The 144,179-nt window shown below is 37.5% G+C and overlaps 3 protein-coding genes across 4 annotated transcripts; 1 reads left to right on the forward strand and 2 right to left on the reverse strand.

Annotated features, from left to right (window-relative positions):
- The first annotated feature begins 1,933 nt into the window (after window positions 1-1,933).
- Window positions 1,934-54,908, forward strand: LOC145997460 (trypsin-7-like). Of its 2 annotated transcripts, XM_083134532.1 has the most exons (8): window positions 1,934-2,178; window positions 35,999-36,160; window positions 41,714-41,750; window positions 42,214-42,379; window positions 43,254-43,468; window positions 44,895-45,091; window positions 51,265-51,331; window positions 51,950-54,908. In XM_083134532.1, the coding sequence occupies exons 1-8, from the start codon at window positions 2,128-2,130 to the stop codon at window positions 52,069-52,071; spliced, it is 1,017 nt and encodes a 338-aa protein (XP_082990658.1). In that variant the 5' UTR covers window positions 1,934-2,127; the 3' UTR covers window positions 52,072-54,908. The 2 variants fall into 2 exon arrangements, with proteins under 2 accessions (XP_082990658.1, XP_082990659.1); XM_083134533.1 differs by lacking the exon at window positions 35,999-36,160 and having other exon boundaries at window positions 1,940-2,178.
- Window positions 54,909-55,856: 948 nt separating this feature from the next.
- On the reverse strand, window positions 55,857-86,087 carry LOC145997459 (uncharacterized). The gene is made up of 5 exons (XM_083134530.1): window positions 85,869-86,087; window positions 74,739-75,301; window positions 66,256-66,369; window positions 65,167-65,260; window positions 55,857-59,544 (listed from the first exon to the last, which is right to left on the reverse strand). The coding sequence occupies exons 2-5, from the start codon at window positions 75,285-75,287 to the stop codon at window positions 59,228-59,230; spliced, it is 1,074 nt and encodes a 357-aa protein (XP_082990656.1). The 5' UTR covers window positions 75,288-75,301; window positions 85,869-86,087; the 3' UTR covers window positions 55,857-59,227.
- A 21,354-nt stretch (window positions 86,088-107,441) lies between these two features.
- On the reverse strand, window positions 107,442-134,945 carry LOC145997078 (serine protease 1-like). Its single transcript, XM_083133696.1, has 10 exons — window positions 134,832-134,945; window positions 132,256-132,370; window positions 129,980-130,012; window positions 116,431-116,463; window positions 115,911-115,970; window positions 114,872-115,023; window positions 113,381-113,472; window positions 112,529-112,632; window positions 109,561-109,769; window positions 107,442-107,765 (listed from the first exon to the last, which is right to left on the reverse strand). Exons 1-10 carry the CDS (start codon window positions 134,934-134,936, stop codon window positions 107,619-107,621), a joined length of 1,050 nt encoding a protein of 349 aa, XP_082989822.1. The 5' UTR covers window positions 134,937-134,945; the 3' UTR covers window positions 107,442-107,618.
- Window positions 134,946-144,179: the final 9,234 nt, after the last annotated feature.

Here is a 144,179-nt window from a genome sequence, read left to right on the forward strand (position 1 = left end):
TCGTTGCGGATAATAACAGTTAATGAATCATCGCAGTTCATCACTTTGTAAACAACTATCTTTTTTCGTCTTCTCCAACGCTCTGCTTGAATCGTGTCACACGTCTAGCAACGGATACACTTACCAACATTCAGTGTTGCCAACTCGGTTGTTTTAGAGCCAGATCTGTACAGTATGGTGGGTGCATAAATATTACGAGGCAAATTGCCCATTCCGTTTTCAACGAGTCTGTTCAATGCAAAACGTTGCCGATGGTGGCGCCAACATATCTGTGCCCGAAGAGAATTTCGTTCTTCATTTGGCTACCCTAAGGGTTCAGACCGAAGCGACAGGCGACACGTGTAGTTTGGGGATTTCACCATTCGAAAAGACGCTTATGCGGACTGCGATGCCGCTACGGTGTGAAACGTTTGCTGCTGATTGGCTCGTTCTCAAGAGATACGTGTAGTCTGTCGCTTGTTACTTCAGTGTAAATTCTCCCTTAGTGAGATTTCAGACCAAAGCTGCAAGCTGTCGCTTAGGAACTCGCCTTGGCTACGTGCCTGCCTGGGGCATACAATATCGCGGGCCTATAACCATTTTTTTCAGAACTGTGAAGAAATCAGATTGTTGTTACTTAGTCTGAAGTACAGGTGTCCTAAATAGCCTAATCATATTAATATAAATATTGTACCGAAGAGCAATAAGCAGAACGTATTAAAGGTTAAAATCCAGAATTATGAGAGACGAATAAGATTTTCAAAATTACTGTTCCTTTTCATTTCCGATGTGCCACTGGGGCGACGTTCTTTATATTTAATTACAAAACCTGGGTGTGATCACGGTTTATATAACGCTGTAATTGGGCATCTGCCTGTTGTGTTCTTAATAAATAAATAAGTATTAAACTATTATTTTACCTATCAAAGTGGCAACCGTATAGAATAATATATATTATGATTTGTTTACGCGTCATTGAATTTTGACGCTGTAGTGAATTTACATTGTTTAATAACAAATAATAGTTTCACATCATGGTTTCATTTTGTAATTCAGCACAGAGAGATCGAAACATTTGAACACAATTTTCATGTTGCTACACTTTTTTTTTGGAATATAATTTCAGTAGTTTGAATATTTTAAAGTATGTCAAAGCAATCCAAAGTCATAAGGTAGTGATTGCTGCTACAACCTAATCAAGCATTCCCATTGGCTGGTAGCTTTTTGGGGTAGGAAATAACCTGTGGTGGTTAGGTTAGGCTTGTTGGGTTTGGTTCTCTTAGAAGAAGACGACGAAAAATGGTTGTAGCAGCAATACAGACCAAGTCATAAAAATCAGATTAGTTGTTTAATTGGAAGAATTAGAATCCTTTCAACTCTTAATAAACCATGCATAATTATTTTTATTTGACGAGGAGCCCCCAGAAGCGTGGGGGCCTCGGGCAAGTGCCCGAGTTGCCCCTCCCTATGGCCGGCCCTGTTGTTAAATATACAGTAACGGTAATTCATCAGTATGCAGTGGATGAAGAACGATCAGTGCCATCTTTTGGTCTAGTGTTGAATTAGATCTCGGGCTGAGACGAGGAGACAGTTGCAACTTCATAAATCTAGTTCTTTGAAAGTGATTTCTTTTTCGGTCTGTTCGGCTCTTTTTTCATAATAAGTCTTGGCAACACTGTTAACATTCCTCTCGAAATATAAAACAAACTTGTATAAGACTTCCTGCGGAGGTATTCGAAGCCATGAATTCTCTACAAATCATTTTCCTTGCGACTGATGTCCTTTTGTTATAGCATTTTTGATTGGAAGAAATTCCCATTGTTCTTGGGGCAGTTACAGCCCTTACGATCACTTCGTGACAAACACAATAAGCCATTCTTCAAACTTGTTATCGATTTCATTTGCCGTAGAGCCTAATCGCTCAATACCTCGTTTTTAATTTTCATTCTTTATGACGTTGTGAACTGTTCGAAGGGAAATGAAACGAAGGTCAAACAACCAGTGTTATAACTGGAAGATATTTTAAATGATTTCATTCACTTCATGTTTTTACGCCTTGTTTTATCAACGCACCTAACATTAAAACTTCGATTCCTTGTTCTCAGTAGCTTTGTACTCGGTTGAGAGAAGTGATCTGTTCATAAAAGAATGTGGAGTTTTGGTCTATGTCTGCTTCTCTTCTCGCTGTATATTGCCCAGGTGAGTTTCTATACTATATTCCAAAGAAATACATGGTTACATGCTTAATTCATGCTGAATATTTGTTTCCTCTTCTTTGCTAATGCTATAGACAATGGCCCAGGAATGTTTCAGACTTAGGAAGGATACAGGGCTTGACCTACAGGGTGGTCCATACGTTTGGAACAGTTTAACTTATGCACATGGCGCCCCTGTGGCTGTGCGACGCTATATTGAGCAATCCCATCCCCAACATTGAATTGGACGCCGTTGATTGGTCGCCCAAAAGTGCAAATCTTACTTCTGTGCTCTTCAACTGATGCAAGGAATTGGTGTCAATGAATTCCGGCGTATGTATCACCAAACCAATTCTAACCGAGTGGGTTCACCTGTGCATGCAACAGTTTTAAAATTAACTCGAGTACAGTTCCTCTTTTTGAAAGTTAAATCAGCTACAGTTATAAATTACATGCATCGATTGCCAAGCTTACTGTCTATTTATTTTTCACTGGTGACCGCTTGAATCTAAACTATAAACTATAACTATAAAAGTAACTACTGAAAGTAACTCATTGCACTTCAGGGCCGTAGCCAGAATTGACCTCCAGGGGGGCTTACGGGTTATCAGGGAGCTTTGTAAATCAGTCCATTTTTCAAAAGGTTAACAATATTAAATGAAGGTAAATTGTGTGTGTGGGGGGGGAGGGGGGTCATTAAGTTACATAAAGTTTAGAAATATCACACAAATACTACGTTTTTCTATATATTTTAAAACATCACTTAAAGTGTTAATTGGCTGCTACTGAAATCGTCCCTTACTACACACTCCATACTACTTTTGACGCAGTGGCGTATACTGGGTTAAGAACCTGGGCTATCGCACAATATCATAGTGTTCGAATGGACAAAAATTTGCTGGTGGGGGTGTTTTTTTCTTTTTAACTTATTTGGGGGTGGCGGGTTGAAGTGATGTGACTCTGTGATTAAAAATATATACCTCATAAATAAAACATGGAAATATACACTGTCAGTAAGGAAAGGATTTCAAGAATTTCATTCCTATTTGCATAAATGAGAGGCCCATATTGTGAAATATTATGTAGGCCTATATACGAGAATAAAAATAAAATTTCAACTTACCTATTTTCACGATTTTAAGTTCGGGTACTCCTTGTTGGCGCAGTAATAACGTCGTTGCTTTGAAACTAAGGGGTCCCGGGTTCGATGTATGGTGGTTTAGATACCACTTTAACTGTAGGTCCGATCCCCATTAGCTTATCTGTTCATAAAGTGGACATACAAGAAAAATCAACAACGATTTGGAGCTTATCGTCATTCGTAAGCCGAAAAGACAGCTTGTTAATTATGTCCCTCATTTCAGTTCACTACACAACACACAGCACATATCATTCACAAAAATACAATCCACTCACTACTGTATTCACACGCTGCCTCTAAATAAATTCCACGCACCAAGACCACTCGACGCGATCTAGACTAGAACTGGTCCTTGTCATTTCGGTAAACCATTCCCGCTCAGCCAACAATTTTATACTCCCCACTGTATCTAGTTGTTTGAAGGTCAACGACCTCTTTTTCAACTCCTCTGCAGGCGTTCAATGATGTTCTTGTCCCTGCCACATGACACTTTACCCTTTGGTCGCGAAAATTTGGCTTCAAGATTCCCCATTCCTGGTAAGATTACATGCTGGGAAAAATTGGTTTGCAACATTGACCCAGACTGTTGAGGATGTTCGGAGGGGTTTTCCCCGCCATATGCAACCCTGTTCTCTCTCCTGTAACAGTTTGACTCCACAATTCCCCGATCCTGGGGAAATCACATGGTGGGAAAAATTGGATTGCAACATTGATCGGAGCCCTGTCAAGCTTACCCGTCAACTCCGTGGAGTTGCCCGCCAGCTGGGCCAGCCGTCTCGCGAATTCAAAGAAAGCGGGCAATGTTTCCAACTTCTAAGAAATCAGGTTCATCTTCTTATTGAAATGAACAATTTTATGCACATTTTCTGATAGATATATTTTCTGTATTTTATTCCCTGAGTCTGGGCTTCGCAGATAGCCTAGAAAGCCCCGAATATACGCCTCTGGTTTGACGATACCTATATTTATATTACACAAAAAAGGATGGAGAATTTTCAATCATAGTGCCTACCGTACATTCCACTCCCCGGCTGAAACAATAAAACTCCCCTTCGTTCCCAAAACGTGGGAGCTGTTAACCTTTGACTCAGATGCGGAGGGAATTTGCATAGTGACTTCAAAGTCACAGATTTCTGTATAAACGGGAGGTCGCAACAGGGGCAACGAAGGTACAGATAAAGAAGCTCCCCTGTGAAGGAACTTTCTGAAGTCTAGAGAAGAGAATCTCCTAAATACACTTCTTCTTATAAATAAGATGAACGAATGTAATAGCTGCTGTTCATGCTCCCTTAATTTATCCTTCATCAAAGTTGTGAGCAAAATGATATCTGCTGTCTACATTTTCACTTTTCACTGCAAACAAATTACACAAAATAGCTTTCCCTAATGTCAAGGGGGCTGACCTCAGTGCCAGGGGGGGGGGGGTGCTGACGGTAGTTCCAGGGGGCTCTGCCTGGCTGCGGGCCTGTTGCACTTACTTGAAATAATAAATATCATTGTATCCAAAGACTTGTATGTAACCGCCTTTGGGTCCCGGGTTCGGTACCCGGTGGAGGCACATGCCACTGTGATTCGGATCCCACTTTAAACGGTAGGTCCAGTTCCGATTAGCATTTCTGTGCATAAACTGGACTTAAAAACAACAATTCAATCACTCAATTCAACCGCCTGTGTGGCAGAGATTGTCTCGTCACGAGAGAATTCAGGTTCAGACCTGGTCTTCGCATGTGTGCTTTTTGTGAGCGTCCCATACTCATTCTCGTGTCATCATAATTAATACTCACTTTTGGTAAAATCACAGTTCATTTATACGAGGATGTTACCGATGTAAAACGGCGATAAAAATTAAAGTTACCCATTGCAACATGCCATGAAGGGAGCTGTGGAGGTAAAGCCCCCCCCCCTATACATTCATAATCACTGTGATCAGCACCATGCTCCGACCGCCTTTACCCCCGGACAGGGGTGCCCATCCCTCCCAAGGCCCATGACGCCCTCCCTCCAAAAAGGTAGAACACCCCTCCCATTTATGCCGAATTAATTACTCAAATTATTTTTGTCAGACAAAATTTGCGGAAAAATATAATACCAGAGGTGCAACCACGAATCTTTGTCTCGGGGGAGCAAGTACCAGGATAAACTTACCAATAATAATAATAACATTAATAATGGCTTTATTATTATTATTATTATTATTATTACTACTACTACCAGTAGTAGTAGTATCAAAGACGTTACTATCCTCATAAATTACGCAAAAAGGGGGTAGAAGTCTGTGCTAAAGCATTTGTTTGGAACAAACGATTTAAAATATTTTTGCAACACCGTCAATTTCACATTAGCTAATAATGGAAATCAAGCACACAAACTGTATTCTTGAATGGCAGAAACTGAATGATAAATGCATTCCGAAGATACAGTGTAACTTTCATGTACAACATGTTTTACACATATGCAACATGAAGCGACATAAAATAGAAAATACATATGCAACAAGCTAACACTAAATCGTGTACGTATTCAAGATTTAATAGGGCGCAAATAATTTCACTGGATGCCATGGCATTCTCTCTTTTACTACATTTGTTTAGATCATTCGGCGCCCATGGCCGACTCCCGCCGCCCCTAGCTACAGCTCTGAACTTGACGAAAACGAGAAAAGCAGATAATGCGAGCGAAGCAAGCAAGAAAATTTTACAAAATGAATTTTTATTTGTATAAAATGTTAAATCGAAGGGGTAATTGCTCCTCTATGACCCCTGCCCTTTGCAGGTGCCCTTGGCCGTCAATGTTTGTCCCCCCTTGCTACCCTAGAATTGACTTCCGTCGAAGGTTGGGGGGGCAAAAAACCCCTACCCCCCTGTGGTTGCGTCACTGTATAATACAGGCATATTTAAGCAATATATGTTTACTTTAGATACTTTAGGCTCACTGCCATTGTTAGTCAACCTTTTTCTGCACAGTTTGTCTGCTCCACTAACCTTGTATTAATGCGAATACCACGCCCCTTCCATCCAAACCGATTCTAAAGGTATAAGAGGTGGTGTTTAATTTCAACCCTATCGCCGCGATCACCACAGGTAGGTGGAAACTATACATAATAACCAAAACTAAAAATCAATAACAAGTCAATCAAACGATATGATCCCCCCCATTTTTGTGTGAAGATATATAGAATTGGTATAAAATGTTGTCCCCCCAAAAAATTCCCATGACGCAGGCGCGTCATGAGACCCCTGTGGGCACCCCTGCCCCCGGAATTTCCCCCTATTTATTAGAGGCTGAGTGAATCCCAGAGCCGTTCGATGGAGGGGCATTGCTGGAAATCATCCACCTCCGAAATCGAACCAAGGTCTTCTTCGTGGAAGTCAGACGTCTTACCAATTGGACAACCGCGGCTCTATTTAGATATATTTAGTGTAACTAAATAAACATTGTATTGAAAGCAATTGAGTTGAATGCACGAAGCACGAATGAACAAGATTACGTTCAGAAATCTAATGGATATCATCAGGACAAAGACGATGCTTATTGGGAAGAAAGAATTTAACAGGTTGAAAGGTTCAGATACCTGAGAGAGACATGAGCTGCAGTTAGCAAGTCAAAGTGATAATAGCAACTGTGAAGGAAGCTTTTAATGGAAGAAGAAGTGTGTTTTTGTGTACCTTTGAACAAAAAACTAAGGAAGAGACTAATGAAGTGTTTTGGTAGAGTGTAGCATTTATGGCGCAGAAACCTGAACATTATGAAGCGAGGAAAAACGACTGGAAGCTATAGAAATGTGGCTATGGCGAAGAATTGAATGTGTGAAATGAACGAAGTAAGAAATAAAACGGAGTTGGCGAAAGAACAGCAGTGTTGGAAGTAATCAAAAGAAGAAAAGGAATGACTAAGGAGGAACTGCCTACTAAAACACACACAGGAAGGAATGGTTAGTGGGGAAATGATTCAGAGAAGATATAAGCTGATAGACGATAAAAAAAATTAAGCAGACCCTACGCTATGAAGCACAAGGATTAATTTATGGTCATTTTGACTCTGAACGTATACCCCCCAAATAAATATGAACTTACACCCCCCAGATGGAAAGTTATTGATAAACCCCTGCCTGTTGTATCTTACCAGAGATGCGAAATTGTGATACTTCAACGCCAGGGGTCCCGGATTCGAATCCCGGCCTGGGCATGGATGTTTTTGAGTGTTCATTTATCAATTTCATCCTATCATCACTAGGGGTAGGGTTTTGATGACCATAAAATTGTCAAAAAATGATCTTTAAAAAATGAATTTATTACCTAACACATCCAAGAAAATACCTTATAAATTCTGAAAGATTTGTAAAACAAATTTATAAACTACCAAGAGAAATTCAAATTACAAATTAACGTTACAGTATCTATCACATGTTCATTGCGTATGGCAGCACAAGTAAGAAAGTTCACTTTTTGTCATCTTTTACACTTTAAGTACTGAGTTGCAGTACACAACAAAAATCATATGCAAATTTTCCAAAGTGAATGATTGTCGGTTGTCGAACAAGAGAGCCTTGTACATGGAAAAACTTCTCTCGACTTCCACCGACACAACAGGAGTGTACTTGAAATGAACAATATCACTTGCTGTTAAGTCACTTTCAATTTCCTGACAAAATGTCCGATACAGAGCACAAAACTTTGTACCCCTTGTTTTTTTAACAATAATCCGTCTGGCGACAATGTATTTATTGATAGAGTGGTAAATCACATTGTTTGAGCTGAATTGTTACACAACAGCTTGTATCAACAATACAGCACAGAATTTCTTTGTTTCTTCAAACACAGTCGTTCAGAACTGCCCTGAAGACAATGAGACGAGAGTCGGGAACCTCTCTCCTTCAAAGGGTTAAATTTGCACGTAAAATGCCCCTTCTTTCACCAAAATGTAGAAAAATGCATAATATGACTTTTAAAAGGCCGAAAAATGACCTTTACTCCAAAAAGGGTAAAAAAATGCAAGAAAATGCCCTAACGAAGGCATCCAAATTTATTCACTTACGTGTAAAACACGTTCCTATCTACTTATGCAATGTTTCTGCCTTACCAAAAAAAAAATGCATTTGCATCAAAATCCTAGCCCAAACCATCACTCATCCCCATCTTCGCAAATTAGCCAAAAGTGGCACAAGAAGCGAAGTAAAATAAAGCAAATCAATCAATCAATCGTGATACTTCAATAAACTAGTGTTTTGCTTACGTAATTTCGCTAGAACAATATAGCCGTGTCAGCCGTTATTTCATGGCCTAGAAATGAATTAACCTTTTTACAATCAAAATTTAATATTTTTTGCAACCGAGTACTGTTATACCGTTCAAACATGAGAAATATTATCTCAACGTGAAATAGGATTTGTGACGGCTAAAAATCACAATGCAATAAATAAAAATTGCAAGAGTGAACATACGATTTAGAGAGTTTGCTTTTCATGCAAGACAGAAACTGGATATTTACGGATTTTTCTTTAAAATCATAAACTGCAATTTCTCATAAAATGTCATTGTTTGCATGAAACCAAGATGTTATTTTTCTCAGAGTTACATTGAACATTGCTACATGGCCGTGAATACATGTAGGGGATGTAGAGGTAGGGGTTCACACAGTGGCGTGCCCAAGGGGGGGGGGGTGATATACCACCCTACTTTGGTTCAACATTTCTTAAAAATTACTTTAAATGCTTGAAAATATGGCAAAATATAGGGTTGAATACTAAAAAAGTAACACATAATGCTCTTTCCCCTTTTGAAAATACTGGCCACCCACTGGGCCCACAAATTCACAATTTCAGCCAGGCCCGTACCCAGGATTTTTTTGAGGGAGGGGCCAGTGGCGGCTATTTGGGGCGATCTGGGAGCAAATGCCCCCGACATTTTTGCCAATTTTCCTCCCCGTACTATGGCTTCTTAATGCTTGTCCACCAAGAAAAAATAACTCTCCTTGCCCCCTCCCCTTCCCCAGTTTTGACACCAAATCGCCGATACTGGTCAGTATTATTCGGATAGTTCTGAGTTTCGCAAATTAAAAATGTTTTTAAATTTCATTTATTTTCTTATACCAAACCAGTGAACAGCCACGATAATTATACGTATGTTCAGAAAATATTTATAAATTAAATTATACGCCTTAACAATTATTATTACAATAAAGAATTCTTAATGTGGAAGGATCAAAGCGGGGAATGGTTAACCAAAGAGAGAGAGAGAGAGAGAGAGAGAGAGAGAGAGAGAGAGATATTTTCACCTGGTAGCCATTAGCGGCGATTGGGTGCCAAAGCTGGGAGGCAAGGAAAATTTACTTTCTCTCAGTAGACAAGTTCGAGTTTTTGTTTTAGGCCCATTTTCTGCACTGATAGACTAATTGGAACTGGACCTACAGTTTAAAGTGGGATCCGAACCACTACGTGCCATCACCGGGTCTGGGTGGACAAGGCTTAGCATTCATATGCCATAGTGCAAGAGAACAAGTGGAAATAGTAGGAGAGGGCGGGCGACTGGTTCCATGCCCCTCCAATCGCCGCCACTGCTGGTAGCCTTGCATCAATGGCTATAAAACTAAAAGTACCCAGTTTTCCAGACTGCAGGCTTCTGGAGACTGCCTCTCTACACAACAAACACATTCATTTATGCTAGGTCAAAACTGAAATTTTTACAAGTTTGAAAAATCGTCGATGTTATTTTCGTAGCTTCTTATAGGTTCACATTTAAAAGTTCCATGGCTCGAGGAGGAGCCGTGGCCCCCATGGTTCCTCCCCTGGGCACGGGCCTCATTTCAGCCATTTGTGGAAGTGATGTAACAACACCACGCTACGACTGCCTTTACCACCCATGGTTGCCCCTAGGTACTCATTTATTAGATACTGGGTCTATGGGAGCTTTCAGACCGAAGCGACAAGCGACACGTCTCTTGGAATCCAACCTTCTGAAACAAATGCGACTTTTCGAACCGACAAGCTGCACATGTTGCTCGGACTTGGTAGAAAAAAAAAGGTAAAGTGCTCCCCTGAGCTTAGCACCATGCCATGAAGGCGTATAGGGGGTGTGGGGGTAACGCCCCACACTTTCTTGATCCGGTCGTGAGTGGGGGTGATGTGATCAGCATCACGCCCTTGACCGCCTTTACCCCCCAGGGTTTCCCCCAGGTACCCATGTTATTCGACGCTGGGTGGGCGCCGAGGCCGCTTCCATCGTTAGAAAAGTTCCCGGATTTGAACCGGCCGGGGATCGAACCCGGGACCTTTAGCATGGTAGTCGGACGCGTTACCGACTGAGCCATCGCGGCCAACCCGGACTTGGTCGTTTTCTCAATGCTGTGCATCGTGTCGCCTCGGTCTGTTGTTCGCGCGTGCGCAGTAAATGCCTGCTTATAGACCGAAGGGACTCGTGTCGCTTGTCGCTAGGTCTGAAAGCTCATAATAAGAAAGCATTCACCCCCAATTTCTAAGCCATACCAAACTTCTAGGTTGCATAACACTTGTCCAAAGACGAGTTTTAATCTATTAATCCATCCTGGATTAGGTTTTTCCAAAGTTTTCATTTAGTCTCCCCAGGTAAATAATAGCTATCCTAAAATTCGATCAATCTTCCAGTCACGGTTAAACCAACGGTACAAATAAATTAACCACTAAGTGCGAAGGGGTATCAAATAGTTTTGCCTGTTGAGGTATAATTTGTTTAATAATGGAAAGATTGAAACAATGAACATACATATAGTTTGCCTGTAGTGTCCTCTACTCAGAGTTACCCTTACACATAGTTCCCATCACGTTCGATGCATTTGAGCGAGCGTTTTAACCAGCCCTCAAAACCAGTTTGGAAAAATTCCACAGAACACTCCCTGCCCCACCGTTTCAAAGCTGTTTTAACCCCTGTAGGTCCTGGAATATCATGCCACGTAGCACAGACTTAGCTCAGACTTAAGTAGTTAAGTTCAAAGTGGGAGAAACCGAAAGTGTGGACATGACAAGGAGTTGGCCGGCCATGAACGTCGTTGACCGACGACAACCGCCACAGGGATGATGAGCTCATTCGAGAGGATAGACGCATCACCATCCAGGAAATTTCTGTTGCAGTGCATATGTCCTATGGGTCAGCACATGCAATGATTGAGAGTTTGGGATACCATAAAGTCTGTGCTTCTTGGCATGAGATTCGATGACCTACAGGAGGTTAAAAACAGCTCTAAACGGTGGGGCAGGGAGTGTTGTGTGGAATTGTTCCAAACCGGTTTTGAGGGCTGGATAAAACGCTGGCACAAATGCATCGAACGTGATGGGAACTATGTGTAACGGTAACTCTGAGTAGAGGACACTACAGGCAAACTATATGTATGTTCATTGTTTCAATATTTTGATACCACCTCGTAATTCCACATTCATCCGACCCATAAAACATTCACCCAAAATTTTGCATATTTTTCACACTCCTAGATCTGGCAACATTTTAAATCTGACGTAAGTCTTGAAGCTTTCCTGCCGACGAATGACGACGACCAGGTCGATAGCCCGAGAGAATCTTTCCATTTTTAAATCTGGCCATAGCCCCGCCCTCTCCTATGGCGCCTTGCTCAACATATGAAATGAGTTATACGATCCATTTCCCCAATGTAATCGACTCATTTTCTTTTTTTGGAGTTTTTTTTTGTACAGAAGTACGTATCAACGAGATAGGCATGCATCCACGTAAAACAACTCCATTAAAACTGACCAATGGCAAAGGCTAAACGAATCCACAGCGTACTAACAATTTCTCACACCCCATTGTTCTACAGTTTTTATTCTGAAGGAATTTATGGACCTTGCACAATGCAATTCCAATCTCGCTTGCAATTCGCATAAATGTAAACAATGTGCAACAGTAGTTAAACTTAGACAGCGATCAAAGCACGTAGGTCAATTGATTTTCTAGCGTCATCACGATTTCTTGAAATAATGGAATATGTAATAGAATTAGGAAACAACGTTTCTAGTTCTTGATTAAAATAATTTGCAATGGCACGTAAACTTCTCTCCCCAGACAGCAGTATGATCTCGATGCGTTCCTCACGTGTTCCTCACATTCTGGTACTGTTTTCTCACATTTGGAAAATGAGACATTTGTTGCAATCATATCTTTTTAATTATTAAGACAGGTTAAAAAACATTCACCATTGCATTTCTCGTGAAATTCTAGCCTTATTTAATATGTCACATCACCCCCTTTTCCCATTTAAAAATTTTGAGTCGAATTCAATATGGCGGACGTCCTCTTGGAACACACCAATATGGTTTCCCCCTAGGCCAAACCTGTTTCTATTATGTCCAATTGTACCCAGCCTAACTCCTTTACATTTTTTAGGAGGTGTTAAGGGACTTTTGAATCATCACCCTGTAGTTTGCCTACAATCTCTAGCCTTTTGTGTGTCAAAGTCTTCAGTCACGCCATTCAAGTCGAATTTTAACCCCCATATTGCTTTCTAATGATAACGTGGCGACGGTGAGTGTTTTTCAAAAAACAGATGTTGGTTCTCAAATACGTCTTGATTTATTTTAAAAGGCAGAAGCTCTTTTCGCCACTCGCTAATTTTATCGTCAAAGTTAGCAGATTGTTAACGTAAACTGATTCTAACGATAATGACGAGTTGAAACTTGTTAGACCCCTGGCATAGTGGTAAAATCTGACAAAACCTGTAAACCTCCATTCCCTATAGGAGAGGTTTTGGGAAATAGAAATACAAGTATCTCCAGATCAGTGGCGAAGCGTGACATCTTTACGTAGTCATTGGAAGATTTGCCAAAGGTCAGGGTCAATCTTTCAACAAGGGGGGGGGGAGGGGAATTACGTGTAGTTTTTTAGTAATCATTCCTCATTTTGCCATCTTTTTCTGCCTTTGACGTTCTTTTATTATTATTATTCTTTTTTCTTTAAGAATATTGATAAGCAGGGATTATGACCCTCACCAACCCTTCCTTGAGCACGCCACTGGACACTTGGAAGAATCTTGATAACTCCAGAGAAACCCTGCCGTGGCTGTAAACATGGGGGCTGAAAAAAGGCCTGTTATGACCCAGACCTTCAAGAGTGGGGGAAAGTAGAGGTTGTTGGACCTTGTCGTAGGGTCTGGCTGTTCGGAAGCGTTCGGCTGTTCTCGGCACCGGCAGAGACCAGAGGGATTCGCACCATTCTGCGATGAGCTGAGCCGTCTGACACCATGCCTTCAATAGGAACTTGGCGGGAGGGTTAGGTGCGAAGGGGCAGTACCGGGCCCTCATTTCGATGCGATAAACTTTAGCGAATCTCTTGCGTATTTCGAGCTGTTTCATGCTGTCGCTTCGCTTATTTCGCACAAATATGCGAATATCCCGACTTATTTTTTTTTACTTCTCCCGATGACCGGACGCCTCGCCTCTGCTCCATATCTTTATTTCGATTTCAGTCGCGGGTGTCTTTCACCTTAAAGGGAATAGGGCAAGATTCCCTGTCCACGGTAAATCCTCTTTTTAACTTTTCTTAATTTGGCTACATCGCGTTATGGCGTCTGCACTATCTCGGCAAAAGTTTATGGCAGGAAATCGGTCGAAGGTTGTGGTCACGAACAAGAAACAACTGAGTTCCGTCGGACCAGAGTCGGACAGACACAGCAGGCTTGCACTTTGCAGTCCCAGTTTGAAAATTCTCTCTCTTTTTTCTATAGTAGGTAAGCTTATTTAAATCGAGCTCAATCGCTAATATAGGATTTCTTTCCTTCCTCCTAATCAGACTCGATCACGTTTGCACAATAAATGAATGAGAATAAAATATTCGATAATATTATATAAATATTTTGGAAACGTGAGGCCCCTTAGAGCGCGAGGCCCTGTGCGGTGGCCACTGGCGTACGCAGGATTTTTTTATTTCGGGAAGGGCTGGAATTTTAAAGTACATACTTGCTTTCTAGGGAGCGGCTTTCCACTCTCAAAAATGGCATTTGGGGCCAATTTAAGTTTTTTTTTTAATTATCATTTTGTTTCTTCCCCGAGTTTTCACCGATTTTGTTTGAAAAATTGATTTTCTCAAAATTTCGGAGGTGGCTGTAACCCCATCAGATTCCCTCTGCGTACGCCAGTGGCGGTGACACGCGTCGCACACCCCTAACGGCGGCCCTACCTCGTCCCCATCCACATCTTGGAATATATGTGCATCTGACTGTACACTTCCTCCAACTCTTTCAATAATGTTAGGTAGCTATAGGTACTTTATATATTAAATAATCGTACAACTTATTAGTTTATATAAAATAGAAACATTATTGGAGACAGGCAAATAAATTCCTTCCATACCAAATACCCAGTGGCGTGCCCAGGGTTTTTGAAAGGGACGGGTTATGTACAATTCTTATGGTAGTCAGCCCTCATTTTGCCATCTTCTCCTATCTTTGACGTTCTTCTTCCTTTTTTTTAAGAAATACTGGGCCAAAGGGGGGGAGGGGAGTTATGACTCCCACCAATCCACCCGTCCTGGGCACGCTACTGCAAATACCAAATGTAGAAATAGTATTGGAGATATAGGTGCAGACAGCAAATTATTTAATATGAAATAGAAATATAATTGGGCGTGATGTAGACAGTAAATTCTTTTATACCGGATAGAATATTTTTCAGAGAGGTTGAGGCAGGCAGCAGTGGTATTTATTTTTATGCAATATTATTAGTAGCAGCGGTAGGTATAAATTTTCGCAGGCACTGTCAACGCAAAGTTGTATAATTACAATTTAATCCTTTCCTTTAAGTAAGTTTTGCGGAAATAAATCAACTTCATTGTTATACAAAAGTAAATGGATATTTTGTTTATTAAATTATTTACTTCTTAGGTCTTTTCGAAGGTTCCCCCCTCTCCTAAATACATTCTTGCTGGCAGCATTCGAGTTCTACAACAAGCGTTTAAGTGGGTGTAAGTTTTTCATCCCGTAAAATAGCGCTCAGTACTATTCTCCTAAATAACTGTTACTTCTAAAAAATCATTAAATTACTCTTGTAAATTTTTAAAAATATGAAATAGGGGGGGGGGGGCAAGTGCCCGCCCCCCTTGCCCCTGCCAAGTTACTTTGCAATTGTGTATTTCCTTTGAAAATGCACTAATAACAAGAAATCCAAGAAAACTTCATTTGCTAAGAGCATTATTCGCATTTCTTTACAGCTTGATTGGCCAATTCGGTCGGTTGGGTTTAACGGGCGAAACAGTGTAGCCAAGACCGGCTCGCTATCAATAGCATTGTCGTCATACGATATTACCAATTTTTAAGGAATTAATCCGCATTCTGCCACATTCGTTCCCAGTACTCTCCCCGGTGCAAAATATGTAGTAAAGTCAATACGAATTACAGCGAGACCTAAAAACAAGTCTTAAATGCCGTACTTAATCACTTGTGTCGCAACATTCGCCATACGGTGTGTGTTGCAATCTTCGATTGTCGGTTGTAAAATCGAAGTTAATCACGGTAATAAGATTTATTGGATATCACGGAAGTGCTTTTTCGGCATTTGTTCACAGCATTGAAATACTGCTTGAAAACACTGGTAAAATTGAAATTACCTGTAGATCTGCTATAGGAATGGTATCGAGAAAATATGGCCGACTCGTTAAGTGGTCAATTTCGATCTCACCACTAGCGTTGCTCACGAATTATTAAACGAAACGTTTCGAACGAATATGTTCAAGCTGTGATTTATCTACACACACCCCTAACACTCCCCCAAAATATCCTGAACATTCCCTTAATATATTTCAGGAAGGCCAAAGTTATGGTAATTTTGACTCTAAATGTACACTTAGGGTCAAGTGCCCATATTTCGGATACTTAATTTCAAATTAGATTTTCAGTACCTAAATGTAAACAAAATAAGCCATAAATGTGTTGATAAACATTGAACATATTTATTAATTTATTAATGTTTCTGAAAGTTATATTAACATTTGTAAGAAATACTTGGTATATTTTATGAAACAAAGAATTGTATGCATATTTTTAGTCTGACAAAAAGGTTGCCTAATGTCGGATAGGGTATTTTCTAATTTCGAATAGGGTTACTAATGAGTATTGGAAAGGGTGCACAATTTCGGATAGTCGAAATTAGGTACCCGTGTAGCATCCGAAATTAGGAAACCCAGTCGCATATTCAATATGGCGATTCAGTGCGTTCCCCCTCTGAAATAATGTGACTGAAACTACGTAATAATGTTTGCTGAATCTCTCAAGATTATATAAAATTTAGACAGAAGTGAGTAAATACTAAACTTCCAGTTGTAGGCCTTAAGTTTGGATGGTGAAATATTACATCAAAACTCTGGAAAAGTCAGAAATATCAGCCACACACTAAAGAAACATTGCTCAAGGTCACGCACAAGGGTGAAACTTTGGAATGAAGTAGCGTGTTAGTTGGCACTATCTGCACTTCGGCGCTGCTGTTCTAAGGTGGAAATTTCTTGGTATCCGAAATTAGGAACCTATCCGAAATATGGGCACTTGACCCTAAACCCACCTAAATAAGAACTCGCCCCCACCCCTAGATGGACAATTTTGGATAAACCACTGCGTTCGAGACGAGACGGGACGAAATAATATGTTTGAGACGAGACGGGATGAACGAGTAACGAATATGTTCGAGACGCGACGGGGCGTTTCCCGTGGCGGAGTGGTTAGCACATCGCGCTACGACGTCAGGGATCCCGGGTTCGAATCCTGGCCTGGGCATGGATGTTTGTGATTGTCCATTCATCAATTTCATCATATCACCACTCATCATCATCTTCGAAAATTAGCCAAGAGTGGCACAAAAAAGCGAAGTAAAATAAAGCAAATCAATCAATCGAGACGCGACGAGACAGGCCAATGTCTCGTCTCGTACCCAACAATGGTGTTGCTCGAGTCATTTCCCGTCTTTTCTCCTTTTCGAGACGAGACGGCATTTTCACGAGACGAGACAAAACAAAGTCTACTCTTTGTTACTACACTACTACATTTACAGTCGCGACGCGATAAGAAGCGGTGTGCAATCAGAACGCAGAACGGCAGAACGTGACCAAATTCTGTCTTCTCGTTGGCCGCCATGTGGTTGGGGGTTTTCTGCGTTGCCACGTTCGCACAAACACACGGACAGGCTAGTCAGCTGTTGGCAAGCTCGGGAAAAAATAAAACGTCACGCGAAATTAAGAACGTACGTATCAGTATGCTAATATATGTTATTTCCGTAGTAAAGTGATAAATTAACGAATCTAGAAGTTTGAATCTGAAGTTTCTTGTAGGTTAACGTTAACTTTCCGTGTGAATTTTACATTCTGGCAAGCATGAAACATTTTATCTTCCTGCTCTACACAGCAACCGAAAACCTTCACTGAATGAACCTCTGTTGTGTTTTTATTATGGTACATTGCAAGCATCAGCTACCGGCATCTTTTTACTTGCGTTGAATCGTATCACAATTACCTACAAAAGAAAATGTGTCTTGTGTTATGAACAACTGTGGCAAATCGTTCTCCTTTGATTTCATGCCGCCTCTCTTTGCCTTCTTTGTCACACTGCGGAGTTCGTCTTTTTCGCAACTCGATACCGACCGCAGCTATTCGCGCCTATTGTTTCTGTATACGAAACTCGCCCTTTGTTTTGTAAAGACATGGAATTTATACTTCTGTAACATTGTTGAAACTTCAGAACGTGCAAATGAAATGTATTTCTTGAAAATTAGGGCGAATTACGTATAAACAAATTACGTACAACTTGGTTTCGTTAACACGTTTTTAAATTATATTTTGCGGAACCTACAAAAATTCACCTCTAAAACAGAATTTCACAGAACTGAGTTACTGTATTACGGAGAAGAATTTATCAAGAACAAATCAGTTGCATCTGAATTGATTGATTGATTGAGTTGGTGTTTTAAAATCCACTTTATGCACACTACGGCTAATCTGGAATGGACCTACAGCTGTAAGTGGGATCCGAACCACTATGTGCCTCGACAGGGTATCGAACCCAGGATTACTTGATTACAAGGCGACGACGCTTACCCTACCACTGTACCATCGGGAAGGCACATGTGGGTGTGTGAAGTGAGATAATTTGGGAAGCTACATGAGAATACAGGCTGTGGCAATACAGAGTTCAATAAATTACAACGAAACGCTTGGCAATTGCTCGATTTCCTTAACATTAATCAGGGGCGCCGACTTGTCAAAATTATTGGGGGGGCTCTGATCACTGAAATAAATGAATGAATGACTCACTCACTCCCTTTTTTTAAAAATAAAAATTACGTCCTCGTATAGCAGTTTTTAAACAGCTATTATATTCCTCATGCAAATGAAATGTAACAGGAAAAACATTTAGAAAATGTTTCAAAGTCTCTTTATGTCTTTTGTGTCTGCTCATTTGTTTTTTAGATAACAATTAACATTTTTATTGAAAAGTATGTATTTTCATTAAGAGACCAACCTAACAGTTTTATGCTGGCCTCGGTAGCCGAGCGTGTTGGGTGGTCGACTCAACTCGCTTTGATCCAGAGGTCTCGGGTTCGAGTCCCGGCGAGGGCATGGGTGTGTTTTAATGTCCGCAACAGACATGTGATGGGTTGCAAATAATGAATATTTAACAGTTTTATTTAATTATTTACATAAATGCTAACACAAATCGCAGGAAAATAGTTTTACTTGTTTGTTCTTGCTACAATATATTACTTTTTAAATTTAATTTTGCAATAATAAAAAAAATGGCATGTACACTAAGATATAAAGTGACATACACAACAAAAACATATGAACATGATTTAAAAATAAAGCAAAAGTTGCTCTACGCAGTGGGTTATTTTTTATGAACTCATCAACGAGCGGTCTCAGGTCCAAATTATCAAGCACAGTTTGATGTATGTGGAGTACCGCTAAGCTGCTTAGTCTCTTCTGCCCCATTGTAGATCTCAAATATGTCTTTAGTCGGCTAATAGCACTGAATGACCTTTCGGCTGTGGCTGTCGTCACTGGCACAGTGCGGAGGACCATCATGAATTTGGCTCCTGGAAGGTGGTATCTTGCAAAAGAAACTTCCTTATGTCACGCATGGTAGTTAGAACCACTTTCTTATGTTTGGCGATAACACCAAGCATGGACATGTGTAAGGAGAGCCTATCGGCATCCAAATCTTGCCGAAAGAATTCTCGCGTTTGCTGAAAGTTTGTTGTGCAACTATTCACAGATGAGATGCATTCTTTCTCTACGGCTGTTACTTTTTGTAGTCCTGTACATTCATGTCCTTGTTTAACACATGATTTTGCTGTGTCACACACGTCAGTGTATATTGATTTATAATGCTATTTTGGAGTGTAGAACTTGTGATGTTTGGCAGCATCAGGATTTTCAAGTCTCTTAGGGACGTGACGTTGCCGGGGCAATTCTGGCTCATCAACGAGGCTCGGTTTGCCCTCTGTGCATTTCAGCCAGAACTGCTCAAAACCCATTCGCTTTTCTTGAAAGATGTCAGTCAAGTATTTTAGTTTTGATTCCACTTCTGTAGCACCAATGCGTGGAGACTGAATATTACAGTTTACCTCTTCTATTGGACCCATCACATGGCAGTAGAGGGAGAGAAAGAAAAATGTCTTGAAGTGAAGCACTGTCTCCAGGTATCCAGCACATTTTGATGCTGCGTCAGTAGAATCTTCTTCAGAAAATTTCTCAAGAAATTTGAGAAGGTTTTCATAGTTCCTTAAGATCTGTTGCATACTGGAGGCTCTCAACGTCCACCGACGAGGACAAAGTGGACGCAGTCCAGTATGGCCAGGCTTTCATTCACATCAATAATATTCCTAAATATTTGCATTCTTTTAGGGGATTCCCAAACAGTCTTTAACAAGTCGTTGGCTAAATTCATTATGTCTGATTAATATACACTACCGACAAAAAGTTTAAGACCACCAGGAAAAAGTGTCAAAATCAGTAGAAATGAATGTATTTCGTAATTAATGTACAAGAAACAGATGTAAGAATCTGCTTGGCAATGTACAAACATAGGTACATCCACTATACATACTAATGTCACCTCATATTTTGTTTTCATCAATATGTCCGCCATGGGCCTTAATGACATCAGCGCAAACATGTGGCATGCGCTCCAACAGTTTGTCCAGATAGAATGGTTGAATGTTACGCAAGGCATCGTTGATGAATTCCCATAGCTGTTGAGTGTTGCTGGGTAACTTCTTCCTGATGTCCCTATCGATTTGGTCCCATAGCAGTTCAATTGGTGAGAGATCAGCAGACTGTGGTGGCCACGTCATAAGAACTAATGCCCCTTCTGTTGCCTTGCGTTCCAAATACCGCGTGCACAATTTGGATGCATGTTTGCGATCATTATCTTGTTGAAAAATAAACCCATTACCAACAAGACGACGACCAGAGGGGATGGCATGGTGCACCAATATCTGATGATACCCTTCTTTTACCAATTTTCCCTGAATTTTATGAAGGTCCCCCATCTGGTTTCCGGCAAAACATCCCCACACCATTACACTTCCACCCCCATGTTTCACTGTGGGAACAAGACACTTTTCTTTCATTCTCTCGCCGACCTTTCGACGCACAAAGGTTCGCCTATTGCTGCCAAATAATTCATATTTGGATTCGTCGGTCCAGAGTACCCATTTCCAGTTATCCACAGTCCAACCTTGGTGTGTTTTAGCCCAGGCCAATCGTTTCGTCTTGTTCACACGTCATAACAATGGCTTTCTAGCAGCTACTCTGCCATGCAGCCCTTTTTCGCGCAACCTATTCTTCACCGTTGATACACACACAGGCGCCAGTCTGCTGTTATTCAGGGAAGCAGCGATGACTGGTGCTGTTAGGCGCTTGTTCCGTTTGCTAGTTACTGTAATATATCTATCGTCAGCTGCAGACGTTACACGAGCTCTTCCACTACGTTCACGGTCAGCATGACTATTGGTTTTACGGTATCTGTCCAATGAACAATGAACACAAGTCTTGGAAATATTCAGTTTTCTTGCTATTTCGCATTCCGAATAACCTTCATTTTTCAGTGCACATATCACAGCACGCTTTTCAACCAAAATTGCCTGTTCCCCACGATGACGGTCCATTTCACACAGCTCCACTTACCTTGCACACCTCACACACAATAATGGGCTCGCAATGCCGCCTGTATGAAGAGAAAATGACCCTGAGCCACTGATAAGGATACGCATGAGGCTGGCTACTGTACTGACCGGTTTCACACACACAGCTGAAATGCTGCCAGCTTCAGCAACGTTTTTGTCACTTTCCATTTTGTCAACTACATGCTACACATTCGGAAAAAAATTGGTTTTCGCATCTTGCGAGGTTCAAACTAGACTACATTGAATTTTCCATGTGTATCATCGTCATGTCTTTCTTGGACAGGAACCGTTGGTTCCATACAACACTCCATACTGATTTTTTGGACGTTTTTCATGGTGGTCTTAAACTTTTTGTCGGTAGTGTATGTAAAATAGTAAATAATAATTATATACTTAGTATATAGTAATTAAGTCATGTGTTTTGTTGTCTCCGGTCATAGCCCCCCCCAAAGTTGATGGTTTAGCGGTCTCAGCCCCCCAAAGTTGATGGTCTAGAACATTTCAAATATGTATTTAAAGTTAAGTTCATGTGGCACAATTCAGAATAAACTTTACAAGAGAAGAAAAATAATACATTAGATCCTCTTATCAAAATTATTTGGGGGGCTCTGCCCTCACATCATTAACATTGGGGGGCTCTGCCCCCACATAATTAACATTGGGGGGGCTCGAGCCCCCCTAAGCCCCATGGAGTCGGCGCCTATGACATTAATGATACATTTGGTACATGTGTAATTAATGCTTCGAGCTACCTGTATGTAAAAACAAAAAATGAATGAAAGGACGAAAGTAGTAGTTAAAGAATCAGTTGTTTTTGCTGAGAATGAGAACAATGGAAGTGTCCTGTTATTGACTGTTTAACCAGATGTTTAATCCTACACGTGTTTCTGTGGGCTCGCGAAAATCCTGAAGTAGGTCAATCCGGCAACAGCGCGTCGCTACCAGAGCGGGTGGTTCCACGCCGGTTGCTAGCGTGCGTGTCCCAACTGTAGTCACCGAGATTCCCTGGTTCGAGCCTTGGCCTAGGCATTATTTGTGCGTGTCCCCTCATTAATTTCAGCACTCACCTTTATCGTCACGAATGATCAAAAGTGTCAGAAAAGCGGCGCTACATAAAAAAAAAAAAAAAATTCAAGTACGAGACGAGACAAGACGTGGCGGAGGCTCGGTCTCGTATAGAGTTGAAAATGCCTCTCTGGTGCCGAAATGCGCCGGAGTAGTTAGCACAGCGCGACACGATGTCAGGGATCCCAGGTTCGAATCCCGGCCAGGCCATGGGTGTTCTTTGTGAGTGCCCCTTCATCATATCATTACTCATCCTCATCTTCCGATTAGCCAAAACTGGCAGAAAAGCGAAGTAAAAATAAACCAAATCAATCAATCAATATGTGGCATAAGCATGTACAGTGTGGCACCGTATGAAGATTCAAAGCGTTTAGAGCAGTGTTTCTCAACCGCCGGGCCGTGGCGTCAATTATTCCGGGTTGCGAGAGGTTATTATCTTGAAGTTTGTGACTTGCAGCCCGAGCTGGTAACCACCTGGAAAGATGGCCTTTCGTTCGGGGTTCACCAGCGATAAGAGGAATTCCTTTCTTGCCAGTACTAGTGAGAAATCAAAGCCGCTGAGGGAGGACTGCCACCCATGCAGCCTCCAAGTTTGAAATACAACTGGGGGGGAAGGGGGTCCCCCGTTATGGCTGGAAGGGTGAAGCGACTTGCAGTCCGATCTGGCAACCATCTCGAAAAATGATTTCCCCCATAATAGCATTACCCCTTCAAAATACATTCCTTCATAGTTTCCAGTTATCATGCTCCTGCAACGTCCTGACAATAATTCACATACAACATTGTGACTGAAATGAAATTATATGCTTAAAAATTATAATTTTAGACTGACATTCATTTCCTGGGGGTGCCCCTCTGCTCGCACCCACTTACATGCTTCCACACTACTGTAGCCAACATGGCCTGATGTTTCTTTCAAGAGTCCAATTCATCCAACTGGAAAAAGCAAACTTTTGCAATAAGGCAAAGTGTGCTAGGAAACATTGCATGCTATGATAGTACAAACCTTATCACAATTCACTACAGGTTGTTTGAAAAGTACCTAGTTTCAAAGTGTGTGAATTTTTTTGCATATCTGTTATTAAACTTACCTACATAATGGATACATGTGGTTATTACACACAGTTTCAAGAACACATAAATACACACCAAGTCTGAGGAGTTCTGCAATCTGTATCATTCTGTTCCAATAACTATGGGACAGATACGAGAGGTTCCGTCTGACTTTGAGCATCTACACAGTAAATAGGATGAATGAACACTGATAAAATTGTGTAAGAAGTACACCAGACCCATAAGAGACCCTTTTCTTTTCCATTGCTACCTGATTCATCAAACAAACAGGCATGGACTGTTCGTACAGTTATGTGCATGTCGACTGGACCTTAGCTTACCTCAGGAACAGCTCTCTCGACTGATTCTTGGACAGTTTTGTCCAGCACAACTCTCCCCTGCCTTCCTCCTAACCTCCGTTCATTCACATCTCTATGGCAACACCACATCTTGCCCTCGCACCACTCTGTACTTCAGCCAACCTAATTATGTGGTTAGCACAATGCTCTACGATGCCAGAGTTTCCAGGTTCGAATCCTGGCCTGGGCATGGATATTGATTGATTGATTGAATTAAAAGTTTCGGTTCATTGGAACTTTAGGCCATTTTGCACCCTTCAATGCACACAGGGAAATATCCCCATATCTAAAATTCTTACTTAAAAAAGTTAAAACAAGGGGTGTAAAAAGCCCCTTGGGAAAATTTAAAAGTGCAAGGTTGTAAAAAGACCTGCACAAGACAAACTTCTTCTTCTTCTTCTTGAGGCGCTACAACTTCATGTATTTAAAGTTTTGGCCTTCTCAACAACATCTCTCCATTTTTTCCTATCCTGGATGCTCTTCGTCCAATTCTTTACTTTCATGTCTTTCAGATCTTGAATTATTTCATCTTCCCATCGTTTCTTTGGCCTGCCTATGGCTCGTGTCCCAAGTGGTTTCCATTTATCTATTTCTCTTACTAATCTTTCATCAGACATTCTATTTACGTGCCCAAACCATCTTAGTCTTTGTGATTTTATGAAATTTATGATATTTTCATTCCTGATTAACTTGTCGAGTTCTTCGTTGGTTTGTGTTCTCCAATTTCCATCAGGTTCTTTCAGAGGGCCATAAATTCTTCTTAAGATTTTCCTTTCAAATATTGAGAGTTTCTGTTTACAGGAGTCTTTGAGGGTCCAAGTTTCGCATGCATATGTGGTTATGTGTCTTATTATGCTATAATAAAGTCTCAGTTTCGCAGATTTAGATATTAGTTTGCTCTTAAATAGGGCTAAGTTGGCGAAATATGCTTTATTGCCTAGAATAATTCTCTCTCTAATTTCTTCTTCAATTGTGTTGTCGCCATTTACAACTGATCCAAGATATTTGAAAGATCTCACTTCTTCTATTCTCTCGTCGTTTATAATTAGGTCTTGTAATCTGCTTTTACCTTTTACACATCTGAGATATTTAGTTTTCTGCATATTAGTTACGAGCCCCAATTTCAAAGCTTCACTTTTTAGTTCTTCAAATGTTTCTATTAATGTCTTTTTCGTCCTTGCTGTTATAAGGATGTCATCGGCACATGCAATACATTGTTTTAATCTTGTTGATATGTTTCCTCTCAATTTCATCTGTTTCAGTGCAGAGTCTATCGCTATACTAAACAGAGTTGCAGTTCCCTGTTAATTTTGACTCTTCCTTTATTGTTGGTTAAGGTTAACATAATTAGTCTGATTAGTTTAGATGGTACTTCATATGATTTTAAAACATCTATTACTTTATTCCTGTGAACTGAATCAAATGCATGGGTAAAATCTATAAACAAGTTGTAGAGTCTAATATTAAAAAGAATCTTTTCTCAACGAGAGGGGCGGGACAAGGAATGCCATGCACCTATGGTTGGCTTAATAGCGTGAAGCTTCTTCCTTCTTACCGCATCCCACTTGTTACTTCTTTGGCCCACTCACTTTTACCTCCGCACTTCAGGTTCGGTGCACTCCGTACTTGGTTCTGATTTATCTAGGGGTATCTTTCTTTGTACGGCAAAGCAGTGGCGTACGCAAGGGGGGGGGAGGGTTACCGGGTTTAAACCCCCCTTGAGCTTTTGAAATATTATGGAAAATTCTGTAGAAAAAAATTTAAAATGGCTAATTTATCACAGTCAAAGATCTGCGACGGTAATAATAATACTAATAATAATTTGAATTATTATTCCCATGCAGCATGAAGAAAAACAACATTCCAAACACAATCTAAGCGGCCGCAAAATTCAATTTTGCAATTTTTTTGCAAAAAGTCGCGCAGTGACTCTCGCGAGAATTGTGAAAATTCCTTGCTTCGTCGCAGTGTGCCGACCTTATTGCAACCGTTCTTCCCGGTACTGATTTCACATACCCTTGTGAACTCTCAAGTGATGCTGAGTCTACATCCACATCATTAAATAATGTTGAAGAAGTGCTTTGTGAATCACCTAGAAGTGATAAATGTGTTGGAATGTCTATAAACTTACTTTTCAACGAAAAAATAGACTCAGTGGAATTTAGCAACATGTATTCTCGCGCTTCATCATCATCATCCAGGGCGAGTTCCATAGGTAAAGGTAATGTAAATTTCCCCGTGCATATAGCACCGTGCCATGAAGGCACACGTAGTGGTGTGGTGGGTCCCAAAGATTCTCGATCTCGAACTATTTTGCAGGTGATGTGATCAGCACCATGCTCCAGCAGCCTTCATCCCCCAGGGTTGCTTTCAGGTACCCATTGCTATGAGGCTGGATAAATTCCAACCAATTCCGGGAATCGAACCCGGATATTCCACAAAGTTGTCAGACTAGACCAGCGCGGCTCTTTGAATGAGTTTCATATTTCTATTATTTCAATAAATTTAATATATTTGCTTGTTTTTAAGGATTTTCTTCACACTTAAAATGTCTCACTTATCATATACAAATAACCGTTGACTAGACAATTACTTTGTAACAAAGAAACAAAAGAAATGTAATTTTGTTCTATTTCTTTCATAAATAGTAGCTGCATTAGTAGTAATTAAACTAATTAATTAATTAATTATAAGAATTATTAATTAATTTATTATTATTAATTAAATTGTAATAAAACAATGGTAATGTGAATTTGTAGAAAGTTTTCGAAATAACACCCCCCTTGATGAAATCCTGCGTACGCTACTGCGGCAAAGCATGTGGGTTGCAACAAGTTAACATAATTCTATAATTAACTACAAAATACCAAGTGACAATGAATAACCTTAGCGAAACTTTATTGTTATTGGGGATAAATTACCTTGTCCAGCAAGTGTGAAATTAAAAACAGTAATTTTGGGTATTTTCTGAAGTTTAATTGATGTAAAATTTAAATATATACAACTTGTATCCAAACGCTCGTTTCTCTAATTTCGGGCCAAAACTCTAATTTTTGTGATGTTGGGATCTCTAATGTTTGTACCTGGATCCTTTTTATCAATTACATCGGGAGTACGCTTGTCACAAGGTAGACTCGCGTTACTCCAAGAAACGTCTTAACAATACTCCACAGTGACAAGGCACTAGGCTGCCCGGCACACCGTTATTGCTTCCAAATAACATCCAGAACAAACTACCTTATACCTGTAAATCGGAAACCAAGACACTATCCTGCCGGGCAATCCAATTCCTTACAGCATCCGTTGCGGGGATCTGTCTTCCGATCCGAGCTGACCGAAGCAAAATCAGCATCTCCCTTCCAAGTCACAGTTCCAACAGCGGACCTCCCCCACTCTCATCTGGGAGTTTATAAATGTTTGGTTGGCATCTGTTGCCAACGGCCTTTTTTTTTTCAAAATTTTTAATCTTTAACAGCTAAAAACGCAAGTCTTTTCCTGAACGTTCGAAACATGAAGAAAGAACAGAGTGCTACATGGTTTCTATACATGGAATATATAAACCTAAAAATGCATAACAAATTGAGATACACTTATCATATATACATATCTTTATACACATAATTACCTAATTGATTAACATATTAATAAACATTTCAATAAGGAAAAAAAAACCCCACTGTTGCCCTGGCACGGTGGCAGGGTAACACACTCTTCCTGCCAAGTGTCAAGAAAGTAAGAACAAAAAATATTCTGCAAGTCCATAGCTGGCATGACCTCGAGTATTCTTTGTGAGAGTCCCTTCATCAATTTCATCATACCATCACTCATCCTTGCCTTTGCGAATTATCCAAAAGTGGAAGAAATGCAAAGTAAAATAAACCAATCAACTCTGTATTTCAACTCAAGCTGACATTTTCATTTCCTTGTTCCATATTCATTTCTAACATACCCAGTGCTCAAAGTGAGGAGGATGTGGTGGATGGTATCCCCAGCTAGCAGAATTTCTGCCCTAGCTGTCTCATCCCCCAGCTCACCATGTTAAACCATAGAAGCACCCATCCTCGAGATAACCCCAAAGCTCGAGCAAACATCCTCGAGATAACCCCAAAGCTCGAGCAAACATCCCCCAGCTAACATTTTCCACTTCAGGTAACATACCGCAATATACACCTACACAATGGTAAGCTATTTTCAAAGCATTGCTGCCAAGAAGTTCCAGTTCACAACAACTGCTGCAGATGGCCACAATTCTATTGTAAAGCTGCACATTTTGTGCAACATCTTTTCATTGTTGCTGTTGTTATTTTAGCAAAACAAGGCTGTTCTTTGTAATATTGCACAGCAGTTGTTATGGTTTTTTTGTGAACAAAGTGGTACTTCATGTAAGACAAGTGGATTTTCAAATTACCCACATTCTAGTATTCTATGGGTTAATATATTTACTTACGTGGAACTATGCTTCATCTGTGAAGAAAGATTTATCGAGAACCCCTGTGTGTACTTAAAAGGCATACAATCCTGTCTCCAATTCAATGTCTCATACCTAGGCCAAATACGGCTGCATTGTTTTAAAAATAACACAAACCGGTTCTGTAAGGTATAGTTCTCAATCCTGTAATGCTCACCAACTCATCCAGTTAATTATTACAATTAGACATGAGCGAGTTACTAACTTTTTCACAAAACTTGCTTGTATAGGTTCTATTAATTTCAGTGGCCTCTGCCACCATCTCTTGGGAACGTGTTGCTTCACTGCTGGGCTGGCTTCTGGTTCGTGTCGTGCAGTGAAGCAACGACTTCCCAAGGGATGGTGGCAGAGGCCACTGAAATTAATAGAATAAGTTTCGCTGAAAAAGTTAGTAACTTGCTTACATCTAATTATCATCAACCACATCTTTTATTCTCCAAACATGAATGACATCATCCAGTTAAATACATGAGTATCAAATTTTGAAACAGTAAGTGCGAAAATTCTTCGCATATTCTCATTAGTTATTATAAATTCTGTGGTTTATTTTCTCCTTTCTTATGAAATTCATGAATTTAATACTGTAGTTTTCATTTTACAACAAATATTCACATAAACTGAGACTGACAATAAAAATAGCAATAAAAAGCACATAAAACTTGGCTATTAAACAAATAATTCTTTAATACTTCATCTCATTAACTTATATAATTATTGAATTTAAAACAAAAAAAACTTCATACACCACGTGTTGAAGCAATCATGTCAAAAACTTGACTTGCCATGTGGCTCGAAAACTGAAAACAGACACAGCATGAAGCAAATAGAAAACTTAGCTCAATGCTTTCAACCTTTTCTCAGGGTGGTCATTAGGGAGCAAAACGTGCATGATGAGCTACTGAACTTACTTCCTTCCCCTGATGATAAGGCCGAGAAAGGATCCAAAGATTAGAGCTAAGCTTATAATTTGTTTTGTGCTGTTCCTGATTTTAATTTTCTAGCTGCACGGTAGGTCAGATTTTACCATTGCATAATTATATTAATCTAAAAAAAATATAATCAATGAATAAAGAAAAATTATGCAAGGATATTCTTATGTAATAAGCTAATTATATTAATTTATTATTTCAATTATAAAATCCTGAAATTAAAACATTAATATTCAATGTTTAAGTGTACATGAATTCAAACGTAAGCAATAACTAACTATACTGAAGTAACATAAATATTATAAGGTTAATATGGATATTTGCACTAACTTTATGTTCGCTCGTTCTTCATCTTGAAACTTAATTTTCTATCAGTTCATGCTACATATACTTTCTTTATTCCCTCCTGTCTATCTTTACTAATTGATATAAAGCAGAGGAAAATTATTTTGATTTTATTCCACATCAAATATTTTTTCTATTAATATTTAATACAGAAATACAGCAATGTCAAATACAATAAAAAATTCATATGTTGATGAGCTTTGCTAAAACATTCCAATAAATTTAAAATGAACTAAATTAGAATTGTTACTGGTTCGTAAAAAATTCCACCAATTTTCAATTCCTTTTTCAGATTGTCATGTTTTGTGGATACAATGATAATATGTTACATTAAAATACATTGAATTCAGAATGGTTAATACCACATTACTATCCTTTCAATATGGATGTTACACTCTTAAGCCTTTTATTACAATCTAAAATATACCAATTTGCATCACGTGAGAAAACTTGAATTATTGAGCCCAAGTATTAGTAGATTATTTTTCAAATTATTTATCTACAACTTTCATCAACAGACCAATAAATTTACCATTTTTCAATATTTAAATGCATTTCATGTCAACAAAGAACTTTAATAATTTCCAATTGCAGTCTAATGCAACAGAAATTGCGAAGCAAGTGTGAAAATAAGTTATAATAATAACAGTAAACTCAATACTTTTAATGCATGCTTGCCATTGAAGTGATAATTTTACTAATGTAAAATGAATTAATAGCACTTGTCTTTTTTAACCGTCCATTAGATGTATGAGTGACCAGTGTCACCCATTCATATTTATTGCAAGATTGCAACACTGTGAACTATACTGCGCATCCATGCTTTTGTGTATGTGAACATTATTTCTTTGGAACAGTCCCATTCTTGGGTCACAATTGTCTACCATACACCTACATGTGTAATTAGAAAAATGTTAAACAGTTGAAAGACAGAGAACACAACAGATTCGGATGTTATACAGGCATGTTAATGAAGAAGAGGAGGACAAGGAGGTGTGTTTGTGTGTGTGTGTGTGTGTGTGACGAAAGTGAACATGAAAGTGACCATGGGACCAAATGTGAAGATGACACTGCTTTGGTTGCTAGTATTTAGGCATGTGGTAGACAACTGCCACCCAACCAAATGACTGATGTTAATTCTGTAATATTACGTTGGTAACAATGTAGCAGAAAATCACTGCTGAGCTTAGAACAAAGGAAAAGCTGACCTCCGTGGCAGAGTGGTTAGCGCAGCATTGTACGATGCCAGGTGTCCTGGCATGGGTGTTCCTTAATCTATTTCATCACTCATCCTCATCTTCGCGATTAGCCAAAAGTGGCAGAAAAGTGAAGTAAAATAAACCAAATGAATCAATCAGTACAAAGGCCAAGAATGAACATTCGGCACACATGGACATGAAAAAAGCTTATTCAGTATTTCACACTTTAAAGACAGTTAAAGGGTTTGGTGACAGGTGTCACCCACATGCCTAAGTATTACATGCCTAAGCAGGGTTAATAAAGAAATATGAACACATTATTACATGTCTGAGACACCTATTTTTAGTATATATATATATCCCATGATTAACAATAAGATTTAATATTCTAGTTTTCACTTCACTTATATTTAGGGCTAGACCGATAGCAATATGGATGTATCAGAATTGGCTATACTATTGGTACCAGTATCAGAAAGCATTGGTTGTAATTTAATTGCCAATCTGGCTAATACTTTCCAGAGTCCAGGTGGGTGTTTTGAGGTGATCTGCAAAAATGCCACAATACACGTTCAAGGACTCTAAATGCATAATACATAATAGTCATTATCTTTGCAACAGCACAGTGCAAGGGAAATAGATTTTGTAATTAAATGATTACTTCATGTCAAATTATGAAAAAAAGCAAAACTCTGGTAGATTGCAATCATAGAGTTCCAATGAAAAACTTGTATCTTAAAATTTATACATATTCTGAATTACTAAAAATTGTTACGATTTTCGAGTATCAGCATCAGTGGGAATTGGCGAGAGTATCCGAAGTGATATTGGTGTAATCCCAACTTATATTGTATAATCTATTTTATATAAATTGTATTATGTCAAATGTATCACAGTAAATTTGATCTGTAATATGTTACGGTGTAATAACCAGGATGAGAAGTCTTTATTGTAAGAATCTACTGGATGATAAATAAGCTAACAAAACTAAATTAATTCATGATGATAATAGAAAGATAAGAATACTAATTACATACATATTGAACCATAGGTGGCATTGAATTGTTCGAAGTGATTTTTCCAATGCAAATTCTCATACATTGAATTTTTTAATATTAATTTTATTAAACTTGGAAAGACCATTCAGGAGTGTTTATAAATGAATTAAAATGCTGATCAGAGAATATTTTTCTTTTCCAAAATACACAAATGGGTGGATAGAAAAATTATTCATATGGTGTAAATTGAAGTTTCAGAACTGGTGCTTCCAATTAGCGAGGACCCCTTTGGAAGTTGACATTGTTCATTTCAAATTAGAAAAAGCAAAATGTTTATTATTTTTTTAATTATTTGATTTGATGATGATTATTATTACTTGAACTACTCAATTTTATATAGACCCATGTGTTTGTGAAACACCTGTGCATGCGTGAACAACAAATCTGTGGGCAACACAATAAGTTATTAATTTTTAGTGGAATGAAATCTAGGTTGGAAACACTGGAAGTCTATAAAAACTAAAAAACTTGTCCACATATGAAACTGATTACAAATGCCAGCAGAAATCAAATATGTGTGAACATCATCCTGAAACAGCCATTTATATTTAATTGTGTGTTTTTGTGTCTTGGAAAAGAACTTGCATGGAAAATTATAAATCATAAATTTGCATGTCAATTTCTGACATGACAATTAGCCTACAAAACTATCAATTTCTATAAATTTACCAGTAAATAAAGACCAAGTTTGCATTCAACAATCAATCCTTGGACACATTGTTTCTTCATTATTTACAATATTAGAAATTGTGCCACTAGAATTTTCATTATAGCCTATCATTAGCAATTTATTTAGCTCTAGAATAATTTGGTTGTGTTTGGAACAAAAACATCCGATTTCACAGCAACATATTACTTTAGCTTAATCAGTTTATGAATGCTGTCTCATACATAAACATTTTAGAACAGACTGCTGCTCTATTCTTTTTCTATATTTCTGTAAGTTGTTCTTCAATTTGGTCTCAAACACTAACTGTCGTAGCACGGCATGGGCTATGTTGTTGAAATATAATCCTCGCTATCTTCATGCTAACACTTCTTAATTTCTCTGTGATAATATGGGTTTTAAAAGAAAACTAAAGAGATTTTATCATATTTTGTATACTTCTAATTTTGCCACCATTGTTGGTTTCTTAAAGCCACATGTATGTATTTGTGTGTGAGCATCTGATTGTAACTTTGTTTTTAAATCAGAGTTTGTGTATAATATTCAGCGTACGATTAACTGATGCTTCTAATGCGATTCATCATAAGGGTTTGCTTGTGCTAATAATGCTAACAACTTTAACACCGCAATGTAAAAGACAATCCACAACTCTATAATTATCACTGAAAATGGCAAGCTTGCATCATAAATTGCAGATAGTCACGCATATACCGACGTTAATTTTAGTCTGGACAGAGGAAAATTGATAAAACAACAAAATCTGTAATGGCCGACAAACATCTTCAGTTCTACTATCATCAGTTTTTTTTCTTCTTTTGGAAACAGAGCAGTATTAATGCAGAAGAAATACATATGAATACCTGTGAGTAGTGCTGTATCTAGTAAATTTGGTCACAGAGGGTTTCTGTTCTTTAGCTCAGATGGACCTTTGGCCGTTGCTAACAAAGATGTTTTTGAAATTTCCTCTTCTTTTGAAAAACCGCTATGATATTGCAAATTCTGAAATATTACATCTGCTTAGAATTCCTTCTAAAGCATTCACCTGAATCATCATGTGGTTTGCTTTCACTGTGGCCTAGATATTTGCAATAGTTTAATAGGCTTGCCTAGCTACAAAACTATTGCAAATATCTACAACAAAAGCAAACCATATGAAGGTTCACATGAATGTTCCAGAAGGAGTTCTACGCAGATGTAATTTTCAGAATTAGAAATATTGATTCATTGATTTTTAAATTATGGGCATACATGGCTATTTTTCCCATCACACAATACGGAGATAAGTAGAACAAAACTGAGGACTGTCTGTTAAAAACGTTATAAATTAATTCCTACAACTAAAACTGTCATAGACTCTAAAAGCAATTAAAACTATACTATTTCCGAGGATAAAATCATGTATAAGGAGAAACACAGGACGTGATCCCACGGAGGATCCAAGATCCAGTACAGGGTGGCTACTGTAGGGCCACGATAAAATTCAAATATAATTCCCAGTTCTCAAGGCGAATTTTCCAAAAATTCAAGGCTACAAGCTCGTTTTCTCTATTTCAACTTACGTATTCCGCTTCTCGCCACCCACACACAAATATATTAACAATATAAAGGGTATGAGAGATTCCAATGTATCCAAAAATTCTAATTAAATTAAACAGCATATACATTTAAAATATTTAGTTTAAGGCGCGGGGTTTACATTTGCCACTTACATACTCAGACTCAAAATTCATCTACAAACAAAAGTCACAAATGTTATGATTTATATTCTAATCTACGAAAAATTGTTAATTGTGTAAGAATTTCAGACTAAAATTTACTTAATTATCTTCAAGATATCTACCGCCTGTCCGATATTTTTCTGCAAAGGACACCAACAAAGTAAATGGACTGAGAGAATTCTGTTTTATTTTCCACGCAACTTCTTTTCCTTCCTCGATAAAAATAAAAACCAAACTGTGAAAAAACTTGCCGCAGGGCATTTATAAATATGTATAAATTCAATGGGATTTGGATTAATAAAAGTTACAATTTTTCACGTCTCCAGAGAAAAATTCAAGCAGAATTCACACATAATTCCCGGAGCCAATAATTCATGCAGAATTCCCGAAATTAAAGGAGTTCCCAGTGAGTAGGCACCCTGCAGCACCTCATTGGCCTGCAAGAAGTGGTTACTTGGGTTATACTACAGGGATTACTTTAGGTTACGTTCTAAGGTCACCCCTTTGCAACTCAGAATTTGGAATATCATAACAGTTTTTCAAAAGGAGAGGAAATATCGAAAACAGAATCACTGACATTGGCCAAAGGCCCAGACAAGCCTCTAGAAATCTGGTTGGGGAAACTTGGGAGAGCAAAAAGTAATTGAAGTGCTGGTAACATTATGTATAAACATATTGGTTTGACGAGTACATGGAAGATCTACTTTAAAATATTTTCTCATTACTCTATGTCAAAGTTTGATCGATTAGAAGATTCGCACTTCAAACTTCAACATTGAACAATTAAATTGTTTAGAACAGAGGTGTAATATGTTCTTTGTGAATGTAGGTACAGAAAAGGACACAATATCAAAGAAGAATATCAAGTTTCAAATATACTGAGAGAACCAATTCGACAAATGTAAACAACAGAATTACTACCTGAACAAATGCTACCTAATCAAAACAAACTATGCTAAATCTAAAGCAATTAACTTGTTACATAATAAGAACAAAAGTGATTTACTATTTCCACACCTAACTTGAACTAACCAAACTTAACCTAGTTGATATCAACTTATCCTGATCTAACCAAACATGTTTAATGTAACCAAATGTATCCTAATGTAACTAACTTAAGACTGGCCTAACCAAACCAAATTTAATCTTACTTAACTTAATCGAAACTATGACCCAACTATAATGTAACGTAGTCTCTCCAAACTTAACCTTACCAAAATAATTTTTCCCTCTACTTCCAAAGTTTCCTAACCCTAACTTCTTAAGGCTCGGCTGGACCTTTTGTCGATGCCAGGACAGCTGTTTTAAAATTTTCCTCCTTATTCGAAAAACTGCTTTGATATTCCAAAATCTGAAATTTTACATATGCTTAGAATTATTCTAGAGCCAAAGGTCCAACAGGTGTTCTTAATGGTTCAGATTTCAAACAAGGTATAGCACTACACTGTACCGAGGACTAATTCTGCAGCATATCCAATTCAAAGATACAGAGTGACCAAGAAAGGATTATTCTCTCTCTTGAATCATCTGAGCTTTGCATCTTCTTCAATTCTCTGTTTATTCTACAAAAGCACAAAGTAGAATAATTTGTTTGTTCTGAACCATAAATAATCCAAAATAATATTTTTTTTACATTTGTTTAGAAAAGCTCTATTGTTTGTTTCTGTTTGTGTTCATAAGTGTGACAGAATATGTTTCCCTGGAGTGGCCGTACCAAGAGGTAGAAACCGGTTTCGACCAAAAGCTAATCCTTACAGGGAAATGCCTGAACAGGAGGAAAATTGGTGGTTAAGAAGAATGGGTCCACCTCGAAGGGGAAAACCAATTTGTTTTCCAATTGAGGTAATAGGGTCTGTTTTTCACAATAACTGGAAGAGACTTCGGTGGCTACACAATCCTTACTGGAGAACACCTTTCCCCTTATGTATTCTTTATATTTATTGTAATAGAAACCAACTTAGTGGGAATATACAAGGGGAAGTAAAAATTATCTGAACTTTCGCCATAACTTTCTTTAGGTTGGCCGCACTGCCTTTAGTGCTCATGTGCTAAAGGGTGGTACTCTTGTGGTTATGTGGCCAAGGATTGATCTTCATCGCTTCATTTTTCTTCCTTTTGTTGCAGAATAAATTGACCACTCTGCTGACAGTATGCACCAAGGAAGAACAGCGATCAGCGACCCAATTTCTCTGGCCTGAAGGTGTGTCAGGGGCTGAAATTCAGCACAGACATTCAGTACAATACCACGTAGAAGTGTGTATGAGTGGATTGAGAGGTCTAAATATGGCTGAACAAGCATGAAGCCTGAAGTGGGAGCAGGACACCCATCAACCTTCACCACTGATGGGAAGATTCAACCACCTCAAGACATGACTGATAAACGAAAGGGTGATCATCATCGATGAGGTGGCATGTTCTCTGCAAATAAGTCATGGTTTTGCATCCAAAATCATCCATGACAAGCTTCGATTCCGTCTGTGTGAGATGGGTGTTTGTCCTCTTGATCCATATCTACATACTTCTGCATGGTACAGCGCTATCCCCATATTGTACTGAAAGCCTGTGATGAATTTCAGCAGTTCAAAATTAACTTAAGACCTTGTATAAATTGGTTGGACTAGAATAATTCCAGAAATTGGATCACTGAATCTCTGTTCTTCCTTGATGCACACTGCCAATGGAGCGATCATGTTTACTCTGTATCAAAAGACAGAAAAATGGAGCAATTAAGATCAAACCACAAGAGTACCACCTTTTATCACATAAGTGCTGAAGGCAGTGCGGCCAACCTAAAGAAAGTTATGGCGAAATTGCAGATAATTTTTGACTTCCCTTGTACATCCTTCCTGCAACAGCTCTTGTCACTCTGCATAGTTCTATCTTCTAATTTTACCTCAACTGCATATTTTTCTCATATTTCAAGCTAATGCCTTGTTTACACATCTCTAAAGTCTTTGAGCTCTGAATTTTGTAGGGTTCTCATATCTACCAGCCAGGGGCAGAAAACAAAGATGATGATATCTATAACAATACTCTTACCGATTCCCATCAATACCGATGCTTGAAAATCGTAACAATTAAAGATTGTTCAAAATATTGATTAATGTTAGTGGGTGAGAATTCCACTCCAGTTATAAGCATCAATTTACCAAAGTTTTTCATCCAAATATTCAAGAATTACATCAGCAATATTAAGGGTCGGCTGGACCTTTGGTCACCGCATGGACAGATTTTTTCAAATTTTCCTCTCCTTTTGAAAAACTGCTGCGATATTCCAAAATCTGGAAAATTACATCGTCTTAGCTTAATAAACTTGCGTAATCACAAAAGTGTTGTAAATATCTAGATAAGGGTGAAAGCAAAGCACATAAAAATTCACATCAATGCTCTCGAATTAATTCTAAGTTGATAGAATTAATTCGAGAGCATTGATGTCATGTAATTTTCCAGATTTTGGAATATCGCAGTGGATTTTCAAAAGGAGAGGAAAATTTGAAAAAATCTGTCCCTGCGGTGGCCAAAGATCCAGCCGAACCTTAAAATACCTGTTGCATAATGACAAAATACAGATTTTCATACAATATTGGTGCAAAATAAATGAAGATTTTTAAATTTGCATAATTTGCAGGAAAATTAGACTCTGTGACAGAGTCACACAGCATTTTTGGAAATCCAACTTATACATTCTGATACCGATACTACTGGTACTGGCAGATACCGATATATCGGCATTAGAATTGGTTCAGCTTTCATATTTTGCTTTCCATGTCGTTTTTCCATCTCTTTAGGCTGATTGTGGCCATGGTGGTATTTGAAAGGAGGTTAATGGGGGATTTCCCTCTGGTTTCTGCACTCGTCTCCTTTGGTGGCAAACATTTTACACTTGGGGAAATTATATATAAAATGTATATTCTGATACTTTAATAGTCATTACTAAAATTCCCGTCCACCCCACTGGAAATTTTTCAAATACCTCACTGATGGTGACAATAAGGATGAAATGGTCACGGAACAAACACAATAACACATCCATGCCTTGACCATGGTTCAAACCTGGAACCTCTGTCTTTGTAGCACATTGTGCTGACCACTTCATCACAGGAACTGGTAGGTTGAATAATGATCAGATGAAATGATCAATAGACAATCATAAAGAACAGCCATATCAATACCAGGACACAAACCTGGATCTAACGGTAATAAGACTGTGAGTGCAACAATGAATATACTCAGCCACTGACGCACCACGCTTGAACTTCTATTTTATAAATAAAGTGCATTGTGAGGAAAAAAGGAACAATACATTGAGAACAGTGTGGCCCCAGTTTAAGCTGAATTTTGTTAATTTTGCGAGTTTAAAAATTTTTATATTTATATTTTTTTCATTGTAAGCTGACGGAAGAGACATAATAAAGAAAACAATTAGAACATTATCAAACATATTGCACTACTAATTTTTATGCAAGTGAAACACGAGCTTTTTTCTAGACATTATAAACATTGGCTTAATGGCTGGTTGTTCTGATAATTTGATCCCAGTCAGGGGTGAAATTATTCACAGAAACGCGTACAGTATTTTGTGTGGCAGTGTTGCATAATACAGACATCAGAAATGTCACACAACTGAACATGCAAAACATTCAATAATTGATAAATGATTGAGTTGGTGTTTTAAGTCCACTTTATGCACAGTAAGGCTAATTGGGACTGGACCTACATTTTATTTAAAGTGGGATCCGAACCACTATGTACCTCCACCAGGTATCGAACTGAAACCCCTTGCTTACAAGGCAACAACAATGCACCATCGAGGAGGCCCCAATATTTACTAAAATATTTCCAATTAAAATTATTACATTGAATTTTTGACAAACCTAAAAACATACGACTTAACAACCAGTGTTTAACACACATATATTGCAACTATGTTGTTTCACACTTTGTTCATACATTCACATTATGCCATTTGCACAATGAACTAAATTTTTTCTTCTTAGTTACTGACTAGCTAGTAAAGCACTCTACCTCCATGTTCTAAAAATTGTCACATGCTACATTCTAATAACTTCTGCAGAGAAAAAAAAATGTAAACGTTACAAACTTATTAACCACATTAAACATGATTGCTTTACATTAAAACTTCTAATATTATCTCAATGTGGAATGCAGATGGGTACTTCAGCTAAATCTTGTTTGTTTCTGAACTGCATTGCAACAAATACACTTTCTGCAATCTTGTAAATTTACTAAACTGCTTTAGTTCTTGCATAAAAACTAACCACTGCACTATCAACTAGCAGGTTTCTTGACTAAACCTGTACTTCCACTTTTGCTCTAAATTAAATGTAATAACTATAATTGCTTTTAATAACTTTAATTTAAAATAAATAAAAGTATTACATTTGACAATATGTAAAAAATATATTGTTGAATAAATGGTTAATTTCACAAAACTAAATCCATAATAATACATTTCATAATTTACATAAATTCTTTGTTAAACAGGTTCAAGGTTTTTTTAAATAAACAATGTGACTTACACAATACAAAATACTAAACTGTGCTAAAGTTATTAAGTCAATAATTATTATACAATAAAGAAAGCTCACTTGAAAGCATAACTACTGGTGAGGAAATACAGGGTGTCCGAGACGAAACACCCTAACTTGAACTGTCTGTAATATGACATGTATTCGATGCATAAAGAAGATTGATACAGCAATGGATACACATAGTTATGAAGTTTTGTTTGTGCAATCACACCATTTCTACATGTGCCCCACGAGTGGCACGGAGGATGTCTAATCGATACTCGATTTCACACCAGGTAGCCTGTAGCATCTGTGGCGTAACTGTCTCAATAGCAGCTCTAATCCTCTCACGAAGCTGTTCCACAGTTGTCACTTTGATAGAGTACACCTTGTCCTTAACATACCCCCACAGGAAGAAATCCAGGGGAGTAATGTCAGGCGACCGGGGTGACCAGGTAATTGGACCACCTCTCCCAATCCATCTTTGTGGGAATTCTTCAGTCAATGTGTTCCGAACTTCCAAATGCCAGTGTGGAGGTGCTCCATCCTGCTGGAAGAGCAGGTGTGGGTGTCGATGTCTTATCTTAAGGAACACAAAATTAACTAACATATCAAGATATGTGTGACCAGTGATAGTTGCCTCTGCAAAGAAAAAAGGTCCAATATCTTCATCCTTGAGTAAGCCACACCAAACATTGACCTTCGGGCTGTCTCGTTGGTACTCTATGGCCTCTCGAGGATGTTCACTACCCCAAATTCGCACGTTGTGTCTGTTGACCTTACCACTGAGATGAAATGTTGACTCATCAGAAAACATAACTTTGGTCAAAAAGTTGTTGTCTATCTCGATGCGCTGAAGAATGTCTTCGGAAAACGTTGCTCGTTTGGGTTTATCGTCGGGTTTCACCTCATATAACAATTGCAATTTATATGCATAAAGCTTTAGGTGCATGTGTAGCACATCGTGGACAGTTGATTTCAGGACATCAAGCTCAAGTGATGCCAGACGAACAGATTTTTTGGGACTTCTTGCAAATGTATCTGAAATGCGCCGAAGATTATCCTCTGATGTTCTTGAAGGGCCACCACCATGCCTCTTAGCAACAGATCCTGTCTCTAGAAACACTGCTTTTTCCGATTTTTCAGCATTCGTTGTCATTTTCCTTTCTTTCAGTTTTCAGCACCTTCAATGAAAATTATCTTGCTATTACATTACATAATTAAAATTTCCACAGCTAATCTACCATATACCACCTAACAAAATTGTCTTGGTTGTTTATTATGTTCAGTATAAGTGTTTCAAATTAGGGCATTTCGTCTCGGACATGCTGTATTTTTGTTTTTGAGAACAAGACTACAAAACAAAATGTTTGTAACCTAAGCTACATGCAGTAACACTGATATATTAAAATCGAAAGTTCCACAACAACAACCTTTATCCACTCGAAAAATGTGCATAATACTATATCTGCAAGTCATTTAAATTATGATTTAATAAAAATAACAAATCAAGAAGATATCTTATTTTTTTTTTACTCCTTAACTTCCATCATAATACATTTTCATGCAATAGTCAGGTCAAAATATTTGTTTACAGCAGTAGTGATTACTACACTTTCTGTTTCATTAAACATTGTACGGACTTCAAATATCTGAAGTAGTATGTATAGCCTACCATTTTTAACAAAACCAAAATCCAAAATAGTATGTAATACACACAAATTTTGGAACAAAAAGGTAGTAAAAACAAAATTGAATTCTGGTCTAATATAAAGTGCATGTAAACTAACTTAATTTTTTTCTTCCATAGATTCCTCTTATATCTGTAATATCTTTCTCACAGTTGATAACTCTTTAATTTCAGGCACAGCCTAGTGAGCCACTCATAAATCCAAAATGCAGTAAGTTTATATTTTCTTAATAAATAAATATGTTTAAATATGTTTTAATATGTTTAAATATGGCAAAATAAGGACTGACTACTGAAAAGTATACGTAACCCCACTCATTCGAAAATCTTGTTCACGCCACCGGCTGGAGAAGGGCATTTTAATCTGCTTTAGGAAGAACTTATTTTACAAGACAATAAGTTTGAAATGCGTGTAATTTTTCAATTTTTTGATGATTCTGTTTGTTTTAGTTCGCATTTCTGTAACTATTGGCTAATGAGAGTGATGATATGATGAACCATTCCGCCATGGAGGCCAGCTAATTTTTCTCAGAGAACTTCAAAATAATGACATGGAACTTTGGGACCTTCAGTGAAAGAGAGCCACCCTACATAATTCATTATTAGAATTTAAAACTTCACAAAGTGTCTTTAACAATTATATATGTCCATTTACTGTAATTTTTCTTTTACAGAATGTGGTGGTCCAATAGTGGTTGAGCAAAGGATAGTAGCAGGATTTACCGTTGCTCCGCACACTCACCCTTGGATGGCCCTCATTCTGTACGCTGATAATATGCACTGTGGTGGTACAATCATCAATGATCGCTATATACTTACAGCTGGCCACTGTCTCAAAGGGTAATCAATGAGTTTGTTCCTCATCCCTTAACAATAGTTTTTGTGGACTTGCTATCAGTAAATTTATTGAGAAATTATGTTGATTGGAAGCAAAATGTTTCAAGTATGATTGTTATTATTGTATATCAAAGGGGAAAGTTGGGCCCTTCTAGAACCTAACTTCATTATTAAAGAAAAAAAAAGGCAAAAAGTTCATATTTATGATAAATTTCATTTCGGGAAAGTTAACTGTATGTCAGAAACCAGACCAGAATTTGAGGTCTTTATATTTCATCACTTAACCCAAAAAGTAAACAGTTCCATAACAATGTTTTTTTTTGTGTGGAAGGTCAGAGAACATACATTTTGTAACTAACATTTCCCTCTTACTTACAAATATCTTTTGTCATTGAGGTTTATAATAAAATATGAGAATGACTATGTAGATATTTCAGTGAAAAATGCAGGTTCGACCAGGACTCAAACAAGAGTCTCTGACATACCATGCCATTGCTCTACCAACTGAGCCATGGTTTCACCTGATTATCTTGCTGTTTCTACCTGCGTTGAATTAGCTCTGTTGGAATAGCACTGGCGTGGTATGCGAAGGATCCAGGTTTGAGTCCTGGTTGTGTTCTGTGTGCGACAAACAGTAATGGAGAATGACTATGCATTTCAGTGTATCATTATTACTTTCAAATCTCGAAAATAAATAAGGTCTTGTCAGATATTCACTCATCTGGTGCATTCAGTAGAATTATCTCGAAGATTATGAGTAGAAAAAAAAATGAAAAATTATAGAATTATTTCAGAGAATGTCTTTAAGGTATTGTTCAATAATTAAAATACAGTACATGTAATGAATTTTATTAATACTTTATGTGTGCTACTTTAGGTTCAGTAAAGAACTGCTGAGGATAACGGTTGGCGGCCACTATTCATCAAACAAAAAGATCGGAGGAGAATTGGAAGTGCAAGCAGCTGAACTGATTTATAGAGATGATTACAACACCACTGAAATTAGTGCAATTAATGATATAGGTCTTATTCGACTTACAGAGCCTCTTATTTATAACAACATCATCAAACCGATTTGCTTGCCTCAAAAAGGTGAGTCATACCTCAATTATGAGAATAATTTTGTCATAATGTACATGCTGCACAACACATATCCATAAACATAGTTTTTTTAATCCTTGAAACTTATGTAAACTATACATGACAAAAAAAAACCAGTAAAAGACAACTACACTCTGTCTCATATGGTTAAAATTTAGTAAAATGATAATGGGAGTTTATGTACACAGTGTACTAATCTTCTGTGGGTTAGAAAAGCTATTCCATTTGCTACTTTAATTTCATTCAGCTGAACTTGTCTATTACTTTATATTTTTATTCACTAGTTGATATCCCCGAGGAAGCTTGACTGTATCTACGAGGGTCATTCAGAAAGTAACTTCCATTTGGGTATAAAAGAAACACCAGGAGAGTTTCTATTATATACAACTGAAAGAGACAACTCTAAGCAGTAACACTGTCCTCGAGCTCATTGTTGAAGCGTTGTGCCCCTAGCCACTTCTTCATTTGTGGAAAGAGGTGATAATCGCTAGGGGCCAAATCTGGGCTGTAAAGAGGGTCGTCAAACAATTCTCACTGAAAATGTTGGAGAAGGTCCTTGGTTCGAGCAGCAGTATGCGGGCAAGTGTTATCATGCACGAGAACAATGCCAGAACTCGACATGCCACGTTGCCTGATTTGAATTGCTCGTCACAATTTCTTCAATGGTTTCACAATATACTTGGGCATTGATTGTTGTGCCTCGTTCCAGGAACTTCACCACCAGTATCCCTTTTCTGTCCCAAAACACAGTTGCCATGAGTGGCAGATTTCTTTGACATGGGGATTGTAAACCTTGTTCACCTATATGATAAGTGTCTCAACAGAAATGGTGCTTATGTAGAAAAATAGCTTAGAGTTGTCTCTTTCAGTTGTATATAGTAGAAACTCTCACAATGGCCTGGTGTTTCTTTTATACCCAAACGGAAGTTACTTTCCGAATGACCCTTGTAGTTTCTATCCAATGTGTCTGCACTTGTCAGTTTTTATTGATTTGATTTGATTTATTTTACTTTGCTTTCTGTCACTTTTGGCTAATTGTGAAGATCAGGATGAGTAATGATGTGATTGAAGGGCACTAAAAAAAAAACACCCATGCTCTGGCTGTGATTTGAACCCGAGACCTCTGGCATCGTAGCTAACCACTCAGCTCTTGAGGCCAGTTATTGGTTTTGTGGCCTACCTGATGGTGTAGAGGTAACAACATCACCTTGTCATTAAGGGGTTCCAGGTTCGATACCCAGTGGAGACACATAGTGCTTCTGTTCCCAATTAGCCTATCTGTGCACAAAATGGACTTAGAACAAAACTCAAATTCAAATTATCGATGTGTAAATTTCATATTGATATATTTCTGTTAAAAATAAACGATTGCTCATGTTGTTCAGCAAAAGTTGCATCTGCCAGTTTTGTTTTTCAGATGCTGACCCATCTGGGAAGGCTGCTTTTGTTGTAGGATGGGGTAAAACGCAGGAACGAGGGGAAAAAGCAGAAGAGCTTCAGTCTGGAGAAATCACCACAATATCTGCGGATAAATGTAGAGCATCAGAATTTAAACCCGAGCTTATCACCGATACCATGTTTTGTGGAGAGAGCAAGAAAACAGATGCATGCCAGGTTTGTTTATACTGTTATATTACTGCTTATCCTTCAGCATGTTTGCCATACTGATTGACTATGATTCTGCATTGTACAAGGTGCACACAAACTCCGTATACCCCCTCATATATTATTATCGCAAGGTGAATGTGCCTCTTAGAAATATAAAATATTCGTGTGCGTCCCTCTGTGGTCTCTGCATGCACCATACTTGTTATCTGACATTCTTGGGATCACTTTGTGGAAGAATGCACACATTGCATTTTTGAGTTTGGTGTTTGGTAAGTAAGGACACTTTCTCACCTCCTCCTTGATGAAACTCCAAAATGCATTATCTGGTGTGATTAGATCAGAGCTTCTTAAAGGCCATAGAAGAGGAGCTGAACAATTGTCCAATCCTCATTGAATCCGGCAATTCTGCAGTCGAACAGCCAATGTAAAGTGGGCCTGCACACCATCATGCTGAAACCAAACAAGTTCAGAATTCCCACATCTCGCACTTGTGGGATGAGCAAAATGTGCACACATCATTTGGATCATTCGGAGATACAGAATAAGTAAAATAATATGGACCAAAGAGATGCGTTGCTGTCTTTCTGACTCTGAGGTGGATGCTGCTCACTTTCTTGAAAGCAATGTGGACTTTCTCTTCCCCAAACCATGCAAAAAAGTTGTCCATGGCATTTTTTATCGATGTGGTGTTAATTTTACCAAAATAGAGTGTGCTCCTCATGGTGTAATCACTTGTGTCAACCATCGCTTCGACTTTCATCTGCTGCGATTTTCAGAGAAAGGTAAATGTTTACTATCCTTCGGACACCTATAACTTCTGAGTTTCATCAATTTTTGACATTCGTACTTACCTATCTGCTTCGCGGAACATTCCGTGAATGGTTTTTGGGGCTATTCATCCCGGAATCGGTGCAAAATTTAAACAAAAAAAATATTTTCGTTTGAAATTTTTGACTCAAATTTCTCACCGATTCCGGGCTCCGCCCCTGGGGTAATTGACCTACCACCCCCAACCGCTAACGTGGCCCCGCCTCCACTCCGCCCCGGCTTTTTCTATAGACTCCCTGTTAAAGGCATGTTAGAAATTGGCCGGAGTCACCTGCCCCCAATTGAGCCCCAAACTTTTAAATTTGAAGAAATCCGTTTCCAGGATACGGAAAACTTACCTGAATTTCACAAAAAACACCTTCCCGATGTTAGACAATACTACAGGAACTTATTACGGTAAGTAGTTTCTTCTGTAGAAATGAGGAAATCTGTCCGAAGGATAGTAAACTAGTACCCAGAGAAACAATGAACTCAAAAATGTAGCACCTTGAGACCTTGTGACACCATGAGAATACTTGTCAAGGTCAAGTGAAAGTAACCAGCATCAACGGGGCTGGTAGAACCCTACATTACTCAGGCAAATATAGGGGTATACGAACTTAGTGCACACCCTGTATCTATTGATTGGAAATTTGTGATTCTGGAGTCACGATACTTTTCTGCCACTTTAAATTACCGGTTGGAATTTATTTACTGATACTGGCCGATGCTTTTCTGGCATTTTTGTCCCTCTCTCAGGGTTCACAAAAATGGAGTGTAGTTATCCTCGAAATTACAGAAAATTCGAAATTTATTTTCAATTTGCATCAGTTTTGTGTGAAAAACTGGATTCTGTTACTATATAACACATAATTCTCGCATATTTTAAAGCAAAATTCTTGGTAAATTGATGCATATAACTGGAGAGGAATATTCATAAATTAATATTAATCAGGAATTTCAACAACCTTTAATTATTACAAATTTCAAGCATCGGTATCGATATGCGTATCGGTTCAAAGTGTTATCGGCATAATTGATTGATTTGCTTTATTTTACTTCGCCTTTTGTGCCACTTTTGGCTAATTTGCGAAGATGAGGATGAGTGACGAAATTTATGAATGGACACTCACAAACATTCATGTCCAGGCAAGAATTCAAACCTGGGACCCCTGGCATCGTAGCACAATGTGCTAATATCGGCATGACTATATGAAATTGATGATGGGACCTTCACAAAGAACATCTGTCCCCACACCAGGATTCAAACCTGGGAACTTTGGTGGTGAGATATACTCAGTTAGAGCCGGCTGAACGAGTCTTTAAGGACTAAGGTTTGTCAAACCAATTTTTTTGGTTGATGCAGGTCATTGCAGTAATTCTAATCATTCCTGTTCTTGTTTTGTTTTCTTTTTCATGACAAACAGAAACACACATGTCAATCGAGGAACTTAATAAATCATATGTATTTTAACTTACAATCTAAGTGGATTTACATTTTAAACACATAAAGACAGACACGAACAAGTCCATAATAGTTCCTATGCACAGGCTATTAAACTTGGCCATAGCTGCCAGTTCACCATGCATAATATAACAATATATAGGAAATGTCATGTTATGACAAATAACAGTCAACTAGTTTTCTAGTATACTACAGTAACATTACTGTGAGAAGGTGAACAGTTTCTTTTCTTATATACCCAGTGCCTTTAATGGGTGAGTTGGCCGTGGAGCGGCGGCTACCATGCTGGGAAGTAACATAGCATCTGCCGGCAAACTGGATGAAAAATCCACGTAACTGGAACTGCTAGCTATGTAATTAAATAAGCTTGTACCGTGCGTTCATTTCGATCTGCAGCCGAGAGATCGGGAGAAGCGTGGCGGGCGGCGCTGACGGAGATGCCGACATTTGCGGCCTGTAATGCCCGCTTATTTTTATAGACATATGCAGACATTTATATAAATATTGCAAAACGATCACTAACCTGTGTTATAACACGCAAAAGTTCTTCTGTAATTCATCCAAGTTCTGCTCTTATATGCACAAATAAATACGCTTTAGAAACGATGTTAAGAGCCACAGATAATAAAACATTTTAATCATAGTTTTGACCAGTAACGTCCTGCTTAAGTTTATATCCTTGAAAGAGTTTTGTGCCGATGGGGATCGTTTGGAGGTTTTGAATGTGCAACACTGTATCAAGATTACGCTGTAGAAGAAACCGTTAAAAGTCAATAGTGTTCGTGAGCTTCCTTGCAATCCGAAATCTCCGAGCTCAAGTTTTTTGTTCCTTCGCGACTAGATGAAGACAAAGAGTTGTAAATATAGTGGCGAGCAATGTAAACCAAGAGCGTGTTAATTTCGTACTGTGCGCAAGAGTGTTATTCTTGGTTACTTGCAGTTACTTTGTGTTATTGTAGTGTGTATGTGTGACGTGTCAGTGAGACGATTGGAATGCCAGCCGCAAGATTCACGTTAGAACAAAGATTTTTTTTTATGTATGACACGTACCTACGTGAAAACAAACTCGTGTCGAGACGTGTGTAGGTAATTTGTACAGAAATTCCCATGCGTTTCAACTCCACACAGAGATACGGTTAGACATCTTGTCCGTAAATTACGAGAAACTGTATCGTTAAATTTTAAAACACCTAAGCAAAAACGACGGATTCTAACCGAAGCAAAACTCGATGATATTGGTGCAGCGTTAGAACGTTCTCCAAACAAACCTCTACGCCGTGTTTCACAAGAGGTGGGCGTGTCAAAATCATCGGCACATACAGTCACTAAGCTACTAAAATTAAAACCATACTCTTAGAACACAGGTTAGTGCTCGTTTTGCAATATTTATATAAATGTCTGCATATGTCCATAAAAATAAGCGGGCATTTAGGCCGCAAATGTCGGCATCTCCGTCAGCGCCGTCCGCCACGCTTCTCCCGATCTCTCGGCTGCAGATCGAAATGGACGCACAGTACAATCACATTGGCAGTTACAATTCAAATGAGCACGTACCTTGTTACAAGAGGTGTTGGAAATGATGTCCTCCTGTATCCGCACATTTATGCCATCTTTCAGGAAATTTTCAATAACACGTATCAGTTCATCTTTTGAAATTCCTTCAATTTCTCTCCTGATATTTTCTTTCAATTCTTCTATGTATGGCTTCAGGTTTAAAAGTTTGGTAGCTTGCTATGTAGACATCATGGAAATGTCTGTTTCTTGCGTAAGGCAGCGGAGGGATTTTTGAGGAGTATGTTCCAATCGTGCTCCAACATTGTCTAGTTTCTCCTGAGTAAGCACATGCCGTTTTACTCTTCACTTCTTACCAAGAACAGACCCTGTTTCCCTAAATTTGTTCACAAGTATCCAAACACTGCCTCTTTGTGGAATGAGAACATCCGAGAATTCTGCTGCAAAACGCATTCTAACTTCCCTACAAGAATTCGTAATGATGTAAGAGTTGTACATAAAAATTTGTTGTTTTAAATTGTACGGATAGCATGGCACTATTAGACTTCAGAAAAGCACCAGCAATACGTAAACTAAAACAAAACAATCTCAAACACTTGTTAACACCTTAACACTTCAGAAACACATGCAAACTGGACACCAGCTATCTGGATACTGAAGCACTCATGCATCCAGTGCCAAGGTCAGTGCACAGCTGTGGGTCTAAATGCCGGCAGATGAGCTCTTACTTTCCGGAGTGCTAGCTGCTGCTCCACGGCCAGGTGGAGGTTTAAAAGATTGCAGGTGGCCGTGGAGCAGCAGCTAGCACTCCGGAAAGTAAGAGCTCATCTGCCGGCATTTAGACCCACAGCTGTGCCTGTGAAAGGCACTGTATTTTTATTATTTAGAGCCTCTGCAGAATAAGCTCTGGCTCATATCAATGATTGGGATGAACAGTGGCGGCCGGCGGTAAGTATGATGGGTAGTGCCAACGTGATCAAGAAATTGAAAAAAAAAAAAAACAACTCCGCAATGCCCCTGCCCCCTCCTTGAGGTTGCCCCACTGGCCAAGATGTTTATCCTCGTTTGGTAACGTGGAAAACAGTGTGTGTTTAAGTAATAACACACTAATACGATTAATCTTCACTCACTAACCTATCTTTATACACTACAGGACATTTCACTAAAAACACAATTACAAGAGGAAGGGAAAACAAATCTTCTCACCTTCTCCCCCCTTCCCATGCACACGTATTCCAACTGGATGTTGAAAATATTCTAGACACTTGATGTAAAAAAAAATTGTCGAAATGCCAAAGGAAACTCGCATCACCATAGGATTTTTTACTTTTATATTTTTAAGAAGTCTGGATGGCCCTCTAGGCGCATCTATCTATTATCAAAATGTTCATTTAACTTTGGAAAAATACTAGGTTCCTTTCTACAAAAGTTGGGAGAAAAGTAGATAGTACCTTTTTCACGAATTACTTCCCCAACGGGTCTTACAAATCCGTCATATTTAGCGACTTATCTCTGAAGATGGCAACTGTGTCAACACTGCGAAAGTTTCCTCGCTGTGCAAGCGAAAAGGGGCACGGCTGGTGTCTTATGGGCTAACCCCACCCCCTGCCACCTTCTTCCCGGCTCATGGTGGAAATGTTACTCGCTGAGACTTCTCCAACCCTCTGCACGTGTTTCAACTTGCTTAGGCCAGCTCTTGCGTGGCACGGACCACTGCCTCGCCGAGGGTACGAAACAGCTGGCGATGCAGTGAGGAGGTTGGGGCGATTCATATCTAGTCTGTGGTTGGGGCGGTCGTCACGTCAGCTTGACCGATTGCAAGATTCGAATCTCCTTGTCTGTAAACTATCAATGTATTAATTTAACAATACTTGGGCTAGGTGTGCATTTCTTCTGAGGATAGTGCCATGGCACGGTGGCTCTCCCCCTTGAGCCGCCGCTGGGGATGAATACTCATTAGATGGAAGTGATGAAGAGACACTTAGAAAGGTACACCCATACCCAAGCTGGGACATGAACAGTGGGAAAGTATACTGAATCACTATGTTGAGTGTGGCAGAACACTTGATTTCCATGTATGCTCTTCTTAAGCATTTACGAGTGGATGGGAGTAGATGATGGACTTGGAAACAGTTATCAAAGGTGTGTGTAGAGACTGTCATGAGCGGCAATTGTGGATTGAGAGTTTTGCATGGAAAATAAGCTCAGAAATACACATTTATTACAAAGGTGACTCTGTAGCTTCCCAATAGCATAGTGGTTCGGACTCCATTTTAAACTGTAGGTCCAGTCCTGAGCATGAAAGTGTTCACATTTTGAACTAAATGTATGAACTGATATAAAGTTTCACTCTATGTACATATATTGCATTCTAATTAAGCTTTATGTATTTTAGGGAGATAGTGGTGGACCATTAGTTACTATAAGGAACAAAGGAGTTGAAAATTACTACGAGCAAATTGGTAAGTAATACAAAGCTAAATTATTTATCAAAATATTCACAAATATGCACAATAATTTGAATAATGCACAATAATTTGAATAATGTAATATAATAAATAAATAAATTTTGCTACTGTAAACAAAATGAGATACGACAACTTGTGATACAGTTTAGGATTTACTTTGTCTGACGTAACGACGTAAGTCAAGATATGCTGCTATGTTGTACCAAATTCTTTAACAAATTGAGATACATCAAGTTAAAAAATATTCATAACTTCTGATTAGTTGGATTTGAGCTAAACTGCTTCATCAGGTGATGTAAGGCACCAGTATGACCACAAATATGTCACGAAAAACATTCTTTACCTATATTCTATCGAAGGAATCTCTCGAGCAAGTGAACGAAAACAAGTTTTTGTGCAAGTAGTGACTCAAGGGGGCTCGACCAATGAACGCATGAGAGGGAAAGTGAGTGTGTGAAGAGAAAAATGCAGCTGCAGCTACCAGCAGTGCGTACTTCTATGTTATGCCCACTTGCTTTCTCCCACATTCTACCATTATGTGCAGCTTTGCCTCACAGATTACCAGAACAGAGTAGTGTTTTTTTCTCTTAAGTCTAATATCTTCAATTTCAGGGATTGTTTCATGGGGAATGGGATGTGCCAGGCCAGGATACCCAGGAGTGTACACCCAAGTGTCGCACTTCATTGACTGGATAAAGGCCAATACACAGGATGCTGTGTATTGTATATCATAGACTAGCATGTATTGTTCTCCTCCATTTCAAGATAGAGAAACACTGCATATAACGTTGGAGGAAAGATCGCAAAAGTATTATTGGTACTTTTAAAAGTTCATTTAAATATTATTAATTGAAAATACCATGTGATATGTTAACGAATCAAAGTGTTTATATTTTTCAGACTATATGGCTAAAAGCACAGTAACTTATTTGAATATGTATTTATAGTCATTATCATAGCTTTATCAAGAACCAGCAGAAAATGTTTACTTATTGTGAATCAAAATTTAATTATAATTTGTTTACATTCTACTTGCTCAATTCAATTGGGATGAATAGTTATACAGTTTCTGATTGCTGAATTGATGGCAATTTGTGTATAGGTGTTGGAACCAATTTTTCTCAATTGAAAAAAAATTTGGATTTCGATTGGCATTATTTCTAATTGGTTAATTAATTAAATTGCAAGTTAATGGTATATGTCTAACATCTATTGCACATATTCTACGACAGGGATCACCAAACTGTTGATCGCAACCAACAGGTAGGTGACGGAGGTATTTTCAGTGACTTGTGAATAGCTGGCCTCACACTACTGGTGCTGGCAAAGATCGCGAGGGGAACTTTTCTAATGTCACATCTTTATTTTGAATATTGAGAATGTTTAATTAACTAACTTCATTAGGCTCGGCTGGACCTATGTGTGACCAATGCCAGGGCAGTGTTTTCAAATTTTCCTCTCCTTTAAAAACCGCTATGATATTATAAAATCTGAAAAATTACTTATGCTTAGAATTGCTTCTAGAGCATTCATGTGAATCTTCATGTTGTTTACTTTCGCTGTTGCCTAGATATTATCAATAGTTTCGTGGCTACGTAAGTCTGTTAAACTACTGAGAATATCTAGACAACAGCGAAAGTAAACCACATGAAGATTCACGTGAATGCTCTAGAAGGAATTCCAAGTAGATGTAATTTCTCAAATATTAGAATATCACAGCAGTTTTTCAAAAGGAGAGGAAAATCCAAACACATTGCCCTGGCATCAGCCAAAGTGCAGCCGAGCCTTAATTCTGATCCACTCTGCTAAATTTATTCTATTTTCCCACATTCACCAACTGGATGCAATTGAATACAGTATATATGAATTCATCTCAAGGGTGCAACAGAATGCAATCCATTCCAGGAGAACAATTGGTTCCAATAATGTCTAAAAACTCATATTGGTAATTGGAATCGATGTATTGAGCAATATAAACATGTTTTCTGCTTTTAAAATTCAGATTTTACTTTAATGTCACTGTGTTTTCTAATAATAATGAATGATTTATTACAGAAGTAAAAATCTGGGATATTGTACTAAAAAATACATAACCAGATTTTATACTCTATCCCCCTCCCAAATTTTTCAAGAAATCCCAATTTACAGTTATTTCGGTGCCCTCCTTCTAAAACTGACCTTATACATCTCCATTGGAAAATTGTGAATAAATCCCTGGAATAACTGGTATGCGTAAAATATTTAATTACATCATGTATAAACTTGTATCGCTTAAGCATTCTATGTATCAGAATGCACATAATGGACCTTGAAATAAGCTTAGTTCCTTCCTCACTTGTTGCCTTTCTGAATATTAGTATTTACTTGCAATTTGAACTTGCAGGTTTTTTTTTTTTTTTTTTTGTTAATATCTTAGCATAAAATGTGTTTTAGTGCAAGAGCATTAATGTCCAGTATATTCAAATGGTTAATCCACAATGACTTGAATGCCAAAGGGCATTTAACTGTGTTGGTCCCGGAAAGGAAGAAAGCAAATTTACATATATTCAAAGAAGTCCACAACTTCATTCCTTACTCCAGATTATATGTGAACAATTATCAACAGTCCAATAATCATTCTTTTCTTTACATATTGTTGCACAACTAAATTTGATTTTAGGTTTAGTCGTTTCAAATTTTTTTATTATTTTTGCAGGTTTTCCTCAGGCTTCTCATTTTATTTCTAAAAACTAATGTCTGTCTTGCAAATCCAGTTTATAAGACGATCGAAACAGGAATGGACCTGAGATCTAAACCTCTATATGCCTCCCATTGGGAATCAAATCCACAACTCCTTGATTATAATGCAACAGTGTTAATTATTCCTCTACAGACGGAGGCACCACATTCTTTATAAAGAAAAACAGAATATTTATTATTTTGATACCGGAGCACATGGCAATCCTAATTGAATATCAAATTAGAATGGAGGCTAAAAGCAGACAAAACGTAAACTACTAATTCATTATCAACACTGAACTTTCAGTAGACTTTATATCACAAGACATATTATTGCATTTAAAACTGATCAACAGAAAAAAATGTTGTACAGTATTTAGCATTCCTTTCAAACTTACAAGAGATTATAACATACCTATACCTACTACGTAGACTGGGATGAAAATATAAAAATATATATATATATATAATATAAAAAGTACATAACTACTCTCTGTTAGAGTTGTTTCCTACAACTTTATGAGGAGAGTGTACAAGGATCGAAAAGTAATATAAAAACCACAATAGCAAAGAAATAGTGAAAAAGTATTACTTTTCATTCTACAATACAAACACATCCTTGTACTTCATGAACACAATTAGGTATGTTACAAGCTTCCGTGATGCTACTGTAGTAGAACTATTTTCTTTTATTCCAAATATGTATGAAATATAATAAAAATTGAAAGTCACTTTTAATAAATAGAATTTAGAGCAAACTGTATCCCTTACATTAATTGATTTCTTTTTATTGTATGGAGTTGTGATATAAAACAATCATGTGTAATAAGAATAATAAAATTTTTAGAAAATGCATGTGCAATTTTCAGCAACGTTTGAAATTATTTATTTACATATTTCCTGGATCCAAGGTTCAGATACCAAGTCATAGATCTCAGGCTCCAATACTGAATGCTAGATCCAAGCTTCAGATGCCAAATCCTAGATCGAAGCTTCAAATGCCAAATCCTAGATCTAAGGTTTCAATACCAAATCCTAGATCTAAGGTTCAGATACCAAATCATAGATCTAAGGCTTCAATACCAAATCCTAGATCTAAGGTTCAGATACCAAATCCTAGATCTAAGGTTTCAATACCAAATCCTAGATCTAAGATTAAGATACCAAATCCTAGATCTAAGGTCCAAATACCAAATCCTAGATCTAAGGTTCAGATACCAAATCCTATATCTAAGGTTCAGATACCAAAACCTAGATCTAAGGTTTCAATACCAAATCCTAGATCTAAGGTCCAGATACCAAATCCTAGATCTAAGGTTTCAATACCAAATCCTAGATCTAAGGTTCAGATACCAAATCCTAGATCTAATGTTCAGATACCAAATCCTAGATCTAAGATTCAGATACCAAATTCTAGATCTAATGTTCAGATACCAAACCCTAGATCTAAGGTTTCAATACCAAATCCTAGATCTAAGGTTCAAATACCAAATCCTACATCTAAGGTTCAGATACTAAATCATAGATCTGAGGTTCAGATACCAAATCTTAAATCTAAGGTAATATAATTAAGCCTTGTTTTCATACAAAGAAAAAGTAGTTTAGTTCTTCGTCTGAGGAAGACCCTGATACAGGGTTGAAATGTTGCATGTAAAGTGTTTTTATATCTTAATAAACTGCTCTTCATAATAAAGAAAGAGAAACAGTGAGAACGTAAATTACTGAAGAATTTTGATAAAAATGAAACACACATTAAAAATACATATGCATTTAATTATATTGCAAATGTTTTAACATCCAGACATACAACTTCAAACGTGGTGTTATCAAAATTGTTACAAATGGCACTCATCACATAGTACATAATATATTCAATAGTTATAAATATTAAAAAAAATGCACATGTCTCATAACCCATTTTTATTGATAGCTGAACGAAGCTATTTGTGATTAGAAGTGTCAAAAAATTGTGAAAAGGTTCCCTCGGGCTATTGACCAGGTGAGTTGTAGAAAAGATTCCAAGCTTTCGAGAGCTAACGCCACTTTCATCTTCAGGTTAGAAGTGCAGTCCTGAGCGTCAACCTGATGTATATATGTTTGTGGAGTGAGGGCAGGGATCCCGGTGAAGATGGCAGACCAATCGGGTGCCATGTCTGCTACATCTGCGCTTCTGGTTAACTATGACTAAAACTTTTAATTGTTACAATTTTCAAGCATCGGTATGGTTGAGAATAGGTAAGAGTATCTTCTCAGCCCTAGTAAAGACAACTTTGAACTTTCACGGACATATTTCTTACTTGCATATTTTGTCAAAATAAATCAGCATTCTACCAAACTAAGGTTAAATACTACATGATCTGTAAAAACAGAAAATGGTTTACCATACCCAGTGGAACCCAGATTTTACATTTTCTGCATTATCAAGGATGTTTCAAAAAGAGTCATCCAATTTAAAAAGGCTACATTTAAGAAACCAATGAACATAGAATCTTGCAGTAAGTTGTAAAATACACATTGGAACATCAAGTTTTACTTACAGAAGGTTTTGATTTGTTGCAGGTAGATCCCTTCCTGGTGCAGCTCACTCTTTAGTGTGCATCAAGAAGGCAAACCAGCAACAGGAAGCTTTCTGTGTTCTCCACTTCAACAAATGTGAGTCCGTTACAGCTGTGCAGTGTGTTTCGTTGTAAATACGGTGCTACACCACCTACTGCTCACAATATTCGACGTTGCACAGTTGTAACGAACTCACATTTCTTGAAGCAGAGCATGCAGAATGCTTCCTGCAACAAATCAAAACCTTCTGTAAGTAAAACTTGATGTTCCAACGTGTATTTTACAACTTACTGCAAGATTCTATGTTCATTGGTTTCCTAAATATAGCCTTTTTAAATCGGATGATTCTTTTTGAAACACCCTGTACATTCAACTTTGACGGTCCAAACATAGCAAAATGTTTTAGAATTTTCCTTGTTTTTACATTTTCCTGCATTTAAAGTTTTCTCAGCTTGGTCCTCCGAATAAAGCAAAATCGAGGTTCCACTGTGTTTTCAAATTTTCAGAGTACATTAAAGCACAAGAATTTTAATTAACATTAAATTGTTGAAAAGTTGCTGAGAATATTATGTTTAACTAAGGATCAAACATTGGTCTATGGTTTGTTTGGTAGCTCAGTGAAAAACACTGGTACAGAATGCAATAGATCCAAGTTTGATCACCGACTGAGACTCAAATTTTCACAAACTTTTAATTAAGTTAATCTTTTAATTATGAAAAAGCACCACCAGAGTTGCTACGATTTTTTGATTATGAAATTCCCCAACATTTCAGTTTTCCAGACATGTTTATCATCATGATTTTTGCTTTTGAATCTTGTGTTTTTCAATTAAATATACAATCTGTTAATTATAATGAATATTCACTTTCACAACTTTTTCCTTAGCAAATTTCATTCTACACACACAACAGAAAAAGTTCATAAACAACATAATCTTCATAAAGTATACACAATTTTTTCTTTTCTAGCAGATTTATAGTGTCGTAGAAAATGCTGTTTTTTTGCTTACATTTATAACACAGCATCTGGAGAAATTTTTGTTGCATGTAGGAATTCTATAGGAAATGTCAACAAGACTAAGATCTATAAAATAATAGACGATAACCTCATTTTGACCAATTCTGATAATTATGATCATGTTGTCAATGTACTTTAGGTATCAATCAGATATCTGGACTGAAAGCTTTATTTTGATTGTCTTTCTAAAATCTAGTATTATAAGAGTGAAAATTTATTACAGAAATTCGAAGGAATCATAATTTTGGACAAGACTGAAAATCATGAGAACGAAAGAAACAAGTTTCTGGACTGAATCTTTTATGGGAGTGGAATCACAAGAACCGAATCCAGAAGTGGAAGTGAACTGCTTGTTCATTTTGCAACTTTTTCTCTTGCAGACTCCAAAATGCACGTAAATTCCAGACGATCTGCAAAATTCCCTGACATTTCCCTGTTTTCCAGATGTGTAGCAACCCTGACCACATGTCAACAACATATTAAAACCAACATAGAGAAAGCTGCGTAGCTGCATGAAAGGGATGGTCATTCCACAGGCATGATCAGAGTTCTTATAATTTGTAATGTATTTTAAGTAGAGCCGAGCTGATACTGATGCCGAAGTATAGGTATCAGCTGATATCAGTGGTATCAGAAAGTATTGGTTCAATTTTATTCACCAATACACTACTAAGCCGATAGTGCCTCCCCAATGGCGCAGTGGTAGCGTCATCGCCTTGTAATCAAGGGGTCTCAGGTTCGATACCCGGTGGAGGTACAAGTGGTTCGGATCCTACTTTAAACTGTAGGTCCAGTCCCGATTAGCCTTACTGTGCATAAAGTGGACATAAAACACCAAATCAAACAACCAACCAACTACTAGCCGATACTATCTGGCCTTTTAGTCTTTTGTGTGACCTGCAAAAATGTCCTGGAACACTTTCACAAAGTGTAATTATCCTGGAAAATACCAAAACTGGTAAATTGATGCTTATAATTGGAGTGGAGTACTCGCACACGAATATTAATCAATATTTTGAAGAACTTTTAATATTTTTAATTTTTATTGATAAGAATTATGCACTGTCATACTCAGTGGGGAATGGACGGAGCTGCAGCCCCTCCCGAAATTTTGAGAAAATTGAAATTTTCAAACAAAAGCAATAAAGAACTCAGGGGGAAAGTGGTAAATCCAAATTCCTCTTAAAATGACCCCTCAATACTATTTTTGTATTTGATCAACTTAAAATGATGGTAAGAAAAAGATAATCATGAAATATTTTATAGTGTATCCCTTTTCCCCACAATGCAGCTATGTAATATCAATTTTTATAATTCCAGCCCCCTCCGAAAAAATAACCTGCATGTGCTGGTGTGGATATGTGGATCGGTTCAGCCCCAATTTTAAGTCACTTTAAACATGTTTTAACATTTTTCCCCATGCATTTTGACTTTATCCCATAATTATGTTATTTAATGTTGCTTTTCTGCCACTTCTGGCTAATTACCATGATGAGAAAGTGATTACATGGTGACATTTATGAACCCTGAAGAAGAATCAAGATTGATATGAAAATTAAGATGGCACACATACACACATATATCTACACTTCCTCAATTCACACCAATGGACTAGACTGCGCCTTTTGATCCAACAAATGGCCCCAGAGAACCCTTGCCAGTTTCTTCTTCTCCCGCTGCTGCACCACTTCCGGATGACAATCTTTCCTCCTCCGATTCTGAAACCAGTAGTCCACGTTCTGCCGAGAGGGACACGCTCCGAACGGAAACATCTTCCCAAGCATGTCGGCATATTCTTTCATCCTCTGTCCTGTTGGGTAGCGATCCTGCCTGTACCACGTTTCCAACTGCAGCAGTTGGTCCTGGTTCCAGAGTACTCGTTGGCGGATGGGCTTGCCTTGAATTTGTCCACCACCTCAGTAAAAGAAGAAACGGAAGTTGGTTTTCACTTATTTTGCGCTAGTGGTAACACCCTGTAACACGATTTTTGTTCCTGTGTAGTTGAGTTTTATTTTCTAAAAGCTTCTGACTGGAAACCATAGAAAATGCCTATTATTCCCCTCAAACTTTGTTTTTGTGACCAGGGCAGTGTTATTTTTAAATTTTACCTGTTTTCAATGAGAAAATATACGAATTCGTGTTTTTCATTTACATAAATAAAAATACAAACACACATACATCAAAAGTGACATATATTTGCAATCTAGTTGTGAACAAAATTATTGCAAAAGATTTAAAAATTAGTAGTTTTCCGGGATTTACGATTATACTATACATTACTTTCACGAATCAGCCCCCAAATATAGTTATACAAATATGTTCTCGTTATACTGGACTTGGTAGCGACGTTCGAAGTCCAATAGCTATATCTTGATGGAAACGCTCGCCTTGCTCCTCCGAGTACGCTCCCATGTTATCCTTAAATGTATGAAGGTGAGCATCGAGGGCATGAATTTTAAGGGACATCCTGCAGCCCATTTTGACGTAGTTCTTCACCAGAGTCTGAACCACTTCCACATAGCTTTCGGACTTATGATTGCCCAAAAAACTCTTAACCACTAAAACAAAGCTGTTCCAAGACGCTTTTTCATTCTCACTGAGCTTCTTGGGAAATTCTTCGCACGCCAAAAGCTTCTTTATCTGTGGGCCGACAAAGACACCGGCTTTGATTTTTGCATCAGACAGGTTAGGAAAGAAGTCTTGAAGGTACTTGAAGGCTGCTGACTCCTTATCTAAAGCTTTGACAAATTGTTTGATCAGGCCCAATTTAATATGGGGTGGAGGCATTAGCACCTTGTGGGGTTTACCAGTGGCTCCCACTTGACGTTGTTTTTTCCCCCACAGAGAACTCGGTTCTCTGTGGCCAGTACCTCGTGTTGTAGTGCGCTTTGGTGTCTCTGCTGTCCCATAGGCAAAGATAACAAGGAAACTTGGTAAAACCGCCTTGGAGACCCATTAGAAATCCTATGATTTTGAAGTCTCCGATGACTTCCCATCCATACTCATCATATTTCAAGGTATCTAGCAATCGCTTTATGCTGTTGTAATCCTTTGGGAGGTGGACTGAGTGAGCTAGTGGAAGAGATGGGTATGTATTTCCATTATGAAGAAGCACGACTTTAAGACTTCTGGATGAACTGTCAATAAAGAGGCGCCACTCATTTGGACTGAAGTCAATTCCAATTGCTTCAAACAGACCGGTGACATTGTGGCAGAAGCAGAGTCCATCTTGACTTATGAAAAAGCTGGAAAAACTTTGATGACACTTCCTCTGACCTGTTATTTGCACACTTTCATCTAATAAATTCCACTGCTTAAGCCTAGACGTCAAGAGTTCTGCATTGGACTTGGTGAGACCAAGATCTCTTATTGAGTCGTTAAGATCTTTTTGATTGGGGTAGTACGGGTTTCTCTCTTCGGCTCGCAAATTGTAAGTATGAAGATCAATGTCTTCCTCGCTCTCTGACTTACTACTCTCCTCTGAAGAGGGCAGGTTTTCTCCGGAGGAGTGGGCACGGGAAACTCAGGGCAATGTGGCACAGGGGCAATGGACGAAGGTATATCCGGATATATAATAGCTTGCGCATTCTTTCCAGCCTGACGTTTGGAAGGATCCACCATGTTAAACATGTAAGGTGTTAGTAAAAGTAATTTTTCAAAATACATTTGAAATAAACAAAAAACTTTAGGCCTCTTCAAGAAAACCCTAAATATTTAATATATAATTGAAATTATTAAAATTTTACATTTTAATTTTCCGTCTTACCTTCCAGAGTTTTTTTGCAGTTATCGCAGGTGAAATGAGGTGCCCAGGTTTTGTCTTGTTCCCCTACAGACATGCCGAAATATGCTCTGTATGCTTCACACATTTTAGCAGATGCTTTCACAGAGTACTTATTTCCTCTTTTCTCGATAAAATGGCAACAGACATAACAAAATTCGTCTGCCATATACTTCGAGCTTCTTGATGCCATTGTAAACGTGCATCTAATTAGGCAGCTAGGATGACAATGAACCGCTTCAAACTGCACGATTTGCACTATTGTTGCTGGCAGAATGCCAAGACCTGTCCATTTCAGTTATAGGGGAGACCAGTATATTGCTACAGCGTGCAATATGACATGTTATTTATCTTCTTTATTCATAATGAGAAAAAAACGTGTACTGGAAAAGGGTAAAACATCATTGTCCTGGCTACAAAAACAAAGTTTATGAGGAATAATACCCAATTTCTATACTTTTGGAACACAAGGAATTAGGAAATAACAATTATTACCCAGGAACAGAAAGAAAATATTTTTTTGTTACATTGTGTAATAAGCCAGATTACCATATTTCTTCAACTCAAACCTGATGAAGGCACATAGTGGTTCGGATCCCATTTTAAACCGTAGGTCCAGTCTCAATTAGCCTATCTGCATAAAGTGGACTTAATATAAGAAAACTCAATGTGAGCCATACCTTAATTACTGCTTCAGCTCTTGAGAAAAAAAAATTACTTCCAATTTAAGGCACTCAGATGTACACACTGGTAATACTAGTATTGTATTAGAACAATACTGCATAGCATTACATTTACATTGTTGTTGCATTGTTACATTTATTGTTAACAATACTATCATAATAAAATGTTCATACTATAGGAATGAGAGACGTGGTAATAGATAATTCAGGTACTCACGTTTTCCATGGCTACTGAACTTAATAGAAAATTACTTGGATTCCCGTGACACTACGTAGTTGTCACCTTTCCAGTGATGCGAGAGGAAAGAAGATTCGTCGCGAGTCAAGATACTATTGCCCTTGGACAGCATTAAAATGTGAAGACACTTTATTTTCGACAGTTTATATGCTATTTTCAAACATTTGTAGTACTTTCCTTATATGTACGAGTTAACTCGGGTTAATAATTATGGATGATTTTTGAATAGTTTTGTGACCTTATTTGACCCCAAAAATAGAATTTCGTTACTATTCCTTAATTGCCGACATTGGTACATTACAAACACACAAGAAAAAAAATGTGTAAAATATGGACCTTTTTTGTGTCAGGCAAGTGGTTAAAATAGCTTCGCGAAAAATGTGAGTACCTGAATTAAGAAAGTTTTGTTGAGGGTGATTTTTATCAATACTGGTGTTTCAGTAAAATTGGCAAAAACTCCATTCTATATTATAGTAACACCATGGTATACTTATACATGGTGTTTCACTTGCTCTTGGCTCCTGATTTTCACTTATAAAAATCAAACTATTGGTCATAATGTAATGAAATTTCCTAGATATACCTTGGTGTATGAGAAGCATGGTGACATCAATGAAGATGGCACCACAGTCTCCCTAGTCCTTGCGTGGGCATGCACGTGCTTCTTGGGCTATTCTGCCATTAAATGCCAATCATACAGTTTGAGTTCTTAGCCCTGCTGTTGTGATGCACCTGATAGTGGTTAGCATTTGTTTGGGTTCAGTTGAGAGTTCGTGCTCACAATCAGTGGTTTGTGATTACAGTACAGCAACAAAGCAGTACATTTATGAATCGGCCAAATTATGAATTAGCCAAAAGAGGCACAAAAAGCAAATCAATCAATCAAGATGTCATCGAATCCAAAGTGCACCTAAATTTTCAACACCCAAAACCTCCAAAAAGGTGCACCTTAGATTAAAAAAATACAATATATTTGTCTTTAATAATATTCCTTATTGTTTACACAGGAGTTGGAATGCAAATTACCAGGTTATTTCTTATGATGCAGGAATTTTTACAAATAGAGCAAGTCATTAGTTGCAAGCATGGGTGAGTGAGAATTTCGACCAATACGAGACATCTTTGATTCATTTAGTTTATTTTACTTCGCTTCTCTGCTAATCACGATTTGAACCGAGGAACCCTGGCATCACAGCACACTGTGCTAACCACTCCACCACGAAGGTTGGCACGAGATATATTTGAAAAGTAGCTTTCTTTATCTAATTTATTTTATATTGCAATATTTAAATCACAAAACTCTTCATTTCTTATCTTCAAATGGAGTATAGACGTTACATTATCGGCACTGTGCTGTTATGAGAGGGTGGCTACTCTAGGATCATGATAAAATTCAAGTATAATTCCCGGTTTTCAAGGCGAATTTTACAAAAATTCAAGGTTACAAGCAGATGTTCTCTATATTTCAACCTTACGTATTACAGCCACTCAACACCCACACACACAAATATAGTAACAACATAAAGGGTCTGTGTGATTCAAATGTATCGAAAAATTCTAATTCAATTTAATTAAACGGTATATTTAAAACATTTAATTTGAGGTCCCTAGTTTACATTTGCCATTTCACATACCCAGACTCGAAATACATCTACAAACACAAGTCAAAAATAGGATACTCTAATCTGCGAAAAATTGTTAATTGTGTAAGAATTTCAAACTCAAATCTACCTAATCATCTTCAAGATATCTTGTAATAATCTTCCGTCTGTCAGATTGCTCTACAAAGGACACTAACAAAGTAAACGGATCGAGAGAATTCAGTTTTATTTTTTGCACAGCATTCTTTTCCTTCCTCGATAAAAATTAAAACTAAACTGTCAAAAACTTGCCTCAGGCCTCATTTATAAATATGTATAAATTCAATAGGATTTGGATTAATAAAAGTTGCAATTTTTCACGTCTACGGAAAAAAAATCAAGCAGAATTCACACATAATTCCCGGAGCCAAGAATTATCGCAGAATTCCCGGTGAGTAGCCACCCTGAATGAAAATACTCACAAGCTTTAAACCTGTTCAAAATAATAAGAACACAGCTTAAAAGTCCAGCATTTCTCATCCAAAAGTGAAAACTAATTCCATTAAAAATAAACACTATGCATGCTTGTGGGGAAAACATTAGAACTGACTCTTGTGTAGTTCAAACTTGCTGCAGCCAGTGTAGCATGTTTCACTTTCATTTTCCATGGGGCAGAAATTTGCCAGCGACATCAGTGCACCCACAATTTCATTAGTGAAATATGCAGACTGTAACAAGTGACAACATTTTCATGCAGAAAATTGAGCTTTTAATGCATGTCTGGACACCATATCATAAGATTTCTTTCAATGTGATGGTCATGGTACACATTTCCACCTCACTGGCTCTGAAATGGAATGCATGTGCTATATTTTATGTTCAAGTGGATTTCTTGGAAATTTTGTCATGGCCTCTATCAGAGCTGCTGATCTGCAATCACTATTTCCAAAATAAAAAGAAATTCTATGCTAAATGCGGCAGTATTGAAAAACAATGTACACCAGGAGCCTTAGTTTCTGTGGTGGGCTCAAAAGAAGTTTAAGTGAAAAAGAAAAACATGTTATTACATGAAAAGTGGCATGTCCTAGTAATGAGTAGATTTTGAATCGAATTTGGGGTCTTATTTGCAATTTTAACACCAAAAAGTGATTTTACAATAGCTATCGCTTTTGATCCCAAAATGTGATCACTCTTTGCACTGTAATTTTGCTTTTAAAGTAATGACTATATAGGAAACTTAAAAAAAAATACTTACCAGATCCAAACATTAGTGTGTTTGAGGGTCCTGAGTCATCCTGAAGTCCTGGAATAAGTTGGCTAATTCCGTCTAAAGATGGAGTGTGTGAAGCCTGGAAAGAAATATAGGTTGAGAGAGGACAGGAACAATAGTGTAAAGAGAAACACCGAGAGTTAGAAAAATAATCTTTTTTCCGTTATCAATAATGTAGCAGATAAAATTTACAACTCACGTGTTCCAAAAACAGCACATTGAGGACCAAGATCTGCCACGTGGCCCTCTATATGTTGATGCATGGTAACAACATTGTGTTTCATTGCTTCTGTTTTTCTGAACTTCACGATCTTAGCTTTCAAGTAGCCCCGAGATGCTAGTTCAACTTTGAAATTTTGGGAGCCCTGTTGGGAATCGAACCTAGGACTATTTGTACCGAAGATGAGTGTAGAAATGTGGTATTCTGTACCAATATATTTAACTTTGGCCCACAAAGAAATGTACTTTGTGTTTATCTCAATCTTATCAAAGCTTGAAGAAAAAACTACTTAACCCATTTTAATGGACTTATACTTCCACGTAGTTTTTCTATTGCTATTGATTTTGCCTCCTGTCTGGTATGCATGATGGTGCTAACTCACAAGGGTATTTTTTTCTCCCTGTTCATTTACTGCTGGTGTGGTAGTTTGTTCTTCTGCCACGTGTTGGTATTCTGGCACAGTCTGGGCAGGTTTCTAGCCCACTGAGAGGCGTTCATTTTCATTTGTGTATGCAGGAATGCTTTTTAAAAGTGTTTATGCTAACTTAACCCAGTAATTTTGCCAATTCTTGCATGGATACTTGTGGAATTGATCAATGGGGAATTCACCTATTAAGAGGGGGACAAATTAGCCTGTACCAAAATTGGGTAAATACTGCATTTTATGTAAAAATATGTACTCTAAATGGAAACACCTCATGGAGAAACAGAGGAAAATTTATGGAATTATATAAAAATTTGTAAACTAGTGATTACCAATCACTGACTCTCCTAATTTGTTCAGCTGTAGAGAGGATTGGCAAATTTATCTAAAGCTAACGCAGAAAATACTTTCACAAGAGCTTTGAACTTACAGTTCTCCTATGTTCTCGGTCAGATGTAGGAAATGATTCTTCGTCAGTTTTCATATTCTTTAACACACATGCTGTATCCTGGTCTAAAGTTGCTTCATTCTTTGGTGCATCCACCTTAAAAAAACATTTTAACAGAAAATATGACTTAAAATATCCTCGACCTCAAAGACACTACAATGTAATGTTACAATGTTCCTAGTAAAAATTACTGTAACCTTAGATTTTAATCTACTATGTATAAATGCTTAGGGTCTTATTAATATTGCTAAGCATATTTCTTGGCTGCTCAAGACTTTCCCAGATATTTTAAAATAAATTTTCAGTTCATATGTAATTCTTTAATATAATAAAGCACCATTAAATATTCATAAAAATATTAAGGCTGAGCCGATACCACTTTGAACTGATACTGATGTCAATAATGTTACAGATTCCCACCGATACTAAAACTGTAATAATTTAAAGCTGCTCAAAATAGTAGCATGTAAGTATTCTACCCCAGTTATATGCATCAATTTACCAAGAATTTTGCTTGAAAATATTAAAAAATAACATTAGAAAATTAAAATACATGTTAAGTAATCGCAAAATTGGTGTACATTAAAAAAGGTAAAAGTCAATTACTTACGCCAACGTGAGTCTCCTTCGCCGATATATACTATGTCTCGGGGGTTCAACTGCCCCTTTCTTCAGGGGAATAGCCTGTGCCAGTTTCCTGCATTTCATAAGGAAGCAAGAGCTGATAACTACACGGACGTCAGGGGCATGGGGATTTTATAGTTTAAACTTTTTTTTATTTATTTATATACGTGGATTTTAGTAAACAATAATAATTGGCATGGATTTTACTTTCAAACGGGAACAAGTTTTATCTAATTATCTTTCACCATTTTATACCCGAAACCTTTTCCTTGACGGAGATATCCAATCCGCTTCTTAGTGGCTCATATTGGCCACTAAGGTCGTAACTCTTCCGCTTCCATTGCCGTTGGGATTTTCTCTATGATCCTCTTCCGCCTCTGGAACCGTTGGTCTTCGCCCTCCGGGCCGGCTCTCTATATTTTAACCCCTAGAGAGAGGGTGGCCCAGTATTAAGCCCCCAGGCACTGGGCTCCCTGTTGGTCCACGGGTCCTTATTCTATATTCGGACCACCCCACCATATCTGGTGGGATCCCTCATCCGCCACCCGAGGGACGCGCCTGGTAGAGGTCAGGGTCCCCATGCCAGGAACAAGCTGGATTTAGACCTGGGAGACAGACTCAAGATCACATTTTTATATTAAGAACAATGATGGGGAAAATGCTGGACAAAAATAAAAGAATATACCTAGCATTTCTAGATTTGAAAGCGGCATTTGACTCTGTACCTAGAAAATATCTGTGGGAGGCATTAGAAAGTAAGGAAGTACCTAAGGAACTTATTAAAGCAATAAGAAGTGTATATAAGGATGTAAAAGGAATAGTAAGAATAGAAGGAAACGAGTCTAAGGAATTTCAAATAGGAAAAGGAATTAAACAGGGAGATAGTCTCAGTCCTTTACTTTTCATTAATGTAATGGATGAAATAACTAAAATTTGCAAAAGAAGAACCCCAAGAGTACAAATAGGATATTGGAATATGAGAGTAGTACAACTGCAAGTACTGCTATATGCTGATGATATAGTCTTAATTGCTAGTAGTGAAGAGAATCTACAGAGGAGCGTAATAGAATGGGGAGAAGAACTTGCGAGAAAAGGGATGAAGATTAATATCAAGAAAAGTAAAGTTATGCAGGTGGCAAAAGGAGAAAAAGATCATGAAATAGCAATTAGATATGGAAACGAGAACTTGGAAGAAGTAGATGAATATGAATATTTAGGAACCATCATAACAAGTGATGGTAGGTGTGATGAAGAAATCCTAAATAGGAAAAGAAAAGCAAATACAGTATATTATCAGTTCAGTAAAACAATAATGGGAAAGAAAGAAGTGGCAGTAAAGACAAAAATGCAGCTATACAAATCAGTATTGGTCCCTACATTAACATATGGAATGGAAAGTTTACCACTTCAAGATAAACATCTGAGTAAAATTCAGGCTAGTGAAATGAAATACCTGAGAAGAGCTGTTAATAAGACTAGGAGAGATAAAGTGAGGAATGAAAGAATAAGAAGAGAGGTGGAACAGGAGTCGCTAGAGAAAACAATTGAAAAAAGACAGCTAAAGTGGTGGGGACATGTATTCAGAATGAATGAAGACAAAAAGGTAAAGCAAATTCTAGAAGTAAAGGTGCAAGGTAGGAGAGGTAAAGGAAGACCAAGGATAATGTTTGAAGACAGAATGGAAAAGATTGGAAGAGAAAGGAATAAGACAATAAGTATGATGAAGAGAATGATGGGAAACAGACAGGAATGGAGGAGATGGATCGAGGCAACCAACCCTACGCTATGATGGCAGAAAGGGATTAGAGGAAGAAGAAGAAGAACCTTTTCCTTGATTGATAAACTTGACATGGCATGGTGGTGATTCATGCCTAGATAGTGCCTGAAGAAGGGGGCGGTTGAACCCCCGTAACGTAGCATATATCGAAGAAGGGAGACTCATGTTGGCGTAAGTAATTGACTTTTACCTTATATTTTTTATTTATTTATATAATAAAAATATATATTTTTTAAATATTTGTCATAAGTGAGTAATTCGCAAAAAATAAAAATAAGAAAATTGATGCAAAATAAAAAGTAAGTTTGAATTTTGCATAATTTCCAGCATAATTAGACACTGCCAAAGTGTTGTGGGGCATTTTTGTGGACCTTGTGATCGATACCACTAGTACCGGCTGATACCAATACATTGGTATCGGCTTAGGTCTATAAAATATACAAGACAACTATGAAAATTTGTATCAGGCTAATTGTTTTGAGAGGGACAATAATTGTAGTAACATCAACATCACAAAAATACATGGAAGAACTCCAGCGGTGGTATTGAACATACATGGTGCCCACTAGGGTAGGAGATATTTTGGAACTTTTTGGTAAATGGGAGCAGATGACATCTTGTTAGATAGATCTCGTTCATTTTAACCCTTATCCAGGCAAGGAGTGCCTGTTGGACACTGCATTGTTTTAATTGGATCTTGCCCTTCTAATGCGAGATTTTTATGTTTCATTGCTGTGGACACAATAGAGTAACATGATATTTAACCTAATCATCATTGGTATGTCCATAATTCTTGTATTCATCATCATCGTCATCGTAATTACATGTTGTTGTAATTTTTGCAGAATAGTATATGAAACATATATTACGCCGGAAGGTAGTAGGAAATTGTTTTATTGCTCATATATTTTTCATTTATTTTTATTTTAGAGTTAATAATATTTTTATGTATTAAATACTTTATTTTTTTATTAAACATTAGTTATTACATATTCAAGCAGACTTCTTTACATATCAATTGCACACTGTCTCCGACAGACACTGCTTGCCCGTTTACGTAAATGAAATGGAAAATATTTTTTTACGCCTGATATTCTTTATCAAACAAAGTCAAATATTGTGAAATGAGAAAAAAAAGAGAGAAACAAAGTAAAATAATATCATGTTCAGAGGAAGTGTCGTTTGGAGTATGTGACGAAAAATAGAAGCAACAGTGTCTGATAGACACTGGTTACCCGGTTAAGTAAACTTTCCAGTTTCTTAATGATTGACCGGTGCATTTGAATAGGTGCCAAAAACTGACGTCAGGTTTCTGCGAATACTTCAATTCATAACACAATACAATATAAAATATCATTTCTTTTCCATTGATTGCTTATATATGCATTTGCAAAATGCACGAAGTAAATATTTCTAATATATTCTTGCCATGTAGTCAAATGGTTAGTGCTCTCGCATTTGGTACGACTGGTTCTGGGTTCAATTCACAGATAGCTCCCAAACTTCGATAATGACTCATGAGGACAATTCAAAAGAACAAGTAACTGGCTCACGTCTTGGATGTCAGAATTGATTGACTGATTCAATTGAAAATTGTGGGTGCATCAGCACTTTGGCTATTTTGTATCCGTCACATTATACGGGGACCAGCCCCTTACCATAACTAAAATAAACATGTGTCTGAGGACTAAAACATTCTTTCCTGGGTTAAAAGCTGAGGCTGCAAAGGGGTACTCAGCACATGCAACAGCAACCCAGGACAACCCACACACAGTCCTACAGAGGATTATACTCGTCATAGGTCAAGATGCCAGAGCCTCGTTCACCTGCAAAAATCAATTACCAGGATGTACTACGGGGAAGTGAGGTTGACATTTGGGTGCCTAACCAGATGGCCTCTTACATGCCCCTTGAATGTGAAAAATCAACGGAGGTGAGACTCGATGCGCTGATCACGCGTCACCCAATGAAAAAGCTGCTTAACAGGCCCTGGCTGTTACAGGGCTGTGCACCACAGACTTTAGTTTAACAACTACAAAATCACAATCGCATGGATGAAGAACAGTAGTTTTCGGGCAGCCATTTCATTTCATTTTGGTGAAATTAAGAGACCTACACCAACAATAGTTTTTATTGTATGTACACATTGCTTGCCTTGTAGAATTATTTTCCTGTAGTTTACGGTTATTACAAGCATAACAAAACAGTTTTTCTTCGTGACGTTTCAGGAGAACACAAGCTCCCTTCATCAGACATTTATTTTCCTTTTTGACTAAAGATACAGTTATAACAATGGTTAGTAATTTTTTTAAACGAAAAGAATCCATTATATAATGGATGCTGTCAATGTTACATTGTTGTAATGTAGCAACTTAACTGTGAAAAGAAGCTAACTAACTAACTAACTCCCTAGCCTTCTTAAACCCGAAGGTTCATGGCTGCAGCAACACAGGCCTTCCATCTTTCCCTATCTTGAGCAAGTTCTATATACTCTTTTCCATCTCTACCGATTTCCCTTAGGTCCATCTCAACGTTGTCCCTCCATCTTCGTCTTGGCCTTCCTACAGGTCTCTTACCATCAGGTTTCCCAACAAGAATCCTGTAAACTCCGCTTTCCTCTCCCATTCGTGCCACATGGCCTGCCCACCTAAGTCTTCTTGATTTAATTATTCTAATATTATCTGGACATGAATACAAATTATGTAACCTTCTCCACTCACCTGTCTCCTCATCCCTTTTAGGTCCAAAGATTTTCCTAAGGATCTTATTTTCAAATACTCTCAATTTATGTTCCTCTTTCAATGTAAGGGACCAAGTTTCACATCCATATAATACTACAGGCAAAATTACTGTTTTGTATATTTTAACTTTTAGTTTCTTAGATATTAAACGAGAAGACAAAAGTTTATGAAGAGAGAAGTAACATGCATTTCCTGAATTAAGCCTACTTTTTATTTCCTCTTTAATATAATTTTCATGTTAATATTACTCCTAAGTATTTGAATTTGGAAACTGGTTCAAACGAGTTGTTATCAATAATTAGATTTTGATTATTACCTAACACTTGGTTTCGGCCTGTAAGCATATATTTAGTTTTCTCTTTGTTAACTTCCAAACCTATCTCTTTAGCAGTTTTGAAAAATATTTTAGCATTATTCTTAATTGTATTCACATCATCCCCCAGTAAGTCTACATCATCTGCATATGCTAACAACTGAGTCACACCATTTAATTTTAGTCCTTCTTTGGTCTGTTTTATTTTTATGTAAAATTATGAATCCCAAATATCATCAGGTAATTCAAATTCATCATTGTTTTCACAAAGTCTCTTGATGTTTTCTGTTAAATTAAATTTTAAAGATGGTGGCTTACTCCATTTGTGAAAAAGAAAACTCCATACTGGATCTATGTTACCATTTTCATTATTTAATTTATTCCAGTGTTCTTCTGCAATGAACGAAGCTTCCCAGACATTCAACTCTGGGTTTCCCGTCAATCTTTTTAAAACCCTTCTCTTTTTAATCAAATGCTTCTCTTCGATGATGTGAGTTGACAAACCTGTTCTTGGCTTTAGATTTATAATGTCCAAATCGTGTTCGTACCATCTTATTGCCATTTTCCTTGCTGTTTGTCCCACATAATCTTTTGAACATGAACAACTTATATTATATATTCCTGTGGTTTCCACATCTGGTAGAGAGTTTCTCATTTTGAATTCATTAAATGTAAATTCCAAACTTCTTGGTGATTTAAAAACAATTTTGAAATTAAAACTTCTAAAAAATTTTGCAATTTTATGTGAAAATCCCTTGTGGAATGGAATGCATACAAATTTCTTTTGAACAGATTTTTCATCTTTGTCTGTTTTTCTCTTTTCCTTTAATTTTCTTGCGAACTTGTTTTTTGATTTGGTTTATTCTGTTAGTGTGAAAGCCATTTTGTTTTGCTATATTAAAAAGCCTTTCTTCTTCATTTTTGATATCCTTATTATTAGAACATAGTCTTTGTGCTCTGAGGAAAAAAATTAAAAATATGTTATCCATTGTTGTACGCGAATGTTATGAATTGGCATGGATGTATTTTTCCCTTGCTAATTTTTTTCTATGGACTGATGTTTGAATTGTTGAGTCAGTTGCCTTAATTTGCAGATCAAGGAAAGAAATTACATTGTTATTCATGGGTTCGCAAGTGAATTTTATGTGACGATGTGATTCATTTAACAATTTAAATACGTCCATGATGGTGTTCTCATTTTTAGCAATAATTAGCACATCATCTACATATCTGTATGTAGAGTTTGATATCCGCACCTATCTCATTAACAATTGGAGATTCTATGTAATGAAGGAAAATGCTGGAGATGATTCCGAATACTGGGTTTCCCATTGATAGACCATTACTTTGCTGATAGATTTTGCCATCAAATATAAAGTAATTGTAATTTGCACATACAGTAAACCATCGAACCATTTCCCATGATTCTACTGGGTTAACCTTCATCTCAATAAGCCATCTGTGTAATGCATCTGTGGCACCTTCTATTGGGACACTAGAATATAAATTTTCAACATCAAAACTTGCAGTACGATACTCATTATTCCAAACAATATTTTTTAGTTTCTGTTTCACTTCATATGCATTTTGAACACTGAATGGTGTTTGTTGTTTAATTATAGCAAGCCTTTCAACTAAATATTTGGATAGTTTGTATGCAGGATGTGTGAAAGTTGCAATGATGGGTCGTATTAGAGTTCCCGGTTTGTGAGTTTTTGGTAGTCCGAAGGCAATCGGCAGGGTTGAATTTTTGACAATGAGTTTTTTCTTCATTTCTCTTGGTATCGTGATACTGCTTTCAATTACTTTCTTTACCTCATTTATTATTTTAATTATAGGGTTTCGAGAGGTTTCTGTGAAATTGTTTACTTTGAAACATTCTTCCATTTTTTCTTTATAGTCCTTAATTCGGATAAGGACAGGTTTATTTTCCTTGTCCGATTTTATTAAGAAAATGTCGTTTTCTTTCAACCAGATCTTGAAACTATGAACTTTTTTCCCCAACCTTATATGCTCTTTCTCCCGTTCTGTGTATTTTGGACCTCTGTTATTTCTTCTGTTGTATTCAAAACTTAACCGTTCATCAAGAGCATCATGTGTGAGACTTCGTAATTTTCTCTTTTCATCCTCATCATCTAAGAAATTCAGGGCTTTCTCTATTGTAATCACAATTCCTTGTATATATAAGCACTACCAACTGAAAATTTCATTCCGAATTGATAAATTTCTATATACTCATCAGGTACTTCAATATCCTTAAGATTTATAAATAATCTGTTGTCAATGTTCTTAGTTTCTATTTTACCAGTGACATCAACTGCTTCCATTCTTTCATTGTTGTTGTATTTAACTTGTTCCTCCTGAATTAGCTGGTAGAATTTCCTATCAAGTCTCCTTTCTGAAAGTTTGTTGTAGTGTTCTACAACTTGTTGTGTAGCTCTGTTTACTTTATCCCATATGAGTGGATGTTTTCTGTTGAATTAAATTTAATGAAAAAGAAAGAAAAACTGTTTTCTTATGGTTGTAATAACCGTAAACTACAGGAAAATAATACTACACCAACAAGGTGTCTATTGACATTTTTCACCCTCTTTCTAAAATTTCTGAGGAACTTGTTAGCAAAGCATAAGGTGTATTAAAAATAAAATATCACCTCTCAACCTGTTGTGAAGTACTGTGCAATTTATAATCCATTTAAAATATGTTATCATATTATAAAGTTGTAGACCAGCTCTGTATAATATATCTCACATGTTCTATCTCATGTCCTCAAATATTACTCCTAGATGTTACTAACTATTCACTGACTGTATTTGTGTTACATTACATCACATCACATTTTTGCCACTTCTGCTAACAGCAATAATGAGGATGAGTTATCATATGAAACTGATGAAAGGACACTTATGCTCCAAACTGAAAACTTGAATGTGGGAGAACTTCAGTAGTGAGATCAAAAGTTGAAAACTACACGTTTGGGCTACTTGAATAAGGGTGTACAAATATTTACCTGGTGACTAGCTTCGTTTGTGCGAGACTGCAGACTGGGAATATCAGACTCTGTAATGTGTTCTTGCTTCCTTCGTTTTACCAATGGACCTTCGCCCCTCTTAGCATCACCATTTGTACTGTCCTTATCTAAAACACTGTTTAAATCAGCACCCTGTATCCTATCAGGTTCCGTTCTATCACCAACAGACTGTTCGTTGCTGGCCAACCCACGGATCTTCAACGTCTCGGCGGTTTTTAAGAATCCCGGCAAGTCTTGTTGGGACACGTTAACTTCGCCGTGATACATGAACTGCACGAGAGCTTCGAGCTCTTCAAACTTCACATCCTTAAGGATAACTATAGGATGAGGATGAATGCTTTCCATGAAAAGGTCCTGGAAATATGAGGAGCATGCCGACAGCACGGCTCGATGCGCTCGGATGGATCGTCCGTCGCATGCAAGGGTCACATCCACCAAGAGTTCTTGATGAAGCAAGTTCCACAAGGCCTGGCTCAACTGCTGCTGGTAACTGCTCCAACGTAGACAAAACTTCTGGTTGTCATCCATAATGGCAAAATTGCCTGCAAAAAGAGAATTTACAATAATATAAGTTGAGCATTCCAGTGTTACGTGTGTGACATTTCACACATAAAATGTAAGGTTCTAGACATGAGTTTGGATCAAAATGAATCACAATGAAGTGATTTTGTAGAATTATGAAGTACTTTGTGGTATCTATTAACAAATGAAAAAACTTCAGTAAGTGACATAGCCTGAATGCATGAAAAACGTGAACGAAAATGTGTTGTGTGTGATGCCTAGAGGAGAGGCACATATTTTTTGGTAAATAAAAAATCAAAATTTAGGTATTTGATTTAAAAACTGCACTTATTACACAAAATAAACATATCCCTTCTAATAGCACATTTATGTAGTTACCAGAGTATTAAGTTTATTCCTGTATAAAGAGGTATATTTTTGCTTCTCAAACATTTACAGCAGGATTAATCAATTTCCCGTGAATTGCATAACTCACAGGATAATTAAAAATTGAGGAAGTGTCCTGCCAGTAAATAAACTCTAAATTTCGTGTTTAAGAGTCTATCTCACATTTTGCAGTTCATTTCACATCATTTCATGACAAAACAGGTCAAACAGGACAAATCAACAGCTTGTCTCTTGAGCTGATTCCGAATGCAATTGTTGGTGGTGCATTTTTAACAGCAGCTGACTTGCTTGTGGAAGTAGTATTAAGTGCAAATTACCTCGCCTCTTGATAAAGCTAACAACTTCAAAAGAACTCAACTACATCAACCAGGTGGTTAATATTTTTATTGCATGGTGAATTTAGTTTAGTACATGCATTAACTCCAACTATAGAATGTTGAATTAAGGCAAATAAAATAGCTTTAAAAAAATATTTCACAAGAATTGCAAGTGACTCCCATCATGGCAGTTGAGATTAAAACTACTTTTTTTCCCCCTCTTCCGTATACTCCTATGTGATTCTTTTCTTGCAACCAGTCACTCATTTACTGTCGTCTTGATTATGCACTACATGTGTTCTTAAACCAGCCAACTCAGCCCATATCTTACAAGTGGCTTATGCAGACGTCGCCCAGCGAAGCTATCCAAAGGTAGTTTACAAACGGCATGGATTATGGCATGGTGGATCGTCTGCTTGTCTCTTGAGCTGATGCATGTTTTAAAGCAATTGACTTACTTTTGGAAGTAGTATTAGGTGTTAATGGCACTAAATATATATAGCTCGGCTCCTACATTAATAGAAATAAATAGAAAATTTTGACAACTTTTAGAAATTGGCAGAAAAAATTACCGAAACATTCAATAAATAAATTTATGCCTACATATCGAAAATAATTATTTTTGTAGTATTTGTGTATTGTGTATTTATGAGGCTTGTCCGGAAAGTAAAGATACAAACACATTTGCACGTTAGGGGAAAAATGTGTACCAAAATTGGCAACTCTGGCAGTAACCGTGATCCATATGACGAGGATTGGGAGTGAGTCGTCAGTGCTGCGCTGAGTCTTGTGCGAGGAACACGCGTTGGAAATGGCAGCGGCGATACCGAATCCCGCCAAGTGCGAAATGCGTGTCGTGATCAGGTTTTTGCAGGCACAAGGAAAGCGTCCATCAGAGATCCACCGAGAAATTGTGACTGTGTACGGGAACGTAATGAATCGTCAAAATGTGGCGAAATATTGCCGTGCCTTCGCAGAAGGTCGACGTGGTGTTCATGATTAAGAGAGAAGTGGGAGGCCGTCTGTGATCACTGACGACCTTCGCGATCGTATTGAAGCAGAGGTGCATGCGAATAGGCTGGTGACAATTCGAGAATGGTGTGTGATGTTTCCTGACAGTTCGAAAACCACTATTCATGAAGTTGTGAGTGGGTTAGGGTACAGAAAGTTGTGTGCACGCTGGGTCCCGATACATTTGACTGACGAACACAAAACCAAACGACTGGGATATGCACTGGACTTTCTTACTCGCTACGCAGAAGAGGGAGATGCATTCCTGGACTCCATTGTGACAGGTGATGAAACATGGGTGTTCCACCATACGCCTGAATCCAAGCAGTGGCGCCATACTCATTCTCCAAAAGCCAAAAAATTGAAAACGTCAATTTCAACCCGTACGCTGCTGGCAACCGTTTTCTGGGATCGCCACGGCATCCTGCTGGTGGAATTCATGCTGCCTGGAAGAACGATTAATGCTCAAACCTACTGCCACACTTTGAAACATCTTCGACGTGCAATTCAAAACAAACGGAGAGGCATGTTGTCACATGGAATCCGCTTTATTCATGACAACGCCCGCCCCCATGCAGCGAATGTCACCAAGGATCTGCTTTTACAGTTTCAATGGGAGATCCTTGACCATCAGCCATACAGTCCCGACCTTGCACCCAGCGACTACCACCTGTTCCTGTACCTCAAGAAAAATCTTGGTGGAAAACACTTTGCCGACGATGATGAAGTCAGGGAAGAAGTCACAACTTGGTTCCAGATGCAGGCAGCGGATTTCTACGATTCAGAGATACAAAAACTTGTTCCGCGTATGAACAAATGTTTGGACAATGGTGGCACTTATGTGGAGAAATAGCCTCTGTATCAGTGAATCAAGTGTAACTTTAGTTGCGAGCAATACATTTCTTTTATATCTTATTTTTTGTTTTTTTCTTTACTTTCCGGACAAGCCTTGTAGTTTAGTACTGTGTATTAACACCAACTATTAACACTGAATTAAGGTAAATGAAGTAGCTCTAAAAAATATTTCAGTGACCCCCACCATTGCAGTTCAAATCAAAACTACTTTTTTTTATTCTTTTTTATCTTCGAATACCAGTTTTTTGCATATTTTTTGCCATGAAACTATGAAGAGATTTACAACATAATATTAACTATACATTTTCGCTCGACTAACGAAGGCATCAAACAAATGCTTGTCGGCCTGTGGTCCTTGAAAGAAGGCTACTGCATCATGTTTTCAACTGAGATGTTTGCATAAGGTACCTTTTACATACTGAGTGATCGAAAAATTTTCTTCAAAGCTAGGTGCCAGCTCTGAAAATCAGGTGCCAGGAAACTACCTACTAGCAATTGTGCATACTACAGAGTGTTTCAAAAGTTGCACAACCCAAACTTTGAAAATGTATATCATGAAAACCATAAGAGGTATGTACACCAGGTTTTCTGCACTAATCATGTACGCTATCACTGGGTTAATAAATTTATGTTAGCATGTATCCAAATAAAAGCAATTACATTATTTTAAAAAAATATTGTTAATTTGCTGAAAACATCTAAGAATTAATTTTCAACAATATATAGCAACATAGAAATTTTCAGCGAAAAATGCAGGTTCGACCAGGACTCGAACACAGGTCTCTGACATACCTTGCCATTGCTCTAACCACGAAGCTACTGGGCCGGCCTGGCCTCGCCTGATTTTTCGCTGTCGCTGTTATACCTCCGTGGAATCTTCTCTGCCAGCCGGATCTGTTGCCTTTGAAATACAGTAGACTTCGACATTGCCTGGTTCCTCCAAGCGTAGAGATGTTAATTATTGAAGATCAGGCACACACAGGAAATGTACTACGTAGACATTTTCAGCGAAAAATGCTCAGTGGTTAGAGAAATTGTACGGTATGCCAGAGACCCAGGTTCGAGTCCTGGTCGAGCATGCATTTTTCGCTGAATATTTCTACGTAGTGCATCTTCTGTGTGTGCCTAATCTTCAATAATAATACCAACTGTTAACAATTTGTGGGATCATTTGTTGGTGTTTGACTAGTCGTAAAACAGTTGCTTTGTGAGGTACAGCAGAAGCAGGGGATTTTTCTTGGAAAACCTTTTGCACATTAGTGTAAGAATGAGTAGTAAAATACTCTTTAGCAATGAACACACGCTGCTCCAAAGAATACTCCATACTGAATCAATTAAAAGAACAGGCATAGTAGCGTCAAAAGTGAGCGAAGAGAATTCAGTGTAACCAGAGGCAGACTAGGATTCTCTCAAGAGTTCAATTTTGGCCCAAAATCTTGGTTTATGATTTTTCACGTAAATGTATAGCCAATACTTAGGCACATGTGGCATCCGTCTGTTGACAATATTTCGACCTGCTAGCATTGCCATATATGTCCCAAAAATGGCACTTTTTCACTCAACCCACAAAATCGCCAATAAAAAATCCATCAAATGTTGCACATGACCAATATTGGTCGCAAATGAGAGATTGACATGGCATCAGTCATCAGACATCTAATTATGACTCTTCGATAATTTCTTATGTATTTTTCTCATCCAAAAGTGCATTTCTGGAAAAACTTTAACGCTGCCTGCCGCCAGTTATTAATTTATCTAAATTTTCTGTATAGAGGAAACTGATAATTTTAAGCATTGAAAAATATCTCAATGGATGAGACTTTATAATGCAGAAAACCCGGTATAAATATCTCTTACGGTTTTCATGATATACATTTTCAAAGTTTGGGTTGTGCAACTTTTGAAACACTTTTGTACACACTCTTTTCACTTATAAATAGGACTTTTTGGCAGGGCTCGAAAAATCCCGGTTGCCAAGTCGCCATGGCGACTAAAAATTTCAGCCTGACGACTGTGATCTTATGCTGTAATATGTATGAAATTTTGATGATTCTAAGTTCAAATTGCAGTACAGCATAAGTTAGCAAATTATTATTCTTCTTTTTAAATCAACTTTGTGAACATTTCAGAGTCAGTAATAATTTCTTACTCTTTGTCCCCCAACACCCCATTTCTTGTTTTCTCAAATGATTTAGTGATTTTTTTTAATACCGTGATGCTCAGCTTCATATACAGTGTGTTTCAAAAGTTGCACAAAACAAGCTTTGAAAATGTATATCATGAAAACAGTAAGATATATTTATACCGGGTTTTCTGCATTATAAAGTCTCATCCATTGAGATATTTTTCAATGCTTAAAATTATCAGTTTCCTCTATACAGAAAATTTAGATAAATTAATAACTGGCGGCAGGCAGCGTTAAAGTTTTTCCAGAAATGCACTTTTGGATGAGAAAAATACATAAGAAATTATCGAAGGGTCATAATTAGATGTCTGATGACTGATGCCATGTCAATCTCTCATTTGCGACCAATATTGGTCATGTGCAACATTTGATGGATTTTTTATTGGCGATTTTGTGGGTTGAGTGAAAAAGTGCCATTTTTGGGACATGTATGGCAATCCTAGCAGGTCGAAATATTGTCAACAGACGCACACCACATGTGCCTAAGTATTGGCTATACATTTACGTGAAAAATCATAAACTAAGATTTTGGTGCCGAAATTGGACTCTTGAGAGAATCCTAGTCTGCCCCAGGTTACACTGAATTCTCTTCGCTCACTTTTGACGCTACTATGCCTGTTCTTTTAATTCATTCAGCATGGAGTATTCTTTGGAACAGCACGTGTGTATTTCTGAAGAGTATTTTACTACTCATTCTTACACTCATGTGCAAGAGGTTTTCCAAGTAAAATCCCCTGCTTCTGCTGTACCTCACAAAGCAACTCTTTTACGACTAGTCAAACAACAACAAATGATCCCACAAATTGTTAACAGTTGGTATTATTATTATTGAAGATTAGGCGCACACAGGAGATGTACTACATAGAAATTTTCAGCGAAAAATGCAGGTTCGACCAGGTCTCAAACACTGGTCTCTGATATACCGTGCCACTGCTCAAACCACTAAGATACTGAGCCGGCATGGCTTCGCCTGATTTTTTGCTATCGTTGTTTTACCTGTGTGGAATCGTCTCTGCCAGTGCTACCGCAACGGGAAATGTTGGCTTTGAAACACAGTAGACTTCGACATTGCCTGGTTCCTCCCAGTGAAGATGATGTTAATGCATTTTTCGCTGAAAATTTCTACGTAGTACATGTCCTGTGTGTGCCTGATCTTCAATAATTAACATCTCTACGCTGGGAGGAACCAGGCAACAGATCCCGTTGTGGTAGCACTGGCAGAGAAGATTCCACGCAGGTAAAACAGCGACAGCGAAAAATCAGGCGAGGCCAGGCCGGCTCAGTAGCTCAGTGGTTAGAGCAATGGCACGGTATATCAGAGACCCATGTTCGAGTCCTGGTCGAACTTGCATTTTTTCGCTGAAAATTTCTATGTTGGTATATATTGTTGAAAATCAATTCTCAGATGATTTCAGCAAATTAACAATATTTTATAAAATAATGTAATTGCTTTTATTTGGATACATATTAACATAAATTTATTAACCCAGTGATAGCGTACATGATTAGTTTAGTGCAGAAAACCTGGTGGAAATACCTCTTGTGGTTTTCATGATATACATTTTCAAAGTTTGGGTTGTGCATCTTTTGAAACACTCTGTAGTATGCACAATTGCAAGTAGGTAGTTTCCTGGTGCCTGATTTTCAGAGCTGGTACCTAGCTTTGAAGAAAATTTTTCGAGCACTGCTTTTTGGAATTGGAAACAGAGCTATTGATTTTCAGAAAACTTCAATTTACTTTCACAATCATTCACACTATTCAGCGACACTTTGCCTTTCTTCTATGAACGAAAAATGCCTTGTCGATGGGAAGAGTGGATGCTTGCATACTTTTACGTCTTCTTTTTCACAGAAAAAATGAACTTTTTGGAACTCAAACAGTGGTAATTACTATCATCAAGGTTGAAATTTACTGTAACAATCATGTCTATAATTCAACAATACTTTGTTTTTCTCTTATGAAAATTTGAAAAAAAGGTATAATTTAACAATACAGGGAATTTCTCCAATTTGTTTTAAATTTCGGATACTTACTAATTTGGGTCTCCTAATCACGAATCTGCACTTAAAATTTGGCGCTCACGCATAGAAATTCCTGAATTATGGCTAGCCCCACAGACCATTGGCACTAGCCCCATGAACCATTGGCGCGTGGTTAGGTTAGGCTAGGTTTGGAAACATAGTTAAATTTTAGGGTCGTATCAGGAATATATATATTTCGTTCTTTAAGTATTCGAAACAGAAAATCTTGCGATAAATAATGAGCAATTGTGCATTGTCGGTTGCGATAACTGACCCTCTTATTTTGTAAGTTTGACACGTGAGCGCCAAATTTTAACTTCAGATTCATGATTAGGAGCCCTAATTTAGTGAGTATGCCGAATTTCAAACAAAATGGAGAAATACCAGGTATTGTAAAATCGCTCAAAAAAAAATCATTAAACATTCGAAACCATTGCCGTTTGTCCTATCATCCATTTCATTTTTCAATCTTTGTGTTTGTGTTATTGTGAAGTATACCGGTAGTATGTATGTTACCTTAGGATGAAGCAGAATAGCTTAAAGGCATCGCACAAGTGACTACAGCACCTAACATGACATTCCACAACAACAGCAGGCAGGATGTTGCCTACCATTTCATAAATGTTTTATAAAATAAAGTAAATCACACACGAAGGACTGAAACTTATGAAACCAAAATAGAAGTGACATTATCGTTAGGAGTGTTAAGTTTGGTTATATCATCTTTCCACCTGTTCTTGCTATGTGATTTTGTACATAACCAGTTTTTGCTAATAAAAAGCAGCGAAAGTGCTCAACGAATGGAAGGTTTAGGCCATACTTTGGGGTCAAATATCTCATTTGAATTTTCCAAATGCTGGAACCAATTTTATATTACATAAAACATTGAAATCTGTCGATTAAAAAATAATTCAACGTAATTCTCGAGAGGGTACAGTGGGTCAATGGCCCGACATAATTTCTGTGATGTACTAAACAAGGCTATAAATGACATCAGCATATACACGGAGTATGGGCTCAAAGCCTAAAACATTAATTTCCGACAAGAATAGAAAGTCTAAAATGAACAACGGAGCAGAATTTGTTGATTGGTGTTAAAGACCCAAGGAAGCTACTTATACCATAATGAAATAATGCATTTCCAACACTTTTCTTATGGAACGAATATTTTGAAAATACCATTATCACTTGTTATAGTTTCATGTTTTACCACTCTTACCTAGTCTATGGCGATATTGCGTTATGAATATGATCACTGATATTTTGTTTACAGCATTGTCATTGCTTGGTAACAGTTCGTTATATTGGAGACACATGAAAATTGGATATTTTGTGTTTCGCATGGTTCGTACTTACCAATTGTGTATTGCGGAACATAGTTCAAGGTGCCATTATGCTTTTTACACGAAAACAAACACAATTTTTCACATACAGAGTGATTTTTTTGATTCCTTTCTTCGCTTCTATAACACACAATATGAGGGGCACATTTTGACTCACGTTGTGGGTATGCAATGTTTCCAACCTTCTTCACCGAAAAAACCTATTGTGTTAGTCAGATGTGAAAATTTTACATTATACACGGGTAGCTGACAGATAGCCCCACGAACCATTCACAGATGGTAAATATGTAGTATCGCCTGAACGGATTTCTTCATTTTTACAGAAGAAACTACTTACTTTTATCAATTTCTCTGACGTTGTGGAAGTTTGTGATGGTGTTTTCTTTCATCATTTAAGCTTTCTGGCCTTGAATTCCTTTTTCTTTCCTGAGAAATATTGGTAAAATTTTCGTATCCCCAAAACGTATTTCTTCAATTTTACAGGGAAGGTCTTGGAAGTTTGTTTTCACCTCGTTGAAATTTCTTTGCCGATAAATCATGTAATTTTCGACATTAATGTCACTCCGATGCACGAAAGCTGTTCCCTTGATGTCCGTCTACTACGTGAACCAAATATTTGCGAGCGTTTCATGATGTCACAACCGATCAGTGTTTCCAAATGCGTGGTTTTGTAACTATGTAACAGTTCTAGAACGTAAATAAACGTGAGTTACTGTCCATCATTTCTGATTACGAACTTGCGACAACATGACGTGCACAGGATCAGTGGCGTGCTCAATGTGAGGTTGATGGGGATATAACCCCCCTTCCCTTTCGCCCAGTATCTCTAAGGCTATTTATGAATGGTTCGTGGGACTATTTATGAATGGTTCATGGGGCTATCTGTCAATGGTTCGTGGGGCTATTTATGAATGGTTCATGGGGCTATCCGTCAATGGTTCGTCGGGCTATTTATGAATGGTTCGTGGGGCTATATATGAATGGTTCGTGGGGCTATCCGTGAATGGTTCGTAAAAAATTTATAATTTTGAAAAACAAATTTAACTATCTTTCCTAACCTAACAGAACCTTACCTAACCTTGCTGTGCATGGTTCGTGGGGCTATTCGTGAATGGTTCGTGGGGCTATTTATGAATGGTTTGTGGGGCTATCCGTGAATGGTTCGTGGGGCTAGTTATGAATGGTTTGTGGGGCTATCTGTCAATGGTTCGTGGGGCTATTTATGAATGGTTCGTGGGGCTATATATGAATGGTTCATGGGGCTATTTATGAATGGTTCGTGGGGCTATATATGAATGGTTCGTGGGGCTATATATGAATGGTTCGTGGGGCTATCCGTGAATGGTTCGTGGGGCTATCCGTGAATGCTTCGTGGGGCTATCCGTGAATGGTTCATGGGGCTATCCGTGAATGGTTTGTGGGGCTATTTATGAATGGTTCGTGGGGTTTTCGAACCCGAAAAAAAATATTTAATTTTGAAAAACAAATTTAACTATGTTTAATAACCCAACAGAACCTAACCTAACCTTGCCGTGCATGGTTCGTGGGGCTAATATTTATGAATGGTTCGTGGGTCTATCCGTGCATAGTTCGTGGAGTTTTCGAACCTGGAATAAAATACAAAATCAGTAACACGAAAGTAGGTATTTTTCTATAAAGAAGGTTGCAACACTGCATAACCACTGATCATGGACTACGCTAGTCAAGATTTCTCCGCCATATCGCGTGTAATGCAAGTGAAAGCGAACAAAATAAAAATACTCGATATTTCGAAAATTAAGATTATTTGCGTGCAAAAAACGAAACGCGAAATAGAAGAATCCTTACGAATGCAGAATATGTAAGTATCAATGTGAAAAATACGAAAATAAGGGAATTAGAGACGTTTGGTGGTTACCGAAATTTTAATGAAATATTTCCAACACGCAGAGGCGATTGCTGCCATTTCCTTGCTATTTGCCTGCATTCCATGACGTAACACCGTAACTTCCGTGAATGGTTTGTGGATCAATTTCCGCTTAAAAACCTTCTGTGAATAGTGTGTGCGGCATTTTTCCGTTAATAAGTTTGGAAACACTGCATATCAGCTGAAGATAGACAACGTGAGTCAAGATTTGCCCGCCATATTGGGTGTAACGAAAGTGAATTAGCAACCAACAATAAATACTTGTAATGTGAAAAATTGGGCTTTTCTCAGTTAAAAAAGCAAAATCCAACGTTCAAAAATGTTCCGCTATGCATAACAGGTAAGTACAAATGTAAATAATTAAGAAATAAACTAGTGAAATGTGTTTTCACTATACCATACTGTTACCATAAAATAATAATAAAAAGAGTAAAGGGAAAACTGGGTCTGTTGCTTCTATTTTCTTGTACCAGGCATTTAAAATAGCTCAACAAGCAAATTGCGGCTACAATATACGTAGAGTATTTATATCAACTTAACTAATGCGCTGTTTGTACTTACTGTTGCTATTTGTCGAAATTCAAGGAAATATTTGGTACATACTAAGCTTTCGAAGTAATTAACTCGATATTTTGTATGAGCAGTCAGCTACGTTACACAAAAGCAGTTGGACCTCTCAATTATATAACTTATGCATAAAGTGCAAAAATGTAGTTTTGACATTTAATTCACTTTCAAATACATTCAGCTTTGAGCTATGTCTGTGAAGTTAGCACCGAATTCGGATTCGGTCGGAGCAAGCACAGTTGCCAGAAGACAAAGTGAAAGGACTAAAACCTCGGAAAACGTGAAAAATCCTTAAAAAAGAAAGCAAAGCAGTTTATACGATAGCAGTCAATCGTATTAAAAAGATGTTTAATATGGAAAAAAGGTGCAAAAAAAGCGATAATCCCAGATAAATTAAATAATAATTATTAATATGTGACCATATATTAGGAAATCACTGACGTACGCAGAGGGCGGTTGGTTGAAGAGGCTACAGCCCCTTTGCATATACGTGTTTTCTGCAATCTAATAATGTCACGCTATCCGTACAATGGACATTTCCACTCAATTTTTTTTACAACAATTTTAAAAACTACACCCTGGAAAAATGACCCCTGCAAGTTCTCGCGTTTCTCTGCGTCCAGTTTAAGGCAGAAACGAGACTTCCAAAGTTGCGAGGCTAGCTTTGCGCTGAAAACACGCCGCCGCCATGTTACTACGTCACTCCTTAGGGAGAGCTCGTTTGTCGTCTGCTTCGAGCGTCCAGTTCCGGACACAGCCGGATGAGTAGCCCACGGTGAGCGAATACGTGCAGCAGTTTTACAAATCCGTACCGATTTAAATAATGGAAGAAGGAGCGATAGGAGAAAGGAAAGCTATGCTTTGTAATGATCATTCTTCTATGAAATATCCGTGCTGCTCACGTGCAAGATAAATGAAAGGGTTCAGCTGCGTGTGTGTTCTTAGGCCATGCGAAAAATATTGCTTATAAGATTGGTTGCTGACCAGACACTCAAAAATATTTTAAATAGGAATTTTCACATTCTTCACTTTATTTACAAAGCCTATTTAACTTTTTTTTCCATAAAGCAATTTCAGTTTGTGTTCCATTTCTGTTGCGCAAATTATGATCAAATATTTTTGTGCAGATAAGAGAAAATACACTGAGAAGATTACATTAGTTGCACAGTACATATCTATACTTAGTTTATGTATAATTATTACAAGGAAATAATGTGTATAACCATGGGCGTATTTAAGGGGGATTCAACGGGTCCAACCCCCCCTCTTTTTTTGGTTCAATAAAATTACCAGTTTCCTTGTTCTATCCGCTTGTTCATAAAAAATTCCTTCGGACTTATTTCATTCTCTTAAATTAGAGACGTATAGGACGGGATACGGATGGGAAGGAAATTTCGGTAATTCCACACACCAGATGGGACTGCAGACCAATATCTGCAATTTCCTGACAGTTTCGGAATTTCTGCGATAAGAAACTGCATTGAGACTATCAAATCAGTTATTTTTTCCCCCTCGAATCATATTAAAGAAATTCGGTTCTTAAAAACGTAGTGACACAAGATGAACAGAAAAGTATCAATACTTCGTGCCTACAAACACACCACTTTGTCGGGTCCAACATCCTCCCCCCCCCCCATGCTCCCCAACAAGCCAGCAGTGTCCTGGATTTTCACTTACGAAATAAAGCAACCCTAATCATACCAAAACTTGATCCTTCCTCCCCCCCCCCCGTGAACTATATATACGCCCATGTGTATAACAATATCCCATACTGAAATGGTACGATATAATTATTTTGCATTTTGTACTGCGAAAAAAGGAGCGTCATCTCGTTACCCAGAACGCATTAATTGGTTGGTTCACAACTTCACCACTAAGGATCCTATCGAGACGAGACATGGCAGCCTTGGTCTCATTCTCGTTGAGAGTTGTAAATATCTGTGTCGTGTTTATTTGTAAATGTCTCATTGACAGTCTCGTCTCAATTTATAAACATCCGTCTCGGTTTGGGAGGGCAATTCTCGTTCTCGTCTCAAGTCTAGAAAAATATAGAATTAACAACGTATGCAGAGGCTTATCATTATAAATACAAAAAAAAAGCTTTCTTAATATTTTTTTTATTATTATTTTTTGACTCATCCTTTCGACGGTACAGCCCTCGAAAACTGAATATTATCCTGCATATATATGCAAACCAAACTGCAGATTCAGAATTACCAGGAATGAACTGGCGTTGTAATTATTATACACAAAATTCATGATTTATCTGAGGAAGTCGCATGTTCCAGGTTTGACTCTCGACCTGGGCATGACTGTTTCCTTGTGAGTGAAATTTCATTGAACTGGAAATTGTTACATGGGAGGATGTTTGCTCGAGACTTTGGGGACAGCTAGGGGATGCTTCAATTGTTAATGTTAGTGTTGCTCACGAGACGAGGCATGTTCCGCCTCGTCTCATAAAAGGAGATGGGACAAGTGAATGTTTTCGAAATGAGATGGGACAGAAAAAAAATTTCGTCTCTTATCGTGGCAGGTTGGGTGATACTTAGATTGTGCAGTTGGTGGTAGTGTGTGTGTGTGTAGGGGGGGGGGGTGTATTCGTGCACCCCGACTTCGAATACAGCTTGTAGTTATTCATCTTCATTGTAGCGATTAGCCAAAAGTGGGAAGAAATGTGATGTTAGAGATGATACATAATAAATTAACCATGCGTTCTCATCGTTGAGGTTAAACAAAGTGAACGGAAAAGCGACGTAAAAGTAGGTTAAATACAAAAATTTGCAATATATATATTAACTGAAGAAAACTGGCATTTACTGCAGGAAATTTAAAAACTCACCGTATCTTTTTATACCGTATCACCTCTTATATTGCAGAAATTGGCGTGTAAACCAGTGTGTTCTAAAAGTATTATCTTAAAATTTGTGAAGAAAATATTATGACGAAAATAACTAATTCCAGAAAAGGCATTCCTATAATATTAAGTTCTTGCCAGTCAGAACTAACCTATGTATTTGCAATGAACAAGGCTGTTCACGTGTTCAGCCATTGACTGTTACAAGGTTTGCTTTGTCACCCTAATAGGAAAACCCTCTACCGAGTGGCTGAATTATAGTAAATACAACTATACTGCTAGGGTATAATTCATCTCCAAGAAATGGAGCACAAATTTTTGCACTGGAAGTTGTAAGATACTTGTTTTACACAGTAACAAGTGAATATGCTGTCGCTTCCGCGGCTCATGCTAAGCTGTCGGGACGAGCAGAAGCCCCGCCTGCACGCATTTCTAAGTGATGACGTCAGAGGACCTCCTGTCTGTGGAGAGGACGTTTTCAAATCCGTGACGTAGGAGGTGAATTTCAGCGGTATTTGAAGGCGTGTTTCTCGAGAACCGAAACAAATATCGCCGAGATATTTTGCACAGTTCATGTTTGTGTCATTCTCTGTAAAATGAATGCATTTAAAAGGTTTTTCATTTCAAAGTGGAAATGTCCATTTGTAACAACGAATTTTGATATACGACTCTTGTGTCGTTACAAATTCGCGTAGGGAAGTTAGATTGCGTTTTGCAGCATAATTTCCAGATGTTTCTCCCCGATGGCGCAGTCAGTCGTAGCACAGATTGTCGTGGTGGTGTCGTCGAATTGTAATCAAGAGTCCCGGGTTCGATACCCGTTGCAGGCACATAGTGCTTCGGATCCCACAGGGTCTGTTCTTGAAGAAACGAAGGATGAAACGGCTTGTGCTTACTGATGAGAAACTAGACGACGATAGAGCACGATTGAAAAACACTCCTCAAAAATTATTCCGGCGCATTGCACAAGAAACAGACATGACCACGACGTCTCCGTGGCGAGCTACCAAGCTTTTAAACCTATAGCCATACATTAGAAATATTGATAGAAAATATCAGGAGAGAAATTGAAGCAATTTCGGAAGAGAACTGATACGTGTTAGTGAAAAAATTATACAGGGTGTCATTTTAATGGCGCTCACGGACCACAGATTCGTATAGAGGACATCAAAACAAACAACTTTTCTCAGTAACATTTTTCTCGTTGGTGCGTCGAATCGACGCTCTAGCCGTTCAAAAAAGACCGTTTTGCCGCCTGGATGCTGGCAACCCAACACAACATTTGATCGTATCTGTGACGTCATTTCCTGCGGCGAAACAACGCACGGCAGGGTTGCAAGGAACACACAAATTTTCTGAAAAATGACAAACTACCAACCACATTATTAGCTGTAAAAAAAAGCAACAAACTTCTCCAGTCGACCGAACATCATAGCCTATCAGCTAGAAGATCAGCAGTCATCTCAGTTCAGTGGAAGGGGGAAGTGAACCAACGATATGAGAAATTGAAGTGTCAATATCGGATTTTGTCTCAGCCTACATGTCAAAAATCAACAACAATAAATTTTATTGGACTTACAGCTTACATGTGGCTGTTTAGGCTCAGCTACAAGTCAAATATTTGCAAATCTCGTTGCAAGGTTGATATCTACAGGTTTGCGTCCAGATGCCTTGTGGTACTTTTGTACTGATAACGGAAGTATCCGAGGTTCACGTTGTTACATTACGGCTAAAACACATACAACCACAGTAACAATCTAATGATGAATCAGTAGCGAATATACTGGCCTGTTCACAGTTGCAAACTGTTACATGTATATCCGGTGCATAGATAAACACAGTCGTCGGAGAGCTTGTATTACTACTACTTATTTCCCTGTATTTTCAACCATTTTTGTCACTTGCCTCAAAATGCCCTGGATATACATTACAATATGTGCTACTTACTTTTGGAATTTTGAGTTCTTTCATTTCTATTTTGTGGAGGTGTGCGGAACAGACTTTTTTGGGTCGGGACGGGATTTGGAGGGGAAATTTTATTAATCCCGACATTCAGGACGGGAAAAAGTCGGGAAATTTTCCGGACGGGAAATTTTCGAAATTTCCCGAAGCTCTGAAAATCTCGAATTCTACACGTCGTTTTCACTTCAAGTGGTTGTTTTTGCATTTGTGGAATAAAAACTAAGAATTTCCGATAAGTTCCAGACACTTACAATGCAGAAAACGTCTACAATTAACAACTTTTTAAAATGACCGTTCGGTATTTCCCGACTGCTCGGGATCCCGAAAAGTCGGGAAGTCATTTCCCATAGTCGGGATCGGGACAGGAAATTTTTCACCCGATCCCGGTCCCGACTTTTCGGGATCCCGCACACCCCATACTATTTTCTCATCTGTTCAGTTTGTCGCAGACAACTAGAATCAGAAGGACGAAGTGGATAGACTAAATTTTAAAAGCTAACTTGGTAACGAGGTTTGCAAAAAATTGACATGTTAAGCTGAGACAAAATTCGATATGACCATTTCCACTTGAATTCTATTTTCTCTCTACCATTTTTCGTATCGTTTGTTTACTTCCTGTTAGGTTACAGAACGTGTTTTCTCGTTTTGTTTTACGGTACATAATGTGGCTGATTTAAGCTATGTCATTTTTCACAGAATATGTGTTTTCCTGGCGGGACATGACGTCACAAATGCAATCAAATGTGTGTGGTTGTCAGCATTCAGGCGGCAAAACGGGCTTTTTTGAACGACTGTAGCGCCGAAACGATGCGCCAACGAGAAAAATGTTACTGAGAAAAGTTGTTTGTTTTGATGTCCTCTATACGTTTCCGTGGTCCGTGGGCGCCATTAAAATGACACCCTGTATAAATATGCCGTAAATGTGTGGATGCAGGAGGACATCATTACCAACGCCTCTTGTAACAAGGCACGTGCTCATTTTAATTGTAACTGTTAATGTAATTGTACGAGCTTATTTCATTACATATATAGCGGTTCCAGTTGCATCTAGTTTGCCGGCAGACGTGCTCTTACTTCCCGGAGTGCTAGTCGCCGCTCCACGGCACCTCGGCCGTTAAAGGCACTGTACAGGGTGGGAAATAACCTTTTGCTAGGGGTCTGCAGGAAAAAAGTAACAACAATTAAGAAATTTTGGTAATACCAAATGTTTACTACGACAATTGTGGTTACAAAAACAAAATTAAAAGTTAGTTCACGACAAAGCCCCTTGCTTCAAGGTAAATGCTAAACCAAGACCTTCTTCAGCGAAGTGGCATTGACTTCTTCAGCAGTTCTGAATGGCCGGGTGCATCACAGGACCTGAATGCAGCGGAGCATTTTGGGGCTATTCTGAAGGACGCAGTTGAGTCCTTGATGATAGTGGAACGCGGACCGGACCGCTATTCCCGGCCAACACTCCTTACACATCTGGAACAAGTCCTCCGTGACATGGAATGGAATACGGACTGTTTGCGAATCTTCTGAGCTCCTACCCTGATCGTCTTCGTGCTGTGAGAGAAGCAAACGGCGGACACACTAACTTTTAATTTTGTTTTTGTAACCACAATTGTCGTAGTAAAAATTTAGTATTACCATAATTTCTTAATTGTTGTTACTTTTTACTGTGGACCCCTAGCAAAAGGTTATTTCCCACCCTGTATATGTGCTATGCTTTACTGTATCATTGCAATGAAATTTCGATTAAATAATTTCTTGTAATGAAAATTAAATATCTCTATCAATTTCCTTCATATTCCATTTGGATATTACTGATATCTTACTTTTTCCGTTTAGCTTTTTCTTTCACAACTTCTCGAAAAGAATTTGTTGATTATTATGTTAAGAAAGAAAATGCAAATTTGATTGCTAATTCCCATTGTTTATTGCATTTACTTAATTTTTACATATAATTTAAGCCAACATGTTAGCCATAATATTTTCAAGTATAAACGGCTGGAAGTTCGTCACCTAACTGAACTCTGATAATGCATGGACGTCCACAGGATTTCTTTCCGGGAGGGCAAGGCATTTTGTTCCGGGGGGGGGGGCAAATGAGGCATATTTCTCCCCATAATAGTATTGTCCCCTCAAAAAACATTGCTTCAGTTTGAAGTTATCATGTTTCTGCAATAATTAACATATTGACTGAAGTGAAATTATGTGTGAAATATATAATTTCTTGTTTGACTTTCATTTTCCAGAAGGCCGTGGTGCACCCTTGCCTCCCCCCCCCTCCTTCGTCCATGTGCACAGACACTAACTACACTGACCAGTAGTAGCAAATAATTTGTATGAAAAGTATTTGCTTGACAATATACAGTACGGAACACTGAAACTTGCATGCGGTTTGAATAGAAATACGTTTCACTTTTCTTTTCATTTAGTTTATGGTTTGTAATAGAATATGTTCTACACAAACTATTATATTTAAATTAAGGCTCAGCCGATACCGATGCGGATGTATGGATAGAGGTTGGAATTTACTTACCGATACCGGCCGATACTTTCCCGGCATTTTTATCTTTCACGGGATCCTCAAAAATCCCTCGGGACACTTGCGCGGAGTCTCATTATCCTGGAAATTATTCAAAATTCCATTTATTTTTATTTTGCACCAGTTTTGAATGAAAAAATGAATTTTTTGATAACATGACACGTAATTTACTATTCTGGTGTAATTCTTGAAAACTTTAAAACAAACCTCTTGGTAAATTTGATGCATATAATTCAAGTGGAACAATACATACAAACGTTAATAAATATTTTAAAAAACTTTTAATTACAATTTTCAAGTATCGGTATAGGTTCAACCTTAATTTAAATACATATCATTATGTTAATCATGCGATAAAGGATTAAAAACTAAAAGTCTTCCTGCATCACTGAGAGTAATTGCCAATGCAGCAATTAACAAGTATATTTTCTATTAGCGATTATTTTCTTGAGTAATTTATGAATACATCCATGCCTTGTAAAACAACTTGCCTCGCACATAAATACAAGCAACGCAATGAAACAACCTCCTAACCAAATGTAGAACGCTGCCTGTAAATGAGCCGTTGAAAGAATTATATTTCTCTCAGTGTCACACGCGTTCTTGCATTTAGTGCGCTTCTTCGTGTCTTCTCTAATGTCATTCATAAATTTATTGATAAGTCCGCTTTCGAAGGTTCTTCTGGTAAGAACATTCAAGTAAGGAAGGTAAGGAGATCCTTTGGAAACAGCAATTGAAACCATTTGAATCCCAACATTTTCCCTCACGAAATGGAAGGGAGTTCCACAACTTGTACATGCAAGGTAATTGGTTATTCTGTACTCCATTGCATTTCTTGGTCCTATAAGGGATGCTTTACTGTTACGTAATATCTCTCCATACTGCGTTGTATAATTGGATATGATATTAAAATCTTTATATATTTTGTACATTGTCGGGTTTGTTTCATCATGAAAGAAGTATTTATAAAATCTAAAACCGGATACCTCGATTTCAGTATCTGCAACTTCCTTCAGAGTCTCGACATGTGGATAGTACTTGGGAACTGTTAACAAGCCCACGATGCCACCTTGGTAAAGAGATGCCACAATCAGTGAGCAGTACATCCACGCAAGGAACAGCATCTTTCCTGATGCGGATTTTGGAATGTACATAGAAGTCTGCAGAAGAACCGAGAACATGTCCAGGAAAACACGAACAGAATCTAGTTTCCATTCAGAACATGGCGAACTGTTTACAATAATCTTGTAACATATTGTCACTACCACCAAACTCACCAGGACAATAACCCACAAATCCATCTTAAAACCAAGGAAGAGTAACATCCATTGAGGAACCATCTTACCTTTTTGCACAACGAGTATTATTGGCTGGATATCCACAATCGCAGTGTAGTCTATAACTTCAAGTCTGTCAGATCTGGTCCCAATCATCACATCAGACATTTGAGCTCGCTTGTATCCGAGATCCCCAATCATATGTGTCCATGTACCATTGGGTAATTTTATGCCATGATTTGGACCAACATACATGATACTATCTACAGCTGTGAAATTCATTTTCTCAGTCAAGATCTTAAATAGTTCTGAAAAATATCCTCCAGTTATTTTGGAACCAGATTTTTTAAGTTTGTAGTAATAAGGCAAAATATCCATATATGTGGAGGTTATCCTTACGGGAGATTTGTAAAGATTTCTTGGTGTCACACGCGTAAAAATGTTCGAATATATTTTCTTTCCAATTTTCATTTCAGAGTAGCTTGAGGTCACTTTTCGTACAACATCAAGGAAAGGATCGTATCTTGAGATGAAATATTTAAGTTCTTTTGCAGAGTTTTTGATCTTACTTTCAGTTTGAATTACAATAATATTCAATAGGTTTGCATCCCAAAGGGATATAAGTAATGCTCTCATGTATTTTATAGCATCTGTATTACATACGTAAACAACTATTAAAGTAGCCCTATCATTTGCAAGAAACAGGCCCATCCCTTGACTTAGATGATGCCTCAGAGTTTCTATGTTATCAAGAAGGATGAAAATCACTCCATTTTTCTTAGGCTTAACAAGTATATCATTGGCCCATGTATAGTTTGGTGTCATTATTAGAAGAACAGTGTATTGTTTGAGGTTCGCACAAAGTTATCGATTTGCCACATTGAATTATTTTTAGTTCCGTCAATTATGGTAGTTACTTCTGCCCAATTGAAATATTTTGAGCACAAAAGCTTGAGAAAATGTAACTCTTGATTGTGGTTATGTGGAACGTGCAAGGAAAACGTACATTGCGATGAAATAATAATGACGACGAAAAGGGCATTGAGAGAAAAAATTCGCACATCGACATCCCTGAATGAACTTCAGAAAACCACGACAGGTCACTATACACTTTAGGGAATCTGTAATAAAAACAAACGTTATTTTATATACAGTATTTTCTTACTTCACGCACATTTTTAAGTTAAAATATTTGAATGCAGAGTCTATCCTCGAATTCCAATAACCGTGAATTATGAATGACCTCAAAAATAACTTGCATTTACCCGACAGGCTGCCTTGTGCAGTGGGATCCATGAGTATAACGGTGCAAATTGTCCATGACTATTTTCATTAATTTTTCTCTCACATCCCATGTGTTTTTAAGCAATGGATCTCTATGTTCGCTGATGCAGAAGTTGTCAAGAGCTTGTTTTGAGTTTTCTTTTCATTCTTGAAGCTCTTGTTGGGCCAAATAAAGTGCATGAACATGATGATGGACAATTTGCACGGTAATACTCATGGATCCCACTGTACGTACTTAAAATAATAGTGTTTAATTAAAAGCTTGAATCTAATGTATACGTATTGTAGGAGATCATCATACTTAATATACAACAATAAAGGGGGAACCCCCGAATGTTACCAAACCTCCACCCGTATGCATTCGAGGGCATACGCTTTGTCCCAGTGCCTCTGTGAATAAACTGGGACGTCTTTTGCTCGAATTACGGTTCCCCCGTTATTGTTTTGCTCTACCACTTTATTAAATTTCCCATTACAATATTTGAAAGTCTACAAGAAAATAACATTACTACATACATGAAATGATTACATAAAATAGTGCATGGACACAGTATTACAGTACACAATTATTTCTTCGTGAGATGGAGATTCTGTATGAAAGTGTTTGCAGTTTATTGTAGTTTGGTATGGCTGTAAGTACCGGATTCTGTGGTACCAGAATCTAAGAAATTGAGGATTTGTATGGCTCGAGTGCTCTATTTAATATAGTTGGTTTTTAAAGGTATGATTAGGCTCCTGGACCAGCCACCGAGAGAGGGTGAGTTGATGGTTGAAGACCATTTTTAGTTTGTATTGTTTCGTCGTTTGCTCCACCCCAGAGGCTAGGTGTTCCGCCCTCGGTGTCCCGTCCCGTTTCCTTTAGGAGGAAGTGGACAAGGTATAGAGCACTCGAGTTCCATCACTATAGTGGAGTATTGCAATTTGTAGTGAGAAAGAAAAAAAACAACAACAGAAGTTGTAGATAAAATAAAAGAGAAGATCGTCGCCATGTTGTGTATGTGTAGGCCGAAATGTGTGCACTTCAGCTAATTCATGGCGACGTGTATGATTACAATCAGATAACTAGTAAATGTAAAGTAAAATAACTTTTAATAAAATATTAATGAAAATAACAATGATAATACGAAAATAAGATACTATATTATTATGAGTATTAATAATGAAAACAAGGGTTTATGAAGCTCCGGATTTCCGGTTCTATGTTCTTACTGGCGTACCAGTACGTGTATCTACAGAGGGGTTTTATTTGATAATTTTATGAATTTGGGTTGTGTTGTTTTGAGGCTGTCTCCCTCAGAAGGTAGTCCTTGTGTATTTCTCCTTGCATTCACATGAGACGAAATCTTCTTCTTTCGGCTGCTTCACTTCTGCCTGTAGATGTCACGAAGAATTTCCTTCTGGGGGCATTTACTGGTGCGTCCTCCTTATCGCTCTTCTCCCCGGGAACTACTGTGGGTGATCTCTACGCGTCGAGAGAGCATTTTGGGACCTCGTCAACCTTCTATCTTGAGGCTGGCTGGGAGTAATGAGAGGTGTAGTAGGTCGAGCCTGCAGCTGTGAGTTGAACCGTTTCATTTCCTCCAAGGAAACTGCGTTTGTCAAGCATTTCAATTTGTCTATTTGTTGCTGACAGAGAAGGATTTTGATGTTCGTCGTTGGTAGTTCCTTCCTCAGATTCTTGATGTAGTCTCCAGCTGCCGGGCAGAAGAAGACCTTATGTTCTGGAGTATCCTCTGTCTCTCCGCATGTGGCGCATACTGTTGTTTGCCTGCTGCCAATTCGGTGCAAGTGAACTCCATAAGGACCATGGCCTGTCAGCAGGTGAATAAGTCCTCTTATGGGGAGATCACCAGTAGGAATTTTGGCTCTTATGTTCGGGATGAATTCATATGTTCTTCTCCCGTTTTTCGCTCTTTCCCATTCTCGTTGCCAGTCCGTGGTTATTTTGTCGTGAATTTCTTGGAGTGTCGGGTGGAAGGTCCCTATAGTTCTTATTATGTCTCTTTCATTGCCCTTCTTGAAATGGTATTTAGTGGCTCTCCATCTCGCTTCCAGATCCATTGGCAGGTCTCCTGTGACAGCCAGAAGCGCCTCAGTCGATGTTGTACCAAAGGCACCTGTCGTTCTTAAAAGTATCCTTCGTTGTGAGCCTCTTAGTGTCCTTAAATTTTTTTTGTTGTTTAGGCCATCTACCCACGTTGAAGCCGCATATGTTACTATTTGTGCATATATGGATTTAATGTAAGATTGTATAATGCTAGGATGTAGATTAAAATTCTGGGAGGCCAACCTTGTCAGTTTATTCATGGCTAGCTCCCCTTTACTTGTAATAGATTGTATATGAGCTCCAAATTTTAGCCCCTCTTCCAATGTTACTCCCAGATATTCTACTACATTTGCTCGCTGTATAGATTTTCCTGATATTCTGATTGTTGGATTTCTACTTCTGCTGAGGCGACCTTTGACGATGAGATACTTTGTTTTAGCAGCCGATATCTCAAGCTTAGCATTACGGCACCACCCGTTTAGTTCACTTAGAGCGTTATTTGCTTTTCTCTCCAACTGAGCTCTCGTGTTTCCCGAACAAATGAAGGCAACATCGTCTGCATAGGCTATGACTCTATCGACATTATTGTTCCTTCCTAATAGTCTCAAACAGGGCTCGAGGTTTATATTCCACAAATGTGGTCCCAACACTGATCCTTGTGGGCATCCTTTTGTTGACATTTTGGACACAGTTTCGCCATTTAAATTTAATTTAACTTTCCTGTCTTTGAAATAGCTCTCCAGGATTTAGATTATGGTCACGGGACAATTCATTTTGTATAGTGTGGAGAAAAGGTGCGGCCACCATAAGTTGTCGAACGCTCCACTGATGTCGGCAAAAATAATTATGATATATTTTCCATCTTAATATACAAAATGATTTAATAAAATATGACAGCCGATATACGTGAAAAATACCTTATTTCAACGTTTGCATTAAAAATAGAAATCCTAGTAGGCCTAATCTATGAAAACGCTCCAAATGTAGTATTATATTTTACTCCCTTAACTGGGGAAAGATGTCGGTATAAGGCAAAAGTGGAAGAAAAGCGACATTAAATAACAGGAAATGCAAAAAATATTGTAACTGAATTTTCGGAATGTGGATAGCTATCCTGTAAAATAATAATACTCCCATGGGCGTATTTATGGTGGGGTTCAACGGGTCCAAACCCCCCCTTTGGTTCAGTAAAATTATCAGATTGCCTGTTCTATCCGCTATGCGCAGAGACTAGTTCGTAAAAAATTACTTCAGACTTATCTTGTTCCCACAAATTGCAAGAACGGGATACTTATGGGAAAGAAATTAATTCCACACACCAGATGGGACTGCAAAGCAAATGTCTGCAATTTACTGATAGTTTCGGAAAATACTCTGAAAACTCTTGACCTTTCACAAATTCTATAATGCCACATGTCCTAAATTCTGCCCGAAGCAGCTGCTTGTGAACGTATAGCGCGAATATTATAACTTCATTAGAAGTTCCCGATATGATTTGTTACCATTCAAGATTTAAGTATTCCTCAGGTTCTAATTTTTTGATAATTTGAAATTTCCCAACTGTTTGATAATCCCGAAAGTCGATAAACCATTTTGCAAACTCTAAATTGGAATGGGAAACTTATTCCTGGATCTGTAAGTGCATCTGGGTGAGCTTCTGCTGTTACTACTGCTACTCTCTCTGGGTTGAGTGGGTGTGGATTTAGAAAAGAAAATAGTTTGTGAAGAATATGAGGGTGCTGATGTAATGGGTGGTAGAATTAAGGGGGTGAGATAGATATATAATTTCAGAGAAGTGTCCAAAAGCAATTTTTGTACATTGTTCAGCACATATTTTAACCTTGCTATTGCCCATTTCTGTGGAATTTCTGCGATATTGAGACTGCTGTTGAATCAGTTATAATTTTTCCCCTCGAGTCCCCTCAAAGGAGCAGCCCCCCGTGGTAAGCACATCGTGGGTCCCGGGTTCGAAACCCAGAATGGGCATGGGCGTTTGTGGGTGTCCATTCATCAATTTCATCAAGTCATCTCTCATTCCGATCTTCGGAAATTAGCCAAAAGTAGCACAAAAAGCGAAGTAAAATAATACAAATTAATCAAACAATCTTCTCAAAGTAATTTGGCTGTAAAAAATGCAGTGCAAGATAGCTAGGGAAGTTCTGTAACGTTCTCAAGTTGTTTGACACAAGATGGACAGAAAAGTATCAATACTCAGTAGGGTGACTTGTGAAATCGTATACACTAATAGCACTGATAAACAATGAAATACTCCTTTAAATAAAACTAAGTGATCTTTATGTAATCAGATGTGCTGATAACGAATATCGCATCCGTTTTCCTGTATCACCTAAAGTTTTTGCAGAAAACTCACATTTTATAGTTTATGGTTTCATATCTCTGGACCAAGCTCCGCATACGGCTTAACGTTTGGTTCCTAGCAAATGGATAAGCCTGTTTGTTAAAATTTATTCTTCTGTGGGTTAGTCGAGTCTTAACTTCGTTCCGATAACTTCGCGAGTAGCCGTATTTTATGTTTGTGTATGTTCGTGAAATTGTGAATGTAATATTGTGTATAGTGAAGAGAAGTGTAAGTTGTATTTTAACAAAACGATCAGAGCATTCATAATTGTTTTTTTTAAAGAAATATATTATAACTCAATTAATGAGTTCGCCATGTCACGCAAATGTGTGAATAACCCGAACTTGTTTTGTTATGTTTGCGGGGAATTTACTCCGAAGTCACAGAGAAATACTATCACTCCTATAGTGAAAAAAGCATATGAGTTGTATTTTGGAAGTAGAGTAGACGACGGAAAAAGCTGGGCACCAGGTAAAATTTGTTATAATTGTTCGCGAACTTTACGTGGTTGGCTTAATTGCACTCACATATCAATGCCCTTCGGAAACCCTGTAATATGGACAGAACAGAAAGATCATACTACGGATTGTTACTTCTGTTTAACAAACATAGTGGGATATAGTTCAAAATCAAAACATTCTATATTTTATCCTGATGTTCCTTCAACCAAAAAACCTATGAGTCATGATTTTATACCAATTCCTAAGCCTCCTAAAGAATGGACAGTGGATGAAACAGAACCAAGCAGTGCTTCTCCAGATGATGAACCTGGACCCTCATATTCAAACACGGATCCAAATTTTCCTGATCCAAATATACTTCACTTTATTTCCCAATCCGAACTAAATGATCTAGTCAGAGACTTCAATCTTTCTAAAGTTCAAGCGGAATTATTAGGTTTTCGTCTCCGAGGGTGGAATTTATTACAAGATGGTGTTAAGGTGTCATATCGGAAACGCCAACAATCACTGACACATTTTGTTTCTGTTAGTAATGAGTTAACTTACTGCAATGATGTAGAAGGCCTTCTGCAAGAACATGGAAGGAGTCACAACCCAAACGAGTGGAGACTATTTCTAGATTCATCTAAGAATAGTTTAAAAGTAGTATTGTTGCATAATGGTAATATATACCCATCAGTACCCCTTGCCTATTCTTCCACCATGAAGGAAACATATGAAAATATGGATACAATATTAAAAGTGATAAATTATGAAAAATATGGTTAGCAAATATGCGGAGACCTCAAAATGATTGGTATACTGTTAGGCATGCAGTCTGGGTTTACAAAATTTTGTTGCTTTCTTTGCGAATGGGACAGGCGGGCAAGAGATAAACATTACAACATTGTGGATTGGCCCATACGGAAAAACTTAATTCCTGGAGAGAAGAGTGTTAGGCATCACCCTCTACTTGAGAAACACAAAATATTGTTACCACCGTTGCATATAAAGTTAGGGCTGATGAAAAATTTTGTTAACGCTTTGGATAAACACGGTGAGGGTTTTGGGTACTTGAGAAAAACATTTCCTAAACTCAGTGATAGTAAGTTAAAAGAAGGCATATTTATTGGGCCGCAAATCCGTGAGATCATTCATGATGACAACTTTGTGGAATTACTAACAGAAAAAGAGAAATGCGCATGGTTAGCTTTCAGACAAGTATGCTGTAATTTTCTTGGAAATGTGAAATCTGACAACTACAAGGAACTTGTTAAGAACTTGTTGAAGTGTTATCAGCGCATGGGGTGCAATGTGTCCTTGAAAATTCACTTTTTACATTCGCATTTGGACTTTTCCCCCCCTAACTTAGGCGCGGTTAGTGACGAATGCGGCGAGAGATTTCACCAGAATATTTCTGTCATGGAGAAACGATATGCAGGAAAATCGGTACAGAACATGTTAGCAGACTACTGTTGGAACCTCAAGGAAGAGGTTTCTGGTGGCAGTTACAAACGGCACAGTTCAAGAAAGAAATTTTGAAAATGTGAGTAAAAATGTGTTTTTCTCCTTTTTTTTCGCATGAAATTTCTTAATTGAATAGTCAAAATCGGTCCTATATATATATTTTTTATTTTTTTTATATTTCATAGTTATTCACTTCAATATTTAAATCTTATTTCATGAGCAAACAAACAAAAATAATTTCAAATTTCGATGTATTATTACAAAGGAAATTACATTTTTATTAAAAACAAAATATGAAAATCCAGGGAAAACGATAGGTGATACAGCATTTCTACTTTCAGATTTGGATTCAGCGGGGTCGAATTATAAATAATCACCTATTTTCGTTCAAAGGAGCAAAAAAAAGTTTAAATTTGTTCATCAGTGTAGTAGAAACTTTACTGTTGTCCATTTTTGAACCATTTTGTAGTAGAAATGAACCCAAGTTTCTCTGAACACAGTCAACACATTATAAAACTGCAACAACTTATTCCAATATGAAATGCCTATTTCTCATTCATTGGAACAGTGTGTCAAAATGTTGGATGGCCTGGTTGATATTTTTTACATTTTCAAATATGAATGAAAAATGTTGGAAACAGTAATTGAAAAGACATGTCCAGGGTCTGTATTGCAGGCAGTAGAAAATTGTGACAAGCTCTTGTACTCAAAAATGCACAAATTGTTGGTGATCTTGGCTACACTGCCAGTTTTCTCTTCAACAGCATAGAGGATGTGTTTAACATTAAGGAGGTTGAAATAATGTCCTCGCAATTCAACGGGAGATCCTCGACTAATGGACCCTGCATAGTGTTAAGTGTACGTACATACACACGAATATTAAAATAACACCGATGATGATATTTTGAATTTTGTAGCAAGGAGGAAAAGACTAATTCTAACATTGTAATTCTTTTTAAAGAGAAGCTGGGATTAGTTTTTCAAAAGCATTTTCTGCTCATTTTATGTAGAAAAGTTAGAAGTTCGTAGATAGACTTAATTTAATAAATGTGTGTGTGATCGATCTTTCATGTGGTGGCAGAGTGGATTTTGATAACCAGATCATACCTAGGGACGCTATAAGTCACGGGTTTTCAGGGACAAACCCGGAATGGTATCATTTGCCCCGGTGTTCCGAATAGTTTCTTCGGGATGCGCAAATGTCCTGGAATCGGGTGGGAAAGAACAAATGATTAAGACTACTTTCCTGAACTTTTTCTATATTTAAATGCGTGGACGTAATTTTAAAATGCTCATTTTACAAAACAATCTAACTCTACATTGAACCATTACCTCTCCATAACACAAGAGTTAACGAGATACAGACGGTACTGCAAACATCTTTGACTTGACGATGGCGCCACCGTCTGCTAGCAGTGCTGAATTTCAGTTACGATTCTCTTCCATTGTATAATAACCTGTTTAGCTTACTACAAAGAGTCAGTGCTTGGGTGCTATTGTGCCGGGTAAACATTGTACGTGTGGTCTTTGCCGAAGTGATTCAACGTATGATTATATCATCAGTATCAAATATCGCAAATTTCCCGCTGTAAGAAAGCTTCTCGTACGCTTTCCCTTACACGCGTGAATCTGCTTGCCCGACCTGATGCTCTTTCTTTCCAAACTGCACTGCGTGATGACGTCAAGATCAATATTATCCATGAAATTAATTGTTTTATTGTAAAGCGTATATTTAACATGTGTGTCTACGCACGCAGCGTAGTGTCAGCTCTTGCTACTTATTTTTACAAATGCTAGAATATCTAACCATAATTTCTGATGTTATATTATAGGCCTCTCCGATGGTGCAGTGGTAGGGTAGTCGCCTTGTAATCAAGGGGTCCCGAGTTCGATACCCGCTGGAGACACATAGTGGTTCGGATACCACATTAAACTGTAGGTCCAGTCCCGATTAGCCTTACTGTGCTTAAAGTGGACTTAAAACACCAAATCAATCAATGGTGTTATATTATAACTATGTGAGTCTAATGCTTCTTGTATGGATAATAGTTCCTTTCCAAATTCATTTCATTATCGTCAACCTCCGTGGCGCAGTGGTTAGCACAGCACTCTACGACGCCATGGGTCCCGAGTTCGAGTCCCGGCCTGGACATGGTTGTTCTTTATGAGTGTCCCTGCATCAATTTCGTCATCCTCATCTTCGCGATTAGCCAAAAGTGTCAGAAAAGCGAAGTAAAATAATCCAAATAAATCAATCAATAAGTTGAGTGAATTATCCGAAACCTCAAAGGATTGCAAAGAGACTTGAGGTAACAAAAATACAAAAAAAGCAATTTAAAATGCATTTACCGTTGGACCTACCGTGAAGCTACGGAGTTGTTTCGTCCAAGTTGCTCTCAACTGTGGAATGTCACACATACAGATATAAATAAACATAATATGTGTTCATTACTAGTCAGTATGAATCAGGCAAAACTAACATTAGGAGACTTGAGTTATTCAAGCAGGAGACAATGTTTTCTTTTACTAGTCGATAATGTATTTGATGTCAATACTGTACAAGTATTCTACAGAAAGGATTGCTGAGTAAACAGCTGCAAGAACTCCGCATATGATTGGCATCATTCGAGGAAAGACACATTTTTACAAGAGTTTACTTTGCTCTGTATAAGTAATGCAAATAACTGAAACACGCAAAGATCTACTAAAGGAAGCCAAACAAACTCTGCAATTGCAATAGCAAGCGTAATATTGATAATTGCTTCTCTGGTAAAGGCGTTTCTATTGATAGGGAAATACTTATTTCATGTATTGATGAGTGAAGTACGAGCACAACACTACCCATAAATATTCTTAACAGTAGTACATTTTTGTTAACATTTACAGTCAGTTTCAATTGTTTTCAAGCTGAGAGGATCATTCCATGCCAAATCAACCGATAATAATTATTTTTGAATCTTAAGGATTCAGATTTTTTAGATTTTTTGTTTATATATTGTAGTACCTATCAATGGGACAAAAACTGATAAATTTCAAATTTTTTCGGCTCTTAGTTTTCGAGTTATGGACTTTCAAAAAAGCAGAAATCCCAAAATTTGACGACATTTTGAAATCTTAAACAGTGTAGATAGAAAGCTACTGTATTTGACCTAGAGAGCTCTTCTGATTTTAATGAGCTTTCATTTGAAATGCAACACGACTGTGGTATTTGAATTTTGTAATTTTTAAAAAACTTGAAAAAATGCTTTTTTGAAAATCTCAAAAACACCATATTTTCTTTAAAAAAATAATATATGTTTTGAAGACATGAAGTGACTATTTGTGTGCAAAATTTCATAATGGGACGGAAATGGGTTCCTATCGAAATTAATTTTTTGTATTGTAATATGTGCAAAATTTGCTAAATTTGTTGGCTTCCATGTTAAAACCACAACTATATGCTGAGTGGTTGATGTTAAAGTCTTCATATTAGTCTTATAATTTTTGGAGTACAAATAACGTGAAAATACCTAAAATTTATCATTTTTAATATCAGGTAAGCAAATTGAAAAATGTATTACCACTGCACTAAAAATTATCAATTTCTGAGATGTCAAGGTTTAGACACCGGTTGATTTGGCATGGAATGACCCGAGAATAATTATTATATAATTATTTTATAATATACAGCGTGAGCACAAAAACACTCCCTGGTTTTGAAAGGGTATAACTTTAATACCAAAAGTAGTATTCTACAGAAATGTTCACAGTAGTTGCAAAAGCTCATAAAGTTTTCGTGGTGTTCATTGGAATTACAAATGCTCAATGTGCGCGCCACCTGTTACGCGGGAAACATCGAGACGATAATCCAGCTCCAACCACACCTTCTCAAGCGTATCCGGTGTGATGAAGTTGACAGCTGTACTGATGCGTTCCTGAAGATTGTGGGTAGTGGAGGTACATAGACCTGGTCCTTCACGAACCCCCAAGGGAAAAAGTGACAAACTGTCATGTCCGGTGATCATGGGGGCCACTTGCATAGATTTTGATCATTGGGTCCAGCTCGTCCTATCCAATAGTGTGGGAGGCTGTCATTCAGAAAGCTGCGTACAGATTGATGCCAGTGTGGGGGCGCTCCATCTTGTTGTAGAATGTAGTCACCTCTCTCTGCAGCAAGTTGAGAAATTAACCAGTCACTTAGCATTGTAAAGTAGCTTTCACCTGTGAATGTTGGCCCCTCAAAGAAGAACGGACCGTACACTGGACGCTCTGACACTGCACAAAAAACATTCACCTTGGGTGAGTCACGTTCCACATCAAGAGTGGCATGCGGATGCTCGCTTCCCCAGATACTAACATTATGCCTGTTCACTTTTCCACTCAAATGGAAGGTCGCCTCATCACTAAAATTGATCTTTGTCAGAAAGGTTTCATCGTCCTCCATTAAAGTGTGGATAGTCTCGCAAAACTCACGTCGCTTTACCTTGTCTTGTGGATATAACTTTTGAACCAATTGCAGCTGGTACGGGTGAAAACGCAAACGCTTCCGTAAAATCTTGCTTACGGTAGTTTGTGGCACCTGCAACTGCCTGCTGGCTTGACGAGTAGATTTTCTAGCACTGCGTACAAAGGCTTCTCGCACACGCTCCACAATTTCTTCAGAGATGGGCGGTCGGCCAGAATGTTCTTTTCTTTGATCACAAATGCATCCTCTCTCAACAAATGTTTTATGCCACTGCAGAATGGATTTGTGTGTAGGTGGAAAAACATTAAACTTCCGTTTAAATGCACGCTGCACTCTCACAACACTGCTTATTTTGGCAAATTCTAACATGCACCAGCTTCTTTGCTGCGGAGTGAATGCCATTTTCGATGTTACTGCCCTATAGCTACCGAATTCACAACTAGTGATTCTGAAAAGAAAGATATTAAAATATTTTGAGTTAACTGAGCTTTGGATATCAATTTTATCAAAATATTCAAGTAACTATTAATTTTATGACATCTTGAAACCAGGGAGTGTTTTTGTGCTCACGCTGTATAATTATATAAGTTGCTATTGCAAATTTGCTATTAAATTCCACTAGATGTTAATAGCAAATTTATGTGTTGCCGTAGAGTTAGGCAACATGCAAAACGTCTTTCAGGGAAGTCAGCATTTCAGGATCTAATGTCCCATTTATATTGCCGGTGACCGTACATAGTGGTTCGGGCCCCACTTTAAGCAGTAGGTCCAGTCCCGATTAGCCTGTCTATACATAAACGTGGACTTAAAACTCAGATTTAGAGAGCGAGCAATGCAAAGTCCATATTACAAACATAAACATGTTTAAGAAAATATCGTGTGCGCTATAAACAAAAAAAGTTTCATCTGATTAATAAATATTTATTCTTACATGGTAATACAGTAGATAGTATGTCTACTAACAATGAAACAAAATTTATTACTAATGACATAAACTTTCAAATTAAGTTTCAGGGACTATGCATGAATATTGTTACAAAATGTGGAAATTCGTATGCGAATCCATAATAAGATTTCTCAAACGGTAAAACTCGTGAGCCAGTTCTTGAAGGAAGACACCCTGACATAAACCGCCGGAGCAATGGGAGATCCACAGATACTGGTTCCGTAAGTGATGACTCCAGCCAGCGCACCGTCGCAAATCAGTGGACCTCCAGAATCCCCCTGGAAGAGAAGAAATTATTAAAAACAAGCATAAAATAAATAATATACGAGGGTAAGTAAAAAATTATCCGAACTATCACCGTACAATTCTTTAGGTTGGCCACACTGGCTTCAGCGCCCGCGTGCTAAAAGGTGGTACTCTTGTGGTTACGCTTCCAATGGGTCATTCTAATTGGCAGGGTGAATATTGAACACTGCTCTAACGACATATACTCAAATTACTGGTTGTTGTTGCCCCAGCACCACATTTCAACCTGTTGGTGAAAATTTGAACTACTTGTTTATCAGAATTCGCTTCCCCATGGCCTCCAGCGCAATCCGTTGCTTCAAACGGTCTCCAAAGGCTCTGAGCAGTGGCGTAGCGCAGTTCTCTTGGCCCCCCCTGCAAGTAAAATATTTGGGGCCCCATTAGTGACCAAAAAAAATATGATACCAGAGTGGAACGGACATACTCGCACAAAAGTTAGCTTGTCCACAAAATTTCAATAGCTATGTAAGAAAATGAAGTTACAAAATTACACAAAATTACACGAAATAAGGGCCACCTTTAACTCATACGGTGCACCCTGTGTGGCAGAGTAGGGGATGGTCCTTAGGGCAAAGGGGTAATGAGTTTATGGGCCCCTTTGAAGTAAAAAGTAACAGGTGTGGATAATGTGGGAAATTCCTTTCTGCTCATATTTTAATATGAAAAGGCTTGCCCCCCCCCCACCCCCTTGAAAATATTTAGTGTGAAGTTACATTTTAAATATCACGTATAAAACTAATATTAGCGGTAAAAGGTCATGAATTACCAAGTTTGATGTTTATTGTGTAGTAATAAGATATCGACTGGTAGAGCAACTGAATCTCTCTACTGGATTCATAACTGTAGACAATTGACACACTACACTACGTTTACGACAAACCGCTTAGCTATAAAGGTATGAGATTAGGGATATTTTCCTATCGATTACTATCTGCGAAGCAAGAAGTTAATTTTACATTTCGGAGGGGATCCACGTGACAAGTTACCCGGGCCCCTCTAGCTGAGACAATACGCCACTGCTTATTATCGCAGACATCGTCATATGATGTTACTGGGAACCAAATTTCTGTTTCCTTTCGTATATCGATTTTTTATAAGCGACACTATCTGTGGAGTTTCTGCGATTATATAATATTTCAGGGGCACATTGTGGGGCCCATACACCTCGCCCCCCCGTATTGCGGTGGTTGCGGGGGCGGCCGCTACGCCACTAGGGGATATTTAATTTTAAGCGCTACATTTGCAATTGGCGGTGAAACGGACTTTGAATACAGAATGTTCCGCTTACAGGGACCGAGAAATAATTGATAATTTGAAGTGTAAATAATCGTTTGTTAGCACACTTTTTTACATACCTTGATGTAGAAACGCTCCGAGTGTACGAAAATGTTCATTTCAACTCGATGTGTGCGACTTGAGTTGTCCTGCAGACATCTAAACGACATTGAAGCTCCCACCAAGTGTGGTTTGCCTGTTGCTCTACTGAATAGTGCCAGGCTTGTTCCCGCATTGCGCAAGCACGTGCATTCACTATTGATATATAAACTCGGAGAGTGTCTGTATCTTGTCAAATTAAAATCATAGCAATATCTTCCTCTGTTTTGAAACGGTGAGCATTTGTTTCTCGAACCCTCTACGCGGAACGCGCTGTATTGTCCTGTTCTCTTTTACGAAGCCCATTCGTGATGTTAACGTCATTTGTCTAAGCATGCTCAATAAGTTATAGCTTGTCTTCATCTGGGTGTCTTCGCATTACTCCAACATTACCTGACAGTGGGACTTGCTGTCCGTTGCTGTCTCTGTGCACACGTGCTTCGATGTCACTCGAATGTGTCTGTCCACCTCACCCCAAGCGTTCTTGCAGTCGAGCATATCCATGACACGGACATCTGTGAACTGCAAGATGTCCGGGAAATCCCCGTGGTTGTCGTGGGTGTTCCTCACCACTCCCCAACCAAGAATGAAGCACAGGGTCGCTAAACGAAATAACAAAAATGGCAAAATATGCGTGAACAATATAACTTCTTAGGTAAAATGAATTTGGGAAAGGTTGTGGCGAGATAATAAATCTATATCGTCGTGCGAGAACCCGAGTGACTCAAATGTGTCAAATTCACACGAGAGAGGAAATAATTTATTCTTAGCAATAATGAATGCTGACTTTTGAAAAGAGTCAGTCAATTGAAGATACGTGACTCCATCTTACTGAGTTACTGCTAAGGATTAGGAATGGAGATATCTGATTCCAAGTAGAGCTCTACAGAGGAGTTTTCTTAAAGAAAATTGAAAAGCGCAATTTTGGAGGTTAAGTTCCTCTGCTTCTCATACGACGATGTATAAACATATGTTTAAAAAAAACGTGTAAATTCCGATATTTTTACAAAGTTTTATATTAAAATTAATTAACATTATGTAGAAAAATAAATGTTTTAACTGACATTCATAAAATTATTATCCAGAACACCGACGTGGGGTTATTTAATTATTATAAACATCCAATTTATTAATACATATGAACAGTGGCGTGCCCAGGATTTTCGAGAGGAGGGGGCTTGGTATACATCTTTTAGTAGTCAGCCCTCATGTTGCCACCTTTTCCTGCATATGATGTTCTTTTTTTTTAGTAATATTGGGCCAAAGGGGGTTATAACCCCCGCCAAGCCCCCCTTGGGCACGCCACTGCATATGAACTTATTTGAAAAAAAAAATGTTGTGTACTAAGATCTTATACTTCCGTTAATACACAACTGGTAAATATGATATAAATAGTCAAGATCTCGCCCAGGGTGGGGCAACAGGGTCTCTTACCCTAGCCCCCGCACGTCAGAATAAATCTCACACGGAAAAATGTCGGAAAAGGTATCCATAGAATTTAGATGGGCATTGACCTATTTCGGGAACTTATACAGGGTTATTCATAAGTACGTGAAACATTTAAAACAGTTATAACAATAAAACTGCGCAACGGATTGTTAGAACTGTAACTTCAATAGAAAGAGAAACAATGTAAGTATTTTATGCAAGCAATGCGCGGTGTGGTGTTGCCGTGTTTTGCTGCTAGGAGGCCATAGTAGCAATATGTCGTTCACCAAATTTGCCAAGAATGTTAATAGGGCGCATAGGAAGAGAGGAATGGATTGGTCTCGTCGGTCCCCCGATTTAACCCCTTGTGACTTATTCTCACTGCCCAGTAATATCCAGGATCTCAGGGACCGATTAACCGATGCCGTGGCTCTCATCACGTCTGTAATGAGATGGATTATTGCATACCTAGGTAGACATTTGCAGCATCACTAAAGGTGGACACACAGAGTATTTCTGACCTTTCTGATATTGGAAACAAATCTTGGAGAGTGTACCTTTATTACGAAAATATATTTTTTTTCAGTAGTTCATGTCTTATGATTTTTTTCAAGTGTTTCACGGACTTATGAATAACTCTGTACAATTGATATTTTAATGGGAATCTGTCGCACTCTGATGAAACATTCATTCTTGGATACAGGCCTTTGACTTTGCGCTGTGCTGATTTTCTTCCGTTGGCTGTGCAGAAAATTTAGGATACCTTTTTAGTTCACTTCACAGAGATGTAGAAAATTCGAAACTGTACAAATATCTCTCTTTCTAGAAACAAATGCAACAATATCGTTGCCGGCCATACCCGGAAAACCTATCCTAAGCATTTCTCAACTCCCGACAGCAGGAGACGCCAACGAGAACGTCGAGGATCAGATCGGGTTGCGAGAGGGCGACAGTGCCGGACGGGGATAATCGTGTACAGGGCCGCCCAGAAGCCGAAGGGCCCAAGCCGGGGCCTGTCCAGCTCCAGAGGCCTCAGGCCAGCCAGCGGGACCAGCGCCCAGGCGATCCGGAGATAAGTATCTGCCCCTTTATGGTGCTAAACCTTGTCCCCTAACTTCTCTATTGGAGTGCTTGCCAAATAAAACTCAATCACTTAACTATTCCATTTGTGTTACATTAATTACCTACTCTACCTCTGCCTTGTCACCCGTTGGTCAGCTGGTCCTACCCTCGGCTACAGAGGGTGAAATCCGGTACGGCTAAGGTTTTAACGCCCCCAATTGTGTCTCCAGGGACCAGCCCTGGGACAGACCCTTAGCTCGTAACGATATATTACTTTAAATTATACCTGAAATTAATTCTAGAGAATCTATTTACTTCGAGCAGTGCCGGATCTACAAGCCGCAAAACCCCGCAATGTGGAAGTGGGGGGAGGGGGTGGGGGCGGAGACAAGTAAGCCTTTCGGGGTCCCTCAGCCACTGACGTAAAAGGGGTTCGTACATGCGTATATAAAAAATGAACGTAGTTACTCAGGGGTACAGAAACCTTCGAGCTTCTCTTGGTATTTTTGTTGATTTGGATCTCTTGTGTAATTTTTCCCTACGATTTCTTACAATCATTTGAAAGCTAGGTATAAATCCCCATACAATATTACTATTTCTTCCAGCAATGGATCATGCCTTCCAAGGTACAAACAATATATTGTTTTTTTTTAGGTTGCAAAATTAAGAAATTATCTTTGAGAACAACATTTCATAACTTTTCCTATTAAATATTGCATGTGCTCATAAAATAATGTTTTCTTTGTATAGTTTAAAATGTACAAATTCTGGGTTTTCATTATTTCTACCGCATGCTGATCAGAAACATTTGCAATTTTATTGCTAATATTCGTAATTTCGATCAATACATTGGTTTAAAAATAACACTCACCTTCTCTAGGTCCACTGGTTGAAATAGGTATTGGGCGAACGAATCTGTTGAATTCCAATGGAGAGGTCAGTTTGATCAAAGAAAGATCATTGCCTCTTTTCCAACTGAAACAGAAGTGGTGCAATAATAATTTCTCATACGTTTGTGACATATGATTGAATCTTGCACATGCGTGTTCTACATATACACTAGTGTCCAAAATTAAAACAACAAACAGAAATCCTTTCCTCGTATAATTTTTTTTGATAAATTTGTCAAGTTTAACGTGTTGATATCGCGATTTTTTTGTTGATAAATCCTGGCACATTAAGGTTAGTTTATTTTCTATCTTAAACCAGTTGTATATGACGTCATAAATATTACTATCACCTGATCGTATTATGTGGTCGAATGGACATACGGAAAAGAATTTCCGTTTGTTGCTTTAATTTTGGACATCATTATACTTAGGCGGATAGGCATATATGAGAGATCGAACACTGGAAATCGTCATTCAACCTTGTGCCATCGGGGAGGCCCCACTGGAAATATAATATGCAGATTTTTCTATATATTAAATGTAGCTTTATGTAACATTTACATCAGGAAAATTAAAATGTTTTTGTTTAGGTCAATTTGTGGTAAAATAAACAAATCGGGATTGGACCTTCAAAGAGGGAACTGATCCATTATACCTCCGCCAGGGAATGGACCCTTTCCTTATAATATGATGACATTAGATATTTGTGAAACAGAAGTCGTTCTACGCTTTATTTATATTAACAACGATTACTGAAAGAAACACATACACGCTTTTCTGAATTACCCTGTATATTTTTAGTTAACATGAAACTGAAAATAAACTGTACTTACCTGCAGTAATCCTCGTGTACATAATATTCTCGCACCTGCCTTCTCTGTTCGGTACCATCTATCCTCCTTATATTATATTCCCCTGCCACGACCTATGAAATGCATTTAGATTTTTAATGGAGTGTGGTAATAATTAAAATTAGTTTTAACCTAAAATAAATTATTTTCTTAACTATCATGTGAATTCATGGCATTTAATTATTTCAGATGTTCAAACTCGATCCGATGGGGAATGGATAATTCAACAGAACAGGACCCCTAGAAAAGACTGTTGGGTGACGTGATATCTGCACTCACATCAATAGAACCCAGAACGTGAATCTATAAGTCTAGAGTCAGATATGTACACTTGCGTGCAAATAAATAGACCCACATTACACTTTTGACATAAAATGTTATTAAAGTTATTAACATCATACATATTTATTACTGAACTTTATTTACATATAAGTAGGATTAGACGCTTCCATTTGGATAAACATTTTATGTGACTCCAAACAGTTGGAAGAAAAAATAAGACCAAGTAAACATATTATGTCAAAAGTGTGAGGTGGGTCTATTTCTTTGCACGCAAGTGTATGGAGACTTTGTGGAAAGACTGTACTGCCAGTTAGGTGGTAAAGTGAGGGAAATTATAAAATGACTGTGAAAGTACAAATTATTTTTACCGTGGCGGAGGTTATCACAACGATGACGGCAGGGGTCATCGTCACTCATCCTCGTCGTCGCGATTAGCCAAAAGAGGCGAAGCGAATTGAAAAAATCAAACAAACGATTAAGAAACAGATAGACATGAACCTTTTTATAATCCTCAGAAAGCATCACATTAGTAAAATTATAAGTAAGAAAGAAATGCTTTCCCCATAAGTCTATTTGCATTAAGGTTCAATGGGGTAAGTATTTCCTCCATTACTGTTCACACATATATATATATATATGTAATACATTATGGATGTATGCAGTTTGATATGGTGTAATTATATAAGTAGTGGCGGCGAGGGGGGCAGTTGCCCCCCACCTTTTGCCACTTTTGCTCTCGCACTGTGCTAAACTTTATCTTTGCCCCCCAATAATTTTGGGACCTTTGCCCCCCCCCCCGGTTTTGGAACCCAATCGCCGCTACTGTATATAAGTCATTGGGATTAACACAAATGTAAACCTACATGATTCTAAACTTTGCAAAAATGACCCTGTTATATTGAAACTTGCATTGTAGAGCACTGGTTAATTGCAGAGAAATGCAATCTAGTTTTCGAAGGTTGTAATGTTCGATAATATTACCCCAATTTTGAGGAAGTTTTTAGTGTATCATTACCTTTTTAACGTGTTGTGTATGTCCGTATAGGCCCTTGTACTTTCAACCTTTCTCAAGGGCAATTTTACACCCACTTTTCAAGATAAGAGGATTTTCCACGTACACTTTGAAAGGTACAAAATGACCATTTATTTGTTAACGCACCCACAATTTTAATTAATTAATTCATTCATTACCTCATATGTTCCTAGGACAGTGTTTTCTGTACAATGTGCAGCTGTTAAAATCCAAATAGATGTTATGATGGAGCCACCACACAATACCTCTCCTACTTTTGCATGTTCAGAGACGTTCGTCACGACCAGGGCAGCAACGTATGGGAATTTGCCTAAGAAGGAAAAGACATCTTGTTAACGCATTGTACTACAAATCTCGAACAAAACCGAACATAATAAAGCACGACCCGTTAATGAAATTGATAAAATAATAATTGCATATCTCTAAATACTTTTCAAGCAATTAGTGGAACATTTCGAAAAATAAATGTTCAATATTCTCACGAGAAACTGACATTCAATTTAATTATGTTAAAACTCTTGAGACAAGTAATCGTAACCAATATGTAGAGTTCTACAATAAATGGAATAAATGAATAATATGTATCTTCAATAATGGTATCGTTGACATATATTCGTCCCAGTCTTGAGAAGAAACTTTGTGAAATATTGAACGAGTGGTGTGTACACACATCAACATTACTTTGAAATGGGAATAAAAACCATTGTAGGGCCTCCCCTATGGCGTAATGGTAGTCACCTTGTAATCAATAGGTCCAGGTTCGATACCCGGTGGAGCTACATGGCACAATGGTTCGGATGCCACTTTAAACTGTAGGTCCAGTCCCGATTAGCCTTTCTTTGCATAAAGTGGACTTAAAACAACTATTCAAACCACAAAGAATTCTCCCGTTATTATTGTGACGCTAGTAACATTTTTTCAGAATATTTTCATGGATGAATGTATTAGAAGTTATATATATATATAAATATATATATGCCGGACCCTGTGGCCGAGTGGTTAGCACATCGCGCTGCGACGCCAAGGGTCCCGGGTTCGAATCCCGCTCGGGCTTGGTTGTTTGTTAATGTTCATTCATCAATTTCATCACTCATCCCCATCTTCGCAAAATAGCCAAGAGGCACACACCACGAAGTAAAATAAACTAAATCAATCAATCAATTATATATATATTGTAAAATCATTAACTTAACCTACCTGGATATGCACTGGTTCCGTTGAAAATGCGATTATGTTTCTTTCGTTTTATCTCGTTTTCTGCAATGAATAAAATGTATACTTAGAACAACTGTACACGTAAAGATAATGTCATTGTAAATCATTTCAGCAATACGTTGTTTCAGTAGGCCCTGTTCCTATTAGCCTATCTGTGCATAAAGTGGACTTAAAACACCAAATCAATCAATCAATCAACCAATGTTTCCAAAATTGTAATCACATTCAATTCCCCGCAGAGTAGGTCATCCACACTATTATTGTTGTTGTTGTTGTAGGAATTAGTGATTTGCTCGTTTTAGGATTTGAATCTAGGCTAAATTAGATGATATTTGGCAGAGTGTGGACACATCTCTCTCTTAGGTACTAGATTTCGTCTATATAAACGTATGATATGTAAATCACGTAGTTAGTGGACCACAAGAATGATTAACAACATAACTAGATTTATTATTGGGTTGCATATTGAGCATAATTGTACCAATTAAGTGATATACTGTACCTGCTCTTGAATCGTAGTCATTTTCATCAGATTCTGTAAATATAAAATTATATTATCTGAATTACACATTTAATATAATGTACAATGTGGATTAAAATTTCAAGATAAAAATTCTATTGTGATAAAAAAGGAAATAATTCTAATACGAAGAAATAAAAATAAAATAGCAAAAAAAATAGTATTAATGATGAATATATATATATATATATATATATATATATATATATTAATAATATTTAAATTATAGTAATTCAGGTTTTTCTTATTCTTTATGTTAATTATTGACATATTTTCAAATATACACATACCAAGGAAGGATTTTCTATGTAAGTGATTGAACGTTTGATCCACTTGCATTCAAACTCAATGAACTATGGCTGAATTAAGTAAAACTACATTTACACTCTTTACTATAGAACCTCATTCGCTAGAGGTTAGCGTAAGAGTCTGAGATAAAATGAGTTACAAGTTCGAAATTTGATAGACATGCTTGTTAATATGCATCCAAACATTCATCATGAGTAAATTAAAGAATTAGTTAACCATCAACATACTTGAAACAGAAATTAGCATGCTTCTCTCTGGCTACCAAACTGGCTAAGGTAATTATTACATGCTCATTTGAAGAAAAAAAACAATGATTAAGTCAAGAAGATTTCGATGTGCAGCACACATGAAAGAGAATACAAATCTTCTAGTTGGAAGATCTGGTGGCAAGGGATATGTAGGAAGGTCAAGATAAATGTGGAATGACAACATTCTGACGCCATATTGGTGTTTGCTAAGGATGGTCTAAAACTGATTGACCTTGACCAGGATAGGGTCAAGGGGAAGTCGTATGTACTTTCGGGTTTAGGAATGACAGAGTTAGTTATCATAAAAATTGAGACATTCCATTATGCAAGTGATTAAATTCAAACCTGACAAATTTCAGGCTTAAGGATGTGACGACCTCATCGCTCAGTGACTTGTTCACTGCAGTTTGTCAACCAACAGAGTGAAATGGTCAACATTTTGCTCTCTTGGGATTTACAGAGCTGTCCTGTCATGGCTATACGAGTGTCCCCCACTATCGGCAGGAGTGGGGTATGGATGGTGGACTACAATGTGATCCTCCCAGCTAGATCCGAGGGATCCGCTGACCACCGACAGGTGCAGTCCTCCATTCATATTGGAGGTTAGGCGTAGAGCTGACAACTCTGCACTGTAAAAAGACATGTCAAGAAACAGCAATATGAGGCCATGGATGTTCCAAAGGTAAAATATTCCGGAGGTAAAATAGTCTCCCATTCGGATCTCCGGGCGGGGACTACTTTGGGAGGTCCCTGGACTAAGGATAAGATCTACATTAGGAATAAGGATATTAAATTAGGCACCTGGAATGTTCTGAGCCTTTACCGGTCTGGGGCATTTCAGTGTACAGTTAATGAGATAGTTTAGTATAAATTAGATGTAGTAGCTGTCCAGGAAGTTAGGTGGCCAGGAGAAGGGAATTGTAAAACTAAAAATTATACTTTTTTCAATGGTGGTACTGAAAATCGTAATTTTGGAACAGGCTTTTTCATAAATAATAGAATTATCTCTGCTCTTAAAACAGTAGAATTTATTAATGATAGGATATCATATGCAGTTTTACAGGGTAGGTGGTGTAAAATTATTTTAATAAACATTCATGCACCAACGGAAGATAAAGATGATAATACTAAAGATGATTTTTATGCAGAGTTAGAACAGGTCTTTGATAAATTTTCTCAGTATGATATGAAAATTCTGTTAGGTGACTGTAATGCACAGATTGGCAAAGAAGAGACATTTAAACCCACGATTGGTAAAGAACGTCTTCATGAATTAAGTAATGACAATGGTATAAGATTGATTACTTTTGCAACCTCAAAGAATTTAATTGTGAAAAGTACCACTTTTAAACATAAAGATATCCATAAATATACCTGGTCTTCTCCAGATGGTAAAACTCATAATCAGATAGATCATATCCTCATTGATAAGAGAAGGCATACGTTCGTATACATAGACCAGTGCCAGTGACCATTATTTAGTAATTGCTAAATTAAGAGAAATACTTGCAGTGATAAATCATAAGCAACAAAATCTAAAAGTTATAAAATTTAATACAGGAAAATTTGCTGATGAAAAAATTAAGAAATAGATTTGATGTTTTGCAGGATTTAAATGATGATGAAAATATAAATGAAACAGACGTAAATAAGAATTGGGAAAACATACGTAATGCAATAGAATCAACAGCTAAAGAAAGTATAGGATACCATAAACCAAGAAAAAGTAAGCCATGGTTTGATAATGAATGTCATAATCTAATAGAAATAAGATATCAGGCTAGACTTAGGTGGTTAAATAACTGATGATACAAATCTAAGCAATTATAATAGAATAAAGCGAGAAGTTAACCGCATGTTTAGAAGTAAAAAAGAGATTACTTGAAAAGCAAAATTATCGAAATCGAAACAGCAAAAACAAAAATATCAGAGATTTATATAAAGGTGTAAATGAATTTAGAAAGGGGTGGCAACCTTAAGAAAACTTGATAAAAGATAAAGACGGTGATTTTCTAGCTGACCCAAGCGATAATCTAAATAGATGGAAGTACTACTTTACACAGGCCTGCGATGAAAAAAATACAAGGGAAGTGATAGGTGAACTTTATGTATTTTGTCGTGCTGAGTTCGAAGAAAATAAAGAAATATGTCTATCACGTCAAGTTTTCTTGAAAAATTTAATTGTAATTGGATTTGTATGAACATTTACCATAAATATGTTGTTTCGGCGTGGAATAGCTTTCGTCCCTGCCTGACCATTACAAACTATGTGAGAAAACTTTATATTGCGTATTTTGGCATGAAACTCGGAGACGAGGACAATTCGTGGGCTCCTCATAATGTGTGTGTGCAGTGTCTCAATGATCTACGCGTATGGCTGAACGGAAAGAAGACTGCTTTGCGCTTTGGAGTTCCTATGACATGGAGGGAGCCGAGAATCCACTGTGATGATTGTTACTTTTGTGCCTGCCATGTCCGTGGGTATAACCGAAAAAATCACAAGCTAATCTCTTATCCTGAGAACATTCTATCGGCCATAAGTCCCGTTCCTCATGGACCTTATGTGCCAGTGCCTCTGCCTCCAACTGAATTACCAGTCATCTCTTCAGAGTCTTCAGACTCGGAACATCCAGACGGTCAAGGCTCCGATACCGAATATAAGCCCTCTGGAGGCGATTCACCTCAGCCCTTCTCTCAGGTTGAACTTAATGATCTGATTAGAGATCTGGGCCTTTCGAAAGAGGCAGCTGAATTGTTGGGCTCCAGATTGAAAGAAAAACGTTTATTGGCCAAAGGAACCACTTTTTATTGGTACAGGAATCGAGAAAAGGACTTTGTTCAGTACTTTGAGAAAGCGGAGAACCTGGTCTATTGTTCTGACGTTCCCGGATTGATGAGCAAATTTAATATCACCTACGATAAAGATGAATGGAGGCTGTTTATAGATTCATCGACAAGGAGCCTGAAAGCTGTCCTTCTTCATCACGGAAGCCAGTATGCATCTGTACCAGTTGCACACTCGGTACATTTACAAGAACGCTATGAAAACCTGGCTCTCGTCCTCAACAAAATAAAATATGCCGACAACGGTTGGACCATTTGCGGTGATTTGAAAGTTATCTCCATCCTTCTTGGTCAACAAGGCGGATATACAAAGTTCCCATGTTTCATTTGTGAGTGAGACAGCCGTGCAAAGACTCAACATTGGGTCAAGAAAGAATGGGCTAAAAGACAAAATCTTGAACCAGGCACCAAGAATGTGATTCGGAACAGCTTAGTTGACCCAAAAAAGTATTGTTACCCCCGTTGCATATCAAATTAAGTGTAATGAAGCAATTTGTCAAGGCTATTCCAAAAGATGGCGATTGTTTCAAATACCTGTGCAAAAGGTTTCCAGGTTTATCTGCAACCAAGTTGACAGAGGGAATCTTTGTTGGTCCAGATATCCGCAAGCTCATGAAGGATAAAGACTTTGAGACTAGCATGACAACAACGGAGAAAGAAGCTTGGGTTGCCTTCAAAGATGTGCTCAGTAAATTTCTGGGGAATTACAAAGATCCTGACTATAAAGCACTTGTTATGAATATGTTGGACAAATTTCAAGCTTTGGGTTGCTCCATGAGTGTCAAACTACATTTCCTTCACTCACATGTGGACTATTTCCCCGAAACTTTAGGAGCAGTCAGCGAAGAAGAGGGTGAAAGGTTCCACCAAGATATTAAAGATATGGAGTGCAATGGGACAAGAACATGTTAGCCGACTACTCTTAGATGTTAACACGAGAGAGGCCTGAGATTGCACATAAAAGAAGAACGTCAAAAAGAAGTTTCAAAGGCAAAAGGGTACGTACTTAATATAAACTTTGTTTGTGTTTGGTTTTGTTGTTTGTTCAGTTTACAATTTGTGTCAAACGTTCATGTACACATACATTGCTCCTCGTGGTCAATCGTCTATTTTATGTACGTTACCTTAATAAACACAAATGAACATAATACGTTGGTGCTTTTTTCTAGAAACTTCACCATAATGGGATGTTGAAAGTGTAAACGCAAGGGAACTTTGTGTTTTTATCTCGACCAGAGGTGTCTCGTGCGATCTGGCAACAGTGGTTTTCTTCCATTTAAACCTATACAAAATAAATTCAATTGCTAATAAATCAATTTGCATCACCAAGCATCGATTTTACATAGATTTAAATGGATGAAAACCACTCTTGCCAGATAGTGCATGCAAAATTGTTAGAGAAAATTCCATTTTACATAGGATTTTAGCAAACATATCGATATCGATTTTACAAGAAATCCTGACGTGATGGAAAAACATGGAGGTCATTTTCGTAATCAGCACACCTAATAACATAAAACTCAGCGTTCACGTCTCTTGTATTTTTCAACAACTTCAATTTCGCAGGCCTGTGTTACCTTTTAAATGTTCATGTAGGAGATAAATCAGAAGTAAATGAAGTGCACACAGCAGAACCTTTAGTTCCAGAACCTAACTTGACTGAAGTTAAAGATGCTATTAAAAGGCTAAGAATAACAAAGCACCTGGCATTGATTTAATACCAGCTGAGTTAATTAAATATGGCGGAAATTCGTTAATATGTCAAATTCATAAATTAATTTGTTTAATATGGAATAAAGAAGAAATGCCTCAACAGTGGAAAGAATCCATAATTGTAAGGTGATAAAATGAACTGCAATAATTACCGTGGAATTTCTCTACTCTCAACAACATATAAAATATTATCTAACATTCTTTTAACAAGATTAACCCCATATGCTAATGAAATTATAGGTGATTATCAATGTGGATTTAAACATAACAGATCAACTACAGATCAAATTTTTCACATCAGACAGACACTTTAAAAAAAGAATATAATCAAAATGTCCATCAGCTATTCATTGATTTCAAAAAAGCATATGATTCGGTCAAAAGAGATAAATTATATAATATATTAGTCGAGTTTCGAATACTTAAGAAGCTTGTTAATATGATAAAAATATGCACCAGTGAAACAGAAAGTAAAATTCGTGTGGGTCTTAATGTCTGACAAATTTACAATTCATGATGGGTTAAAACAAGGAGATGAATTATCTCCATTGATCTTTAATTTTGCCTTAGAATATGCTGTTAGGAAGGTAAAAGAAATTAACGAAGGACTAAAATTAAATGGTGTGACTCAGTTGTTAGCATATGCAGATGATGTAGGCTTATTAGGGGATGATATAAATACAATTAAGAATAATGCTAAAATATTTTTCAAAACTGCTAAAGAGATAGGTTTGGAAGTTAACAAAGAGAAAAATAAATATATGCTTACAGGCCGAAACCAAGTATTAGGTAATAATCAAAATCTAATTATTGATAACAACTCGTTTGAACCAGTTTCCAAATTCAAATACTTAGGAGTAATATTAACAAATGAAAATGATATTAAAGAGGAAATAAAAAGTAGGCCTAATTCAGGAAATGCATGTTACTTCTCTCTTCATAAACTTTTGTCTTCTCGTTTTATGACGACGGGAAGTAATAAGAATCAGCTTCCTTGACTTACTATTTATTCAATACGAACACGTAATTGCAGGTATTACACACCGTACAAACGTCAAGCCACTGCTCGATACCCAGTCCGACGTCAAGCGATCTGCCGTTTCAACTGCTAGCACCGCCCCCTTTCCACCTCGCTCGAGCCGCGAGGCATGAGGAGCTCTGAGGTAGTCTTACACGTCACAGCGACTTTCCTACCTCAATACACTCGAGTACAAAATTAATCAAATGATACAACTGTCATAACTCCCCTCTCTTGGGAGAAAAATTTCCTTCAAGTGAAATTTTTACAAAATAAAATACCCATTTATAATTTACACAGTGTTATCTACACTCATACTTTGTGTAGTTACAGTTAAGCTGGTATACATCATGATCAAATACACTGGGTATAATCAATACAACAACATTTATGTTAAAGAAAATATAAAAATAGCAAATAAATATAAATAATTTTAAACAAAATCTAAACCTTTCTTTGATCTACCCAAAACAAATGTTTGTACAATTTTGGATTTAGTTTTTCCAATTGGCTTAAATAACAACTTCTTTTTTCAATGGAACAATTCCAGATTTTTAGATTAACACTGTGATGGTTACCACTGATATTGCCAGTTTTCAAATCTATTACAATGTATACATTAGTTGCTTGTTTGTCAATTGCCATATACGGACCTTCATAGACCTCACAGTACTTTTTAGTGCGATTTTCTAGGAGGCTGCTAAGATAATGGGTTTTTACAAATACCAGGTCTTTTATTTTAACTTCAGGTCTATTTTCTTGTTGCAAGTTGTACCTGTCATTCCTTTTCTTCCTTGCTTGGAAACCCTTTACAAAAACCATGTATAGCTTATCTTTCCACAGATAAATTTCATTAGGCGGTAAATTAAAATGATTCAAAATACATGAGTTAAGATCTCTATTTAGTTGTAACTCGGAGGGAGCAAATCCTAGCTGTGTGTGTACACTATCATTTAATAAGCTTACAACTACATCTATATATTTCGGCCAATCTTTGTGGTTGTTTTTAGAAAACACACGCATGAGCCGGTTGAGTTCAGAATGAATTCTCTCAACTAAATTGGAACTAGGGTGATATATTGGGGTATACGCCAATTTTATACCTAAGCTTGTTAAAGTGTCCACATATTTGTTAGAATGAATCACCGTGGCGTTATCACTGACTAACCTGTGTGGAATGCCAAAATGCCTGACATATCCTTCTAGCAAGGCTTTTACAATACTGTTGGCCGTACCTGACCTCATTGGATAAGCGAACAGATATTTAGTGTTAGCATCTTGTAAGGTTAGAAGAAACCTTTCTCCTTGCGAGCCTTTAATTAATGGTCCTTGTATATCTAAAAACAAAATAGTTTCACCCTGGTTACAATGTTGTTGGAATATGCCTTTGGACGGATGTCTACTCGGCTTCGTTCTCATACATAATTCACAATCTTTGATATAACTCAGAATACCTTTTCTCATACCAGGCCAAAAGTACAGTTTCCTAACTCTTCTGAGTACTTTTTCACAACCAAAGTGGCCCATATTGTCATGATAATTCCTCAGTATTACAGAAACTAAAGATTGAGGTATACATATTTTCCAGATGTTCTCAAAGTGAAAATCTCTTATCATCAAAATTCCATTGCATACTTTATAAAACTTTTTCCAATTTCTACACCTTTGAGGTAAACTTACATTTACATTTTCACAATTGTTCAAATAATCAGTAATAGGTTGAAATAGCTTATCATTGTACTGTTCTTGGACTAACAACCCTACAGGTATATCTAATACTTCATTTTTAAACATTACATTATTGTTTATGTGCCTCAAGATCGGCTCTGATTCTGAAAATTGTCTGGACAATAAGTCCGCTAGACCATTGTCAGATCCTTTGCAGTATTCTACAATGAACTGGTATTTTTGAAGTTGAAGGGACCAACGCAATAAGCGAGGGTTCCAATTCTTCGAATGGTTCAGCCAAGTGAGACACTTATGATCACAAACTAAAGTAAATTCTTTACCCAAAAGATATTGATTAAATTTCTCAATACAAAATAAAATACTTAAACATTCTAGCTCGGTTATGGTGTATTGTTTCTCTTTCAGTGTACGACTTACATAACTTATTATTCTTTTCTCATCTTCAATTATTTGATACAAATATCCTCCAATGCCAAGTAAAGAAGCATCTCCTTGGACATAAAACCTTTGATTAAGATCAGGATGAAATAGTTTAGCATCATTAGACATTTCTTTCTTGAGCAAATCAAAACTCTCTTGTTCCTTCTTAGTCCATATCCATTTCTTACCTTTCCTTAACAATTCATATAAAGGTGCACGTATGGTAGCAAAGTTTGGAATGAATCTTCTCATCCAAGAGAAACAACCTATAATTTTTTGAAGTGTCTTTACATCCTTCGGAGTAGGAAGATTGAGAATAGCCTATACTCTCTCTGGATTTACTCTTATACCTGTTTTGTCAATAATGTGACCCAAGTACAATAACTTTTCTTTACAGAGGAATGTCTTCTTGAGACGTACAGTCATACCACTCTCTCTTAATTTAGAAAATACACTTCTTAAATGTTCTATGTGACTTTCTAAAGATTCACTTCTAATGCATAAATCATCAACATAAATGATAACATTCTCTGACAGAATGTCACCTAATACCTTGGTCATTGCCATCGTAAATGCTTGTACTCCATTACATGTACCAAATACTAAACGTTTGTATTGGTATTGCTACCTTCAAACAAAAATGCAGTATACTTTTTCGATGACTGACAACAAAATCTGGTGAAATCCAGAGGACATATCGACCAGTGATACATATGGTCTACCAACAAATCCTTGTAATGCCTCTTCAATATTAATTGGTCTAATTTGACTAACTTTTTGGTGTTGATTAATATTCCTGAAGTCAGTACATACCCTTACACTTCTATCAGACTTAGGAACTATTACTAGTGGATTTAAATAAGGTGAATCAGAAAGTTCTATAATGTCCCACTCAAGTAATTTTTGAATATGATCTCTAACATTTTGTCTGTAATGATAAGGTATTCGATATGGCTTAGAAACTAAAGGTTCTGTTGTATCTAATTCAATATGATGTTCATATTTAGTACATAAACCAGGTTTTTCATCAAACAGCATCCTAAATTCAAGTAACAAATCAAACAGTTGCTTCTTTTCATCTTCATCGAGTATTTCAGCTTGCATAGCTTTTAATTTAAGATCTTCTACACTAGCAACAGTTACTTCCTCTTTTGACTTTCGGTTACATTAAGACAACTACTCTCTGCCTCTTCACTCACATCAAAAGTTGGACAAGATATAGGTAATAATTTAACTAACCTTTCACCTTGTTTGGTGCGTAACAATAAAGAATTTTCCTTGAAGTTTACAAGAGCCTCTACATTATACAAAAAATCTAAACCTAAAAGAATATCTACTGTTAAATCTTTGACGACAACAAACTGAACAAAAAACATAATATCTTCAATTTCTATATCCACAGAAAATTTTCCAAGTACTTTCTGTTTTCTTTTTCCAGAATAGTCAACCAAAATAATGTCTTCTATTGGCTCTAATTTAGGTCTGGTGACTTCGCTAGTAATACTTTTCCATTTGTTCTCTGACATCAAACAAATGTCGCTACCACTATCTACTAAGCATTTACTCTCTATCCCATTAATATTTGCAAAGATAGAAGTTGTATTCTTGACTTTGTTCCTGAGGTTTACAGGTAACATTAAGTTATTAGAACTATATTTCGCTTCATCTTCTAACAAGTCTTCATAAAAATTAATATCTACCCTACATACATTTTTAAGGCATGATTCACAGTTTGATTTACTAGAATTTTCATTACAAAGTTTGTTTCTTAAATCTTCAGTATTAAGATTGGCTACTGACACAATATTCTCATCTTCGTCTATGCTATTCTGTGTCACAATAACAATAGACTCACTATCTAGTTTAAAGGTTGTTCAGGCACAAACCAGGGCGCATTCACCCTAAGTGAAGACCCACCATTACCATTTTCTATTTCTTCCCTAGTACTAGATCTAGGTTCACTTCTTTGAGGATTGTTTTGAACATCATCGTGTGACACAGTGTTTGTACTAGTATTTCTATACCTAGGCCTACTATTATCAGCATTTATACGATTTTGGTTACTATAATTGTATCTACCTTGAAAGTTACTATTTCTATAGTTATTACCAGAATATGGAAAACGGTTTACTCTCCAAGACCTTTGACCAGATCTACTATCATTACTACTATTATTATCAGTGGCATATCTCCTGAAATTACCAGAATTCCTTACATTAGTCTCATGGCTTGTATTAGAATTTTGCAAATTGCTTACTCTAGATTGATGATTTCTTTTAGTTTCATTAACAACTTGTACTTGTCTAATACCAACAGGCCTTCCATCTCTCCTACTTTCACCTTCAGCACTTGCATACAAAGCTTCATGACGCGCAACCAATTCCGCAGCGGTACCAAGACTAATATTAGGTTGATTTAAGATTGCTTCTCTAACTCTATTTGGTAACTGTTGGGCTACTAAAATAGTTTTTTGCTGTTCTGGCATGTCTGGCTGAATGGAATTTAGTAAATTAATCTGTGACCAGAAATAATTTAACAGAGTTTGTCTACTTTCTTTGCTGTATCTCTTGCACAAGACATTTGCAAGACATGTTGACTTCCACGATGCACTTTCAAAGGCATTAAGGAAAAGAACCTTAAAAGAACTATAATCTACAATGTGTAGTTTCTCCTGAGAGAACCAATTTTTAGCAACACCTTTCAAAAGCATTGGTACATACTTCATGTAATCTTTTTTGGGAACATTTAACATATCCAGGCGATCCTCAACCTCTTGAAGAAATTGTGACGCCAAATAATCCATCCTAGTTGCAGTAAATTTAGGTAACCTATCTAGATCAGAGTACTTAAGTGTACTAGGTACAAACGTCCTTCTGTAACTACTACTTTTGTGATCAGTTCCACTTTCCGAACTACTATCATGAAATTTATCTCTTGACATGCTTTTTGCAACTGTACCTCTCTTATAGCTACTTGCAGATTTACGTTTAAGCCCCCTTAACTGAACTTTAGTTTCAGAGCTAGAAGATTTTACATCTGAATCAGATTCTCCTTTACGTAATGGTCTTTGCTTTCTAAACGTAATATATTCAGTTTTTTCAATGGGTAAAGAAGCTTTCTTTGCTTCCCTTTGCTGTTCAGACAATCTAGAAACATCAGGACTAACTAAGCCTTGTACTCTAGTTTCTAATCCTAAAGAAGATTTTACCGGTTCAGCACTTACTCTTAAAATGGAAAAATAATTCGTTAAATCTCTAACTTGATACCGAATATTCTCCAACTTATCATCTAGAACCTCATATTTGTTTGTAATCTCTGTAAGTTGTTGTAAGCAACCCTTAACAGTAATGTCATTACTAGATATTTTCTGTTGAACGGTTTGAACGCTCAAGTTTAGATCTTGAATAGTTTGTCCAGACTTAACACTAATTTCGTTAAATTTACTATTCAACTCATCAATAGCAACTCCATGTCCACTAATGTTATTAAACAACTCCTTCATACTACTTTCATTTCCATGTACAAGGTTGACTAAACTTTCAAACTTCTTTTGATTCATTTCGAGTGTTTTCTTAATTTCTACGCATTCATTTTCTACCTGTTTTACATGAGAATCGAAAACCTCTCTCAATTTTTTATGTTGATTTACACACGTAACAGAAACCTCGTTTATCTTCTCTTCCAATTTCGTGCTCAAGTTGACCATTTGTTCCTTTAGTTCATGGGCGCATTCCTTTGTTTCGACCAAATTATCAGACACTTTCTTTTCGACTCGTGCTTCCAATAATTCGAAGTCTTGCCTTAAGATACCTATGCTGGTGCCTACATTACTTACACTGGCCTCAACACTATTAATATCCGCTTTGACGTTACTTTCAACACTGTTAACATCAGCTTTGACATTAGCTTCAACACTATTAATATCGGCCTTCACACTACTAACTTGTTCCGCGAGTCTAGCTTCAAATTGTTTAAAGAGAAACTCCAATTCCTTTTTTGTAGCCATTTTCAATTTCCGTTACTGCTAGCTAAGAATTTTAGTCGCAGTATTCAGTACAACTATTTTATAATTTCGGTGCTACAATCACAGCACGATAAAGTTTTTCGTCACTCTTCTTTTCCACATAGAAAAAGTTCAGTACTTACGTTCCAACATCACTGACGAAAAAGTTGAATTCTTCCATCTAACAGCTACAACCAGATTCTAACGACGTAGACGATCGAGTCCTCCTGTTCGTGCGCCATACTTATGACGACGGGAAGTAATAAGAATCAGTTTCCTTGACTTACTATTTATTCAATACGAACACGTAATTGCAGGTATTACACACCGTACAAACGTCAAGCCACTGCTCGATACCCAGTCCGACGTCAAGCGATCTGCCGTTTCAACTACTTGCACCGCCCCCTTTCCACCTCGCTCGAGCCGCGAGGCATGAGGAGCTCTGAGGTAGTCTACCACGTCACAGCGACGTTCCTACCTCAATACACTCGAGTACAAAATTAATCAAATGATACAACTGTCATAGTTTAATAACTAAGAAACTAAAAGTTAAAATATACAAAACAGTAATTTTGTCTGTAGTATTATATGGGTGTGAAACTTGGTCCCTTACATTGAAAGAGGAACATAAATTGAGAGTATTTGAAAATAAGATCCTTAGGAAAATATTTTGACCTAAAAGTGATGAGGAAACAGGTGAGTGGAGAAGGTTACATAATTTAGAACAACATAATTTGTATTCATGTCCAGATATTATTAGAATAATTAAATCAAGAAGACTTCTTGATTTAATTATTCTAATAATATCTGGACATGAATACAAACTACAAAAAGACTTAGGTGGGCAGGCCATGTGAAACGAATGGGAGAGGAAAGAGGAGTTTACAGGATTCTTGTTGAGAAACCTGATGGTAAGAGACCTGTAGGAAGGACAAGACGAAGATGGAGGAACAACGTTGAGATGGACCTAAAGGAAATCGGTAGGGATATAGATCTTGCTCAAGATAGGGACAGATGGAAGGCCTGTGTTGCTGCAGCCATGAACCTTCGGGTTTAAGAAGGCTAGAGAGTTAGTTAGTTAGTTAAGTGATTATATTCAAGTTGGTAAATCATTATTTCAGTACAATAAAATAAAATATTTTACTTAACCTTAAAAGACATAAGATTTCAGCCAATTTAGTGATAAGTAATAGAATATTATCACTTACAATAGAAATGTGAAATATATAAGTAACTGACGTTGAAAAGTAACTTGATGTATCATGTAAGATAAATTATCATAATTACCTGTTTCGTCTTCTTCATAGTAGTCTCTATAATCTGTTAGTGGAAAATGTTGAGTTATTATTACACAGCTATATTTATTTCTAAACAACCTAATACATATTTTAAAGTATAAGTATGTTTATGTACAATTAAGACAAATTTCATTGTAGTTTTAGAAATACCAATTCTTCATTTATGGTCGATGTCTTGCAGGTTAAAATCTTGTTGTCGGGAATATATCTTCGGCTGCTGTGGCAATCAAAACACAGACTACTTCCAAATATTTATAATTCTGCTCAACACCAGAAATATAAATATAGCATTCTGGCTACATCTATCAAATTAAGTTGTAAAATGTTGCATACATGACTATAGTGTTTGTCCTAATTTAAAACCGTCGTGTCCTGTTAGATTTTCTTGATTCTATATATTTTCCCAGAAGATATTTCTACAACGAAATGCATGTAAAATAGCGTATGTAATACGATGTACTTTTGTCTGTTCTAAGTGTTTAAGTCGTCTACTTATTGTAGGAATATGAGTTTAACATTATTATCAACAAGGGTATGCCATTTTTTTTAAATGTAACTGTGGTAGAAAAATAATAGTTCTGCAACTTCTCCAAAATTCACATTCAGAATTTCATGTCGTTAAGGAACATTTTCGATTAATGGTAAGCAAACAAGCAATTGAAACTGCATTTTTTCTTTATATGACAATTTCGTGACAATCAATTGTCTCAAATTCTATTCCACGTCATTTCTTAAAGAATGCAACAAGAATAAATCTGATTGACATACACAAGAATTTTATGTTTTGATAACGTCGAAAATTTAGAATAAAAAATTTCTAACGAATTTTACTAGGTAACGTATTCCTTGTTTCTTAAATATTTAAATATTAGAACAGAATAAGAACTAATTCATGTAGTCTCTGGCTTGTTCAATATTTTCTTAAGCAAAATTTCAATTTTACTGCACCTTATTCAAAATGTAGCGAAGTAGGGGAGAGTCGTCCAAAACGGACATGGTGGGTCAAATGGGGACGTTCTGTTTCTCATTGATTAATGATCCTACCTGGCTGGGGACCGAACACGATACTACAATTTCTGGTCGCCTATGCCAGTTGAATCGAGTCGTGAACGCAACAGCCATACCTTCATTTTCTCTACGAAGTTATCGACGACCCTCAGGACACCCCTCTAAATTCGCCCTTAATAACGTTCTACGGATTGAGTTACTATTTGTAGCTTAATTACCTTAGTTTGAGATTTTACTCCATTTTAGATTGGATGGAGCTGTCCTGTTAGCGGACAGTTCATGGAGCGGACACAATTTGGTTGACATGTTATCTAGTGAACTAATCAGTTAGAAAATCTAAACCTCCCGCCCCCACGCGCTGCTGGCAGGCAGCAACCAGTTCATGGAGCGGACACATGTTCATCGACCTCCCCCGCCCCGATGGAAATTGTGTTACTAAAGCGTGGATGGAATTGTATTTACGTCCACTTTGTGTCAAACAAAACTTGTACATATCCTTACAATGAAGTGCAAAAAGGTCTATACTTAATGCCAGCCTGGGACTGCGTGCCTTCTTCACATTCTGGCACCTCATTATTCTGAAGGTGAGCCTGTCGTAGTGCCTCGCACCAGCAATGCGACAGGGGGTCCAAAGACCCACGGATGCGATAGACCCGTACGTACGATAACCGTATTCAGCCTTCAAATTGAAGGCCTAGTCCCATCAGCAGCATTAATCTGCTTCGTCAAACACGTACATTTTGTGCTACGTCAAAAGTTCTTTACATGGTATCAATCCAGTTTCGGAAGGAGGACATCGTCTACAGAAATTTAGGCCTAGTTCCATCAGCAGTATTAACGAGTATCCGTTAAACATTGCACACGGTTTCCCTTTCCTGGTCTCTACGATCCCCATATTCTAAAATTTCGGAACTTACTTAACAGGAACGAACAGCTAGGTTAATCGCACAAGAATGAAATAAGCTCACAGGAGACAGGACAGGAAGTATGAAGCTTCCCGGTTGGCGGGGGAGGTCAATGAACACGTGTCCGCTCCATGAACTGGTTGCTACCTGCCAGCATCGCGTGTGGGCGGGAGGTTTAGATTTTCTAACTGATTAGTTCACTACATAACATGTCAATGAAGTTGTGTCCGCTCCATGCCCTGTTCGCTCCATCAACTGTCCGCTAACAGGAGGACACGGATTGGATTTCCTCATAACACTACCATTTTAGTTAACGCCTTATCAATACTACAAGTGTAATTAACGATCATACCTTCCTCTTTCGCTGGTCTTCTCTTTGCAGCTTCCGCCAATGAAAGCAGCAACAAGAAGTGACACGCAAGGACTGAGTATTTCATTGGAATTCTGAGACAAACCTCACTCTCACGCTAGGAAGGAAACGTAACCATCAACCAAAATGCGAGGGTGCAACAATAAAACGTTAAGGTGTGGTGATGAAGATGTTACGTGATTCCATGCACAGAATTCTATTTTAGCTGGGTTATAAACTGCATTTGCTAATAAGTAGACCTCGGATTTTTAGGTTCTAAAAAGTGTGCTTTCAGGTTCCTAAAATAGGCTCTAAAAGTCCCAAATAGTGTTGCCCACGGGACGAGACGGGACAGGCTTTTAAAAATTCGAGACGAGACGAGATTGATCATGTGTCCCTTTCACAAACGAATATTTTCGAGACGAGACAGCATTTCACAGCATTTCCACGAGACGAGACAGGCCAAAGTCTCGTCTCGTGGGCAACACTAGTCCCAAAATAGGTTCTAAAAATCCTAAAATAGGTTCTAAAATTCTTAAATTAGGCACGAAAAATCCTGAAGTAGGTTCCAAAAGAAACTTAAAAAATGCTTCAAAATTCCTGAAAAATACTGATTTGGTACATCTTCAAAAACAAAATTTCAACCGAACCGTAAGAAATTTTAATAGCTATATGTAACAACCAAATATTAATTTTCTAACCAAATTTTCATTTGCATACATCATTTTCAAAATTATCCACAAATTATTGTATTCCTATATTTGTGTTGTTAGCAAAATTTGCTTGTTGATCTGAAGAATGAATTAAGTATATATGAATTGCTGCACAATACAGGGTGGCTAGTCACTGGGAAATCCTTGAATTCCGGGAATTGTCCGCGAATTAGTAGCTCCGGGAATTCTGCATGAATTTTTCTGCATAGACGTGAAAAATTGAAACTTTTCTTAATCTAAATCTCATTGAATTTACAGATATTTATTGTATAAATGCCCTGACGCTTCTCACAGTTTAGCTTTTATTTTTATGGAAGAAGGAAAGGAAAAGAAAGCTGCGTGGAAAATAAAGGAAGGGAAAACGACAGAAAATGTGTTTCAAACACGTTAGTCGTTGATTTTGTTTTGTATCAAACCGAGCAAATACCTCTGCGTGACATAAAAATCCTGAAACACCTTCAAATATATATAAAAATCTAAACATCAAGGTTTGATTTAGGCGCATAAACCTAAAATAGGTTCTAACAAGCAAATTAGGTTATTTTAGGCGCTATAAAATTCATCAGTTGTTTCGTTTTTTAATGAAACGCTGACGTAACTTGTTATTTCTTATTTACCTGGAAAGGAAAAAATAGGTTAAAACCTAAAATCCGATGTCTACTAATAAGAATGACCGACAATGGTTCTCAACCTTTTTCAAACCGGGACCCACCTTGAAGGATATTACACTTCATGGGACACATAAGTAAGGTCGCCGGCAGAATTACTTGTAGGAATGTGCACCCAATTATATTCATATTCTTGCTAACATGGAGTATTTTATGAAGCCCTCTTTTACGCTTGCTTAAACAAATTACACGTACTTCATTCTAGAAAAGTAAATATGTAATTTAAAAGACTAATTTAGTCTAGTCTAACATCTAACTAAATACATATGCTGAAATTGGGAGATGCCGGTAAAAAGCAATGATAGAGCGCGAATAACAGAAATGTAGAGATTAAACTACTACAACAGGATGAATTTAAATTGTTAAAACAATATATCTTAGTAATTTAAATGTAATAGGTATCTAAGACACATTAAATAAATTTTCGAGCCCGACTTTGCGACGAACCAAAACGCCTCTTCGGGACCCTCGCTCCACAGGTTGAGAAGGAATCTAAGGATAAAAGTGAGCGATATTTATAGCGTCTCTCCCGTTAAAATATCTATTTTTTATTTCTTAAACAAAATTATATCGCAGTTTGTTTAGAAATAACTCTAACTTATCCTCAAATAATTTTGAACATTTTTCTAGAGAAAATTTTATTCACCACAAGCTCTATTGATTGTTCACTATTGTCCACCTCCGTGGTGAAGTGGTTAAATAAGCGTGCAATACGACGCCTTGGGTCCCGGATTCGAATCTCGACCGGAGGTGGATGTTCTTTGCGAGTATCGGTCACCAATTTCATTGTATCATCATTCTCATCGTCGCGATTAGCCAAAATTGGAAGAAAAGCGACGCAAAATATCAAGACTCAATAAAGTGTCCATTATTAGGTAATAGGTAATTGCATTGTAAAATGTCTGATACAGTATTTTATAAATATTATGGCCATTTAAAATAAAATAAATAAATAAATTAAAAATAGAAATTTTGAATATTTTCATTATTGATACGTGAATTACAATAGAATCTTTACAAGTCACGAAATGATTTATTATTAAAATTAACACACTGTGCAATTAAAAAGCGTATTATTTTTGGAAGCTACTGTACGGAATTATATTCTGTCTCTTTGAAACGATTGTGCCATTGAATATATATAATTTAATTGTTATGTAGTAAAGTATAAGTTTTCCTTAAAAGTTAAAATATTTACATAAAACTTCCTTGGACAGTAGTCGTACACTAAGCATCCGTGAAGTTGCAACAAAGCAGAAACACAACAATTATGCAGAGTGACCGTGACTTTTATATTGAACATTTAATTTGTCTTTTATCTAGTGGATTTTTTATGGTGTGGAACGGTGAAATTAAACTACCAAGATTCGACATCATAAACAGAATCTGTTTGTCACTGTCATATCTTTGTTTGATCTGAATTTTATTGAGCCGAGACAATGGAATCATGGCGATTGTCCATCTCTACACTTTTATTAGAATGCAATGTAAACGTATTGAAAAACAATTTCTTTGTTTTTCTTCTTGGCTTCATTGGATTGCATATAAACATCAAACGAGGGACTGAAATTGCTGTATTTCCATGTCTCGAAGAACCTATATATTCATTTTTACTTGCAGAAATGTATTGTTAATAATTCCTACACAAAATATTCATCTAATAAATAATTCGCTCCGACAAATAAGATTTATTCATTACATTTACATATGGGTAAATGTAAAGAATATTACATATGAGAATATTAAAATTAATAATGGAAGTAATTCTAATATTATATGCATATGGTATATTTAGATGTCAGTTCGTGTCCATGTTACTCATTGAGAGTATGATCCCTGTACAGTTTCATTTAAATATCATACACTTAAACCAATTGTAAATAGAGTAATATTCTGTTACTCTAGAAAACACTTCATTGTAAATAGATCATACCTAAAAGTTACTACAAATTATAGATAATAATAAAGATTTCCTCCAAGATACATAATTACAATGAAAGCATACAGAATAACATGTGCATATGATTTCCTGTGATATAATTCTCAAACTCTTCTGAAAAATCGACAAATACTAGTAGCTGACTTTTTAGTACATATGATTATAATTCCATAGTGCAATGTTTTACTTGCTACCAACGACACCTTAATGACGTGTTATACTTGCGACTGATATGAACAAAATCATACGTAATTTGAAAATACAAGAAAACTACACTCCATGTGATACATTGTTTCCAATAAGAAACCTAACAAATATCAATCGATAGCTTTTGGTACTTTTTGAGAAGTTCAATATTAAAAGTTTAAATCATAGATACGGTAATTGTTTTCCTTTTTTTTTGCAGTTTAATGCCTCAAGTTTTGTAATCTTAAAAATTTTAATGTGTAAATCAATTTGTTCTGGACATTTTATATTGGAAATGTTAATCTAATGGTAATAGTAAAAATCCTGACAAGTTTGTACAATAGTCTCATGATTTACTCTGCCAACTACTCAAAAATTCTACACTCAACAATATAAAAGAACTACAACATCCAAGGAAAAGTATGAAAAGTGGTGCTTGCAAATCAGTTATCGAAATACTGGCGAACTTTTCACATTGTCTGAGGCATGCAGTTGAAGATTTAGATACGTGGAAAACGTCACTGAACCACTTTTGAGTGAGACCGGCTTCACCCATTACACTAAAAAGGCGACTGAATCGTGGAATGTAAGGAGAACATTTCTGAAACGCATAAGATGAAGGCCTAACTCCAAAGTTCTCTTGTACAAAGTGAAATGGTGTAGGACAACTTGCGCAAGGGTGAACTCTTCTAGCATAGTAGTCCAAGAAGAACTTTGCTCCAATGATAGCCATATTACCTTGTCGCATTACATCCAGAAGCAGCAATTCAAAACTTGAGTTTGCGGTGAACTTTCTCAGCAGCCTCACAAGCATTGGATTGGATTCATCTGTAAGAAAACCTCTATCCACGCTTAGACCTCTTATGTTTAATCCAGTATCTGCAACATCTTGAAATGTGTCAAGGTCAGGGTAATGAATGGGTGACGTCAGAAAACTTACTATTGCCCCCTGATAGACAGCAACGATTATCACGCTGAAGTATACCCACAGGTAGAATACAATTCTGGCTGTGTGTCCTCTAGGTTGAGTTACAGACATTTGGAGAAAAATGGAAAGGAGTACCAGAAATATGTACTGAAAGTCATCACTGTTAACACTACAATCTATAACTTTAAAGCAGATAGCAAATACTACAAATAAACATATAATAGATAACCACAGCAAAGGATCCAGTATTAGGTAAAAGGTGATCCATTTTGGAACATCTTGCCCCTTCCTGACAATAAATTCAACTGGAACCACGTTATAATGGTTCAGGAAATCCACAGCCTCATATCTTTCTGCACTTACTGCCAGGAGATGGTATGCCAAATCAACTCTTCCAGCTACCAAATCTCCCAAAACATAGGTCCATGTGCCGTTCTCCAATCTGGATCCGACCATTGGGCCTTTGTACCGAATAGCATTATTAAATGTAAAATTCGAATGGGATGCAAGCTCATTGAGAATTTTGAAGTCTACTCCATCATACACAACATCACCATTTGACGTTTCATATATGTTAAAGTATGGAAGAACTGCCCAAATAGCATTTGATGTCTTAATTGGATATCCGTTCATGTTTTGCAACTTAGCTTCAGTAAATGCCAAATCTTCTACAGAGTCAGTGTCATGTAAACTTTCCACATTAACTGTCTTTTTGAGTACAAGGTCTAGAAATGGATTGTATGCTGAAATGTTGATAGCATTTCGTTCATCCACACATTCTAACTCAATCGTTGCTTGACAAAAACGAGGTGCAAGTTTCATTATCAAAACATTCAATATTTTATATTTCCAAAATTCTTTGAACACAACTCTTGAATGGTCAAGATTATCTTCTTCATCACAAAATATAACAAGATATAGCGCCTTGGTATTCCAATATGATGAAATCTTTCCGGATAGAAGATTTTCTTTCAATTCTTCGTAACTTTCTGTAATTATGACACATAACTCACATTGTATTCTTTGTGAAAGACTTCTCACGTTCCATGTAGTTAATGTGAAATATACAAGCCTTTCCTGATAATAATCATGAAAATGTCTAACCAGTGACAAACATAAATCATTTGTTTCTGAACAAATTATGTCAATCTTAGTTACACAGAAAAGGTGTTCGACGTACAACGCTGACATGTACCGAAACACGTTATGATGATAATGTTTCACTAACAAGTTTGGTGGTATTGTAAATTCTGCAACACAGGAAGTAAGGCTCAAACCAATAATGGCAACCAAGAAGAACTTGAGGTAACTAAACGAATTTAACTGCATAGCCATCTCAGATTGATGTTCTATCTGAAAATAAAGTAAAGATGACAAAAGGTGTATGAATAAACTGTTGTTAAGCTACGAAATAAATTAAATATAAATTCTATTATTTAAATAATTCTGCTGATAGACTACATAGGCTCTATCGTAAATTTGGTGGCCGAGGACGTTTGTTCTCGCCACAGAAGTTCCAAGTTCGAGTCACGGTCTTGCATTACTCATTCCCATCGTCAAGATTACTCAAAGTAGCAGAAATTCGACTTAAAATAACAAAAATACAAATTACGATCCAGTCCCGATTAGCCCATCTCTACATAAAGTTAACTTAGAACTCAAAACATACTTCCATTTCCTTACTCGCATTATTTGCCCAAGTATAATACTACGAAACAGTCAGAAAATCATCTCGACTCATTATGCATTCAGAACTGAAAAATGGTCTTAAGGAAGCGATATTTTTTTATGTATATCTATATAAAGTCAAATGATGGAGCATATTACTATATGCAGAGGTAAGAAAATAAATAATTAAATGCCCAAGTTCCTTTTGTTTTATTGCGATTTCATCATGCTACGAATGCAATTTTTACATGGTTCGACTTCGATGTACAGTTAGAGAAAGTAGTTCTTGGGCCACGAGACCTACGATATCGTAACATCTTAAAGCCTGTTGTCTATGCAACCCAAATAACAAAATTGTCACTTAGGTTTGCCTGGCGGGCCTGGATTCTCAGGAACGATTGAGTATTGAGTATTGACAGCAGCGTGAGTCATACCCCCAGGCCCAGCCATAACAAACAACAGCTGGGTGCCGTGAGACCACCAGAAAACGTTTCAGGAATTGGTTTCTTAACAACAGCTACTCGTAAGGAAATGGAACCTTTACTGATATTAGAGTCATTGTCAAGAAAGTTCACTGAAATGGTGGTTTTCATCGAATCATCATCGCGCAGGACACATGCTGTCAACCCAGAAGTCCTTGAAAAAAGATTGGAGTTAAAAACAACTACTTGACAAATGATAAGACGAATCTACGTATATTCATTAGTCCGAACTTAGAATTTTGTGTAAGGCATGGATCATCATGTCGTATCATCTATTTCATAGCTTCATTAATCATCCTCATCGCCTTTGTTGACGCCAGTGCTAGAAAAGCAATATAAAGTAAGCAAAATTAAGAAATTAATAAATGACATTTTCAGCGATTTCACGCAGCGACTCAGTTGCATGTAGACAAAGTTTCATTAATCGGGAACCAAGGGCCCCCTCGTTTTATTTCATTGTCATCTTCCCTCCACTTTGACTGCCGCGATTAACCTGATGTTTATTAATGCAACATTAATTTAAAAACCAACCAACGAAACAATCCACAAAGCGGCGCATATTATGAATGGGTAAAGTATGTGATATTATGCTAATTGTAATAAAATGAGAATTTTGGGGGGTTCAGTTAAGTGGCTGCACATCCATTACGTAATCGCGATATCATCAAATTGTCATAGGCGTGCGAAGACCCTGTGATTAGGGGGGCAAAAGCCTTGATGATAGTTCAGGCGGGAAAGAAAAACGTAATTTCATATCACTTGTTTAAATTTTATTGCATTGATGGGTGTGTTTATATATACACAACCCTCCCTCCGCCCCCTCACACACATATACATACATACATACATATACAACACACACACACACACACATATACATATATACCAACAGTAAAAATCATATAAATTGTCTCTCAAATATGCGCGTTCCTTTTCGTCCAAACAATTGTTCATGCACTTAAGAGAAAATCCTTTAGCAGCAGTACTTCACTTCTGGGTAATATAAAATGCATTACAGGAAACACATTGCGAGCGAAGCGAGCAATAAATTTTCAGATCCAAATTTTTGGAAAATGAAAACAATATCGATTTAATATGGCGAAAAAATTTCATGGAGCGCCATATTATTCTCATTTACAATTTTTTTCATTTAGATCGTTTGGCGTCCAGGGTTAACTCACACCGACCCCTAGCTACGGCTCTAAAATTGCCAAGACTGCAAAAAAAGCAGAAATTGCGAGCGAAGCTAGCAAGAAAATTTTACAAAATGTTTTTATATTTTTATAAAATTTGAAATCAAGGGGGCAATTGCAGCTCTGTCCCCGCCCCCCCCCCCGCAGGTGCTCTTGGCGGTCTGGAAGAAATAATGCAAGAAAGACGTGAAAACTAAATCCATCTTGAGTATCCTGGTTCAAATCCGGGAACTTTTCTAACGATGGAAGCGGCCCCGGCGCCCACCCAGCGTCGAATAACATGGGTACCTGGGGGAAACCCTGGGGGGTAAAGGCGGTCAGGGGCGTGATGCTGATCACATCACCCCCACTCACGACCGGATCAAGAAAGTGTGGGGCGTTACCCCCACACCTCCTATACGCCTTCATGGCGTAGTGCTATGCACAGGGGAGCACTTTTTACTTTTTTTTTTATCTTGAGTATCCTTTTGTCCTGCTACTCTTAGATTCTGCTAGTCTTGCTTTCCTTTACTTCCATGTTTGCCCCCTAAAATTGATTTCCGTTCAAGGTTGTGGGGGGCTGTGGTTTCGCCACTCCACCCCTTCCCCCGTAGTTGCTTTGAACTTTCATCAGCTTGAAAATACTTAATTTTCTTTAAGAGTATAATATAGTTTAATAACGGCGATAGGATTCATCTATCCTAAATTTCTAGGTGAAAATATAATAATATAGGGGCATAGATGTCTGGAAGGGGGCAAGGATTGCCACATCTTCCCCTTAGAAAACAAATGTCAACCAAAAAGTACGTTTTCACATGTATAATTTGATTTCAGTCATACTAATTTACATTATTTATTATAATGAGGATGCAGGAATGCGATACTTTCAAATTCAAGAGGTGTCTTTTGAGGGGGCAACACTATTATCGGGGTAATATGCCCCATGGAAAAATATCTTGCTTGTCTCTTCGTGGAAAAAAATATGCGGACGTCCATGATTAGGGGGGAATTTGCCTCCCCTTGCCCCCCTGTGAACACACCTATGTTCCCCGTGATGGAATATGTAGCACAAAGCCAGGGCTTTAAGATCAAATTTGTTTTGTTATTGTTTTTATTAGTAATTACCTCAGTTTTCTTCCTCTGAAGTTAAATTATTCATGACGACGATTTGTGATTACATTAAAGACATGAATGAACATACACAATGAATCCATTTTGGTCGGAACTCGAACTCAGAACCTTGTTCGGCAAGAAATACAAATATCTATAAGACATTAGTGTTTCATTGGAGATGTTCCTCTATTCCGTCATTTTATCTCTAATATATTTCTTTAATATACAATAATAAATCACAACTACCTAAAAATAAATATTATTTTGCATTTTCACATGCATATGTTTTATTACGGTTAGGGTGTGAACTGGCACCTGTTTATTTAGATTGTTCCTTATGTTTCGTTCGTAGTTAAAGATAGGAAAAATGCTTGTGCAACGATTAGGGTTATAAGAATTCCGTCCGTGACGGAGTGGTTAGCACAGTGCGCTACGATGTCTGATGTCTTGGGTTCGAATCCCGTCGTGCGTATGGGTGTTCTTTGTGAGTGCCCCTTCATCAATTTCATCACATCACTCATCCTCGTCGTCGCGATTAGCAAAAGGTGAAAGAAAAACAACGCTAAATAAGAAAATAAAAAGAGGTCATTAGAATCATTCTTATTTCCGGACGTGTTCTACATTTTATAGTTGTGTCTGGCCTCCGGAAGGAATTTGTAAGAAATCACAAATGTCTTATACGTATTTTGGGCATCACGTAACTTCAAATTAGATAGAGAAACAGAAAATCTGAGGGGAGTCTAAGATAACGTGGTTCCTTGGAGAAGTATGCTTAAATCAAAGAGTGTGCATGGTTGCTACTGGATGTTCGGAAAAACAATTACAATCCCAGCTCAGAAATTACTTCCCGATTTTCTAGATCCGGAAAAGTCCAGATATACCTACGTATAAAAATGCTTACTTTGTGAAGTTTTATCGATACTATACGCGTATGTGTCCGTAATTTGTTCGAAGTAACAAGTTTCATTCCAGTCCTTATTGGAGAAATAAGGTACACAATTCTGTTTTTTTTTTTCAGTGCATAGTAGTTTTTTTACATATCAATAAACAAGAACTTCCAGACCTTGTTTACGAAATGTTGAACCTTTTCCTTCCCCAATTCATGGATTGTTTTCTCTTACTGACCCCGACTGGACGACAAACGTTCTGCCTAGCATACACAAGTTGAAATCACATACGGCCGTGCTATTAATTAGCAGTTGAGGAATTTTGAACTCAACCGTTCACTTCAAACTCAATTTTGGAGCTGAAGATGTGGAATATTCTCGTTATATGCTAAGATGTCCTAGTAACCTATTATATTTACTGCAAATACGTTCATGTCCAATATTTTGAGACAATTTGTCCATTTTCCGCTGAAGAGTGATCTGATAGCCCTATGTGTGATGAGAACTGTTTTTATTCGATTTCTGATATAATTTATTCCAGCATTTCCTTCAAGTTCTATTATCTTGTTATTACCTCCAATTATTACACAACTTTTCCTTCGTGCTCGACCTTTGGGTGCAGAAATGTTTACAACATCCCATCTCCCGCGTGTAAATAGCAGGCAACAACACTCTGGAAGACCATAATGTATACAACTTGTTTACTACATATCTTACGAAAATATTAGAATGTTAGCTTGATATAACTGTGGATTGGAACGAACGAAATGAAATACCTGTTTTATACGCACACTGGAACGAGTGCATGCCTGCTGTGAGTCACTCTGGCAGTGAAGGTCACTGATCGATGCAGTTGGTGCTTGTTTGCTACAAGCAGGCGCCTTATATTTGCTCAAGGAAAGACGGAAATGTTTGTTACTTTTTTTTCGCCAGACTAATGGTGAACATTTACAGGAACGTAAGGAGTAGTATCGTATTTTATTGGAATTAGATTTCGTGACGTTTAAAAGATATCATAACAATATGCAAATCTCTTTTGTGACCTACATTTTCCTTACGATTTCTAAACAACCGAAGAGTGTGGTGAACGTGAAACTACTTATTGTTCGCAACAACGATATGTATTATACAAATGGTCTCCAATCAAAAACCCTATTACATCACAGGAAGTGATTTTTAAGACAATTCTACCACGTATCCAACGTTACCAATATTCAGATTGATTCCAAGCTTCTGTTTGGGTTATTTTGTGTCGCATTTTTACCTCTTGCGATAATCGCGACGATGAAGATGATGGGTAATGATACGAATGCAATGCTACATCTAAGCCTCAACAGGTTTCGAACCTGGATCCTCTGGCTTTGTAGAGAGTTACGGTGATTTTGATTTTGATTTTCATTTGGTATTTTAAGTCCACTTTATGCACAGTAAGGCTAATCGAGACTGCATCTACAGTTTTTTTTTTTTTTAATTTAAAATTTTGGGAGCGTCAGCACTTAGGCTATTTTGCTCCCGTCACATTATACGGGGGCCAGCCCCTTATCATTATAAATAACAACTCTAGCGTTGCATAACTAAAAATCTTAAAATGTTCTGACTTCTGTTAAAAGCTGAGGCCGTAAACGGGCACTCAGCACACACAAGGACAACAAACAGGACAACACACACAAAATTATACTGGCCATAGTGCCAGTCGCCAGAGCCTCGTTAGTCTTTAGTCCAGGGTGCACTACGTGGAAGTGAGGTTGACTTTTGGGCGCCTACGTGGAAGGTCACCCCTTACACCCCTCATCTACAGTTTAAAGTGGGATCCGAACCACTATGTGTCTCCACCGGTTATCGAACCGGGGACTCCTTGATTACAAGGCGACTCCGCTACTACTGCGCCATCGGGAAGGCTAAGAGAGAGAGAGAGAGAGAGAGAGAGAGAGAGTTACGGTGACTACGGTAATAAAGAATTGAAAGTAGTAGAACGAATAAGATATTCTTTTGTCAATATTGGAATTGTTAATGAATATTATGAATGTCAGTTCAAATTGAAAAAAACAAACTACGAAATTTCCAGAGTGCTGTTACAAATCGTTAATTTTTCTCTTTCGACACATTACTTTGCTACTAGATATTTGCATGCTAAGATGTAGAAACTGCTACATTTTCAGTGTATGGAATTG

The sequence above is a fragment of the Lepisma saccharinum genome, chromosome 13 (assembly GCF_977018435.1).
Source record: "Lepisma saccharinum chromosome 13, izLepSacc3.1, whole genome shotgun sequence".
Classification (NCBI taxonomy): Eukaryota; Metazoa; Arthropoda; class Insecta; order Zygentoma; family Lepismatidae; genus Lepisma; species Lepisma saccharinum.

Excerpts from the sequence above, each read along its gene's own strand:
- LOC145997078 (XM_083133696.1), bottom strand. The coding sequence starts at position 134,936 with ATGTTCAATATAAAAGTCACGGTCACTCTGCATAATTGTTGTGTTTCT. Across the intron at positions 132,371-134,831 it reads ACTGTCCAAGGAAGTTTTAT|CGTGAGAGTGAGGTTTGTCT; the intron begins GTAAATATTTTA and ends TTTCCTTCCTAG. Across the intron at positions 113,473-114,871 it reads CTGTCCTAGGAACATATGAG|GTCGTGGCAGGGGAATATAA; the intron begins GTAATGAATGAA and ends TGCATTTCATAG.
- LOC145997460 (XM_083134532.1), top strand. The coding sequence starts at position 2,128 with ATGTGGAGTTTTGGTCTATGTCTGCTTCTCTTCTCGCTGTATATTGCC. Across the intron at positions 41,751-42,213 it reads ACTCATAAATCCAAAATGCA|AATGTGGTGGTCCAATAGTG; the intron begins GTAAGTTTATAT and ends TTTCTTTTACAG. Across the intron at positions 42,380-43,253 it reads GCTGGCCACTGTCTCAAAGG|GTTCAGTAAAGAACTGCTGA; the intron begins GTAATCAATGAG and ends GTGCTACTTTAG.
- LOC145997459 (XM_083134530.1), bottom strand. The coding sequence starts at position 75,287 with ATGGATGACAACCAGAAGTTTTGTCTACGTTGGAGCAGTTACCAGCAG. Across the intron at positions 66,370-74,738 it reads CAAACGAAGCTAGTCACCAG|GTGGATGCACCAAAGAATGA; the intron begins GTAAATATTTGT and ends TGTTTTTTTAAG. Across the intron at positions 59,545-65,166 it reads CACACTAATGTTTGGATCTG|GTGGTGGACAAATTCAAGGC; the intron begins GTAAGTATTTTT and ends TCTTTTACTGAG.